The sequence below is a fragment of the Serinus canaria genome, chromosome 10, assembly GCF_022539315.1.
Source record: "Serinus canaria isolate serCan28SL12 chromosome 10, serCan2020, whole genome shotgun sequence".
Lineage (NCBI taxonomy): Eukaryota > Metazoa > Chordata > Aves > Passeriformes > Fringillidae > Serinus > Serinus canaria.
Window position 1 is genome coordinate 8,405,193 of NC_066324.1, and position 142,476 is coordinate 8,547,668.

At 43.5% G+C, this 142,476-nt stretch overlaps 5 protein-coding genes across 11 annotated transcripts in view; 2 read left to right on the forward strand and 3 right to left on the reverse strand.

Annotated features, from left to right (window-relative positions):
* MTHFS (methenyltetrahydrofolate synthetase) overlaps positions 1-16,140 on the reverse strand; it is a 24,026-nt gene extending 7,886 nt beyond the window's left edge. Inside the window, exons 1-3 of one of the 2 annotated variants that reach the window (XM_030228563.2) lie at positions 15,978-16,140; positions 11,958-12,222; positions 4,368-4,471 (exon numbers count right to left, since the gene is read on the reverse strand). In XM_030228563.2, coding sequence (XP_030084423.2) covers positions 4,368-4,471; positions 11,958-12,222; positions 15,978-16,118 — 510 coding nt within the window. In that variant the 5' untranslated portion in view covers positions 16,119-16,140. The remainder of the gene's footprint in view (positions 1-4,367; positions 4,472-11,957; positions 12,223-15,977) is intronic. The other variant, XM_030228562.2, reaches the window with a different exon arrangement.
* A 2,360-nt stretch (positions 16,141-18,500) lies between these two features.
* Positions 18,501-22,661, reverse strand: BCL2A1 (BCL2 related protein A1). Of its 2 annotated transcripts, XM_050978426.1 has the most exons (3): positions 22,454-22,661; positions 20,865-21,411; positions 18,501-19,405 (listed from the first exon to the last, which is right to left on the reverse strand). In XM_050978426.1, the coding sequence occupies exons 2-3, from the start codon at positions 21,282-21,284 to the stop codon at positions 19,301-19,303; spliced, it is 525 nt and encodes a 174-aa protein (XP_050834383.1). In that variant the 5' UTR covers positions 21,285-21,411; positions 22,454-22,661; the 3' UTR covers positions 18,501-19,300. The 2 variants fall into 2 exon arrangements, with proteins under 2 accessions (XP_050834383.1, XP_009088244.1); XM_009089996.4 differs by lacking the exon at positions 22,454-22,661 and having other exon boundaries at positions 20,865-21,425.
* A 24,956-nt stretch (positions 22,662-47,617) lies between these two features.
* Positions 47,618-84,033, forward strand: ZFAND6 (zinc finger AN1-type containing 6). 5 transcript variants are annotated; one of them, XM_030228378.2, is made up of 7 exons: positions 47,618-47,784; positions 50,462-50,552; positions 72,595-72,764; positions 73,827-73,938; positions 76,051-76,151; positions 82,336-82,449; positions 83,032-84,033. In XM_030228378.2, exons 3-7 carry the CDS (start codon positions 72,614-72,616, stop codon positions 83,178-83,180), a joined length of 627 nt encoding a protein of 208 aa, XP_030084238.1. In that variant the 5' UTR covers positions 47,618-47,784; positions 50,462-50,552; positions 72,595-72,613; the 3' UTR covers positions 83,181-84,033. The 5 variants fall into 5 exon arrangements, with proteins under 5 accessions (XP_030084238.1, XP_018769453.1, XP_018769454.1 ...); XM_018913908.3 differs by lacking the exon at positions 47,618-47,784 and adding an exon at positions 48,105-48,268; XM_018913909.3 differs by lacking the exons at positions 47,618-47,784; positions 50,462-50,552 and adding an exon at positions 54,493-54,625.
* A 2,114-nt stretch (positions 84,034-86,147) lies between these two features.
* On the forward strand, positions 86,148-102,445 carry FAH (fumarylacetoacetate hydrolase). Its single transcript, XM_009089986.4, has 14 exons — positions 86,148-86,347; positions 88,576-88,686; positions 89,306-89,427; positions 90,509-90,558; positions 91,987-92,077; positions 92,599-92,696; positions 92,951-93,003; positions 94,412-94,511; positions 95,248-95,378; positions 96,133-96,208; positions 96,781-96,827; positions 97,766-97,867; positions 98,865-98,982; positions 102,226-102,445. Exons 1-14 carry the CDS (start codon positions 86,156-86,158, stop codon positions 102,303-102,305), a joined length of 1,371 nt encoding a protein of 456 aa, XP_009088234.2. The 5' UTR covers positions 86,148-86,155; the 3' UTR covers positions 102,306-102,445.
* Positions 102,446-111,528: 9,083 nt separating this feature from the next.
* On the reverse strand, positions 111,529-112,049 carry CTXND1 (cortexin domain containing 1). Its single transcript, XM_050978588.1, has one exon. It carries the CDS (start codon positions 112,003-112,005, stop codon positions 111,826-111,828), a length of 180 nt encoding a protein of 59 aa, XP_050834545.1. The 5' UTR covers positions 112,006-112,049; the 3' UTR covers positions 111,529-111,825.
* Between the last annotated feature and the right edge of the window lie 30,427 nt (positions 112,050-142,476).

Here is a 142,476-nt window from a genome sequence, read left to right on the forward strand (position 1 = left end):
AAAAAGCTCTCCTTGAGTTCTCATTTTGTAGCCTCCTTAAGATCCCAAACAGATACCTAACAGGACTAAAAGTTGTGTTTCATATTAGAGTAAAAAACCAGCTCATTTTAAACTGCACTCAGTAGCTTTTCCTCCAGATGTTTCCCCTGTGAGAGCACCTTTAATTGTGCACTACCACATCAGCAGGACACATTGTTTTCTACCTATTCACAGACACTTGTTGTCACAGAATCACAGAATACTCTGAATTGAAAGGGACCCACAAGGATTATTGAGCCCAACTCTTAAGTGAGCAACCCAGACAGGGATTGAACACACAACCTTGCCATCACAGCCACCATGCTCTGACCAACTGAGCTCATCTCAGGGTGCTGCTTCAGAAGGAGCCAAAGGAGATACCCACTTTAACCCAGCTCAGGAATCAAAAGTCAAAGTAGCCAAATCTCACAGGCTCCATCCATGGCTTCCTGCTATGGGACACACCATTAAGTCCTCAAAGCCTCAACTCCTCCAGGGAGCAGTGCTCTGAACACCAGGGGTAATTGCTTTATTTTCATTCTTGTGTATGGGAATTGAAGGCAGCAGGGAGGTTCTGTCTCCTTTTGTGCTCCAAAGAACATTTTGCACCCCCATACCCCACCTTTCACAGCCATACAGATGCCAAGCAGACTATCTCCTCTGCAATCCTGCCTCTGGCATGACACAGACAGCTTCTGTTATTACTTCTATAAAATATTTTGCAGAAAATAGAACCATCAGCAGAATCTACAAACAAGCACTGAGCAACTCAGCGTTTATCTGTCTGCTCATCCATGTCAGTGCTTTGTGTCAGCATGAAACATTGGTCTTCACAGTTCACACTTGCCCTGCTGAACTACAGCATAATAAAATATTTATCTGCCTCCCTGAGAAGTTACATGATAGCCATCACTCATAAAGGTTTAAAACAACTGAGTGGCAGCCACTTGCCCGTTATTAAACCTCAAAAAAACGTAATAAAGCTGCTTGATCAGCTCCTCTGCTACTGAGCTGTGCTCAAGGAAATACCTCTGATTTTGAATTAAACCAAAATCTTGCAGGTTTAGTGCCAATGCATATGAGAAGCTAAGTGCAGTGAACATCAGCTAAAGTTTGTCAGCCCTGCTCAAACAAACCTATCCTGCTCCACAGATAAATGTCCTTTCATGTTGCACCAGAGAAGCTACTGTACAAGGCTAAGACTTGTGTCTCACAATGTGGAAATGCTGTGTGAGGCTATAACCATAACACTCATTTCCCCTGAGGTTTAACTTACAGTAAGATGGGGTCTAGAGTCTCAGTTTCAGAGCTCCACCTAAAAGAAAATTTGAAAAGTATTTTTCTTTTTCACTATTATTCACTGACCCTGTGTAAGACCTGTAAATAAAACATGATCACTCAATGCCACCCACAAAATGTCTGGTTTTGCAAATTCAGAGTAAAGGAAAAAAATAGCTTAGGACTTCCCAGTCATCAGTCTGTGAAAAATGACTTAATCTGTTTCTGATATTCATATATGGTGAGTACAGTTTGATTGGGAAAACATGGGCAATCAAAAATGTTTGGTTCCAAGGCTTGCACCTGGATTCTCCTGTGATTTTAAACCACCAAAATACTCTGAAACCAGATGTACCAAGGAGAAATTCCAAAGAGAGGAGAAATGGCATTAGAGCCACTTTACAGCACATCAACATATCTTGTTAAATCAGCAAATGCTGACTACAAATCTGCTCCTTTAGAGAAACTCACAAGGCATTGATGCTTGAACTGTTTATGTGGGAATACGGCTGCATCCTAAAATACAAGGATCTTTGTGTTTTTATGGGAATTTCTTTATGGTCTCATCAGCTACACTTCCATGGTGTTTGCCTGAGCATTCATTTGAATACTCCCACTGGATACACATGCATGTCTTCACTCTTGGTCCTCTTTTGCATACTTCTGTCTGGGTATTTTAAAGTCAAAATAAGATGGAGGTGAATCATCTGGGGTTTTTTCAATACTTTATGCATCACTACCAATATTTCTAATACCCTTTGACTCACTCAGCAGATAGCCTACCATAAAATACTCAGAATTACTCACTAAATATAAACAGGTGAGACAACAACTTCCAAGCCAGTGGCAAACCTGGCTCCTGTAAGGAGTGACACCACTTGATGGGAATATCAGGCTGCTTACAGGCAGGGTTTATTGTACATGCAGAGTCAGCTGGCTGGGAGGTGATGGCACCTTCACAGTTGCTGTCAAATGTGTTAACACCACAACAGCTGAGAAATCCTGCTTCTTCCACCACAAGATTTTATTTTATCTTTTTAAGCTTGCACAGTTTAAAAATCCAGTTCTCCCTGGAATCCTAACCCTCCCTCACTTCAAACCCCAATTTTTATGGGAAATTAGGCTGGAGCATTTGCTCTCCTCTGTGTGTGAGAGCAATGGCTGGATGAGATTTTAATTATAGGAAAGCAGCCGAAATGACACCAATATTCCATGGTAAATGTATGGAATGCTGACACCTGCCGGCAAAAGGCTTCATGTCACTCCTGGTCAGGAATCTGCCCTCATCCACATCCCAAAAACTCATTCCCATCCCATATGCACAACAGCCAGCCCAAGCAGGGACTGAATTCAGCATGACAACGAACATGAAGATGCAGAGCTATCCTTACACCATGAAACAGCAGCATGAGTCTCCTGCTACCTGAAAGACAGTGGCTCTGGGCCAGTCCAAGGAGTTTCCCACCATCCAGGGGAATAATGTGTATTTTGAATCTCAACAAAACCAGCAGGGATTAACTGTGCCAAAAAACCAAATCTTTTGTAGCTGGAAAAGTGCTGACCTGATTTAATAGCCCACTAAGCTGACAGTACACCAATCCTAGGAAAAAGAAAGGGGAAAAAAAGTCACAAATTTCTGCCAGATTCATGAGCAGAATCTGCTCAGCAGCAAGTACCAGAGACGGTACCTGGGATGAAGGGATGAGGGGAGCACAGAGCTGGGCACAAGGAAAAGGCAGCAGGACTTTCCTCTCTGGCAGCAAGGAGGGTTGAGCTGTCTCACCAAAGCACATCTTCAACCCCCATTCCCCACACAGGTGGGCAGCAGGGAAATCTTCCTCTGCTCTCCCCAGAGTGTGTGCACAGAGATGAGCTTGGTGCTGGGTCTTCCCTTCCAAAACATGAAAATAAAGGGAGACAAAGATGTCTATTTGGATAATTACTGCAGCCAGAGATATTTGCACATTGGCATTACTCCTGCATGAGTTATACAGACTCCTGCCACACTCCAGAAATGAATTTCACCTCTTATCTACCTTTCAAAGACTCCTGTCTCTAGGAAACTGCATGAAAAAAAATGACAATGCTACTGTTCACACTCACTGGAGCAAAATTAGCCCTTTGAAACAGAACCCTTGAGAGTCACTTGCAGTAACTTCAAGGCCCTTGCCCATGTTGCTTTCACGTCTCTTCAAACTTTAATTGATTACAGCAGAAGTAATCTTTTCAGTTGTTTTGATGAGTTTTCTGCAAGAAGGCAAATGTGGATGTGACACTTAAGATGATTACAAGGAAAAACAGTCTTTTAAAGCCTTAATGATCTTTATGGGAGCAAAAAGCTGTAGTGTTCCAGAGCTCTCAGCCTTTCAGGTTCACTGCAGGACACCCTGGCATGGGTGATATTAAATTAAACCACACGGTGCTTGTGGTTTAGTCTGCACAAGGGAGATTCAGGACAGAAGGACACCAAAGGGCATTACAAAGCAACACCATATAAACACATGCACTTTTGCATTTCAGAGCATTTTTTTAAAAACCTGGAAGAAAAAGTCTCTGTATTGTGTCATACTTGTTTCTGAACAGAAGCACTGGGAAAAACTCTGCCTTCACTTAGCAAAGTTCTGCCTTCACTTAGCAAATTAAGTGTTGATTATTGAGCTGTTTCAGAGAGTTCTGGAAGCTGGTGCAGACCTCAAGGGAAGGGCTGAGACCAGTTCCAGGCGAGAAAAACTCCAGTGCCAGGATGGAGTCACACATCTTTCAGCTGAAGGCTGGAATGCAGAAAAACCCTGAGGAAAAAACCTGTTATCACCTGAAATGTTTTATCTCCAAGGAAGCATTTTCCTAGCTCTACCTGTTCAGGAACATGCAGGATGAAATAACACAAAATTATTTTATAGATCTTTACTAGTGGAACAGGCCTTTTGTAATGATGTGTCATTGTGGAATACTGGTGTGGAAACCACTGAGAGATCTGCCCAGTGAGCTGACCTGAAAAGCAGTGTTATGGTTTATACAGAAAGATTTAACATCTCCAGTGCCAGTACATGCATTTCACAGTATTTCTTTACCTGGGCATAAAATTTTCTCCCATGCATCTTTTTTTCCAGAATAACATCAGAGAGATTGTAAATGTTGAAAGAGCAATGGCTGGAACTCCTACAGAAAAGCTTCACTACAAGAAAAATAAAACAGTTGAAGTTTGATAGAAAAGACTACAATAGTACTCATACTACAGGTGCAACTAAACAATGAATAATAAAAAGAATGTAACTCAAACATTCTTATTCACTTCTCATCATAGAAAAATGAAGTATCCCTTGAACTGAAAGCAGCAAATTTAAAATGAATACAAGGAACATAATACTTCACATGTCGCAGGAGCATAATCTAATATTAACATAATAAGGAACATAATATTTCACATTACAACTAACTAACCAGTACAACTCACAGCTGTTGGAAGGCAGCAGAGCCAAGGGCTTAATACAAATAAAATTAGATGCTTAGAGGAATGCTCCAAATGCCTGCTGGAAAGAGAAACCAGAACCTGCTTGTAAGGCAATAACCTGGGGACTGCAGCTGCAGAGGTAGGAAGATCCTTCAGTTATTGCTACACAGCTCCAAGTTGTGAGATTTCCTGACTCTTGTAAAACATGTGATGCAGTATTGCATGTCCACATTCTGCACTGTGAGGAGAAGGATCCTCTCTCCACAGCAAAATTCATGACCAGAATGTTAATGCCTCATTTGCACTGAATTTTGTTCTTCTTTTGCATATCAAAAATACTATGGATCATTGTCTCCAAACAGAAGTTCATTCCAAACTTTAAATCATTTCATTAAAAAATAAATTACATTAGCAGCTAAGCCTCGATTTTCAATTTTGCATTGTGCCATGCTCTCAGGTTTTCTTTTTATGACCAGTGTAAAAAGATTTTAAATTATAATATATCCCTTGACATATTTTGTACTGCAAGTTTTAATCAAGTCTCCCAGAGGAAAAGAAAATCTAATAGTACCTTCAATCACTTTACAATCTTGTTTGGGGTATTTTTTTTTTTGGTTTTTTTTTTCCTAAGCAGAAACATTTTACATCTCTGCTTTTCACATACCCATATTTCATTTATTCTTGATACATTCCTATCTGCATATAGCTCATTTAAATATTGCCAGCTACCTCTGAGCATTGTTTACTACATATCTTTTTTCAGAATGATTAGCATCATTTTGTATGGTCCCATTATGCCTTCATGGACAGCTGAAGTAGGATAATAGACCTTCTCTATGCTTCAAGCCACAGTATTTTCTACTCACAAGTGTTTTTTTATTTCTAAACTCTAATGTGCCTCATCTTTCAAAATCCTCTCACTTCTGGTGCATGTTTTTGGGGGGAGGGGTGGGGGAGGAACCCATTATCCTTTTTTAAAATCCCATTTTATTTTGCAGTTCTAAGTCAAACCTATTCCTCTTAAGACTGTGCTGCCATCAATTCAGTCACACTTCTCAGAACTGTGCTAAAATTTGGAATAACTAAAAATACTGATGGCATCACAAGGCCATCAGTCCTGGCAGCAAAAGCAGAATCTTTGAATGCATGAATAAATAGCAGGAATTTAAAACAGGTGAAAAAGAGTTTCTGCAGACAAAAATGCTTCTGCAGGGCAAATCCTGATGGCAAAGTTTCAAACAGGGGTAATGGTCACTCAGGAATAACTTCAAACTACCCCAGGTTTGGAACTGTAGCCTAGAGGTAGCCAGAAGTTTCCTTGCAAGAGAATCATGTTCCCTAGAATAAAACCCTTATAAACTAAATGCCACCACACAGGTAATCTGTCCCTGTCTGTTTCTGCTACCAGCAGGTTGTTGTAATTTATGCTACAGCAAGTCTCACAGTGTTCTGGAAGTTAAAAGGGCAGAAAGATAAAACTACCTAAACCTTAAAAGCCAGCATTCAAAAGGTTATATGAAAACAAAGCTGCAAGAAGTTGCTCCTAGACATATGTTAGTACTTCCTTATTTTATTTCAAATTTGAATATTTTCTTTTTATTAACAATAAATTTTTTACCATCATTGAAAGCATTGATTATCCAGTTAATATTGCACCAATTATCTTGAAGTTACAACACAAATGACGTGACCAGTAGGCCACCGAAGTTTTCAGTGCTGAAAATGCCAGAAGTCTCCAAACTGAATTACAAACTACAACTCAAGTTCTTAATACATTCATTTCTTAAAGCAAAAATGCATTATGCTGTAGTTGAGTAGCAGCAGATCATTCAGCATTCCTACATATAAGATGCTATACTGTCAAATGCTGACATTTTTCAGCTTGGGTACTTGTGCCAAACTGAGATGGGAGCAGGGGGGGGTTATGTTTGTTTTACTCCTGCAAAATGGTTCACTGGTTTCCAAGATCACAGCTAGTTAAAAAAAAAAATAAATAAATAAAAGAAAAAGGAGAGGAACTCTGTTGCTCCATGCCTTGTAGCAAGAACTTGAAATCTTACTCGTAGCACCCTCACTGGTGGTGATGTGGCTTCAGCACTGTTCAAACCCATTTGAGCCAGGCTTCTGCAATGCTGCAAATGTGTGAAAAGCTGCCATTGGCACAGGCTTAGGAGAGACTGTCAGGGTGAGTTCTGGGGCTCTCTGAAGATGCCCCCCTCTCTGTACCCCTACTGGAGTCACATCTGCATGGTGGCCCCACAACTCTCTCTAGGAACCTGTGCCACAGGGAACGTTCCCTCCATCCTGGCTCCTCATTCCCCCCTCCCCACACACGTGGCACTGATCTGGCCACAAGGTTAACTGGATCCACTCATGTGGGTTCAAAAAACCCCAACAAAACCGGGAGAAGGGAAAGAAGGGAAATAATCTTCACCCAGAGCAGCAGGTTGATCCAGCTCACCAGAGAGAGGCTGGAATAGGCTGGAAACACAAGGAGGGAAAACTCCTTAAGCCAGTATTGGTGCACAGATGGAGCATGTGGAGCTGCAGGCTCAGCTCCTCCTGCCAGACCCATCTCAGTTGTGAAGACTCCAAAGGACTTTCATTTCACTGGCTGCTGCTATTCCTGCTGTCTGGGGCAAGACTGGGAACTGAAACATGGAAGGAAATGATGACTTGAAGTTTCACTGCGACTTTCTTTGCCATGAAACCCATTTTCACACCCCCTCACCATCAGCTTCCTTCAGTTGCATCAGTCCAAACCTGTGTGGTGGTTCTGTCTGACAAGAAACTTCTGCTGGTGCTGGGTTGCTCCAAACCAAGACTGGTTTCTCAGTAGAGATCCCAACATAGCTGCAGGGCCATCTGTGCTGGCACAGGAGAGGATGGGTGGGGACCAAGAGGAGGAGAAAGGGCAGCAGCTTATTTAATCAGGCAGTGCCCAAAAGAAACAATCACAAAAGTATGTCTTTTGTACTATTTAGTGGGGAAAGTACTATAAAACAAGTTTTTTAAAGCCAAGGCAAAAGAGAAAGGAGCCAGCACAGTGGGAAAGGAAATGAGTAAATTGGGATGGAGAATCTTGTATGTCTGGAAGCAGACAAGTGAAAGAAGACAAAACACATGATCTCCTCCCTTTTGGCAGGGACAAGATATTTATGCTGGCCCAGCTGCCCCTGAAATGACAGCCTGGGACTGAGAGCAGGAGGAAGTGGGGAATACAGAGAAGGACACTTGAGGAGGGAGTTTCAGAGAAGCTGGGCAAAGAGCAGAAGGATGGAAAGTGATATTAGAGTGGTAGAGAAAGTAAAGCTTGAAAAAGGAGGTTTAATTCAAGGCTGACACAAATCTGGGAAATTATTGTTTTTGGAGGAAACAGAGAAGAAAACTTAATGTTGGAAAAACAAGCATAAGAGTCTGTATTCACTGGGGGCAGCTCCTCTGCACAACCCAGGCTGCAACAGGATCCTGAGCCTCTGCTGCTGCTTCTCCATCAGGAAATACCACTTAATATCTTTAAGTCACTGAATGGTGCGGTGATGAAGAGCCCATACAGAAATGCAGATCTCCATCCTGAGGTTTGAATAATGCACAGTAAAGAGACCTGCAGCTCTAACCTGGGCAGGGAGAAAGCAAACCACTGAGCAGATACTCATTAGAACAGACATTAACAGCAAGCAGAGTTCATCTTCTACCTCTTTGAAAGAGCCCAGATCATTTCACCTGGGTTCATCTCTGAGGGAGTTCACACCTGAGGGACAAGGACCATGTAATAATGTACTGTGACACCAGGGCAGAATTGACAGAGATTAAGAGGCTGAATTAAGCCTGCACACATAATCCCATTTCTTGCATTTCCTAGAAAAGCACGTCCCAATCCATTAGAGTAAGCAGATTCAGAGCCATCATTTCTAATAACACTTCTTTTTTTGGCCAAGAAGACTATTTAGGCCAAACCTCCTTCTTTCCATCATGCAGGTGAATGTTAGAAAAGTTGTTTATAATTTATTGCACACCTTCAGCTACCAGTCAGTAGTTAAGTTATGAACACTGAAGCATATTTGCTCAGGTCCAAGCCTTCCACCTGGGATCCCTGGCCACATGCCTCCCTTCAAAGAAGCTTCCAAGAATTTACCATATGGAAAAACTCAACCTAGTCTTTTTATCTTTTTTTTTTTTCTTGTGTCCCAGTAAGAATAATCTCCTTTTCAGAAAAATAATTTAGCTTTTCTCTCATAGTTCTCAGAGCGGGTCTAGGTAATAATAAATAACATTACAAATGAGGAAACCCATGTCCAGCTCAGTGAATCACAACACCTCCCTAAACCACACTGAAAATGAAGCTGCTGGCAAAATGTTTTTTAAACTTCTGTAGGAGTACTGATAAAAAGCAAACACGGAGTACGGTTTTATCTGATTTACTCCTTCCAAAGTTGTGCAAGGTTTCTATACTTCTGTAAACAAATACTGCAACCTGCCTGGACTTTCATCAGCAGTATTACCTTGGGCAAAACCCAGGTATACCTCTGATGGGCAAGGATAAAAATGGGAATTGGTATCTATTAGGAAAACGTACCACTGGCTTGCTCCAGAAGTTGTCTAAGTCTTTTCAGCAGATACAGCTGGAAATGAACCAAGTCATGCACCTACACACACCCCTACTCCAAAATATCTGAACTTCTTCCACCTTTGTTCTTTCTGTTATTGTGTCCATACAGCCTAACAAAAGCAACTTTTCACATGCCAATGAGACACCTACACATGGTAGAGAAGATGACAGACTTTCTCCTACCACAAAAGCAGTGATCTTTGTTTATGCCAACACGGTGCAATGTGAGTACTGCCAAGACGAAAAGAGGCAAACCCTGGTCCAACAGAAAAAAGGATCATCTCCAAAAGGAGGTTTTGTGTCTATTCAACACTGCCCATGAGTGCTACCAAAGACTGGGAAACTCTATGCAAAAATTACACCTACTCTTATATTTGAGCTATTCTTAACAGTAACTATGTCTGACGTTTTAAGGACTGTGTGAATTTAAGTTTTTTGTCATGCAAAATGAATACACTCAGAAATGACATGGCTTATTTATGTACCTGCAGGCTATTTCTTGGAAATTACATAGTAATTTATGCCAGCCATGGGAACATTACTAATGTAACACCATGTTATCTCCTTTTAACAATGTAAATGCCTCAGATCACCAAAGTATTTGATAACATCTCTAAGATAAATGCACTATCCATGTGTCATTCCAACAATGGAGGATGGATGTAGCAGCAAGGCAATTTGCATTCTTGCAAATGTACCAAAGTTCAAAAAATATAATAGGTGACAAAAAATATAGCAAAAGGAGTATAAAGACATATTGGGATAAAGTGTGTGTTTCTGTGGGGACAAATTGGAAGTGTGTATATGGTGCTGCAACAGTGGAAGAAAACTAAACTAATTCTCTAATTTACAAAAACCATTCAGGATAAAGGACCGAGGTTTGACTTCCAATCCAAATGGCATTATTCCAAAATTACTGTACAAACAGTACAAACAGACTAATACAGAGTTTCAGGCAGAACAAGTCTGACATGGACATACATCAGTTCTTACAGCTGGTCTCTTGGCACCTCTCTGTAGAGCACAGGAGCTCTTCTGGCATTGCTCTCTTCCCACAGCCTGGTGCAGAGAAGGAAGCAGCAGCTCCAAAACTAGCCAGGTACCAAAGTGTGTTCCTGCCTTCCCCATCTTCACTGTCTGGCACCCAGGTACATCTCAGTGCACTCTATACCTGGAAGTCCTTGCTCCCATCATACCTCAAATTGTGTGTTTACTCTGTGATGTCTACAACAGACTGGCTACGTTCAATTAACAGCAGCTCACCAGTAGTACAAAGGCTTGTCCAGAGTGCCCCAACTAAGCTCAGTCAACAGAACTCTGGATATTTTTAATTACCTTCAAAAGTCCCTAAATCCCACCAATATACACAATTTTTTGACAAAAATTGGAAAAACATCAAACAAGGCTAAATATGAAATGTAAAGAAAATGATTGTATAAGGCAGTGAAATCCCTTGCTATCTAAAATGCAAACACAGAAGGGATTCTGAATTAGGAAAGCGGTAATGACCGAAAATAAAAGAGAAACAAACATGGTGAAGCGTTCTGGAAAAGTACATTGGCATCTCACAGCAAATACAAGCCCAAGTTCAATCCAATAGAGTCATAGAAATGTTATGTTCCTTTACCAAGCACTAAAAAGCTGGCAAGTCTGTGAGGTGTGAAAGCTGTCTGCATCGTGAATTTCAACCAGGAGAAAATCTTCCCAGGCTGAGGTTTAAAGCATGAGTTCAACGTGAGTTTTCCATTAATTAGATTAAAAATTTCTGCAGATGTTTCAAGAAGACATTAAAGTGTTTACAAAAAGAATGCAAATAATGAATGCAAATACACAAAAAGTAAGCTTGTTTACAAGTAGGAGTTGGGGAATTTTGGGTTAAGAGAGAGGTTATTTGGGGAACAAAACACACACACAAGTTTGATCTTAATTAACTTGTACCTTCTCAACCCTATGAAGAATTCAGAGTCTGAGACAGCATTATAAGGTCAAAATAAAAATGTGAGAAAATGGTGCTAGAAAAGACTGCAGGCCAAGAAAGTCCTTTTATTTTCAGTCTAAGGTCTCAGTCCAGAGAGCTGTTCTACAAGGGCAGGCTCCATATCAGCACTGTGGTTCATCCATGCAACACAATTTGCAGGATCAAAGATTTCAGAAAATTCTCAGTCTATGGGCATCACCTGAGAAGCTCCTGACCTTTCAGGCAGCACAAACCAAAGTCTTCAGAGTACATCTTAAACCTGTGAACCCCTGTGACTTTCAATGGCAGCTTAAGCTACCCCCAGCTACCCCTCCTTCCTTTACAAGTCCCTGCATGATGCTGGCTGAGACTGTGCTGAGGATGTTCATGGGTCAGACCAAGAAGATGATTTATGTGGAGAGCTGAGTTTTCCTTCAGCTGGATCAGTGCAGTTGTGCTCCTGGTCTGCTGGCATGTCATTGGGGTGGCACAGGGTAGAGAAAAACAGGCAAGAGAAAGGAGCATCTCTCTACAATGTATAAAAACAAGGTGTAACATTCCATTTCAGTCTTGCTATCAAAGTATTTCCTGCCTCCAGGCTACTCCTGCTCAACAATCCCATGATGCGGCAAGAAAATACTCACCACCAGCAAGAGCTTCCTCTCTGCCAGTGTCATCATCACTGGGCTGAAGAATGTTCCAGGATGTCAAAGCAAGTGAAGACATGTCTTCAGCTGATGATAACTTCAGCATGTCCATGTAATTGCTCTCAGGTTTGTAACGGGGGATGAAACACTCCTTGCCTTGCTTAAAAATGTCCTTAATGATTTCTTCTGTCTGGACTTCATCTGGCATGCTCAGGAAGATTGCAATTCTTTTGGATTCTTGGTACTTGGGATGGTCAATAACCTACATGGGAAATTGACACAACTGTTTTATGAAAAGTTTTTTGAAAGATCAACTTACTTTCATTGAACACAAAACTGAAGCAAAACATTCATTGAAAAGGGTAAAGATACAAACTTTGATGCATCATAAACAGAATAAACTGACTTTGTTGCCTACTCCAACATTTCTACCATCAGCAAAATCGAAATAGGCAAATTTTTGCATCTAGTGAACTAAAGACTGCAACACTGGTTTGGGCCAGCCAAAAACAATTTTGCAGACAACCTTCCAATCCCCTAAAGATCTGTTCCATACCGTGCAGACATCCTCAAATGCCCAACAAACACCACTGCAGAAAGATCCAGCAGGCCAGAACTGCCAGCTTATGCAAGCCAAGAGGGTTTAGCATTCCTGTTCTTCCATCCTTTTTACAGGCTGCATCTCTCATCTGGGCCCAGGCAGAGTGGGAAGCGCCTCAATGATAATAGCTCAAAGGAAAATCAGCACCAGAGCAGATGACTGAGGAGCACAAAGTCTTCCAAGAACATACCCCTCTTTCTTTTGTCAACCTGAATGTCTTCCCTCCAGCAGGATGAGATACATGACTTCAAACATCACCTGCTTCTAACAGGTGATCTTATTACTGCACATTTTTCAAAGCTCGAAGGAAAGATGGCCTTGCCATTTTTTGCTTTTTATGAGACTCTGTGCTGGGTTTATAAAAGGCTGAATATAGGACGGAAAATAAAAAATGCTTATATGGTGAAAAAGTGTTAGCAGACTCATACCTCACTTGTCTCTGCCCATTCCAGACTGAATTCCACATTAAAATTTGAAAGGAGGCTTTTAAAAGCTTGTCTTCTCATTCTCTAGCACCTTATATATTTTGTCACTTCCATCTGGACAAAACAAATATAAATGCGTCCCCACTCATTTAAATGTGATTTACTCTAACTCTACACACTTAGACAAAAATCTGTTAAAAATGTCAGACAATTGAGAAACTCTCTACTGTCTACAGAAGAGAGATCACCAGATGCCCTGCACAGTGTTTGTATAACTGCAGGGTAACTCACTCTTATGAGCTTTAGCCTTTGCCCTGGCCTGGTTTGGAGATACAAACGCCCCCATCTGAGTCAAGATATGGTTCCCACTACATTTTTTATTTTCTTTCCATCACAGCAGTTAAAAACCCAAGTGAAATATTCATAAGACAGATGGAATTTTGTAAGGGAAAAAAAAATAAACACTCCAGACAAAATGATGGTGAGTGTGTTGCTTGGCCACAGAAACATCTCAATTCCAAACTGTACTTTATTTCCTTTTCTATCTGCTTAACCCTACACATGGATTTTTCCACAGGATTAAGCTCTCAAAAGATCAGAATTTCCATGGTAGCTTTTGCTGCAAAAAACAGACTGTTTAGTCCAACTGCAGACTCCAGAAAACAGCTGTGGCTCATGTTGAGGGCCTCCAGAGCCAAAAGCTCTCATGGGTTTGGTGAAGAGAGAAACTGAGACACTGAGACACTTTAAACAAGGGCTGTGTGCTCTGGGCACCACACAGATCCCATCTCTGCTGTATCCAGTAACACATTAATCAGGCTGTATAAGAACAAAAATGAGGTTGAAGATGTAAAGCCACATGTGAGCAGGAAGACACAATTTCAGATGTTCTCAGAATTGTGTAGATGCTCCTGCTATGACTCGGAGCAGTTTCTGAGAAGACTGAAAAAATTTCCACACTTAACAAATATTATCTGTCCTTTGTTCACCAGCTGATGGCAATTTTTTCAGAATCAGAGCATGCAAATAGCATGACTTTAATCATGAACATAAGCATTAAAAAAGAATAATCACCTAGAAGCTAATTAAATACTGGTGGTTAGGTCAGCCTGTGAAGCTATTTCATTTTGAATTTAAAGATTATTTTGAAATGAGATTTTTCCACTAAAAATATTACTCAGGTGTTATAAAATAACCTGCTCACTTTAATTAGCTACAAGCACTGATGTATGTTACAAAGCCACATTTTTGGCCTTATATAATTCCAAATATTTTCTCAGCCTTTTCCAAAATTTCTCTGTGCCTGCTGTATTAGCCACCCCCCATAAGGAAGCCAACTATACTTTCTGCCACTTACACAGAGCCACTCTGTCTCAAGCAAGCTCAAGATTTTCAATTTGTGTCAGATTAGGAAAAGGGCAAGATAATTTCAATTTATGTCATATTTCCTGATGCCTTCTTTTAAGCAAAACAAAGGCTGTATCTTTTAGAGTGCTCTCACCAGAAGAAATGAGTGCTGTGTTCCTGTGTTTATCAGCAGCAGTTAGACAAAGGCTGAGGGCTCCTAAAAATTCATGGGCTAGGTGCTTAAAAGTTGGCTGAGGACTCTGAATTTTTGAAGGGAATGCATACCAGTATTTGCTAAAATTTAAGAGATTTAACTCTAGGATGTATGATTACTAAAATGCATTATCATGAGAGCAGGACACTACATATAGATATGTTTTTAAAAACATTCCCAAGAAAAAAAAAAGGGTTATATAAATTCCAGTTAAAACTTCCTACAACTTAAAAGTTTCTGTGCTGCCACATCCCACTCATGAAGTGGCTACACATTAGTAGTAAATGAAGTCTATAAAATGATTTGAGAGCCTCTGGCAGGAAAATAACCATATAAATGTAGATCATCTAGAAGTACCCGCTGGTGCTGCAAAAAAAATGAGGACTGTGCTCTATTACATCCAGTGACTGCAAAATAAAATTTTATTATGTTTATTAAAATGATAAAATACATCTATATAAAAACTGTGTAATCCAAACACAAACAGGACATTTCAAAAGTACATACCCATATCACTCTGTGCTAAGATACCAGTTAGGCAAACCCTGCTTGATATCTTTTAGAGTGTGAAAATTATATTAGAAATAAAATTGTGTGGAAGAAACACCGCTGAAGATACAGAAGGGAGATGACAGTACATAAAACAAGAGGCCAAATCAGGCGGTGGCTGGGTTTTGTATGTATGGCCAGAGCCAGGCTGGTGTGAAATGTCTGAGATAAACACCTGCCACCACCCCCGAGGAGCCCTGCTTGGGGCGGGCGGCACTCTGACGATATTGTCCCCAAAATCCAGCTTTGAGGCTGGACCAAATGATTTTCTAAGGTCATTCTCAACCTGACCACCCACGGGAGAAGTGTCCCCAGCAGCCAGGGCTGGTGTGTGACCACTCATGGGAGGAGTCTGACCACCCACGGGAGAAGTGTCCCGAGCAGCCAGGGCTGGTGTGTGACCACGGCTCCAGGGAGAAGTGTCCCCAGCACCCAGGGCGATGTGTGACCCCGGCTCCAGCGTGAAGTGTCCCCAGCACCCAGGGCGATGTGTGACCACCCACGGGAGAAGTGTCCCCAGCACCCACGATGTGTGACCAGGGCTCCAGGGTGAAGTGTCCCCAGCACCCCGAGTTGGTATGACCACCCACGGGAGAAGTGTCCCCAGCACCCAGGGCGATGTGTGACCAGGGCTCCAGGGTGAAGTGTCCCCAGCACCCCCGCTTTAGCCGCCAGCAGCTCCTGTCAATCCGGCGCCACCAGCCCCGCTCCCCGGCGCTGCCGAGGAAGAGCGGAGGGAAGGCTCCGAGGCGGAGCTCACCCCCGCTCGGCGGAAGGGCCCCCGAGTCACGGTTTCGATCACCGGCAGGGCCTGGAAAGTCCCGGCCGCGCTCCCCGGCGAGCCGGGCCCGGCCCTGGCCGTGCCGGGTGTCCGCACCCACCTTGCGCCCGAGCAGGCGGGACTGGCGCTGCTTCTCGGCCGCGCCGAGCGCCCGCAGGCGCTGCCGCAGCTCCGCCCGCAGCTGCCGCTTGGCCGCCCTCAGCGCCGCCGCCATCGCGCCGCCGTCCCCGGCCCGCTCCATGCGCCAGTGCGCCGGGCGGGCCCGCGGCGGGGCCGGGCAGGGCCGCGAGGGCGGCCCGGCACCGCCCGCTCCGAGCCCGGGTGGCACCGGCCCCGCCGTGCGGAACGGCTCCTGCCAACACCAGCGTGGTGGGGTTTTTTGGTGGGTTTTTGGATTTTTTTTTTTTTTTTTTGGTGGGTTTTTTCCCCCCCAGGCGCAGATCGCAATGAATTTCCCCTTCTCTAATTTCGCTGCAGGAAGGGAAAGTACACTTGGGCGGGATGCTCCAGCCCCTACGTGTGCCAAGCAGTTTGGTGTCCCTGTGGCGGCCCGCGGTGGCCGGGCGCTCTGGGGGATGGTGTGACGGGTGGTGGCCAGCGGTGTCCAGCCCAGGAGCTGAGCCCACAGGGAAGATGTGCCGTCCCCAGGCAGGCTTCTGTGTCCAACACACCTTTAACTGCCCGGGCAGGTGGTGGAGTCACCATCCCTGGAAGTGTTCAAGAAATGGCTGGATGTGGCACTTAGTGCCGTGGTCCGGTTGACAAGGTGGTGACCAGTCAAAGGCTGGGCTCAATGATGTCAGAGGTTTTGTCCCGTCTAACTGATTCTGTGATTTTAAGCACAGAAAGAGACGTTTCTATAGGAGAACAGCTGTTTTCATAAATCTCTTCTGTGTGGCTTTTGAAGACATCTCAGTTTAGCTGCTGTGTGCATGGATGAAGTCATGACTGTCCCCCTGGGCAGCCCTTTGACCTCACCTTGTGCTCTAGAAGCAGCACGTTGTTCTCCCCTGGCAGTTCCAAGGATCCCTTAAACAGCGGTGCCCCAGGACTTGGGCACTACTCCGTGTCATGGATGGATAACTTCATGACAGTTACATGGACACTATTTTATAAAACTTAGCTAATAGCCTTGTTGTTTTCAGACACTTCACTATGTTTAGAATTGGGATGGTACATCTCATCACTGCCTTTCTTGCTCTCCACTAATAAAAAGAGGTTTTCTCCCAGTGAAGTTTACCTGGAGCCCACTGGACCGTTAATGATCCAACCAGGCTTCTTTTGTTTAAACCCTGCCCTTAAACCTTCTTTTTTTAAACCCATGAAGACAAGTTCTAAAATTATTGTATCACCTACATTTTGAAAAGACACAGTTACCCTTTATATTTAACTAAAAAATTGTACTTCTGAGTATGAAATAGGTTACTGGATCAGTGTAAAAGGAAGTGGATGTGGTATTAATAGATTGGTGTTAGCCACCATAGTGTGTGGCTTGCAGTAGTGCTCAAAAAGGAACTGAGTAAGAATTACTGTTCTTACCATGAAGACTTAGACTGCCTATAAAGACATATGTCATAGCCTGCTCCAAAATGTCATTTCTGACAGGTGCTGCCATAGGTGTTCTGGAGGTGGCATTTTCCTTTTGCTGCCCCTTGCCCTTTGAACGCTCCCATCTTTTCTTCAACTGCAACAAAGTGTACCTTACAAATCCTGCCTGCATGCTAAATAATATTTCTTGTTTTCACTGGGGAAGGAGAGAGAGAAATGCATGTTACAACAAACATTAACATCTGTTTGTGTTCTATGGTTAAACCCACCAAGTTAGACCATGGAACCACAGAACAACCCAGGCTGGAAGGGACATTGAAAGCTCATGTGGTCCAACCTTTCCTGGGAAAGGGAGCCTAGATGAAACTATCTAGTGCCCTTTTCAGTATCCTGAAAACTACCAGGGAGGGAGGCTCTACCACATCCCTGGGCAGGTTGTTGCTGTAAACAATTGTTCTTACTGCAAAAAAGAGTCTTGTGCTGAGATGAAAGATGGAGAGCCCATTACAGAAGAGGCTGATTTGTTCTCAGTGTCACAAAGCTGGATTTTCTAGAGGATCTGTCTCAGAGGACAGAGGTGTTGTGTGCCACAGGCAGCTGCTCTCTCAGTTTGGTTCACCTCCCAACACATCTAAAAAAAGAAGAAGGGTGTTTAGACCCAGCCTTAGTTCCCTAATGGAAAATCACTACAGCTGAAGAGAACCCTTCTAGAATGAATTCTTGAACAAACTGTTTAGCCTTGGAAGGCAAATGGAATTTGAGTAAAATCATGACTTGCCCCAGACTGTAAAATCCTGGAAGTTCTATGAATTTGCTGAGTTTTACAGTGTATCCCAAAACACTGATTACTGTCATCAGAGCTGATCCAGTTCATTTATTTTGCCACAAGATATCTGTTTCTTGTGCAAGCTACCAGATAGTACCAAAGAAGTACTACAGAAAATGAAAGTCTTGACATCCATGGACCTCAGGTCAAATCCATAAACTACTCGGATTTTCCAGCAGCATTTTGATAACTCTTCTAAGATTATCTTACTCAGACAGATCTTTTTCCAGGCTCCAATTTTTCTGGGAAAAATGAGACTGATCTTAAGGCTTTAAAATACATATTTTAATGTATTTTCTTAAAATATTAGTGTATTTACACAAATTTCTCATTTAAAAATATTTTCACTTGCCTATTTTTAAACATTTAGTTTAAAAAACGTTCAGCCAGATGACTACATCACGCAAATATGAAAGAACATTCATTGTAGATGTGAGCTATTAAAAAAATACAGCACAGAAACACATACCATTGCTGTAACAGTAAGTGAGTGCACATTTTTAAGTTGCTAGCTTCCACAAACAGTTCTTCCCATAGAAATTGCTTAGTCTGTGTCAGTAACTTCTACCCAGTTCTATATTGGAGTTCCCATTTCTTTTTATTCACAAAAATCCCCCCCCGCCTTCTTCTTATACAGAGGTTGCAATAAAATGCATTACAGTAGTATTTCATTTACAAAACAAATGACATAAAAACTTGTTTATTAACCCATTGGATTGTATTTCACTAAAACAGTGTCCTTTCATGGAGATGCAAGAGAGATTACAAGAGCTGTCTGGATGTGGAAAATGATCTCAAAGCAATTCTGCCTGGAAAGGTGGACTTGAATTGCTGCATGATGTGCAGATTCCCCTTTGGAAGGATCTCATCTTCAGATTTGGTAATGAAGATAGCATGTTAAACATCATATTTAGTAAAAATAAATACAAATAAATTAAAAAGAAATTATGGAAGGAAATTATTATCTTGTTGATATTGTTTGGAGGAAGGCTGAGAAGTGAAGTTTGTGGCAATCTCTAGATTACACATGAATGGCAGATCCTTTTACTTCAGTAGTACTCTCTGAACAAGGAAACAACAGCAATGAACAGGGCTGTAATTTTGGAGAAGGACAGTAGTGATCTTCTTTCAAACTTTGTTAGGAAGCCATTTTCCTGTGGAAAAGAACACACACATTAGGGACAGCTTAAAAACAGCATGTAGGGAAACCACACCACTCTCTGTGTCAGATTAACAGTGCTGCAGCACTGTGCAGTGAGGGACAGCTTTTCAGAGCTCTGCCTCCAAAAGATGAATAGCTCTTTAAAAATAGTAACTTAAAATAGCTGCACCTTGCTGAATGTTTGTTTCATCTCCAAGTCAAGGCTATGCCCTCCCTGTGTAAATAGAAAACAACCATGAACTCTATCAGCTGAGCCCACATCTTCAGGAAGGCACAAGTACTATGTTTCTGATGTACTAACACACCCAGAAATATCTTCCTTTATGCTTCCTTATTCTACTATGATGAGCCACCTATTATGACAGAATGTTGCCAGGAGTTGATACTTCTCTGAAATAAAATTGACTCTATTTGAAAGAGATGGAAAGATAAGCCTTTATAATAAATCCAATGCATCAAGGAGCCAAGAGCCACTATCACCTTTTTTTTTACTGCTACAGACAGAGAAGGATTAAAACAAGCAGAAAGAAAAAAAAAAAAAGAAAAAGGAAAAGCAAGACACTAGAAAAAAAATCAGAGGGAAAAAGTAGTTGGAAATATGAGAGAAATGGGATGAGAGGGGGTGGAAGGAAAAAGTAACATTTACATATAAGTAAAGGAAAAAGTACCAAGGAAATAACTAACACTGATGTCATTGATTCTCAGATTTCCCCTACCACAAAAAAAAAAAAAAAAAGTATTGGTGCGATGAAACTTTGCAGAGCAAAAGGATATTTCCCTTCCCTTCACTGGCAGAATGGGAATTTCAGCAGCTTGGCAAAACAGTCCACTTAGTAACATGTATTTTTCTCAGCATTGACCATTCATAGATGGAAATTCTAGGATTATCTCAGTCCAAATAGAAAAGATTTAATGCCAGTTGTACTTACCAGTACGTTTGTTGTAAGTAAAACTGATTTGGGGGATTAAATAATGGCTTTGTTGAAATCCACAGCAAAAGTGCTGACTTCATTTGTGAGGATCACACCTGTGTATTCTTTCCTTACCTTGAACTTAAGTATTTTTGGACCAACTTCTCTATGAAAGCAAAATTGCTGCCCTGACCTTAGGATGCCACCTAATTTTAAATTTAATAATGGAAATTTCACTGTGGTTTAACCTGCTTTGAGTGGGAGGCTGGACCAAATGATTTTCTAAGGTCATTCTCAACCTGAATTACTGTATGATCCTGTCATTCAAAAGTGGCAAGTGCCTTTTAAAAAGAAAGTTGTCTTTTATCACCGTTCTGTTTAAAGCAGAAGCAAAGCTCTCACTCTAAGTCTCAATGAGACATTCCAGACAACAAATATTAAACCACCAAAGGAAACCTTGAATAAAATTGTTTTGACAGTGTCTATAGCAGTAATTAATGAAATCTCCCAATGTAGACTGGTGGAAAATGAGAAACTCACCCAGCCACCATTCGCATCAATCCATTCGGCTTTGTTGTTTATGATGTACTCTGTGATGAAATAAGAGATCTGCTCCTTCTCCTCTGCAGTCAGCTGAACCCCATGCTCTTGAAGCTTCTTGGTGAGAAGACCTCCAAATGTAAATATGGTCATAATTCGTCCCCAGTTAGTATTTCCATCAGCAAACTTTTCTTCCATGACTCCATTGAAAATTCTCTTGGCAACAGCTACAGAGGTGATGTCAATCCTGTCCAGGAGTGGCCTGAGAGCCTCCTCGGTTTGGTCTTGGAGAGAGGATGCCATGGTTCTCAAGACATGAGCAACCCTGGTCTGGGCTGGTCCGAGGTGTGATTCCTGGAGCACATACTGCAGATAGTCCTGAGCTAAGTAGTAAACGTAATAGAACTCAGCAGTTTCCATTCAATCCAGAATGCAGAGAGCAGCTCACTGCTCGCAGTCAGGCTCGGCAGTGAGCAGCCACAGGACATGCACACACTTTTGTTTCGTCTGTTTTGATGGAATCTTTCTGGTTTTACCACAGAATTTCCTGTAAAAGGTAGTAGTGACTTAATGGCTACGTTGGGGAATATGTCACAGAGGAAATGAAAGAAAAAGTGTCTCCTTTTATGTCTTGAGTGATTTATTTCTCCAAATGGAGTGATTCCGCAACTACAATCGACCAGATTTTACCACATTCTTAGCAGAAGAATTCTTGGCATTTTCTAGGGACTTTTGCTACATACCACTAGCAAAGGCTTGGCATTTGGCTGGAAAAATTCTAAGAATGGTGTGTGCCTGCAAAGGTTAGGCATATGGCTTGAAAAAACATGCCCAGAAGTGCATGCTGCTGGAGATGCAGACACTCAGCACCCCCAGTCCAATCTCCTCGCTGCCAGGATTAAGGCTGCAATCTGTATTGCAGGTTTATGGGTTATTTCTGGTCACAACATTGTGAAGAAACTGGTAGGCATTCCCAACAGGATGGAAGAATGGGTAAACTTTCTTCAGCACTAAAGGAGTTTTAAAGAAGTGCAAAAAGTAGGAGCACAAGAGTGGTACAATTATGGATGGACAAAGGGGAAAGTCAGGTTTATAGCATTATCCCTGTTCCAGACTTTCCCACACTCTCTCTGAGTGCTCTTCAAGGTCCTTCTTTGAAGATTTGAATAGGAAGCTTCAAAGATTTCTTTCCCCCATGGGGAGCTCTGCTGTAAAAGATGTTATAAGTATGAAAGACAATGCTAATGCAGGCAGCATGTCAGAACATGGGATGGAAAATAAGGGGCCAGTGATGTGTGATGCCTGAATCTTTCAGGACAGGTAAAAAACAAGTATCATGATACCTACAGCTGCTCTTACATTCAAATTTTCTGTCAAGCTGTTACTTTTGGGAGAAGAGGCAGGGGTATCTAGCCAGCTTTTTCTTTACAAACATCTTCTCCTGAGGCAATCCGATCTTGCTAAAGGGCCAGGATGTGTCCATGGAGAATTTCACCCCATTGCAAAGGCTTGAAAGAGCAGAAAGAAGTTGGATGTCTGGAGACCCCTCTCTTTCCCCATCTTTCTTTATCCCTCTACTTCTTACCCACCTTTCTTTCACTGCTTTTCTTCTTTTGAAAGCAAAAGGCACTCCCAGCACCCCACACCAACAGCTTTTCTTTGTCCCAGGAGTGGCTGTGATCTGTTTCCAGTCCTGGGCACTCCCTGATGCTCAGACTTATGGAAGAGAAGCAGAGCTGCAGTCTCAGATGTCAGGATAGCACTGGCACCTAATTGCACTGGGGAAAACCTGTTTGGACAGTGAAACAGCTCTGGTGTCACACACTGCTAACCCCAGCCAGCCCCCCTAAATGCATGTGCTGCTGCTCTGACATCACAGTTTTTGCAGAAACCCATTGACTAGACCAGGGTAATTTCCACTTCCTGCTCAGGGTATTTCTGTACGTGGTGAGTCTGGCCCAGAGCGACACAGTCATCTTCCATCATAGCAGGGCTTGAAACCTCGAGCTGGAGCCAGCACAGCACAGCATCCAGAACTTCAGGATTATTTCCCTCACTCCTGGAAGCAAAGAGAGAGGGGGCTTGGTGTTGTGTTCACTTTTGGGAGAAAATGTATTTCAGAGGACAGTGCAAGCTGGAAAACTCCAGTGTTAGATGTTACCCCAGGGAAGGATGTGATGCCAGGATGGGAATGAGCTGGGTGTGGGAAGCTGGATCTCCCCTCTTTCATACATTCATGTTCTTACCAAAGCTCATTTTGAAAGTTCAGAGGTTTTTCCTATCCAGTACCTGCAGCTGTTGCTTTGGCAGAGCTGTCAGGCTGACTTTGCCTTTGTTATGTTCAGTGATTTCAGCAAAATGCTATCATTTTATGAGGAATGCAAATGGAAAAAAAAAAACCAAAAAAGGATGTAACAGCTGCTAACTCTTTCCAACTGGACAGGAATTTCTGGTGCAGAGGGAAATCATTGCTCACCCAGCCAGCTCCTGTCAGATGCTTGCTGTAAACAGGGCTGAGAGAGGTACTAGAGCAGACATCACAAGAATCCTCTTTATATATAGCACAGTCTGTGAAATTATAGATCACACCTGAATTTCTTAGTAATTGATTAATGAAAAGTTTTTGGTATTCTCTGAGAATATAACAGTTGAATATGGGGACAGTGAACAATACCTAAGGAGAGCATTTTGTTTTCTTCATCTCTGATAGTAGCAGAGCACAAGCAGATGCAGCTGTTTCTTCATTAGTGGAGCATTTAGAATTCTGAGGAGGGTGATGAAATAAGACTATGAATGTCACCATTATTGAAAGAAATCAATGTAATACCTTGGCAATTTTAGTGCACATGCTGCTACTTAGTCTCTTGATTTCTTAAAGGGCTCTGAGGTGAAGCTGAGGGCTCAGCTCCCAGAATGGGGTGGCAGCTCTGAGCAGAGATCTCTAACAGCCAGCTGTGACACTGGTGATCAGAGCTCAGGATGGAGCTGTTGAAAATGCCCCAGGTCTCTCTCCTTCAAAGTTTTCTAAGTGTGCAGTGCAGGGTGCAATTCCAAGTGTTGGATGTTCAGTAGCAGTGACAGTTTATGTGTCTATACACACAAGTTGATAATGGTCAACTCTGAACACTCTAAGAAATCAGCTTTGGGATCTCTGGCATCCTGCTACTTTTATGCTTTTATTCTCATTTTTTACATTAGGCAGTGTCTTGCTTGCTTCTAGCAGACTTTATTCTCATTTTGTAGCTTTAAGTGAATACCTCTGAATTAATGAAACTCTACTTTCCTACCTGCTCTGTCTCCCCAGTGCTGCATAGACTGCATTCTCGTACACTGCACTGCTTCTTCCTTGTTTTTCTCTTTGCTGGATATACTTTAAGTGTTAATTGTTAATAAAAGGCTTGAAACAGAAACCAGCTTGACAGGGAAGCTCAAATGCAAACCCTCCCCTCACTACTTGACAACTGGAAGGGGCTTCAGAGACTTTGATTTAAATCTGTGCCCTGTGGATTTGAATCCACATCCTACTCTAACCTGAAAAGGATAATTTTTCCAGAACAGATGGGGACTGAGTTGACAGATCCTCATAAAACTGACTTGTGAGAGACGATGTTATCTCATCGCATTCGAGACAAAACCAAGCCAAATAACAAAAGCTTTGCTGAGCTATCCGTGCTGCATCTGCCTTGCCAGAGTTCCAGGTGATTATGGGAACTGTGATTTTTTTTTTTTTTTTTTTTTGTCTGGAAGTACAGTCCAAAGCCTTAACAAAACGATTGAAGATTTTTTTTCCCCCCTCCTTTTCCTCTCTTTTTGCAGTCCGCGCCGGGGTGATTTTTTTTTTTTCTTTTTTTTTTCTTTTTCTTTTTTTTTTTTTTTCTTTTTGGCGTGATATTGGATTTCATTGAGAAAGAACAGCTCTGTTCACTTGTAGCTTTGCAGCTGTCCTGCACAGCCCTGGCAGGAGACCCGGGCAGGTTTGCTGGCCTTCCTTTGCCGGGGATGCTGCTGCGCTGGGGCCGCTTGCCCAGTGGAGTGCTGACATCTAGTCGCAGCCGGCCGCGCTGCAGCGCCGGGGGAGCGCTGCCGCACATCCCTGGGTTTGGGTTCTCTGCGCAGCAAACGCCTGAATCCCGCGGGACTGGGATGCAGCCGGCTAATGAGCCAAGTTAATAAATGATGTTGTGTTTCCCGAAGCCCTGGGCTGCAGCCAAAGAGCGAGGGAGGGATTCTCCCTCTCGGCTCTGGGACCCCACTGCAGTGCTGTGTCCATCTCTGGGGTCCCCAGCCCAGGAAGGACATGGACCTGTTGGATCAGGTCCACAGGAGGCCTCTAAGTTGATTAAATGAATGTATCATTTTTTCTACGAGGAAAGGCTGGGATAATCGGGATTGTTCAGCCTGGAAAAGGGAAGGCTTCAGGCTGACCTAATTCCAGCCTTGCAGAGCCTGAGGGGTGCCTGCAGGAAAAGTGGAGGGACACTATTTACAGGGGCATGGATGACAGGGGAAGGGGAATGGCTTTGAATGGAAAGAAGGTAGGTGTAGATTAGATGCTAGAAAAAAATCTTTACTTTGAGGGTGGTGAGATGCTGGAACAAATTGTCCAGAGAAGTTGTGGCTGCCCCCTCCCTGGAAGTGTTCAAGGCCAGATTGGGTGGGGCTCTGAGCAGCCTGGTCTAGTAGAAGGTGCTCTTGCCAACATCAGGGAGGTTTGGATTTGGTGATCTTTAAGGATCTTTCCAAGCCAGACCTTTCAGATTCTCTGATTCCATGAATTCTGCCAGCCAGGAAGCACCAAAGCCTCCAAAGCAGCCAAAACATGGAAAGGTCATCTCCATCAATTTTGGAAGCAGTTAACTTTAAAACCTTTATGACCATCTCCTAATGTTTCTAGGATGGAGACAAAATATCAGGATCCTGGATCTCAAATTCTGTGGCAACTGAAAGAGAGACTTCATCTCTTAATGTTTCTAGGATGGAGACAAAATATCAGGATCCTGGATCTCAAATTCTGTGGCAACTGAAAGAGAGACTTCCACCCAGCTCGCATTCAGTGTGTCAGACATGCCCTGAAGGCAAGCTCCAGAAAGGATGGGAGGATGCAGCTGGTTTTGCATCCTCTAGGCCAACTGAGGCATTCTGGGCTAATTGGAAAGCCAAAGTGGTCCCCAGCACAAACTAAAGCAAGTAACTAATCCAGCTCACCGCTGAGCTGTGGTGCCATCTAGAATGACTGAGGGCTACACAATTTGGCACAGGCTCTCTCCTGCTCCCAAAATACCACACAGGAAAGGCTGAGGGGATGGATCAAATGGAGGTGCACCTTCTCAAACACGAGAAGGTGGTCATTCAACTCCCCTTATGACTCCTCTGTAGCATTCCAGAGACCCAAGGGGACTGTAGGAATGGCCAGCTTTGGCTGTGTTACTCAGGATTCAGCTGCTGCCTCGTCACTTCCCCTGGTAACTCATCTCAAGTCAGAGGTTGTTTTCTTCTGAATCCCTGGTTCTGTCATCACTATAAGTCAAGGAGCAGTCAAACATACTTCTCCACTGTGCATGTGTCATGTGTCATCATGTGCATGTGTGCAAACACATGCTCTACATTCTCCTAAGCCTTTCTAAATGTTTATCTTGGATTAGGAGAATTTGAACACACAGTCATCATTGGCAGCAGTGAGCCACAGAAATATAAAGGTCCCTAAGCTTCCCAATGGAGTATGAACAAGTCTTGGTAGAAGCTTAGCAAGTTCTTGCAGATGCCAGCAGAAACACTGGAGTCAGCTTCATGGCTGAAAATACTTGCTCCTAGAAGGGGAAAAAGTGAAAATCTGCTCTTGAGTATTCATGAAATAAAAAGCCAAGAACTCATGCCTCAAAATGATAACCAAAACTTTGCATGTCCCCGGCACCCATGAGTCAAGAGTGTCACAAGTCAAGGGTGGTCTTGAGTGCTGGTTCATTCTCGTGAGGCAGATGAACATGTGCAGAGTCATTTGTGATTGATCAGCAGCTTAGTTCAGATCTGTGTTTTTCAGCAACATAATGCTGCCAGGAGAGACAGGCATTCAACACCTAAACCTATTTTAGACACTGGTGATACTCAAAATGTGGTGAGACAGCATTTCAGTGACATATCTGAGCCTTGCTTAGCATACAGAGTCCCACTTGATGACAATTCCACAATATGAACAAGATTTAGGTAAAGAGTTTCCATTGAACATGGATAAGATATATTTGCCCAGTTCCTTCAGGTGTCTTTGAAAAAAAAAAAGCAAGCAGCTATTCATTAAAACTATTAATAGTATAAAGATAGGCATGCATTTAAATTCTTTGCTGTTTGATTTTCCAAGAGAAACTTATGTATCTCGTGTTTTTAAAATAAATCACTTTAAAATCCAAGCTCACTTTACCAATTACAAGTTACCTGGGTGCCTTGGAGCTTTGCAGTCCTCTACATCAGCCCTCCCAGGAGCGTGCTTGCCTCTGTGCTTCTCCATCTTTTAAATCAGCCCTGCATCTGCTCCTTCACTTCTCCATTATTTAAATCAAGGCTGCATCTTCTTATGGTACTACTGGTAACCTTTGCCCTGGGTCAAGTGTTTGGGATCCACAGATTAAATATCTTTCCTTTAGAAGAGAATGTATTCTGTTGATAAATCATTTTACCCTCCTTTTTCCATATCCCCTCTGTTGATGATCCTATAAAAGAAGGCTTCAACACTGGTATTTCTACTATAAATTCCTTTTCATGGACATTCATAACTCATCTTTAGTTTGTTTTACATCCAGGGTTCTGGTCTGGGGGCACATTTGTTTTTATTCCCCTTTCAAATTGTTTTGAAGTATTTAAAGTTATAAAATAGACAAAAATACAAATGTACAGTGTATAGATATTTTCCTCATTTATAATCAATCCAGATCTTTGGATGGAAATTATGATTAGGAAACGAATGTGTAATAGGATTTCAGTCATTTTCATATGTTCACAATAAATATTGATACTAAAACACATTTCTGAACCCTAATTCAGTAATTTTATTACCTTTTCAAATGTGTATTTGCATGAAAATATCGTGGTGCTGGTGCCTACTGCTTGCAACCTCTTTTTTAATATAAATTTTTAAAAACCCTTGATGCACAAGAAAAATACACAGACTACATTGCTGTTTGGCAGGACATTTCTGAAATCTCAAATCCATTGTTATGAAGGTCATTCCATCCACCTACAGCCTAGGAAACTGTGCTCCATGTGGTAGAATAAAATCTCCTTCATTACTCAATTGCAAGGAAGAGCTTGTGAACTTAATGTCCCAAATGACCCTTCTGGAGGTTTCTTCAGCCCTAACTGCATTTCTCATTTTTCTGATTTGCACCATTGCAGCAGACACTCGGCTGTTAGCACTCTGAAGTATTTTCAAATTATTATGTGTAAATTGCTGCAAATTAGAGCAAGAAATTAGCTGTAACTCCCATGGCATATTTTTATCCTTGTGTTTATTACATTTTCTAATCCTCCAAAAAGCATGCTGAGATGGCATTTCTGTGCTCCTAGGAGAAGGCTGTGAGCAGAAATAGCAAACTAATCTGTCTCCCCAGGTATTTATACCACATTCATCGCTGTGCTGTCTGAGCATGTAACACTGTCCCCTCGATCTTTTTAAGTGAAATGATGTCCTGTTAAGTGAGTGTGAAGGAAGCTGATGCTACCGTGACTAGTTATCCAAACCTGCTGCCATTCTTTAACCAAAGCAGAATAAAAAGAGATTTGCTTTTGAGCTCATTTTTTATTGATGGATCTTTCCAGTGCTCTGTGCTTTGAATCACATTTGTCCATCTCCATTGCCATGGCTGTGTACAGAGCCTGGGGTCATTGAGGGAATTAAGCCTGTAAGCATCTTAGCAGTGATACTGATCCCAGGGCCTGCTCAGGCCCTAAAATGCTCTGTCTTCAAGAAAGCTGAAGTATTTCAGACCCTTCCAAATAACTTTTGCCAGCTGTTATGGGCAATAAAGCAACACCGAAATGCCCCAGCTGGGAGTGGGGGTTGTTCTGTGGTGGGAATTCACCCGTCCAAGCCTGGAGGAGTGTCCTGCCCCAGCTCACTGAGCATGGGGAGCAGCACTGAGCCAACACAAACCCCACTGGCCTCACATAACAGCAGGAGTGGGGCTGGGATAGTCTTCCATTAGGCAATGGTGAGGGTGATTGCATTTAATCTGTGAGGCATTTTAAGGGCTATCAGTAGCAACGGCAAGCAAACTCCATACCAGCAGTTCAGTGCATGTAACCCTGAGTTTTCACAATAAAACCCCAGAATACCCACTCATCCTCAGCAGACTTGCCTTTGTATCAATTTGGGACTAGATTCTTGGCATGCCAGGGAATTATGCATCATAATGATTTAATCAAGGGCTTTCACAGTGTATTCTGGAGCTGAGAAACCTTTTTAAACCCCAATGCAGATGGAAGCTTGGACCCAGCAGCGAGTGCTTTGCTCATGAAGTCAGAGGAGCTCTGTACAGACTGACCCCCTGTGCCTCTGCAAAGCTGTATTGATTTTGGTAACTTCATCTGTGCAGGGATGTGAATCTGTCCACAGGGAGCTAAATGAAACCTAAAGTTATCGATTTTCAAGAGCAAAGAACTTTAGTTAAAAATCTCTTATGTTTTCTTAATTATTCTTGATTTTGAACCATGGCATCACAGCAGAATAATGATATTAAGAAGCAACAGTAAATAAATCAGCCAGTTGCATGGGATTTATGCAGTAAGGGCAGAGAGAATGGGACTGAATTAGACAAGGTTTTTATTTCCTCTTTGTGCTGGATAACTGTTAATCACTCAATGAGAAATGCATTTCCAATGGCCAGTGCTCAAGCAACGTAAATAATAGCAACATCCTTGTTTCTCCTTTGCCCTCAATCTCCTTTTGGAGGCTTGACAATAAACAGCCATTCCCAATCTATTTCGTAACTCAGAACCCAGATCCAAAAAACCCCCATGAAACCTAATTAGTTTACTTTACTTGTCTCTCCTTTATATTCCTGAGCTAATAAATGGCCACTGCAGTTCCAGAGGGAGTTAATTTTTCTGGCTGCCTACAGGGGATTGAGAGCTGTTGTCTCACTTGAGCACAGCTCAGTTGTTTGCTGGTCTATCAGCAGGGACCTGTATTAGCTACAAAAGATGGCAAACCACAAAATCATTATATCCAGTGTAAAACTTGGTGCTCCTGTGGCATGGCAGACCCCTTCAGCCTGCTGAGTTTTGGTTTCCCCATCTATTGGATGGGCTTCTTCAAAAGATTTGCTGACTCTGGCAATAGGATGTAACTTTCTAGTTATGCCTACATGTCCTCGAGAAAACCATGGGTGTCTCTGTGACACAGCTCCCCACTTCTAAAACAGGAAATCTGAGACTTGCATTCAGGTCTGTGCCTGTTGCCTGCATTTACAGCCTTCCCAGGGAGGTGTGCTGGGGCAAGGGGTTTCTGTGTGTGGTGCATCAGCTGGGCTGGACCGTGCTCAGGCTATTGATGATGATAATTCTGCAGCCACGAGCTCAGTGGAGCTGAAGCAGGTAAGAGCTGACTCAAACGTGCATCACTCCAGTCATTTGCCATCTGTGTGTGAGTCAGAGCCCTAATATTTGTTTTCCATCCTTTGTTGGAAGTCAGTGGAGCTGTTTATTTATGCAGCAGTTGACACACTGGGGCCTTAATCTCGGCCAGGCCTAGGTGCTGGTTTAGTACCCAGCCTAATGTAGCATGTTATGGGTGAGAGGCTGGGTTTAGCTTTTCTCTGTGTGTATATGTGTTGAATCCCATTTTTCTCCCACATGACATTGTAGATAGCAGCTAAGTCTGCCTTAGAGATGCCAAAGATGCAGAGCTTGTAATTCTTCGGACATGTGTTTTGGTTCAGTCACCTAAGATTGAGTGCTAGTGAGGCAACCTGAAAGGCAGTTTTATCAAGTTCATCTTTTCAAATCACATTTCTTTCACAATATGGCTTGCTAGCTGTAAAATTATTCCATTAAACAATGTTACCACACTCTGAGGCAATTTGTTTTCTTGTGCATTGATCTTTGATCCAACGTACTTGCTCCTGAAAAAACTCTTCCTTTTAACCACTTAGATAGAAGCTAATTTCGTAGAAATTGGAAATTGTTATAGAACAGCATTTCTTTTGTATTCTGTCCTTTGTTGTTTGCTAATCACTTTTTTCTGGATAATCACTTTGTGAGTAGATTTCTATTCAGTCATGGTCAGATTCTTTAGTGTTTAGTGTACTAAATTAATTTGTTGTGTAGCTCTCCAAAATAGTTTAGAATTATAGATTTCATAAAAGGGTACAAATCTCATTTTAAAATAAAGAAATGGTTTTGCTAGTATGTAATGTTTGGCAAATTGGAAACAACTGCAATAACAATAAACTACATTTATTGTTAATTAACTTGTAATCGAATGGAAACTAATCTCCCCTGGAAGGTAAAAACACAACAGGCTTGCATGATGTAGTCAGGTTTTCTGCTCATGGTGTCCAGCTGGATACCAACAAAGAAAATGTCTGGGGGTTTATTGCAGCAGTTCCTTGCCAAGCAATGCTGTCTCCATTAGCCATGGCCTCGTGTGAAACCAGGAGGCGTTTTAGGTGCCTTGGGGACCTCCCGCTATTGTTTCTCTTTGAGACATTGTTTTCATCCTCAAACATCCACTCTATCCTGTCCCCTTTCTTCCTTTCTGTGGATTTGCAGCCCTGTCCTGCAGCCAGACATGCCCCTGTGTAAGGTGCTGATGGGGCATCCTCCTGCAGGGAGGGAGGTAGAATGCAGCTGAGCTGCAGGATCCAACCTGAACAGCTTCTGTCTCAGTTCTAAAGGGTTCTGAACACGTCTGAGGAAGCAGGGCTGGGAAGCAAAGTCTGGCCTGAAAGCTCACACTCCTGAACAGGGATCAGTTTAGCAAACATGCTGCCTAATTCCTGGTGATATTAGCAAGATAAGAATGCTGAGACAAACATTTACAACCCCAAAACCACACTGAAAATTGTGTTCTGATGTGAAAAGTGACTTGGTAAAAATGTTACTTCCAAGCTGCTGGCAGCTGCCATCACTGAGTCCAGACCAAATGGAAGAAGTTTACAAGCAAAAGTACAATATTTATTTCTTAGCTGCCAGCCATATAAAGGGCCTAAGCTCTAGGTTGGTTGCCCTACAGCCCACGTAGTTGTTTCCCCAGGTGGGTGTTGGAGTCATGAATTGGTGATGCTTTGCCTCTGCTGTGTATTTGCAACAGGGAGGTTGCAACTGGATGTGAAAAAGGTAAGAATAGGTTCCTTCCTTTCTGATAAATGTACACCTGCTGGAACTGGAGCACCCAGTCTGCCTCTTCGATAGCACAAAGCAGAGAATTTCAGTTATTACTTTCTGTGTGTAGCTCATACATGATCTAAGACAGACTCTGCTAGCTAGATGAACCCCCTCAGTTTTATAATTTTATTCCTTTTAATGGTTTTGCAGAATTGTAATGCTCCAGAACACTCTGATTCGTGCATGCCTCACAACAACTGCTGTGGTTCTTCCCCCAGAGCATTCCCCCTTGGCTCTTGCCCTGGCTCTGGAACTACCTGAGTGTTGGTGCTGTAATGTTATAAACCTTTCTACCCTGAGGCACTTGTTTGATATTCAGCCAAGGCTTGTTCTGTACCACTGATAAGTTCTACAAGGGGTTCAATGGTTAAACAACAAAAATAATAGATAAGAATTTCACCATTAAAGCTAACTACCCTCACTGGTGGTGCCTTTGTTTCTATACATCCCTGTACTTACTTGAGTTAGGGTATGGTGACAAAACATTCTGTCATCATTAACACTAATGCTTAAGTCTCTAGTCTCCATCTCCCCCTTTATTAAAGTTTGGTATTTTGATACCTTCTGACATAACTAGATGAAGAAGAACACTGAGTCAGCACAGCCTTTTTACTATGAATAAGTGATTGCATCAGTGTTGACTCCTAAGGAATTTGAAGAAATTTATTTCTAGAGAGCAGTTGAGCTATCAGCCTCCAGAGAACTAAATTATAGAAATTGATTTCAATAATTACAGTGCTTTTAATTTGACACATTGTCCTTTTGTCATCACAGGTTTTCTTCTTGCTTGAGGAGTCTGAAGGAAGAGAATATTGACATATGAGTGATTAAAATCAGGGAAAGTTTACTTTCAATTTGTCTGTAGCACCTCTGCATAGACAGAACAATCTGTTGAAATTAAAAAGATTATTAAGGCAATACTGTGCATAGAAATTTTAGTGCCAAGAATTTAGCAATGTATGTCTGACCATATTAATGGGAATCCTACTGCTAAATCCCTGGTACATAATTTACCTAATGATTTCAGTTAAGCACAAAAAAACAAGCTCCATCTGAAACTGTTTGACTTACAGTGCTTGATGCAGGGGAGCCAGAGAGAAAACAGCACTGCAATGTGAGTACCTCAGTTCCCAGTACTGGCAGTGAGGGGGGAAGATGGGCTTTAGGATAAACATATTCTGGGACATCAGTGCACACTGTAATGGATTCATGGCATAGGCTTTGGATTCAGCTTTTATCCCACTGTGAGGGATGGATCTTTCTTACCCTCAGTCTCAAGAGTCCAGTGGGCAACACTTGTCTGATTTAGGCTCCTGGCTTCAAAAATGGCACCCAACTGTAAGCTCCAGGAGTCCTTTAATTTGCAAAGAATTTGGCATTATATCCAGTTTGGACATAAACCACTACTTTTACAGTAATTTTTTCCTTTATCTTCCCTGTATGTAAGATCTCAGCTTTGGTGTATGCTGGTTTGGTATTTCCCATCTGCCTTTGGCAATAATTTTTCAAGGGAAGGTCTGATCAGTTGTCTTCCCTTGTGGTACAGTTCCATTCATATCACGATAGCTTATATAGGCAGCATGATATGGACAGTCTGTTAGGAACATTCTGCTATTTCAGGTAATAACTAAGTCCTCTCATAACTACATATAGCAACAGAGTGAATTTTTTAAAGTGACATAATAGGAGAATTTCTCAGCTTCCCTATTTTCAGCTCTGATTTTATCCTTCAAGTATACATGGCAGAAATTAGAGCAGACTGTGGGAACACACTGAGGATGCCTCATCTCTCAAAGTCCAGTAGAATGCTACATATCCTCCTACTACACTTAGGAAAGATTTTCTGTCTGCTAAATAAAGTGGTATTATCTGCATTACAAGTCAGACATCAGCAAAGCACCTACACATCCCTGGCTGAAGGCTGCCTGTCATCCACCTTCCCACACATATCACATGTTTGGGCTGGAGTCAGTAGAGCTCTGTGTGTTTAGGTCCTGAGCCAAAGAGAGCTGGGCTTCACAAGTCACTGGACTGCTTAGGAAATATTTTAGAGGAACTCATACACTGCTAGAAATGAACTTTCCAAGTCCCAGCCTTGTCCCTGAGCTCAGTTGGAAATACTGTGCTGAGCATGGTCACAGGGAGCCTAATGCATGTGGAAGTGCCATCATCACTCACAAGTGATGGAACGACCACAAAATACTTTGGAGCATATTTTTACAAGCAGCAGCATATCAGCTCTTATGTCCTCATCAAATTCCAAATCAAGCAATTACCTTGCAATTCCAAATGGCAATATTATTGTTTGCTTCATTACCTGCTGTGCTTGCTAATGCTGTTTGTGCAGGATGGTCACTATTTCTCCAGCTTAGCAGCAGTCACGTTCTAGCAATGAGCAAAAAGACCCATTATCAGCCTTCCACAGCACCTTGGATCTCTTCAGGATGAATAGTGCAATATAAACGTAGAGGATTATTTAAAAACCCATTGCAAACACTTCTAGTGTATTAGCCATAATAATAGTCTGGCTGTTTTATTTGGCAATAATCCAATTCCTTCATCAAGATACAGTACCTGGTGCATGTACTTGCAGACCAACCAACCAGCCCATAAAATAGCAGGGTGGCAAAATTATCAGGAAAAACAATGATGTGCTTTTATATTGCTGTAAGTTATGGGTGTGTAATAAAAGGGGAACATGAAGTTCTTGAGCCAGTAAGTGTAAAGGTGAGGGGTTTAGAGCAGCTGTAACTCCTGAAGTGTGCATTTAATACTGCACAATTTTTAGCTGTTCAGTCTGATTTTTGTGTACCTGACTAATAACAATAAAGGTGAAGCAGATAATGTAAGAGTTGGGAACTGTAGCAAGGCAATGTTTTCGGTGAGAAAAGAGCAAAGGGAGATGTGAAACACTTCAAATCAAAAGTAAAAATGTACAGGCCTCCATAAAAGCACAAACGAGGCATTGACCTAAATTCTCAACACACATCGTTTATTTGAAATCTGAGGAGCAATCCACAGAAAACTTTACTTTGATATTTAAGGAATATAGCCATAATAATACAATTAAAATCAATGTAGTTTCTGTGAGATTTAATTTCTAATCTAGTGCTTATTAACAAATCTGCAGCCACTCTACAAAGGGCGAATGAGGCATGGCAGGGTGCCAGCACTGACAGAAGCAGATACATCATATTCATTGGTACCTCTGAATTATATATGTATATATAAACATTGATAATACTCATCACTATTAACCAAATAATTCCTGAACAAATGATGCCTGGGGATCCATACAACTGTCTGCTTGTTAAGACTTTATTTTTCATCCAAACAATTGTTTGACATGAAGAAAACCTCCCTGGAAGGGTTTCCTGAATTGTGCCCTTGTGCTGTCAGTGGTTGGTAACAATTTGTGTGTTGGTTTGCTGTGTGCCCTCAAGGCTGGCAGAAATTCTACAAAGGAGACTTGGACTGGGCTCCAAACTCAGCTCAGTCTGGGGGCAGATCATTTTAGGCTTAAGTACCATGATTTTTAGAAGCATCTCCATGAATATGTTGTGATCTTCAGCCTTTCTGTTACTGATTCAGGTAAGCATGGAAGAGGGGCAAGGTGATCCTTCACCACCTTGCCAGCTGCTTGGCTGAGGGGGTGGGCTTGCAAATGAGCAAACCTCAGCACACACATCTTCCTTAGCTCCTGATTGTTTGTTCCTAAAGAAAAGCCTGGAGAGGAGCAGATCCTGGTATCTACATATGGCTCAACTAATTAAGAGATGCTTTTGGCATGGAGCTAATGAAGCCTTAGAGCCCTCTGTGCTGCAGATGCTTCTTTTCTGTAACTACAATTGGGCTCTGTCACTCACCTCCTGTGAACTTGGAGTTCTCCCACCACAGCTATTGTCACCAGGGAAGAAAGTGTTACTCAACACAAGTAAATGAGACAGCAGCTGGGTCTATGGTTAAGTCTAATCTGCTCTGAAGTGAGAACTGACATAGGCCTAACCCTGCTGGATGAGTCAGTGGCAGAACCAGGGTGAGAAGAGGAATTCCTCATTACCAGCTCTGAGATATAAACACATGCCTTCCCTCTCTGCCTTCCCAACCCTTCATTAAAACAGCGGTAGCAGTTAGATTTAGTTTATTTATTTTTCTCAAGATGAACTTTCACCTATTTTTTGAGTTAGGCAGGAATCCTTCTTCTCCTTGCCTTGCTCTTCCTCAGCTTTCTCTCTTCCCATAAAGCACCAGAGTGTCAGCCTCCTCATGTTTGCCAACATGAAACAAAAATTGCTAAGAAATACAAATGTTATGTTTGCTTGGTTGCTCCATACCTGTCACCTGGGTACAGCTCTTGGAGCTGCATTTCATTCTTCGTGGGGCACTGCAGAAGATGTGTGGGGCACCCACATGAACATTTAAAAGCTGTGAGTCAAGCTTCCAAGAAAAGTCATGCATGACTTAAAATCACAAGGTTGATCAAAAACAATAAAATGCATATTTTCAATTTGCCTTTGGGTTTTCTAAGGTCATGAGGCACGCCCATTTCAAGTCTTCAAGCCCTGATTTGCAACCATTAAGGCTAGAAATTCAGGGTATTCATTTGTCATGAGCTACACATAATTCTTGTTTTCAGAAAAACAGGAAATATTATAAGACCTAATGGCCAGAATTGGCAGCACTGGTGCTGACACTGAATGTAAGCACTGAATCTAAATGTGTGATTTTTTCCTTTCCAGCTAGAATGAGGGCTTTGCTTTTCACTTCAGCACAATGTCTCAGTGTTCAGATATGTCAAACTACTTGAGAAAGTGTAGATTGCTTTTGCTGAGGCTTTTTAAAAATATCAATGAGTTGGCATTGGATGAAAGTCCCAGTGGGGTAGACTGTCCTCCAATTCTGCATTTTCAGCCTATGTGCCACTGACTTGGTTTGGGTTAGGCATATTCATTTCATCTCTTCACCTTCACACAGCTCCAGACACTTGGCCTGAATACCATTCTGAATCTACAACGAGAAAAATAAGAACATATAAAGGAAAGAAGACTAGTTTTCTTTTTCTCACTGTAAATTTTGGACATTGCAGCAAGATGGTCAGATAGCTGGATGTGGCACAGCCCATCCTGCAAACCTTCAGACTAAACACCTCACTGGCAGCTTCATCCCTCAGGTAAACAGGGTTCTGCAAAATGACAATGCAGCTTGTCTGGCAGGGGACAGGCCACATCTCAAGGTAAATAATGAGCTCCCTCAGGGGCTCATGGCCATCACAAACATCACCACCTTCTGCTCCCTGTACGAGATGCAATTCCTAGAGCGTGTGTTCTTGGATGCAAAGAGAGCACTAATAGTACCTGCCAAAACATGTGCCCTTCCCTTGAAAAAAAGGGTGAGAAAACAAAATACATATGATAGATGTTAGTCATGTTGCTTACTGCACTGTTGGCACATTCTCCACCTGGGGCTCCTATACTCACATCCAGGATTTGGGGATGAGTCACACATACAGCATATGCACTTATGGGCAATCTGAGCATACACAGAACATAATGGGAATTTCATGATGTCCCAACTTGCTTTTGCTTCCCTTTGTGCAACAAGATGTCTGCAAATCCTAGACAGAGCCCTTTTTCTCTGAGATGAGGTTGCTGAATGGAAAAACATAGCATGCCCGCAGGGAGATGTATGTGTGGAACATGAGGGGTTTTGCTAGAAAAATAGACTAGTGTTGCACATTACTGCTGGCCATGTGTCCTTGGTGATGATTTTCTGAAATCTCCAGATTCTGAAGTCATGGTAGCAGTCAAGAATCTTTATTAAGCAAAAAGTTTTCAGCCTCCACATTTGTAAAATAAAGCTGGTTCCGTGTGATTCCCCAGCATATCAAAAAGTGAAGACAAATAAGAACACACTGAACCTGTATTGTGAAGACTGAAATTCTGAAAGCCAGTCACAAGGCTTTGGGGGACCTGAAATTATTTTTGAACAGCTTGTGTTGACAACTTTCTAATTTTCCTTTAATAGCTGTGTCTGTGCTTGTGTGGTTTGGCTTCCTACACCTTCTCTAATAAACCTATCAATATTATTTTGTATATGTTAAACTTCATTTTTTCTTCTAGTTCCTGAATCACTAACAGGAGACAGTGTTATATGCATGAAAATGTGGACTATATTTGCCTGGGAAATAAAGTTTTCAGACAGTCTTTTTCCACATATGGAAAAGGAATGAAAGCTTCAACACTATTTGTTCTGGTTCCCTGCTTGCAGCAATAGAGATGTTGGTTGTTTGGGTTTTTTCTTGCTTGAAAACAGAAAGATTGTTAAAAGCAAGGATTCAAAACAGAAGGACAAAAAAGGCACGGTGCTAACATAAGAAGTTGTAGGGAAAACATTTGTTAGCCTTCAGTGGTAGTGTCTCACTTCCATGAGGTTGTTTTACTGCAGGCAAAACACCACAACACAGCAATTAATAACATATTAAACATTGTGGAGATTTTTAGAAGGACATTTTTATAGTTCTGCCAGGTGCAGTAGCATTCTTTTAATTACCTGGGCATGACAAAGAATGCTTCAAAGCTGAAGTGTTAATTCTTTTCCGTGCATAATGCAATAATGGTAACAGATAGGGAAGGGAACTGAGCTGCAGGTAGAAGATTCTGATCTGTGCACAGAAATGGTCAATGAGGTTTGTTCTCATCTGGCCATAATTATTACACTGATAACAGGTGGAAATCATTTTGAAGGGCATAAAATCCAGTCATAAGAAAATCACTTGATTTATCTGTCAGATGAATTCCAAGTACTGATGTCTTCCCAAATGCACTCTGGCACTCTACAGTGTTGCCTATTGTCTCTTACTCAATTTAGTATATGTAACACTGTAAGGGGTAACATGCCCAGTCACCTGCTAACACCCACCATTGCCTTCCTCCAGACATTTACTCAGACATTTCTCAAGACCTTACCAGAAGCTCATTCTTCAGAGGAAGAATCAGTCCTGACTCCACTGAAATATTTTGTACAAGTGGTAGAAAATATTCAATGAGAAATCAAACCACATTTTTTGGCAGTTAATCAAGCTGTCCCCTGTGTGAGTGTAAATACTTGTCCCTATGCTAGATCTGCTCCCTGGATGCTGGTTAGAGAAATGCTTCCTTAGCAGGAGGCTGAGCCAGAGAACACCTGAGCATCTGCCATGCCCTCAGCTCCTGATGACTTCAAGGACAGCTAAACTCATCCCATCTTTATCTGCCTTCTGCAGGTCCTCTCCCTTCTTCAGGACCTGATATAATCCTGCACTCTTTGACACTCAGGAACTCACAACATGAGGGATTATAAGGTAGGGAAGTATTATGTAACATCATGGCAGAGAGAAATGATTCTTTTTGCTTGAGATCATACAGAAGATCTGTTGTAGCACTCAGAAAAACATCCCAGAGAAGTAAGTTTTTGTTAGTTATGGACTAATGTCATATGGACATATGTCTTTATTATTTCTCCTGTTTTACTTATTGCTCTGCTTTCTCTGTTTTACTCAAGACTTAATATTGATCTTGAACTGGGATGTTTTCTTAGTAGAAAGGTTTCTGGTTTATGGTTTGTGTTTCTCTCAATTCCTCTCTTCTGGCAGTATGGGCTCTGGCAGCCCAGCTCCAGCACAGCTAGCAGTAGTTTAGTATATGATCAGTGCTTCTCGTGGTATTTTCTGCAGACACTCTTGTAGCACAAAATAGCACAAAAGGTTATGTGTCTGTACCACAGTTCATAATCCAGCATTTCAGCACCAATGCATCTCGATCACTGCTTTAAGCTGTGAGCTGGGCCAGCTGAACTATAAACTAGGTCACCATCCCCTTCTCCAGTCCCTGCCAGACAGGTGAAAAGATCTCAAGGAGAGGAAGATGCAGACAGAGGAGGGGATGATGAACCATATCCTTTAGTGGCCAGGCCCACCAGTGCTCATCTGAGAGTTTTGACAGGGCTGTGATCACTGCTGTGTGGGTACACACTGCACAAGGTCTTCCCAAGCTGGCTTGGTTACCAATTATTCATCCAGAGTTTGGCACAGGCTAGTGACTCAATGAATATTATTCTGATTGGTTTTACAGCCCTTGTGGCTCAGTGATGGCTGCTGCTAGCACAGCCTGAGCTTCAGCTGAAGGTGGGCTGAGCACACCTGTGTTACATAAGGGCCACATCAATGCCTGCCATGCAGACACAACTTAATGTTGACATTTTCAGCTGTATAATTAGGTATGCCAGCAAATGAACAGCAGCAGTACTAAGCACTATTCTTTGTGAGCTTGGTGTGGGGTGTGTAAATATTTAGCCTCAGTTAAGGAAAAGAAATTAGGGAAAATAAATATTCCCGAGCACATTCTAAAGAATGCTAGATAAAAGAACAAAGCAGAATATAAAGCAGATTTTACGAGGCAGTATTTATGAAGACCTTACATTACTTACACACCCCAACATTTTCATGGCTTCACTGCATAGAAACCCACTCTATCTGCACATGTAGGACACTATATTCTAGGAGGTGTGACTTTCGGAAATAGCAGGTTTTTTAAGTAAAGAGGAAAAACCCCAAAAACTGCAGCGCTTTACTGTGGTATTCTGCTCTCTTTCTGCAGAACTTTATTGTGGCAACTCTGATAATTAGCAGTTTCCCACAGGAGGGAAGATTTTGCAAGCCTGTAAGATGTCTGCTTTCATTTAGAAGAGGAGAAGTAGAAAAGTAAGGAAGAAGCAGAGAGAAGCAAGCTGGGAGAGAGGTGTGATTTATTGCTCTTCAGCTGTAGACCTGTCAGTGATCCAAATCCTTAATCTTGTTCTGTGTGTACTTTTTCTCAGGAAGTCCACTGGGCATTTCCTGTGTGTAACTCAGGTAAGTTGCTAGTATGGCTTTTTAATATCTCCTGGGCAGTGCACAAGACATGAAAAGACAGTATAGGGATTCAGGCATCAGAGTTTCTTCTTATTAAATTAAATTAAACAGTATATCAGCTGGACCAGAACAGCTTTTATAAAGTGTATCAGGGATAGGGTAGGAATGAGGATGGACAGGCCCCTGCTCTGATTCTGTCACTGTGGTCCTCACATAGGCTACAGCTGTGCAGGAGCTGCTCAAATGTGATACTACCCAAGGGATTTCCATCCTGTTCCAGAACAGGAACACGATACCTCTCCCTCTCTGCACCTTCTTTCTCCCTGTGTAGAGTGCAAGGAGCATGGTCTGTAATCTGTGCTCACCAGCAATTCCCTGGGAAACTGCCAGCTTAGAGGAGAGAGATGGATAGACTCTGTCCCTCCTGATGTGATACAATGAGCAAAGTACTCTGCAGAAAAGCAGGAAGGCTGGGCCCAGTTTCTGGCTAGGAAGACTTGGGAATTTCTGTGATTGCTTTAGAACCCTTGAATGAAAGGTACTACCCAAGGCTTCTTTTCTGAGGAAGAATACAGCAGTAATCTCATCTCAGCTTGATGTCCTCTGCCAAAGTTAATGAGAGAGATCAAAGCTGATTATGACACAGTACTTGGATATTTGGAGACAAAAATATGTGCTGTAGGTATATTAAAAGCCTCAGCTTCAAATTTCCTAAAGAAAGCCTAAAAAATCTCATATGCATTTGAGGATTTGAAGCTATAGAAATGTCCTGCTTTATAACTTTCTCCAGTAAAACATTTTATTTTTTTAAAATCTATCAAAATCTATGACATTTTGACAGAGAAGAATAATTGTCGAATTTAAGGAAACACTGATCAGATCTGCTTTGCTGTACAACTTTTTATCACCTGCAAATTTCCAGCCATTCAAGTATCCAAGACTGCTTTAGAAAAAGACTTCAAGCATTATAATTTTACAAGAAGTGAGTAACTGCTTGGAGAGTTTTGGAGAACAAATGGTTTGCTTCTAAGCAATCAAAGTGATGTTTTAGCTTCCCTAATGAGGTAGTTTCCTCAAGGAGCTGGAGAATACTGACATGAGATACTCCCTCTGTTGTTGCAGCAGATTCCTCTGGCATTGACAAATAGCCTATCTGAGCTAGCAAGGTCAGATGGACAGGAACAGAACAAACAAGGGTGCCAAACCCAGAGTAGTCTGGTGCTCCTGGCATTCCTAAGCAGGTGGGAAGACGGCTGAACAGACATTTTGTCATTTGGGACATTTGTACCTAGATCCTTGACAGGTGCTTCAGGCGTATTGTTTACTTTCTAGACACCAGGATGTGTCCAGGCACTGAGTTTATTCATGCAGAACAACCCTCTAAATCCAAGAATCCAGTGACACAGTATGAGCTAAGAGCTCCCCTACATGCAGTGGAGACAACAAAAAGTTGCAAAAGCAAAAATTGGCTCAGAGTACCTTCAGGGAGGCATTAAATTCTGCTGGATTTAAAGGTCTCTGAAAGAGTGCTGCTATTAAAGGATCACCAAGCAGTACTGCCCTGACAATGGGATCTTTGCTCCCCTTAAATTTCAAGGGTTAGATCAGAAACAGGTAGGGCCAGCTTTCCTGAGTACATGGAGACTTTTCAGGGGCCAAAGCCATCCTGTTAGAGCATCTCTGGTCCCTGTGTCCTCACAATTCAGCAGCTGGTCGCCAGAGCAGTTGATAGCCTCCAGGCTTTCTGGGCAGTGACCCATTTGTGGAAGGGTTTATGTATATGGTAAATGGCTACTTTAATGTTACAGAATTTAGGAGTCCAGGTTTTAAATAGTAATTAATAGTAATTAATACTCAAACCCTGTAGCATATACAAAGCATAGACAGACAAGGTTCAGAGAGTTGTGTTATGGGCAGAGAGGCTCCCAGTGAGACGGGAGTTGCTGTGTTGATGACTAGACACGCTCAGCGTGAGCCACTCCTGCCCTGAAAGGCTTTACTATCTACACAGACAAAGCAGATGCAGGAGAAGAAAAAGCACAGAGGTACAAAATAACTTCTTTGCCTAAAGTTACTCATCAGCCCACAATGGCACAGTGTTGTCCTGAATGCTCAATGAACTATTTAACATGGATATTAAAAGCTTAAGTGGGGAGTCATTAGGGCTTTAAGAGGTCCCAGCCCAGATTTCTAAACAAGGCTATCTAGAAGGAAGCTCCCAGATTTGTAACCACGTGGCAACACAATCTGCCTCATTTTGAAAGATGCTGAGCTGCCCGGTGGCTCCAAAGCAGCCTGCCCTGGGGAACCCCTCCTCCCTGAGCTGCCCTGCCCAGGAAAGTGACCGAGCAGCCGCTTTGCTCTCGGCTTCAGCGGCTCCAAGGGCACCCAGGAGCTGCTGGCCCTGAAGCGGTGCCACCCCTGGGGGCAGGGCAGCACTGACCTGGCTCCACTGGCAGCAGTGGGCATGGTCTGATGCCTGGCATCTCACCTGCCTGTTTTCACAGGTTTCATTCAGTAATTCTCAAACTCTACCTGTGTTTTTACCTATTATCCCTGATGATCACTCAGTTTTCACCAGATGATTTTTTTCTCCCATCCTCTGAGAGGCAGAAAAACATTTCGTTATTTTTAGGGATGGACTCATGTCTCTGATTGGGAAACCAGTATACGGAAAACAAAAGCAGAGTATTAAAGTTTTGAACAATATGAGGCTTTTTTATTCCAACCATTTTCACAACAGACTTGATGAGTAAGGCTCCAGAATGCCATACTTAAATGCCAAGAAATTGGATTTTCATTTCTGCTCTTTTTTTTTTTGATGAGAAATAGTCCCTGGGTTGTTTTGGAAAATGAATGCTGAAAGCTGGAAATCCTGATGGTAATTGATGTTTTTTCATTTCCACATGTGCATCTTTCTTGCAAACTATGTAGCATCAGCACAGTAAATATCGTTTATGTAATTTAAAAGTAAAATGCATCATGGAGCATGCTAATAGAGCTTGATGGTAATATCATATAAACAGAAGCATGAGGAAGTCTGAAAAAATCCTGGGCCAATTTCTGCTCTTGGCTAAAATCCTACAACCCCCTTGAAGTCAGTGGCATTCTGGGCTTGCAAAGCAGAATTTGGACTCTAATTCTACAAATCTCTGAATGTGGGCATTGCAATGGAAAGCTGGCATTGCTGCTCATGAAGGCCACTGCCAAATAACTGCTGGGCCAAATTTCCAGTAGGCCTGGGAAGCTGAAACTCTATTTCATCCTCTTAGGATAAGCCTTAGAACCTGTGGAAAAAAAAAATCCAGTGAGACTCAGAATCAAATAAAATAAAATTTAAGATTCACTTGTTCAAGAGAACTGTGTGCTTATTTCTTTCCTATTTTTATAGTCTGTCTCTCAGGGAGCAGGAACTGATTCTGCTCTCAATAAACCTATGGTGAAAATCTCAGCAGAGTCAGGAGCTGCACACTGGGCCCCAAACAACAAGATTAGAACTGAAATGATGTTAGCACTTAACACCGGATTCAAAGCCCACTGAGGTGAAGAAGAGACTTCCCATTTTCCAGCTCTGAAGATAAATCTACCTCAAAATGAATACATTACTAAGATTCCTTTAGTGATATCTAAAGCTTTAGCAAAAGAAATAACAAGCCACCGCAGCAGAAGCAAACATAAAAGGAGGCAAAAGAAAAGGTCCTCTGTGTTAGCAGATAGATTAAATGGATTTGGGAGAAGCAAGTAAAAATCAGGAGAAACCTCTTTCAGAAAAATTGTGCCCATATTTTCTAAAGAGGTATAGGAATGGATAGTCCTTAAAACCATGAAAATAAGTTGTGCTGGAGAATGAAGGTGATGGGGGCATTAATATATGAAAGCAGAGCTGAGTAATGTAGGTCACAGAGAATAAACAACGTTCCAGTTGTGACGTTACAGAAGAGGAAGTAATGTTCACTGATTACCACTCACCGTTTTGCCATACATCATCAAATCACTGGCACAGCTGGGGAAAACCTTTCACCTGGCTGTTTCAGCTTGGACTAGAATCTCCTGCCTAATTGTTTGGAGTTTCTGTTGGATTTCTCTGTCAAAGCAAAATCATGCCTGGTAGAATGAAGCTGTTCCCTGAAGAACATCCTACTGAATATCAGGCTCCCCATGCTTGAGGCAGTCCTGTGCCCTACTGAACATTTGTGCACTCTTAAAAATAAAAACTATTCTGATCAACTTAAGGTGGACCAATACCCTCCAATTCCTTCTCTGCAGTGGTCCACAGAAAACAGGCTTCTGCTTTCAGCTGCTGGTTCAGAATCACTTTTGACTTCTTCAGCTGATTTCAAAGCCATGGATGCCTTTCTCTGGGTGGTTAACACCTTAGCCATTTCTCTGATTATACTCTTCCCTTTTAATCCTCATTCTACTTGACTTCAGCAAGGTTTTTTAGCCTATCAGTACCTAGATCCTCAAATCAGAAAACTGAACACTATTACTTCAATATTATACTTTTCATTCACAGTAGAATAATACGTACTTGTAATTTTTAAATGCATCCTTTATTCTACCCCAAGAATAAACCTGGCCATCTCGTTTGAGAATTTTCTTCCTCAGAGACAGCTTGACTACTAGGTTTTTTTCAATGCAAATGGCATAAAACTTTGTGTTCCCTATTTTCCTCGAGGTTGTTTGCCTCTTCTGAGCTGTGGCAGCTTTTGACTGTACCAAACATAGTGATTCTGAATGCTCCAAAAAGCCCATTTAGTCCAGCATTATTGTTCATGAGTTTTCTCAGTTTTCAGCACATGAGAAGTGACGAGCATCACCCGCAACTTGAGTAAGATCACATTTGAACATTCTGCTGCTCCCCCTTGACATCTGATGCCACAGCTTCACATTTGTTGCACCATGTGTTGCTGGTCAGTAACTCCTGGCAGGAGGTGTCTGTCTTGTTCACTGTTTGCATTTCCCTTGTATTGGGGCTGCTGTTCTGCCAGCTGCTGCGCTGGTTACTCCCCAAATGCAGAACAATCAGCTGGCCTTTTCCTAAACACTGAGGATGTTGTGCCCTACTATTCTGCATTTATATTTCCAATGATGAGATGAAATTTGACACAAAAGCAGTCCGAGAACAACCAGAGGGAATTAATTCAAGGCTTAAAAAAAAATCATATTAAAAAGAGGATCATGGAGAGGCTGGGAGGAATGCAATCATCACTCCCTGCAGCTCCTTATGATTACTGCCAAGACCATGAAAGTGCTCCAAATAATGTTGTGGTGAATGCTGTGATACCCACACGCAATGCAGGTCATCTTCTGCTCATGCAACCTGGCATTTGGAAAACCTATTGCATCAGCAAAGACAGCCAAGACTGAATAATCTCTACCAAAATAGCTGTAAAGCTATGCTAGCACTTCCATGCTGGTTGCACCAGCATTTTCTAGTGTTGATCCAAGCTCTGATATTCAAAACAAACAAACAAGATGTTTTCTTCCCTTTTAGTGCTTTTTCCCGGTTTATGGATCTACCTACTCAGCTCTCAACGTGGCTGATGGCAAGCTCCTAGCAATGAGAAGTCTCTGCTTGGATTTTATATCTTTATGCGTCCCCTTGCAATGCTTTCCTCTGCTCAAAAAAAGACCCCAGATTTTAAATCTCTTCACAGTACCCCTAGGAAATCAATGATCCTGATGGGTCCATTCCAGCTCAGTATATTCTGTGATTGATGAAATGGGACCGTGTTTTACCCAGCCTCAGCTTCTCTGGGTGCATGACTGCACACTCTTCCTTCCCTTCTCCAAAACTCTCTGCAAGCTCCACTCACCTCCTGGCAGCCACTCTAGCCTTGGCCCGCTCCTCTCCCCTATCCACAGATAAAATTCTCCCTTTTTTTGGCTTGTTTTATGTCCCTGGAATCCCGTACTCCCTATCTGCTCCAAGCCATCAAGTCACTCATCATCCTTAAATCTCACCTTTAAAACCTCCCTGCATGGTATGGGCTGTGACAAGTGGGGAGAATGTATTTAAAAAAAAAAAGAAGTAACGATATCCATATGTAGTGGGTGTGAGGTGGAAATGGTGTCCATGTAAAGAAGCTGTAGTGGATTGTCAGAGAGCCCCACAAGAAGGGAAAACACAAATAAGCAGGTGACATTTTAGATAAGAACTGACTCCAAGGACACCGCTGCCTTCCCACAGGGCACAGAAGGCGAGGGGCCTGGGAGGGACTGACCCCATACAGCGCCCTGAGCCCCGCAAGAAACCCCGCCAGGAGAGACCTGAAGGGACCAGAAGGCGCATCCACGAGTATTTACAGCGAAATGAATTTATTTGTGGGGCAGGAAGGCGGCCGCCGCCCCAGCAGCCGCTGCCCGCTCGCCCTCCCGCTGCCGCGTTCGCCTCAGGTCACCCCTGCAGGCGGGGGGGCCGCGGGGCGGGCCGCTGTCCCTTTAAATAGCATTCGGTGGTTCACGTCGCCGCCGTCGCCGTGTAATAATTACTCGCGGGCCGTGGCGCCGCCTCCTGCTCCCCGCGGCCTCCCTGCCTGGGCTCCGCCAATCAGCGCCCGCCCGCGTCACTCTGAGGGCAAAGAAACACGGAGAAAGGGGAAAAAAAAGTTTGGTGAGGAGCGAGCGGGGCCGGCGGGCGCGGCGGGCCCGGCGCAGGTGAGGGAGCGCGGCGGGGCCGGGGCGGCCGGGCCGGGGCTGCGGTGGCGGCTCCGCACCGTGACGGGGCGGGGGGACGGCGGCCGCCCGCCCACCGGCCCCGGCTTGCGGCGGAGGGGCTGTGGGGAGGGTTCCCCCTTCGTACCCCCGACCCCCTCAAGCAGCGGGCGAGGGGCTGCGGGGCGGCAGCGGGCGCGGGGCCCGCGGCTCTTTCTCTGCCTTTTTTGGTGGTTCCGTCCTCCTCTCCCCACCCCCGGCGGGCGGCTGCGTGCGCAGGAGCCATCCCGGGGCAGAGGTGTTTGTACTCGTGTCCTTGGGTGGAAGGGAGAGGCAGAGCCGGCCCTCCGCCAGCGCTGCGCCCGCTGGGCCCGGCCCCGCGCCCTCCGCACGGACCGCGGGGCTTCGGCACCGCGCTGGAGCCGGCGGCGCTGCCCTGCCCGCCCCAGCGTTCCCCCAGCCCGGGCAGGGCCCCGCTGCCCCTCGGGTGAGCCCAGTGCGGCGGGTTTGGCTGGTGTGGGGACAGGGGTGCTCGGGAATCAACGTGTGCTTTGTGTTGTGCCGCTCTTCTACTTAAACCAAGGGTTAACGCTTGCAAAGTCTGTCGTACTTTGGCGTTTTGCTTTATGAAAAGTTATTGTTGTTGTTTTGGTGTTCGCCCAGGAAGCCTGTGAGATTTACCCCACTTGCCTCCTAGGCTTTGCCAAAAGCCTGGAGTGATAGATAAAGGGTGTGAACATCCACTCGTGTTTCCACAGGATGTTAGGATTGGGTAACCTTAGAAAATAAAAAGGGCAGTTACCTTACTGCTCATAACAACAGCAGCAACAACGAAATGCAGAAGCTTCCACCATATGTGCTGGTGTAATGTAGAGGCATTCAGCAAAACCGTGGTTGTTACTTCACCCCCTGCATGGATTGACTTCAAGTGTTGTGTTCTGAAGTCCATTCCCGAGTGTTTGTCCAGGCTTGTCCTATAATAGGTGTCATTGCATAAGAGTTACAGGGAGCAAAGAGCGTGCCGAGCTTCTTTCACTCTTCTAAGGTTTTGTGCTCACATCTTAACTGTGCCAAACTCTACACTGAAAAGAGAAGGGCACAGCTTGGTGAGCTGCTCTGTGAACTTCAGTAAAAAAAAAAAAAAGAAAAATCTCTTCTTCCTCCTACTTACAAGTAAATATTTAAATATTTTTGTTTGTCTTGTGTCATCTTAAATAATTTTTTGCACAGAGTGCTAATCCTCTTCTAAGCTGTGGATGATGGTAAGTCAACAGTAGAGGAAGTAAATATGTCAGTTCATTCTTTGTCTCTTTCCTGTCTGTCCTCTTAACTTTTACAGCTTTAGTCTTTGAATTTTATCTGATTTGTTTTTGTAGTGCTGAGGTACCTGTTCTAACTTTTAGAACAAGGGGACTAGCTCTTTTCTGATCTGTCTTGCATTTGTTCAGGCCAAAATAAATGTATAATGGGAGGATTTTTGTTCCTTATGGTACTGAATAACAAAGTCTCTGACATATCAGTGGCATAATTCCTTTGGGTTTATTACTTTGTAGATAGAGAAGATATGCTTCACTAGTGGGAAAACTGTCTCCTGTATATATTCATAGAATACCTCTTAAAATGTTTGTCTTAAAAACCTGTGAATCATATTAAATTTATTTTAATCTGTTACTATTTAACTTCTTGACTAATCATGAATTTATGGTAAAAATGAACAGCATTGGGAATGACATAGTATACTTACAGGAGTGTGATTGAAGAATGTAAGTTTACATTTCAACTTCTTGTTAGTTCATGGTCTCAGATGGCACATTCAAAGCTTTACACAAATAGCTTGAAAGAGATAGTGGCAAGTTATCAGAGGGAGAGTAACATTAACACAAACTACTGAAAAGTTGCTATGGTTACAGATAAAGGTAATCCCTGTTTCTGTGAAAGTGTGTCGTTTTGTAACAGCTATATTAATCAGCCTGATTTCTGAGGAAATTGGAAGTATACAAACTTCTGGCTCCATTTTCTTGGCAGTTAATTGTTATGCACTTTTTTTTTTTTTTAATACTGAATGGGCAGTGACGAGTATTCAAGATACATCATTTGACCTACAAAGATTATTATAGATTACGTATAAATGCACTTGGGCCATGCTGAATTCAGTGGAAACTGTAGTATACTTATTTTACTCCACCCAAGAGATACCTGATATCAAGGAAGTGTCTTTTAAAATGTCTGGATCCTTTTTCAAGGACTTTGGCTGAAGCAAGTAATGTGGCCCTCTGTCACCAGAGACCTTGATTGTGCAGCTGTACAAGATACAATTCCATGTTCTCATTTAAAAAAAATAATCACACACCCCCCAAAAATCTCCAACAACCACCCCAATGCAAGCCCATGTGGCAGCTGCTGAGAGGTTGAGACCTGTTAGGAGTGTCCAGCTTTGTAGGCCTGGAGGCTACAGGGCAGGGACAAATGATTCTGTGAAAGGCTTTTTGCCTATATAGAAAGAGTTGGGGTTTAACATACTGGAACTTTAATAATATCTCAAGTCAGCTAAGCTTTGGGTGGTTTGAGATAGCTGCTTAAACAATCCAGTGGGATGCGTCTGTCTGGTGTGTCTGTGCTGCTGTCCAGACAGCTCAGCAGACCTCTGTATTTACCACATGCACCTCTTTGTTGTTTCCAGATCTGATTATTCCAGTGCAGTAGTACGTCTGGGATTGAAAGCAGCGAGAGGAATCTCAGAAGTTCAAGATTACTGAAATCTCATCAGTCTGGTATGTTGTTCTCTTCAAACTCCTGGACTAGCAAGCAGAATTCTTTGTACATGAGGGCCTCCTTAGTTACAGCTAAGGATAAGTTTCCTGCTAGGTTTCTAGGACCTTGGCTTTTCATCAGCAATTTCATTCTCGGGAAGTAATGTACTACTAAGAACTATGAACTGTGCATTGTTGGGCTTCTGTAGAAGATTGTTTTTGGTTGTGGAGTTTGAAGCAGGACAATGAACCCAAGCTCTGGGGACCTTCAGTCAACATACACTCTGAACTTGTTTTCATCTTGCTTATCCAGCTTGGAAATTCCAGGTTCTTTTGCAGACTTTCAAAACTAAAGTCAGGCTGGAAAGGAGCTACTGCTAGCAGACTTTGCAGAGACTGATGTATTGAAGAATGCATAATATGAAAAGGAATGTTTTTCCTCACATAAGATTTTTTTTTTCCCCCACTACCTTTATGTGGACATGGCACTCATGAAATAATGGGGTTTTTTAGTTTTGATAAAAATTTATAATGTTGTCTCAGAGTCATTTCTCAAATGCCGAAGTTCTGGAATTCCTATGCTAATGTACTTTTAAAATTAATATAATTTCAGAAATACACAGCAAGTTTGGGAGCTATTGTTTATAAACAGGGTTACAGCATCTGAGGGTGTGAAAGGGATGGGAAGTTAAATATTACTTGGAAAACTGTCTCTAGTAATAAGAAAAGCTAAAAGTCTGAACTATAACAATAATAAAAATAAATAAAAAATTCAACATGCTGTAGTGCAGACATCATTGACAACCAAAGGGTAAAGTCCTTTTCTCCAATGCCAGTTCAGTGTGTGTATGCAGCAGATCAGTTTCTTTGCTACTTATTAACATGTACAGAATCCAGGAGGTGTAATGGATTCAGGACTGAAAACCAGGTGCAAAATAGTGAAGAAAGCTCTTGTGGTTCACACTGATCTGCTGGGACCTGGATTGAGTAACCGTCTCTTCATCTAATCCCTGAACAGCCATCACATGTGGCTTTTGATCACTACTATTCTTGTCTCTGTTTGAACTGGTGACTTACAGATGGAGGGCTCTGTTCCTGATCTCTTGAGCTGTCAGCTCTCCCAAACTTGCTGTCTTCTATGTGTGTAAGATTACAGAACAAATGGCCTTTTAGATGTTGCATGATTACCATAGTCAAATGAGAGTCAGGTGCCCTCTTACTGTCCAAGTGCAAAGTTGGGTGGCAGCAAACTGATTTTTTTTTTATCACTGCTGTGAAACCTTCCCTGCTTAGTGTTCCTGCAGCTGCTATCTGCTGTTTTCCTTTTTTCTGCATTGCTACAGATATTGTAAAGATATTAGCAAAGATATATGTAAAGATATTAGCAAAGGTTTGAGCCTGAACCTTAAAATAAGCTTGTGCCATTTTTCCAGAATGTATGAGTGCTTAGAGGGAAAATAGATGGCTTCTTGCAGAAACTGAGGCTGAAAATTAGGCTTTTTAATCCAGTTTCACTACATTTCCTTCAGCATGAGATAATGACTTGAATAGCATTTTTTTAAATGCATGGATTCCCACAGGTAAACAAATTTTTAAATACAAATATGTTTACCTGTGAATTCTAGTCCAGTGACCTAGGGGTCAACCATGAATCTAGTTTGGATACTCCACAGGAGATCCTCACTTTTATGAGGATAGCAAATAACTCTTTCTTATTAGGACAGTTATGGTGTGGGTGTGTTTTGGTTTTAAATGAGATGGGGTAAGAAAATCTGGGAGGCCATCCCCTTTTGCTCTGGGTAAGCCATACTCTAGCTCATCAGAGGCTGGCCAAACTTCTGCCAGCTGAGACTCAAGGCAGGTGGAAGGGGCTGATTAGCACCAGAGTTAGTTTCAGGAGTTGGCCAGACTGCAGGGCTTGTGGGGGGAAGAGGTGGGGAGGAAAAGGGATGGAACATCTCCCCTGTAGTGATAAGAGCTGTTAGTTGCCTGTGTGACAGAAGCATGAGCCGAAGTGTGGGAAGTTTGATGATAAAAATTATTTTTCATTGCCATTACAAGGTGGTGAGACTGCTGTGGTAGCAAACAGAGCTGGAGATATTTGGAGTAGTATATTTGGGTTGGGTTTTTTTTCCCCTCTTCTTTTTAAAGTACCCCAACAACAATGTTGACTATAAGGTTGTCACGTCTTCTAGCACTTGGCAGTTTGGTTGATGTCATTTGCGACTTGTGCTGCTGTTTCTGTGGACCTAAAGTTAATGTGCTCTGAATTGAAGCTTTCCAAGATTGGTTCCTGAGATACTTGAGGGACACTTTATTGGTCTGTTTTGTTTGTGTGAACTGTGTTCTTGGTTTTGATTGCTTAGATAAGGATTGGTCAAAAAAAGTGTCATGCAAGTATGAGTTATGCTCAGGGGACCTCAGATCAGCTTCCAACAGTGCTGGTTCTCACAGGGCACTGAATTCAGGTGTAAGGATTAAGGTCTGGTTCTTTCAGTTTTTATTTTAGGTATTGTGGGGGAAGTTGTGAATATTGTTAATTCTATTCTTGTAGTGTTTCATACATATCAGCTTATAACCAATTTCTCCCTTTCAGTTGTACTTGGATTTGTGGCATAATATGTTGCTTTAAAATAGGTAACGCAAAATGTGCAATTTCATCATTTTAGCAGAAGTAAATGTCCTTCTTGAAGGTGTTTTTTATGCTCTTTGGTGTATCACAGCTCAAGGGAGCACTTAGCTGTAAATATTTTCCTGATGTTGTGTAGTATTTGCAGTAAAGCAGTGTGCTGGACTGCCTTGGACTTCATTAATCTGTGTTAGGGAAGTTAAAACTTCCCTGTTTTGTGGTAATGGTAGTGGGTGAAGTAAGGGAAGGCTGTTCCAGCACTGGGAAAGGTGACAAGAACCAGAAACAAGTTTTTCCTCTCTGCCTTCGCACAGGACAAAAACAACCCCAATGTGCTTGTGCTGACAAGTGCTTTATCTTCCTCTAGCTTAGTATTTTTAGATATTTTACACTAAACACGTGAAAATATTTTATGTAAGGCAGCCTTGCTACCCAGATAAGTCTTGTGTAACTGTGATGATACTTGTGGGTGCAGGAGGGAACAGTGACTGTGTTCTGGCTCTTCCCTGTGTTGCTTGTTAGGATGGGGCAAGGTTCGTCTTGAACGAGGTGTCCTATCTGCACTTGTGAAATATTTGTTAAGCCCTGTTTTGTTTTTACTCATCTTTTCACTGGATAGTTGTGTTTGCACAAAGGAAACAGACCCACTTTTAATCTTAAAGACAGGTTTTTGTGTAGTGCTGAGAGGAAGCTGTGCCGTGAGAAATGCTGCTGTCATAACGTGACCGGGATCTTGGAAATTTGTTAAGTCGAGTGAAGCCTGAATAAGCACAAAAAGTTTCTGGCAGAAGCCGTGGTACCTTGTGGGATGGAGACAGTCACTTCCTGCGGAGCTCCTGCTGACTCATGCTTTAAATGGGTGGAAGTCTTTGGAACCGGCGACCCGATGTATTTTTAGCCGGGGTTACTAATTTATATAGTGTGCTCGGCCTCCCAGGGTAACTCCAGTCACCCTTAAAGCGCGGATGGGCTCCAAACCCACAGCTAATTTTATCCCATAAGTGGAGCAAGCGGCAGTTGTGTAATTGCCGAGGGAGAAGCGTTCCCAGCCCGCTCGGGTGTTATCCTCTCTTCCACCCCCGACCCCCCGCTCGGGAGAGAGGTGCCGGGAGGGGTGGGCGCCCCGCGGGGACCGGGGTCCGTCCCGGGCACCGTTCGCGGGGTGCGCCCGCCCGCGGCTCGGGTTTGTCACGGCGGCAGCGGGGCACGGTCCCTTTAAGAGCGTGCGCCCGGGGTGCCCGAGCCCGCCCAGCCTAACCTGCTAGCAAGGAAAAGTTCTTTACCTGACGGACAGGCCGTTCCGCCAATCAGCGGGCGCGGCCCGGCCGGCGGGGCGGGCCTTCGCCGCCTCGGCCAATAGGAGCGGGAGGGCGGGCCCCGTGCCCACGGTAGGTTGCGCCGAAGTGCAGCTCCAAGTGAAGTTAATCTGGGGTGAAGCGAACAGAAAATTGTGGAGATCGTGTTGGTAGGAATTTTGCCGTTCTAATCGCGTCGTGTGGCGTCGTTCCGCCCTCCGGGGCAGTGGAGTTCATGTGCGTGGGGCTTTCCTTCGTCGTTCCGCTCTCTAATGATGGCAGGATATTAACATTTATGCAGGGAAGCAGAACAAAAGGGCTCTTTAGACAGGAAATAAGGTGCTGAGAGACTCAAACTTGACCGAGTTTCTTTTGTCATCTCTCGGCTTGCACCGGGTGTTCTGGCGTGGAAGAATCGAGCGGTTCCACATTATCTTATGGAGAAATGTTAATTCTGAAATAGCGAGGATAATGCTGCTGTTTTGGAGTTACACAATGTTACAGGAAGAGAGCTCGATTTTAACTCTAACTTCCATGATTCTGATGAGATTGGAGGTAACTAATTATGACAGCTGCTGCGGGATTATTCAGTGATAGCATTTGCTCCAAGTCATTTGTCTTAAATTGTCCTTTGTTGTATCACTGAAGGCTGCTGTGCTGTTGTCTGTGTGTTTGTTCTTGATGAGAAGAATGTCTCGCAGGTCTTTAGCATTTAGAACAAAGATATGTAAAAACTATGTAAAACATGGCAATTTTTTCTTCAATTTTAATCAGTTTTGTAGGGTGTCTGGGTCTGTAAGAGCTCTGATTACAAACACAGGCAGGAAAAATGAAGTGTTACTGCTCTGTGGTGCAGCTATTACCCTTCCAGCTAAGGGGGGGGAGGATTTTTTTTCCTTTGGAATTGGTCTGAATCTCTTTGGAAACCTGTATTGCCTAATGGTAGCAGGTGTTTTATTTGAGGGAAGATTATTTTCAGTTTCTGCACCAGTTATATCATATATGGTATTTTTAGTGACACTTTGTGCATCTGAAAGGGCTTCAGGAACAGGAAAAGTATGAATTGGCATGGGATAGAGTGAGAGGGAGGAGAGCAGGAAGTGGTAAGGCAGGAAACAGGGGGGTTCTAATGAGAATGAAGACTTTCTTTTAATTGCCACCCTTTATGTATTAGATGAGGCCACATACAGAACAAAGCTTTCAGATTTGGAAATCTATTTTCTTACTTCCCTGAATACTTCCTGTTTTTATAAAATCACTTGGGTTGATACACAGCTGCTTCTGGGAATTGGAAAGAAATACTCATGTCCCCAATACTTGTTGAGTCTGAGAAGTTTGATGGGTCTTGTATGATTAGTCATGGTGATAGAAGAATGGATGTGAAAAATTGAGCAACAGTCTTTCAAATGACCATGGAAAGTAATTGCTTAGACCTTCACTGAATGTAAATAAGTGTTATTTTCAAAGTATACCTCGTTCTTTCAGTTTTACATTGAGCCATTCTGTTTTCTCCCAAAATGCTGGGTATAGATTGTTTTTTTTACATGTATATATCAGTGTCTTGATACACTGGTGCCTTGCCATGGGCCAGTGGCTTACAGGTCCAAATTATTTGCTCTTGCTGTCTTTATCTGTGTTTGTCATTTTTAAAAGCCCTGCATTGTATTTAAACCCTGAAAACACTATTTTAGAATGAACAATGACTATATATGGTCTTTTAGCAGACAGCTGGGTTAGTTTTCTTGTACTGGGTTTAAGACCAGGATACATCAGTGTTTAATACCTGGATATTAATTTCTTAACTTCCATGTGATGCTAGGCCTAAATGGCTGGATCAGGTGTATGAGGTGAGGGCAAGAAGAACACTAGAGTTAGCTGGAATTTCACTAAACTGATGAGTATGTATATTAGAATTGCTAAAACTAAAGTGAGCCAACTAAAGTATTTGTGTGCTATTAAATATCACATTTAGCCAAACACTGGTTTCATTTAGAACCAGATAAAAGCTGAATACATGAGGCAACTTGTTTTCTGTTGCTTGATCACTGAGCAGCCATGTTTCTTGAGTCCCCTCTGGCCCCCAACTTAGGGAAGATGTATTATCTGGGACCAGTTTTGCTGATTTATTCAACACAGGAGTGAAATGCTCAACTCTCTTGCCACATGTATACAGTTCTAATGCAGGCTGTTTGTAGAAAGCAAATCTGCCCTAAAGGATAAACATAGCACTTTGCTGGCACAGCTGTACAACTTCTGTATTCAGGCTACAGCAAATGTTTCTTGCCTGCATTCAAAGCCGTTGCTGGCAGGACCCGTGTTGTCCCTGCACAACGATTGGTTGTTCCAGCATTTCTTGTTCATAAAACCTTCTCCTGCACATGCTCCATCTGCAGATCTTAAACACTGTGAATGTGTTGTGTGCTGTGGGATTTATGTGTCTGCTTCTGCTGCCAGGATAGAATATACATCTCTGATGAGAATAAGAGATTCTCAAAATCTACTGTAACGCTGGGTACAAAACACAGGATGAAATTTTATCTCCCCTCTTTGAGACAAAGGACATCTGTGCCCTACAGTTCACCAGCTGCTGGTGGCACTGCCCAGCATGACGTGGGTGGCACAGCATGAACTGGGATGGTGACCCTGCACTCTGGTTCTGTTCAGTGCTGCTTGTGCAGGCTGTGTGTCTGCCACAGGCTGATATCTGTAAAATATCCCCAAGCCTTATGGAGGGCTGCTGTCCACCCTGAAACCAGGAATGTGGGCTTTGGATCCCCCAGCCTGTTGGGCCCTGTCTGCCACACATGTGGCCTCCTGCACACTCCCAGCAGAGTGGCTTCTGTGAGCGCTGCAGGCACAGTCAACTAGGCTGGCTCAAATTGTTCTGAACTAGTGGCTGGAGCCAGCCCAACTGGCTCTTTTCCCCTTCTCTTCCTCCCCCTGTTTCCCAAGTGGTTTAGGGATCATTTCTGCTAATTGCCCTGGGCACAAGGCAGAAGGGAGGTGGGAGAAGAATAATGTCATCCTAGAGCATGTCAGCAATGCCCAAACAGGGACACCTGCCCTTGCTTTTAGCTGGGAGGTTTGGCCTCTAACTGGTTTTCTTGCAGTTTCTAGGAAAGGGGTGAGCTGAGGTGTGATCAGCACAGGGCTGCTGTTGCAGGGCAGATTGGTGCCCAGGACCAGCCCTCTCCTGCAGATACAAGGGCTCCTCAGGAGATAGTTGTGTGTCCTCCTGTGGTGTGGAGCTCGCTCTGGGTGGGGCAGATCATCTGCCCAGTGATGTTTACACTGTAATAAGGTTTTGTGAAAATAAGCATTTAATTGCACATGACCTACAAAGGAATAAAAATAGTTGGGATCTCTTCTTGGTTTAAACTCCATTTAACAGAGGCATGAAACATGGTTGGGATTTTTAAACCTGCTTTGGTTATTTTATTTTTTTTTTACCTTTAGAAGTATCAGGAACATTAAGTCTTTCTTCCCTGTTCTTGTTGGATCTCAGATGTGTCATAAGCTTCTCAGCCCTTAATTGAAGGGGTGGGGTGATATATTTTTAACAGATCCCTTCTTCCAAGTGTGTTTATAAGGCTTTTGAGCTAAACAGAGATTAGCTACAACAAAGCTTTGACAGTGCAAAAACTGTTTCTCCTCAATCATGTTGAGGTTTTTTTGCTCATTCTCCAATTGTTGAAAAAAACTGAGGGTTTTTCCAATTTGAGAAGTAACTTTTTTGGCTATTGAATTATGCATTAAGAGATAAGTTGATCTAAATGGAGCAGAAGATGGATCAGGTTAGGATTTAACTCAGTTTAAGACAGTATTTTGAGTATTACTTAGACAAATGAACACACTCGTTTGAGTATTTCCTAAAAATAGCTTCTTTCTAAGCAGCAGTTTTATTAAACCCACAGTTCTTCCTTTAACTTAATGCCTCAGCAGTCCTGCAGGAGCTCAGACTGTTTCTGTGCTGAAGACCACCCCTGCTCAGCTGTTCTGCCCTGCCAGGATGTATTTGTGTCACAGGACTCTAACCTTCAGGATATGGTATTTGTCAGTCTGAAACGTAATAATCCTGTATCTGGAGAACTAAACTATAAACAGTGTGGCTGCCTTGGCAGGCCCTGGCAGCCACCCCAGCAGTTTAGCTAGCCCAGGGTTTTAAGACAGCACTGCACCAGTGTGTCCTGTAATTCATGATGCTAATGCATCTTTATCTATGTGAAGAATTAGGGAGACAAATGTAAACTTAATAATCAAATTGGAATGGGAGCTTGAAAGAGGTATTTCTGAGATGGAAGTGAGGTGTTTTGGGCTCGTTGAAACATTTTGCATAGCATGGGTTTTCTAAGCAAGGCCTGAAGTTTTCACCAATATGGAGTCTGGATGATTTTCATGTGTGTGCTGTGGAATATAATTGTGCTGATGAAAACAAAATATTGCATGAGAAAGGCAGGTATTTTCTGCTTAAGGTTCCATTCTATACCTAAATTGGACATATTAATGCATTTTATACAGAATGTTATCTCTAATTTAGATTGCCAGAAGAAAACCTTCAGTGAGTTGTTTATCACGCTAGTTTCAAGGATGGGGTGGCAGGGAAGATAAAAGACAGCAAGGAAGGATAAAATTGTTTCTCTACTACCCCCTGTATGAATTTTGTATGCATTCAGAATGATTTTCTAAAATCAGGTACAATCAAGTCCTTAATGCAATGCAGTGTTGTCATGTTCCAGAATGTTTTCTGTGCAATGGGATGACCTTGCATTGCAATCTGCACCATTTTCAAGGTAGGAGCAAAAGAAGTGGTTGTGAGTGTTAAACTGAAAGGTTTGGAGATTGCTCTCCTTGCCCAGCTCCTTCAGAATCAGGTAAGTTGCTTATCAGGTAGCTTTAGTTGCTGCTACCAGAGAGTTTTCTAAGTGAGTTTCACCAGACTTCTCATGTTGGGATTATGCCATCCAAATATCATGCTAGTATGACATGCTGTTGGATATTGGTGTCAAATCCTTAAGTGATTTTGTAGGTATTAATTAGAATTAGTTATCAAACAACTGTTGTCCTTCAGGTGAAGGGTGACAAGAAAAGTATTTATTGTTTTATGACACCAAAATATTTGATTACTATTGTGCAGAGAAAGAGAAGAAAATTGTGGCAACATGGAAGGACTTTGCTGAAATGCTTTTTAGGGAAAAGACTTCAGAATGGCTCAGTAGAATTGTTTTGAGTATCAACATATTTTCATGGGGTTTGTTTAAAGTATCCTTGGAGAGGAGGAAGGCAGCATTAGTAACAATAGGTCAAGGTAAGTGTATTACTATTAGTTACATAACAAACAAATTAGCAGTTGTCTATGACGAACCATGCAGGGGCTAAGACTAGTACTGAGATAAAGGAGTGTTTGATTTGTAGAATGACTGGCAGCTGGGCATGTCTTAATTGCCTTCTTAATAAGTCCAGTCAAACTTAGTGCTTTGAGTGCATTTAAAAGTGATTTTAAACTTCTGTGCGTAGCAGTTGAGTAATTGCTTTAATTTTTTCCTTCCAGTATAACAACAAAAAAAAAAATCTCATTTCACACTCTGGTCACTTGGTTGATTTTGTTGCCTTCCTGCATTTGCTTTTCTCTTACTTGGTGTCTTTGAAACTTTTGGCTCTTGCCTCTGGTCTCTCTTTCTGCAGGAATTAGCCTGTTATTCTGCAAAGTCATAATGTGACTGTGACCCATGGTCTTAAGTTTATACCTAGTCATTCTGTATATAAATAAATCCCTGATTAGTTGCTGCCTACTTATCCTTCTGTCTTCAACCTCAGATCCCACACTACACAATCAGAATGCTTGGAACATGAGTCTTCTCTGAGTAATACCTCTGTCCTTGCTGCAGCTCTGACACCTTAATTTCTCAGACTGTCAAGGCCTGAAATGAAGAATTTTTTCAAACATTTTTGTATGGCCTGAAAGCTCAGCTTGGTGAACCTAAACAGGGTGGCATATGTAGTGTAAAATGTGCAGTGTGGTGTTTCTGGGTTTCCTTGAGCAGCATCAAATTTTACAAGTTGGTTTTTGAAATGCAGGTTCATGGGTTAAAATTAATGGTTTTTTTAAATGTAAGGAATACAAATATTCTTCAACAGTTGTGTGGGGAATTTTGCCCTCACAAAAGGGGTGTGAGACAGAAGGGATTTCTGGGAGGCAGTGTAAGGGCACTGGGCTTTTCTCCAAGCCATAGTGAGGACGCTGTTCTCTTGGAACCAGCATAGCTGAAGCTGCTGTGCCTGTGACTGCATCCTTAGGCCAAGCTAAAGGACCTTGTTCTTGCTGATAACCTCCTGTTTCTGACCCAGTACCATAATAAAAAGGAAAATGCTTTGTTTCCTGGTAATAGCCCTGTTGGCCATAGTTTGTGAATGGAAGGGAACGAGCATCATGATAGAAAGCCACATGTTGTTGACAGTTGAAGCTCAATATCCTGTGAGCAGATTTTTCTCTCCCCATTTTTATCCATTCTGAAGTGTGACACTGGCTTTAATATGTCAAGCAAAATAGTTGGTGATCTGGCCTGCGTTTTTTCTATGTTTGTGTACTTTTCCTTTATATTGTGAACTTTTCTTTCTCTACAAAGTGCTGATACTTTGCCATGTGTCAGTCTGTTCTGTGGCAGAATACAATCACTATGGCAAGAGGATAAAAACAGAAATCGGATCTACTTAAGGAGTTATGTTCAAAATACTTCTAAAAATGTAAATTTCTGTTTATGTGACTTGAGGAAAAAGGGAAAATCCCAGGGCACTACTTAACAGCTTGGCCTTTTTGATTACAAGTCCCTCCTGTAAAGCCATTTATTTTTCCATGTAGAGTTGTAGAAAAAAACTCTGTACAAAGGTAGCACAATAATAAGTGGGGAGACAGTGGCACCCAGCCATGCTATTTTTAGGTGATTGTGTTCTTAACTTGCTGATCTAAGTGTTCTGGACAGTGAGTGGGGGAGACATTATACTAGAAATGTGTGCTCACATAGCGGAATCTTGTCTGGAAAAAGAATGAATAGCAGACTTGGTTATCAGGAGGGCAGTTCACAGAGTTGTAACTGGAGTATTTTGTAGGTAAAAACGATGCCCTAGTGATTAAAGCACAGTGTTTGCAATGCAGACTCTTACTCGAGAGCTGTCAGCTCTGGCTTTCTCCTCAGTTGAGAAACTGAAATATGTGCAGTCTGTTCTGTATGGGCTTAGGGAAGAAGTGTAAAAAACTATTTTCTCTTCCATGATGGCAGTGGGGGAAGAAATGCCAGTTGTCCTCAATCAAGTTGCTTCCAGTATCTTTTTAAGCTTTTCTTAAGCAGTGACCTCTCCATCTGAGCAAGTGGTGTACTTCTGGAAACCTTCAGAAAGGAGAGTGTCTCATTGCAAATTTCTGATAATTCCCTAGTCCCTTATCTGTTCACTTGACACTTAGATAGTTAAAGCTGACACAAGGCAACTCTCACTAATTCATGCTCTGACCTCCTGGTGATGTGGGCCTTTTTCCTTGTCTTAAGCTGTAAGTGAGGCAATGCTTTAAATTTTAGTTCTGCTACTGACTTGGTAGGTTCACCTTCCTCCTGCAGTGCACTGTTAACTTTGACTCCTCTGGCGCAGACCTACACCATAAACCAGATACAAGAGCCAATCCAAGCTTTTGAAAAATGATGTCTTTAGGGTCAATCAGTTCCTGTCCTAGCAATGCTGTGACAGAGCTATCTAAAGCCCCAAATTACCTGTTTCATGAAACCATTGCATTAGTTGGATATGAATAGACACTGAATGTATGTTTATAGGTTGCAGTTGGATGTTTACGTGTTCCATTGTTTCAGGGAGTGTAAAGTGACAGCTGAGAGGAAACTAAGGAAAGATGCAAAACTTCAGAGTGTGACCAGTTGGTCTATTCCTGTCTTCAGTGAAACTTGACAGTGTATTAAAGTGATGGATAAATACCAGTTGTCCAACATGGCAGCTGCTAATCACCTGTGAAGTATTTTCCTATGCTTTGTGCAGGGTGATAAGTTTTAGTATGTAGACATCTACACAGTACATGTAATTTGTTTGGGATCCTGTAAGCTGGCTTCCCCAGTGATTGAAATAATTAAGGGATAAAAAAAAGCAGAACCCCCCCCCATCCTCCCCCCCCCCCAGAATAGCATTGGGGTTAAAACAAAGTAATACCTTTGAGTCCCTTGACTAAATTTAAGTGTATTGCAAGAGATGAGGAACGCAGCTTTGCCACAGGGAATGCTGTACTTATACCTCTTCTGCTGAAAACTTGTCCTTACGTACCCTCTTTCTTTGGTCAGGCTTTAGCTTTAGGTTGAGTTCCCCATCAAGCCACAGTGAGGGTATTGTATAATTTTACACACTTAAATTAGATATAGTGCATAATTCTAAATAGAACTACACATCATGTATGATAATCACAGTGTTCTTGGAAGTTAAGCTGAATTCAAGATGCCCTAGCCAGAAATGATGACAGTTTTATTTATTAACACATAGGAACCCCGATATTAGAGCAGGAGCTCCCTTAGCATTAGACCCACATAGAACTGTGGCATTATAAGCTAATTAAAATTCTACATAGTGCTGTTTATGAAAACAAATTATAATGTGTTTTGTGCTTACTGTCAGTTCTCGGCAACAGGTGCTTTGTTAACAAGAAGCTGTCTATTTCGGGAACTCGTGTTAAAGCGGCTTTTATCTCTTCTGGGTTTGATATGCTTAAAATAAGTGAAACTTATGCTGTATTGAGAGAAGATTACTTATTCACTGAAGCTCAAAAGAAGCGATTACTGAATCTATATCTATTCTTTCAGTAATTATGAGGGTAATCTTGTAAGTGTTTGAATCCTTCTTACAGATTATTTCTCATCAGTGCGTTGAGTCAAACCTGTTTTAAAATAAAGCACCAAAGATAGTTTATGAAGTTGCTCTCCTGCATCCCTGTTGGCCTGGTATTCTAAAGGAATTTAGAGAATTCCAGAATCTCCTGATTCTAATTCTGTACAGCCTCTGATTTCTGAAATGACCAGCTTCAATATCTGATACCAGAGAAGGCAGTGTCCAACCCTGTCTGGTCTGTTTCAGAATAGCTTTCTTACCTTTTGTAGAGCATTTTAAAAGAAGGCATTTCTGTTATCTGACAGATTTCAAATAAACCTTAAATTTATGGGACTGTGAAGGGCAAGTCAAGTATTCCTGCAGCACCTGAATGCCAGAAAACAGGTATGAGATTTCACAAACTCCAGAGGAAAGAAAAAGGCTCCTCAAGCAATGTCTGTGACTTGTACAGTTTGTCACCAGTTCAGCCACACATGATGGAAACTGTGTGAGCTGACATAACCAACTGCTGATAAGCAATTACTGACATGGTTTGATTTTTCTAATGGGTTTAACTTCTGAATTCTTTTTCCTCTTGAGCAGAGATACCAGAGCAAGCACTCTAAAAGGGTGCTCTTTTAAAAGTAGCTGCATGTTGTGTCACAAGTGTAACTTCATGTAAGGTTTCTGGGTCAGTCTTGTCTCAGAGACAGCCATCTTCCAGAAATGGGCCTGCTCAGCCTGCCTGCCTCAGATCTTGGGTGAGCTGGGGAGGCTAAACTGAGTAAGTACAACTTCATACCTGGGGGGCAAGCCACTCTTCTCTGGCTTTAGCATGGATACAGAGTGCTTTGGGTAGGACAGCATGACCAGATGGCTGGCCAGTGTCTTCTCTGTGTTCCTCAGATATGCCTCTTGAACTTCTTTCACTATGCCTCCCCCAGGGATGCCAGATCAAAACCAACTTCCTGAAACACATTATATACTCTTATCACTTTTCTTTGTAACTCACTTAGAAATTGACTTTACTATGTACTGAACAACTACAGTTACTATGTTGCTCTCAGTGCTTTTAATGTTTAACTAGTTATCTTTATTGAAAGTCCCTGTCATGGCTCACTGTAAACAAGCATGTCTAGCTCCAAGGGTTGTTTGCTGTTTTTCCTCTTGAACCCAAGAAGTGAGTTTTGTTGTGTGTGTAGGTTTTGGTTTGTTGTTTTCACTTGCATTCAGGTTGACCTCTCCAAAAAGGCAGCTTTGTCAGCTTAGATTTTCTGATAGTCATCACCGGAGAGACAGAAACTTAGAACATGCTGGTGGTGCCTCTTACTGAAAGCATTTCTGTGTTGCTCTGGACTGGAGTTTGCTGGATGAACTGGGGGTGGCCTACAAATGTATCATGCTAATGGGAAATAAGAGGCTTTTAAATTTTCTAAGTCAGAGGAAAAAAATGATGTTTCTTTGAATCTCATGAAGTTTGGATAATGTCATATGCAAGGATATAATTCTAGTGGTGCTGCAATGTTAGCCTAGAACAGCTAGGAAGTCCCAATATACAGGCTGAAATGTACAAACAGTGATAATCCTTGGCATCCTGACTTGTATTTTGCTGCTTTAGACTCAAGTTGAAATGCATGATAAATAGGAGTGTGGAAGGCTTTATACAGAGTGCTGCACTTAATTTTTTAAATGTCTTAGCGGTTAGCAGATGATCCATAAAGTAGTGGTCATTACTGCAAAAACCTGGCATCACACCAGTAGCTCTGTATGGCAGCTTTCTGTAATTTCAATACAGGTCCTTTTGTCTGTACTCTGCCTCTTTGAAATCCAAAATAAATAAAATTTTATTCTTCCTACTAGGTAATAAAATGTACCTCTTACATTGCTTGTTAATTGTTGGGGAATTTTTTAAGAATTAATCTTCAGTAGAGTAATAATGTTCATGGAATTGACCCTTTATTTGGTGTGTTGACTATACTAGAAAGTTTGGAAATTAAGTATGAAAAATTTGCTTCTACTTGTTTTTGTGCGTAGACTTTGGTTACTGCAAGCAATTAGATGCTTTTGCATGAGGGGAATGAGAGTCTGAGGTACCACTTTTACAGAAGTTAATCTTTGGGTCTGGTAATCCATGCTTTGCAAAGGTTAAGCGTGGTCACAAGTAGTAATTACAGTTTCAAAGTAACATCTATTAACAGTGTATGTAGACAAGCATGGAAAGCTGAGTCCTTATTATCAGTGATCTCCTTGATACCAGTATGGAATCTGTGCATCTTTGTTCTTGCTTAGCAAGAGTGGAGAGGTTGTAGTGAAATGTTCTGTTGTTCCTTGTGTAACCTTGAGTACAAGAGCAGTCAGCTGTACTTAGCAGCAAACACGCTTTAACACTGGAGGCTTTGTCTGTACCAGGTGTTCCTGGGCTTATGATATTCTGGCTCAGATTAGTTACAAAAGTTGCTAATGTTCTGTCCCTTCCTAAGACCTGAACTGTCTCTCTTCTGTCCATCTGCCACTTTCTCTCATGAGTGTCTTTTTTCTACTAGTGTGATTCTTCCACAGTCTTTCTGACATCTTAAATCTGAGATATTGCCTTCTTAAGAGTTCAAATTTTATTTATGTTTTAGTTCTTGTATGGAAGGATTTAAGCTTGCTAACTAATAAAAATTGAAAGTGAAGAAAAGACTTCTCTAACTCTTTATGCCTTTTTGTAAAGTTTCTGCTAGGAGTGTCTAGTATAAGTACTTGATTGTAGCCTAAATTAAGTCTGTGCATGAAAGAAAAATAAAAAGCTGTTCAACAGGAATAGACAGGGACATAGTAGATATTAACTCACTTGACAAGTGAGTTAAAAGAACATCTTATGTAAGTCTTTGGTCACTAGCGTGAGTATTTTGTTTTTGTTATGAAGTCATATAAATTCTACTTCACATTGCAATTTTTAAACTTTGAGCATGAAGAAAACTGGAGGCTCAGTGGAGTGAGTGGAAAGCTTTAAAATGTATGGATTCTCTTGGTGCTGAGGAAGTTGGAACTCCTGTGTTTTGAAAAATGCAGCAGCTGTGTGTTCTGCTGCTAAAGGAACAAAGAGGTCACTGCCCTTACAGATCTGCTTGCATAGCTGGTCCTTAACCATATTCACTTTTTTTAACTCAAAGCATTCTGATGAAACTGGGTCAGAGTGTAACTACACATGTAGCTGTGCTGGCAAATGTGAACCAGCTGCAGTGCTTTAGCAAGGGTGAGCTCTAAGATGAAATGACATGTCTGACTGCAACCAGCAAGCTGGGCTGAGCTGTAATGACTGAGGCCCCTATTCAAATCTGCCAGTTCTTCTTGGCTCCATAGCAAGTTGCTGGGACATGATAATGCCTTAAAGCAGCTACAAATGACTGCTCAGTGAATGTAAATTGGAGTCTTTTGGGAGACAGCAATGGAATAAAAAAACCCAGTACTGTTCTGTAGCTTGCTATTAATTTGTGATTCTAGTGCTTTATACCCTGAATAATGTCCTGCTGGAAGCAGGACACCTCAGCAGCAAATTCCAGTATGAACTGGTATCCTCAATCACAGCCAGTGCTTTGGAAGCTTCTGCAGCAAGATTCAACAGAACTTTGGTCTTGGGCTTCTATTTGCCCTTTGTTTTGATAAGCCTGTAAAGAAATGCATTTCCTATTTATTGCCTTTTGTACCAGCCTGCCTTTTCATATGGTGGTACAGGTGGTATTGGGTATCTGTGCCAGTGCATGCTGCAAAGTGAAGTGTATTTTTGTGTGCCCAACTTTGTGTTTTATTTGTGCTTGGCATGAAGCTTTGTGTGTTTAAGCAGCACACATTACCACTTCTGCAGCTTTTTCTTTGCTTCATTAGCACAAAGAGAAAATGACCATTAGTGTTGATGCTATTCCAGTCAGTGCTGAACTACTTCATTATAAAGGTGATTATGACAGAGGAGGCAATATTTTAATCACTTGTTAAAATTGGATTTATCATTTGAGGTGAGTGTCAGGTAAAACTGTCAGTGTGTTGATTTTGACAGTGAAGAGTCGTTCACACGACTCTTGTTCTGCTTTCTCTCTGAGAAGCAGTTTCGAAGCTGGCATCAGAATGGTTCAAACTCTGTCTGCTATGCTGAGGCATAATGCTGTTTGGGTGGTCTCAGCATTAGATTTTGGGAGAGATCCTTCCCATACCAGTCACAGATATTAGGAGTGTTTGCAGGACACAAGACTGTACTGCAGGATGTGAGGATCTGCTTCTTTTCCTTACCACAACTTGAAGTATGAGGGTAACAACTGGTATTCAAGAGACCTTTTTCTTTGGGGAAGACAGATGAAGAGAAAGCTGGCTTCTGTGCCAGATTTTTTTTTTTCTTGTCTAGAATTGGGTGGGGGGGCAGTGAAAGAGATTATTCTTAAACCTTGTGTGTTTAATCCTGCTAAATGCTGCTCTCTCTGATCTTACTGATTAACATTTGAAGCCTATAAGGCTAGGGTATCAGTTATTTGAAACTAGTGGCATATAAACATTTTAATTAAAAGGAAAAGAAGAAAGGGGGGTGGGGAGGAAGACCGGTATCACGGTGCCTGCTCTGTGGGGAAGAGATGTCCACCAGTATTTTGTTGCTTGCTTTATTTTGGGATTTTGGAAGATATCTCTTTCTCCAGAGAACTTGATGTCCAGAAGATTTGCTCTGCTTTAGTGTTTCTACAGCTTCAATTCTATACATTTGATAGGCAGGTCCTTTGCATATTTTTTGCTTGGTACGGATGGGAATTTATTCTGAGTATGGGATGGTGAGAGAGAAAAGACAGAACCTGTAGCAACAGCAGTAGTAAAGAGGGCATTATTAAATGAATGAAGTTGTGTTTTGCAGGAGTAACCGGAACAGGTAGACTGTAAGCACCTGATTTGTAGGAAAAGGAGGGCTTAGCCTGCAGAGGTGTGTAGCTGCTATGCTTCTAGTGGCAATAAATATCTTTAAGAAAACAGTGGTAATTTCAGCTGAAGTTTGGCAATTTTTAGTTAATACAGAAAAAGGGTGTTTATTCCATAATCTTCAATAAAGTAGATGTTTTGGGGTTGCACTGAGAGGAGTTGTTTAAGGCTCTTGCACTTCCCTCTAGTCTGTTCCTTCTCATTAGGGCTTGTACAACTGGTTATACAACTATATTGTAAAGCAAAGCAGGGAATGTGCTTAAAATATTGTAAAGAACTCTGTCATTTTGGGTCTTTTTCTTTATGTTAAATCAATTCTGCATTCAGAATAACCTTCAGAATTCATAGCATTACTCTGTGAATTCTATGCAGGCACAGCTCTGGGGGAACAGGCGGAGCCTAGAGGCATTTCCAGGAGCTTGACAAGCTCCACGTTTGTTTTGTGACCCCTCAAGCCAAGAGGGACGTACATGTTGATCCCAAGACCTTGTCATTTCAGCTATGAAGCTATTTCAAGTGTCATGCTGAAGCCAAGCTAGGGGAGGCCATTTTTGAAATTATGGATAGTGTATGCACTTGGGATTTATTTTACAGTAGGCTTGATGCTCAGCAAGGGCTTGCTGCCCCTAAAAAGGGTTGTCCTATTTTTAGCCATGTCACTTCCTGTGCAGTGTATGTCATTTCTCTGGAGTTGATCTTCTATCAGATGAGCAAGCTCTCCAGTGCACCAGAACAAATATTTGTGTTGTTTGCATGAGATGGCTGAGCTGATGTGGCTGCAGGCAGGGATGGGAAACAGCAGTGGCCAGAGCTGTGGGAGCATGCCTGCCCCTCTGACAGTGGTTTCAGCAGTGACTGCCCACCTCCACTGCTTCGTGGGATGTTTGGGCTCGTGTATACTGTGGATCTTCCTGCGTGAGGCATTACGGTTTTGAAACAAATCATCTGAAGCTGAGCCAAGAACTGGGCTGATGGGAGGTCCTTCCCTCCCCCAAAAACATCTGCTCTGTGATCTCTCGCTGCCCGTGTTTGCTGCTGTGGGGCCAGAGTCCGGCTGCTCTGCTGGTGGCAGTTTGCCTGGGGCCCAGAGTCCCCATGCAGCAGCGCTCTGTCATCCGTGTGTACAGGAGAGGCATGGCTGGAGTGCAGTGGCAGGAACTGCCAGTACCTGGGTCTCTTTTGTTGTCTTTTCAATGCCTGGTTTTGGCTTGTGGCTCTCTTAGCAGCTCTGCTGCTGAAACAGGCGTTTCCACATGTGTCTGCAGCTAGACCCTCTCTCCTGCCCAAATGCCACACATGTGACCAATGAGCTCAGAAACCAATCTGTGTTGAAACTAATTAGCAGAAGGTGGAGGTTGATTTTTTTTTTAAGTTTGATCATTTCCTTGTTTCATTTTCGTACATGTGAGCACTGAAAGCGAGGGCTAAACATGGGAGCACTTATTATACTGGTTTGTCATTCTGTGGCTTTAGGGTTCAAATAGATGAATTCAACCATCCCAGGAGCTTATAGGCTGCTAAAACATGTGTTGTCCCTCCTGGTCACTTGTCCTTCCTCACATCAGTTCCAGAGACTCTCCTGTGTTGGACTTTCTGAAACTTGTTGTGTTTTGCATGTGAACTGATTGAGCTCACTGAACTGTCAGAAAACTTTGTGTTGGTGATGGTCCTTTCTTTTCCTGGTGGGTTTTTTGGTAGCTCACAGCAGTAATTGTGTGGGTGAGGTGGATTGTACCCAATTGTCCTCTTCATATCCAACAAGCTGTTGTCTTGGTGCAAGTTCTTCTTTGGCTTCATAACATTGCATCAGGTTGATCCTATCTCTTATTCATTGTATTTCTCAAATATTAGCAACCAATGAAAGATCTTCCGCTTCCTGTGGCCCTTATTAAAACTCTTCAGAAGAATCCCTGGCACTTCCCTTTGGAGACTGAAGTGTTTTGGAGCCTCATGCCAGTGGCTTGTGCTTTGACTGGTGACAGGATCCACTGGTTAATGAACTTGGGAACTGGCTTAGCTGGAACTCAGGCCAGCTTTTCTTGTTTTTCATCTGGGCATCTTTGGGCACCTTTCACAGTTTGTTTATTGAATTGGAGCAGAACTTTTTTTTTTTTTTTTTTTTTACATCCAAGCTAGAGATTGTTATTCCGTGTTTGTGTTAGCACCTGATCCCTTCAGCAATGTTGTGTTGCAGAATATTAGCAGTGGCTGGTGCAGTTACTGAGTATCTGTGTGCTGCTTGAAGCTAATATTGAACAGAAAGAAAATCATGGTACAGTCTGGAAGTTAGTGTAGGGTTTTTTAATATGCTGCTGCCTAAAGTTAAAAGGATTAATTCTGCATTGTGACGTTGAATCTCTATTAGCTCTTGAAATATTCAGTCAAAAGTGTTTTTAATTAGTCTTTCAATCTTAAACATTCTATGCCAAAAGTGACTTGCCTAAGCTTTCAGCTTCAAATTGGTTCTGGTTACCAAAGCACAGAAAATTCATATTCATTTGCACTTCCCTGAAATGGCTTCTCTGAAATGTTGGGCCCAGCATAAGAATTAAATTCCACATGCACTACTTGCAGTTTCATTCTGAAAGACTGTCTGGAGAAAAGCAGGAATGAAAGTGCTCTTTCAGCTACAAGTGCAGTACTTCAGCAAAAATCAAATTTAGCTGTCGTGTGAGGTCAATGGGGGCTTTGTATGTTGAAAGCAAGTGATTCTCTGTTGGGGTGGGGGAGTGTAGTCAACAGCTGAAATAAGCTTAATTGCAGGTTGAAGCTGAAAAAGATACTATCAGATTTTGGTTGTCTTCCTGCCTGTACCTCTTCCTTGTCTTATATCTTGAATCCTTCCTCATCCATAGAGTACCTTATTGCTGTGAGCAGAAGACTTGACTTGTTTCTGTGTTGCTGTTGGCTTTGCAACTCAGAGGTTTGCTCTTGGTATCAATTTCATATGTTTTGGGGAAATAAAAACAAAATGGAGTGGATGTGGGTGTGAGAGGAGATGAGGAGATTTCTCTGGAAACACAATAATGGGAATGTTGTTTGTGTTTGGCTTTGAATACAGCTTATGTAAAAGGAAATATTTTTTACTGTGGCACATCTTACTATGGTTTCATCTAGTTTTATAACATGGCAATTGATGAAGCGCTCAAGTATCTTGAAACCCCTTTCCCTCTGGGTTTTTTTTTTTTTTTTGTTTGTTTTTTTTTGTTTGTTTGAAATGTATGCTGATGTTACTTGCAGGGTTGATTTTTATTTTTTCAGTAATATTGCTTATCTTTGGCTTGACTTGCAAGAATTAAAATTACCCATGCTTCAGGTTACTTTTTAATCAGGAAATGGTAGATCTAAGTTGATCTTGAATTAAATATAAGTAATTTATACCTTTATATACCTAGTTTCTTAATGGGAAGCTGTGGGGTTTTTTTCAAAATTGGTAAAAAAATTTCAATTGTATATTTATGGAGGGGGAAGGATGGAAAAGTAATTTTATCTCATGAAAAGACATGTCAAAAATTATTTCCAAGTTAAACCACTTGATAATAGTTAGGAGTCTCAGAACACTGATGGAAATTGTCATTTGTTGTAATTTTCTTGTAGTGTCTTGCAAATATCTGTAAACTTGATTAATACAAGCCAGGGGAAAAAAAATTATAGTCTTTATTTACCATCCTTAAATTTGGGGTTTATAATTTGGCAACTCATATGTCGTATATCTCTCAACTTACAAATCTCTTACTTCTCATTTTTACTATATTTTCGCAGTGAATTTATAAATAGGAGGTTGTGTAATGTGGTCTAATACTTTTGCCTGTAAGGGTGATTTTCTTAGTGTGTGAAAAATCTCAATCCAGGGTTTGTGGTAAGCAGTTGTGTCGTCTTTCACTAATGACGCAGTGACTAAACAGTGACATGTGGATTCATGTGACTGTTGTTAATTATAATTATGCAGCAAGTAAGCCTGTGTTACCATGCTTGACTCTGTTTTACAGTTCTCATGCACAGTGTCAGGTGTTCAGGTTTCAGCATAAGTGTCCCCCTCCCCTACTCCCCTTACCTGACTGCCAGAAGCAGTAATACTTCCGATATTTGATAAAATTACTTTTCTTTGTGGGGTATGCATTGAAAATAAATTGGTGGGGCTGGGAGGGTGGGTCATGCAAAGCCTACATATGACTGTATTTGTATTAATGGGCAGGCTTTATAGACTTTTTGGGAAAGGGCACCGAGTTACCCACAAGGCATTTTTTCTGGATGGTCTTTTTGCTGAGCTATAGGAAATTCCCGATTTTCAAATGTCAGCTGTAAAAGAAGAGTTTTCTCAGGCCTCTAAATGCTGGGTTGTGTGTATCAATTTCAGGTTTATAGACGAAGGGAGAATGGCTCAAGAAACCAACCGTAGCCAAGTGCCTATGCTTTGTTCCACTGGCTGCGGATTTTACGGGAATCCTCGCACAAATGGCATGTGCTCAGTGTGCTACAAAGAACACCTTCAAAGGCAGAACAGTAATGGTAGAATTAGCCCTCCTGGTAAGTAACCCCAGCACACAGTGTGTGTGTCAACAGCTCAGCCTGACCCGGCGGGCAGCAGCTTCCTGGCCATGTCCACATACTGATCGTTGGAGCTTTAGTGCAAGCCATTGCGTTCCAGCATCTTACCTTATGGAATGAGCTTGGATGGAATGCTCATAATGTCATTGTGTTACTGCTAATCTGCTCAGAAGTAGACTCACACTAATACCTTTTGTATTCATTTGAGTATTTCTCATTTGAAATGATAAAAAACACTACAACATATTTTTGCTGAAATTACTGACAGAGTAATTGGGGAATGCTTGTGAAAGGCATTTTAAGAACAGGTATTTCATCACTGTGACCTCATTCCTAAAGATTAACCTGTAAACACTTTATAGTGATGCCATTTCCTTTTGAAGGCCTTCAGGGGGCTTTTGTGGACATCTTTCCATAACTGCCCCTGAAGGCCTTCAAGGAAAGATCTGCTCTTACATTACCTCCTTACTAAAATTACCTTAGAGTTTCATCTCCAGGTTGGGAAAAGGCAACAATAGTTCCTCCTTAACTTCACATGCCTTCTGTTCTCTTTGGCCCAGTGCCCTGTGTACTGTTGCCTTTCCTTCAACCTGACCTTTTAAGTAGAGGCAATATCTTCTATTGAAATCTGGGGATCTGGGTTCTACATGTTCAAAATGCATCTGGAGTTGGCTATTTGGATAAAAATGGATATTTTCCCAGATCCATCTTGGTTTTTTAAGCAAAACACCAGCTTCTTGTGTCAGAGTACAGCAGTTCATTCTGAGAAAGCTGCTTTAATTAGTAAAAAAATAGTAACTGCTTTAAAATTCCAGCTTCGAAATTTTTTGCAGTGTAAGTTCTGGAGGCCTGGGGCTGGAGAAAGATCAAAATACGGCCAAACATAATTACATTTTCGTAAAATTACATTTCCTTATGTTGTAGGCAGAGATTCAATTACTCTCCTGGCTGGTGTTGTAGGGGTCAAAGAGTAAATGCAGTGTGTAACTTTTGTAATGCCAGGAAGCAGCATAACACCTTTTCCCTGGGTGTGTCTTGCAGCAGCCTCTGTCAGTAGTATCACCGAGTCCTTACCGGTCCAGTGCACAGAGGGCAGTGCCCAGGAAACTCAGTCCACTTTAGATTCTACATCGACTCCATCTATGCAGCCAAGGTAAGGTGCTTCAGTCTGCTCTGTGTCTTTACAGAAAAATCTCTGTCAAAATGGTTAAATGAAGTGTGCTGATCCTGCATAATTAAATGCTGGAACCAGGATTAGGCAAAGGTGTAAGATTTCAGTGCTAACTTTGAAGCATGGGATCTCAGGGTGAATGCTAGCAGATCTCTGTGCTTCATCTGGCATTCAAATGGAAATTTGTCTTTAGAATTTAGCTTCAAATAGAAGTTGTCAGTTTCTGTTCTACAGAGATTTGTCTGGCTGCTCTTCTGCTTCCTCAACTTGTAGTTGTACATTTACCAAAGGAGAACTCTTCTCATCCTGGAAATCTGAGGATTTTTTAAAATGGCAGGGAGCTGTTTACAAGAGCTCTCATAAATAAATGTATGATAATGTGTTAACAAGCCAGTTGCTTTGCAAGTGGAGAGTACTAGAACAGGGTAAAGACAGAAGTCTTGGTACAAGTTGTGCTACTGAACTGATCTCTTATTAAACAAGTAATTTCCATCTGGGCTATTCAAGGATACATAATATCCTCTTATAAATCACTCAGACTTAGTAAGTGTTCTCCATTTGTAAAAGCTAAATATTTGTTTATATTTAGTGGCTCCATTTCAGTTTGGAGTGACACAACCAACAGCAACTTAAGCGCTTTGGAAAATTTTTGAGTGAAAAGTGTTAGTGTGTTATATACTATGCAAGCTAAACTTGCAGTAATACTCATTTCAACTTTTCTTTAAAAAAATGAATGTAGTAGAACACAGGGCAAGGGAGATTTCATCAGTTACAGCTGATTGATTCTGCTCAGATTTTTCTGCTCCCTAGCTTTTTATAGGAGGTGTTATCTCATGCTTGGATCCTGCATATGAACTGAGAGCTAGGTGCCATGCTTGATGCTATATTTAGTCTTTCCATTCTGAGGTTTATAGTTGGGTTAGAAAATACATATCTTACCCTGAAACAACTCTTCTGGTGTGTGTAAAAAGAAAAAAAAAGTTCATCCAGGTCAATGCACAGATGTGAACCAATTACAGTGCCGTGCCTTTGTTCTGTCACAACTTCAATAAAACCATGAAAGAGTAGAAGTACCTCACTGATCACTGGCTTGATTACTGGCTGCAGGAGAAAGGAGTGGATGGTTGTTCTTGGACTTGCACTTGAAAAAAATAAGTGTCACTTGCTTGGGTTTTTGTTTTCAAAATAAAAAAAGCAGGAATTCAGCTTCAGTCTCTGGAAATACCTCAGACTTAAGATACTCTGAGGACAGATAAAATTAATTGACAGTGCCCTTTTGTAGGTGGCCAGACAGGCAGTTCAAGACCTATGTGCCGTTCTTGACAATTAAAATTGCAGCTCCAGTGCTCCCATTGTGCTATGGAGTGCTGGTTCATGGGCTGCAGGATAATATGGTTTTTGCCTTCAGAGTGAATCCCTCAGTGGAAAGGAAGAAAAAAATGCAAATGAGAGAGTGCTACCTCTTGCTTGGGACCTGAGCTCTGTCTTGTTCCATAGGAGAGCTGCTGGATGAGCAGCTTGGCTGGGAGTCATGGCTAGTGTTGAATTGCTCTCTCTGAACTGCTTAGGGTGTTCATTGGTGAGCGTTCAGCTGTGCTGTGATTTAGCAGTATGGCTAAAGGGTTGGGAAGTTTAGCCTGCACCACTTTACACTGTGAAAATCCAAGGGGTTCTGTGTGCAGCTGCTGCAGCTTTATTACTGGAAACATTGACATGCTGCAATTTTCTCGTTCGTTTCACCAGAACACTGAAACTGTCTCCTCTACAATTACCTTGCTGACTTCTGTTATAAAGGTCCTTGCATATTGAATGTTGCATTGTTGCTTCTGTGTGGAACGATGGTATGCCAAACCACCCAAAATATTTTTCCTTTTTTACAGTGGAACTGTTTTGTTGCATTCAGTATGAGTTGGAAAAAAAATGTTTACCTTTTATGTCAGTTCAGATTGTAGCAGTTTTAAGTGGTTACACAAACAACTTCAGAGTGAAATGTTCTGGGATACCTTCTCATCAAGAAGTGCCCTAATGTGTCTTACGGGAAAAGAATGTGGAAATGCATAATAAAAATCATTATTTTCTTCTTTTGCCCCTCAGCCCTGTGTCCAGTCAGTCACTTTTAACAGAATCTGTAGCATCATCCCAAGCGGATAGTACGGCTGTGGACAAAACAGTACCTGAGACAGAAGAGTTGCAAGGTTGGTGCTTAGTTTTCAGTGACTGAACTTATGAACAATGCTTTTTAAACTTCAGCTGTTCTTAATACAGTCCTGTTCAAACATGTCTGATTCTCAAACCCAAATATTCTGTGAAATCAGAAGGCAAAATAAGAATAAAGTTTCTTTTCTTAAATGGCAAGTGAAACTGAAAGCTTATGTTTAATTGGTGATGTCAGTGTCTGCCATAAACAAGTGTTTTAATTGGTGTTGGAAATGCACATCATAAATCAGCATCCTGTTCTGTGTCTGTGCCATGGCTGTTACATCTGAGTAGAGTTTTGAGTCTCTGTTACTTCTCAGAGTGACCATTTACAGCACATATCAGAAGTTTATGAGCATCTTTGTGGTAGGGGGTGTTTGACAGAGCCATTGCCAGAACAGGGTCAGTATCTTTTATAAACAGAAACACCTATAAAAGAAACTTTCATCTCTGAACTGTAGTGGTGTAGGATTTTGAACTACTGAAATTCACTTTTTCAAATACAAAATTACCAAACCACAGGCCATGTTTGCTTGAAGCACAGTGGCTAATTATACTGGCCTAAAATCTTTCTTGCTGGTACAATGAAAAGTTTCTTTTCACTTTTTTCTTGTTTTCTATGTGCAGACTTTCAGAGCTTAAGACTAAAAAAATTTATTAGTATTTCTTAGGAAATGCAAAAATGCCAGGTGGTATACAAAATGGGCTCAGACTGCTAATCTATAGGCATTATAAAAGGTATTTAAAGGTAAGTCAGTAAGTATTCTGCCTTCTGCTGAGACAGTTTAGGTTTTAGTGGGGAGGATTTATTTTTGTGGACTAGTCTAAACGTAGAAGTGTGGGTTTTTTACAAATACAACTTGTAATTCCACTTAAACATTCTAAATATTACTTCTTTGACTGTATCTCTGGTATCAAAGCTTTGCTTCTCAGATACTTTTCTAAACCTGACCTGTCTTTTTCTGTAGGATCTCTGCATTCTAGAGATACTCTCTAATACCTGTTAGGAAGTTTGTGTTCCAGAGCTGGGAGCTCTTGTCTCTATTTTGACAATGCATCTACTGGCTTTTCACCTTGGAGACAGAGGCAGTACTTCACTTTATTGACCTTGGCACTGTGAGTCTTGGGCCTGTGAAAAGACTTTTCCCAGCAAGTTATCAGAGGCATGTCTCTCTTCTTACACACTTGGATAAATTTGTGCTGTTTCTAATTCTCCACCTCTCAAGCTCATTCTCCTTGTGAAAAGATAAGAGGTTTCTCAACCAGAAGCTTTGAATTTAGGGATGTATCTGCAGGATCAACATATATCAGGTGTTGAGGTTACTCAGCTGTGTCCTCTGTCCTTTTCTTTGTACCCTCATTTCTAAACTAAGAACATCACCAGCATGTAGTTGCAGTTCTAAATTACCATCCCTATTTATAACTCTCTGGTAGGGTCAGCCTTACTTTCTTAAGAGTTCCTTCTGTGTTGTCCCTTGACTGAAAATCATAGGAAATGTAGTGTTTCCAGTTTTAAAGCATTTTGGTTTGAAAATGTAAGTTTGGAAGGAAAGCAGCTTAGAATGGGTGCTGAGAGGGATTTCATTGAATTGCTGTCACAGTTGTGCATCCTGAAGTTTCTTTTTTTTTTGGAATTTGAATTTTAGGTTGGTGACAAGCATGTGAATCCAAGGAGTTTTTTTTTTAACATTGCCTAAGTTTGTAACATTTAGGAAAAAAATAATTCACAGCAATATGCTAGTTGGTCCCAGAGTGAAGTGTGTCTAATAGTACTTTTGTTGATGTAGGGGAACAGGAGAAATAATGTCAGTATTTATTTTGATAAAATCTTGCCTTGTGGGAATGTCTGTTCAGGGGCAAATTGTTCTATGCTGCTGCTGTAAGTTAATGTATTGTGTTCAGCTGAAGTCCCCTTAACTTGCCATTTAACAAAAATTACCAGGCTACAACAACATTGAATGAAGGACTGGGTGAATAATTAAGCTTTCTTAGATTACTGTTATTACTTTTCTAAAGCAGACAGATAAATGAGACTTGAGCTGCGTGCAACACAGCTCTTGCTGTTTGCAGTCAGGCTAAAGCTACAAAGGGATAAAATTCCCAAAGAGCATTTCAGATTTGTTTTTGTTGGATTTATGCATTGCAGAAGAAATAGAGGAAAATTCTAGAATGTTAAAAAGTGTAGGCTTTAGAGCTAGTGTCTGTATGGTGATGCTTGTGGAACAGTGCAAAAGGCCAGATGCTCTAAGATAGGGACTAATAGAAATTTTTAAAAATTTTGTTGTTAAATACCATGAACATGCCATTAAAGACATGTTCATGGTATTTAACAACATTAAAATTGTTGTTAAATAAAACTCAAGAAGTGTACAGTCCAGCTTTTCTAGCAGCTTTCTTCGATTCCAAGTAATTTTAATTACCTCCTGAGCTATTGTGCCTTTTGCTCAATATGATGGCCTTGTTAGGATTAGCCAGTCAGGATTCCTGATTTGTTAGCCAGGGGATTAACAGGGCTGCCTCCAGGCAAGCCTGCAAGCAGGTAAAGAGGTGCTTCACTTCCCTGGGGTAAAGGAAGATGGTTAAAACCATCCAGGTTAGGATTCATGCTTCTGGTTCAGGGAGGATTTTAAAGGTAACTGAAGCTTGGTAGGGAAGGCAGGAGGACTCCACCACAAATATTATGGAGCTCCTACAACTGAAGAGCATGGTGGTAAAAGTAGAAATCCAACTAATGGATGGACTCAGCCCCTCTGAGGCTGAAAACTTCTGAGAATGAAAACAGCCTCTGTGGTTTTCAAGCTTGTTGTGAATTGGAGAGGAGCATGTACTGTTAGCATTGCAAAATGCTATCACTCACGTCATGTGGTGTGGTTGTTATTTGGAAAACCAAAGTACAAAGTTAGATTGGATTAACTGTCTAAAAGGTACATGGCTGTATTGAATGAAGTCACCTGATTTTGTGCATATCTGGATTTTAGTGAGGTTAAACAGTGAAATTCAAACAAAGTTTAAAAAACTTGATATTAAAATAATTAGATGGCTACAGAATTTTATATTGGGGTTACTTGGACCTAAGGTGAATGCAGTTGAGCTAATGGCTTCAGCTTCAGTGAGCCTTATCAGGGTGGGCTCAGTAGACATACTGGAAAGGAATTGATTGATGCTTCTCACTTCTGTGAGAAGTGAGAAGCAATACCAGGGACTCAGGGGTAGAGTATGATTATGACACAAGTGTATCAAATAAGACAGGATATCATGATATACTGGGTGAATGCTCCAGGGGGGAGGAAACACTCAACAGAAAGATTTAAAACTAAATTCTGTGGGTGAGTGTGCTCTTACTTAATTTGCCACTTCCTAACATTTAAACAGTGTATTTTAGGCTGATTATGTCAGTTTAAAATGTTCACAAGTAGTGATATTCTCCTTTGGATTAACTTCACATTTCACTCCTCTGGAGATGTTGCGGTTCTTCTTACTAGCCCTAGTGAAATGCTCTTAAGAAGTAAATGTCGTTGTTCATGCTCTTCTGTAGGAATGAGAAACCTTTTTCTTTTAAAATCACTGCACAGTAATGCAGGTGTGATGAATATAAAACATCGAGAGAGAGAACAAGATGGGTGTCCTGCTGCACACACAGAGCTGTGTTGTGCCTGCAGGGGTGTAGAGGCTGGAGTACATTTTGTCATGTGGCTGCTGTTTTTGTGCTCAGTCAGAGCACACTGAAGCTCAGGCAGGGGTTTGCACAAGCAAAGCAATAGGAAAAGCTTGTGCCTTTAGGAGGAAATCCAGGCTCTGCTTGTTTTGGTTAGCTAGGAACATGTTTTGTAAACCAGGGAACTTCTAGTGACCAGCCCAACTTGTCAACTCCAGAAATATGACTGTGTTCATACCTTCCTCCTTTTTGGTTAGTTGGCAGCTTGTACTGCTGCTGCCAGAGCTTCTGTTCTTTGCTGCAGGCAGGGCTGGGGCTGGGGGAAGGGTCAGCTTGGTTCAAGGAGGGCAGGCAGCAGCATCCTGGAATCCAGATGAAGTCCAGCAGTTGGGAGTGGCTCCAAGCTGGACAGGATTGCATCTTACCTGGCTTTTTTTTTGCTGTGGTCATCACAGGTAGCTTATAGACTGAACAGTGGCACTTGGCCATCTAGGGTGGTTGGGACATTTGTGATTCTCATAGAGGATTTTGGTTCAGGTCTCTAGCTTCTATTCAAAAGCAAATTGAGACCTAAAATTTATGGTTACTACAGTAGATACAAAGTGACTTCTGGTGCAGTAGAAGAATCTTCCCACTCAGTTCTACACTGAGCAGCAGCTCTTAAATATTTTTAAACCTTTTTAATGTGAGAGCCATACGCACAAAGAAAATGTAAGTAAGGGTGCATGAGAGCCTTGTTATGCAAGGAAGAGAGCCAATTTTTCCTAAATTTAGCTAATAGTTACAGAGGCTCTTAGTGAAACTTAGATCGAGGTAACTGGATTTTGCTACAACAGGAAATGCAAGCTGGAGAGTGTTAGCTCATGGCATGAATAAGTCTTAATGAATTAATAAAGACTGCAATATCTCTTTTGTGTAAAACTACTAAAGTTCATTTGAGTAAGTCTTACCCCTTCTGGTACTTACCTCTTTTAGTCCTTGCTGATTTTAGAACCAAAGGATCTTGCAATCCTTTTGATATTATGCCCACTCAGAAATGTGCCCTTTAACAGCCATTTAAAGGCATTGAACTTTTTTTCTTTGCCAACTATAAATTGTTTTAAATTTCAGGACAAAGAGAAGCTCTGCTTGTAACATGGATGGTATCTGAGAAGGAATTAATAGACCACGTATAATAGTATCTTTGCTAGATTAATCTGTGGAATGTACTGTCCCCTCAGGCAGAGTCTTTGGTGGTGATCAGGTATCTTGCTATCCATTGATGTTGCTTAGTACAGTGTTTTGATACATAGCAAAAGTGATGAGTGCCCTTTCCTTTCAAAAGAAAAAAAAAGATCAGAATAGCAGCACATGAAAAACCCCACTGGATTTGTCATGCAGAAGAGCTGTCAGCTGGTGAAGAGCTAGCACAGAACTGCATCTGACAGTCTCTGGCAAACAAAAGTCCAGCTGCACAGAGATGACTGCAGCTTTTTCCCTGACAAATGTCTGAGCTTGCTGTTGTATTCCCTTCCCTATAGCACTGGTTCTAGCTCTGCTTCCATCCACACTCCTCCCATCTGGAGCTTGCTTTTGTTCTTTGCTGCAAATACTCCCAACTTCTGTGTGTCTTACTCACTGGAGACTTGTCCTGCTGTGGTCCAGCTATGTCTGGTAGGCAGAGGTTGGCTCTTAGCCCTTCTTGAAATGAAGTTAGGGTTTTTTTTGTTTCTATTTCTGCTTTGTAATGTAAGGAATGTGCAAATACTTGAGGAAAATCAGCCAACTTCTATTTTTACCTGACTCAGGCAAATACTACTATTACTTGTTCATACTCTCCCACACAACCTGTAACCTGTTTCTTTTAGATGTGAGAGAACACTAAAGTAGGTTGAAAGATGCCTTAGGAGAAATATGTTTAAAGTTAGGTTTTCACCTGCTTCCTTCTGGGCTCCAGTGCAGTGTAGTTCCACCCTGTAAGTCTGGGTCTGTTGAGCTGGTGTTTGTTGCCCCAGGTAGTGACTTATGTCCTGTGTGGGCTTTTTCCAGGTGTGCAAGAGCAGCAGCATCACACTGGTAGAGATTGCTCTGAAACACTGTGTATTGTGTGGCTTCCATGTTGCAGTCTTCAGCAAAAATAATGTTGATTCAGAATTTGAAAGAGGGTGTTTGGCTCAACTGATCCTGTTAACATAGAGTGCTTCTTGCAAGCAGATTTTGGGAGCTGGGCAAGTAACGCTGTGAGGAAACACTTGGCTGTTGGATTTTCTTCCTGGATCTGACAGTGCTGAATCTTGCTGTTAAACCTAATGTTTATTGTTTTGGTTGTTTTTTGTGGTATTTTCAAGCATTTGGTGAATTCTTTTCTTAAATTGTAGAAGGTCTAGAAGGAGGGAGTTCCAGTTGCTGTGGAGACACCAATGCACTTCAGACAGGGGAAACTGCAGTAAAATGGCCACATGTACAGCATGGGCTTTAGATTATTGTAGGACTTCAGAGGGGAGAGACAGACTTTTTTCTCCTGTCCTTACTAACTTTTTTTCTGTCAGCTTCAGTGTCAGAGAATGCAGAGCCTACACCTGAAGAACAGGACAAGTCGCTTGATAAACCAAAACAGAAAAAGAATCGTTGTTTCATGTGCAGGAAGAAGGTTGGACTGACTGGTAAGAAATACTGATTTCACTTTCCTTAGGCTTGTTTAGGTTTTGGCCCTTTGAAATGTTATCTTAAAGGAAAATCGGGCATGGTCATTTGATATTTATTTGAAATAACAGTCAAAGGTGCTTTCAGTTGACTCTTACTAGATTAGTCATTCATGTATAATTTTGTTTTTCAGCCTCCTGTCTTAAAGTTCATAATTCCAAATACTTCCTTTTGGAAGTCTGCTTAGCTAAGACTTGGATGATAGTTTGCTGCCATTCACTAGCCAGCTTTGCAGTGGTCCAGTGAAAGAGCCTGAGTTCTGGAGGGTGAAGATTCATAAACATAGTAAAAGGGCAGGAGTTCTGTAGGAATGTGCTGTGCTAGTCATGAAAAAAGAAGGAATGGTCAAGTCAAATCTTGCTGTAATCGCTTAAAAATGTATTACTTGTGATTCTTATGCTTTCTGCAGCAGAGGCTCATTGGCTGATTGATTGACACTGGTGACTGAGATTTACTGCTAGTGAGTGAACACATTCAGGATTTAAAGCAAACCAGTGTCATTAAGAATGTTGAAATGTCTAAGCTGCCGTTTCTGTCCACAGGGTTCGAATGCCGGTGTGGGAACGTTTACTGTGGAATGCACCGTTACTCAGATGTACACAGTTGCTCTTACAATTACAAAGCTGATGCTGCTGAGAAAATCAGAAAAGAGAATCCTGTAGTTGTTGGGGAAAAGATCCAGAAGATCTGAACTGCTGCTTCTGCTGGAATACAAAAATCTTCTGACCATCTGCAGATTAAATTGACTTGAGCTTTTTTCCTTAGTCATCAGGAACGTAGAGCAGTGTATCTTGCCTAGACCTTTTAATCATGCATGTCATCAGATGAATAGATTTTTTTTTTGTTTTCGTTTTTTTTTTGTTTCATTTTGAAAATGACTCTGAACATTATTTTCATTGCAGTTTTCTGTGGCTGAAGACTTAAGTAAACTTTACAAGTATTATCCTTTAAGATCATTTTAATTTTAGTTGAGTGCAGAGGGCTTTTATAACAAACATGGAGAAAATATTGGAGGGCTGTGCTTTTCCAGGATAAAACATGCATGCGTTAACTTTGCAGTTTATTTTCTTGTTGTATATAGCTTTTCTCTGCAGCACAATTTCCTTTTTTTTTTTTTTTTTATTGATAATGCCTTGTATGGCACAACTAGTTATCAGTAACTGAATGTATTTTAATCATTATGGCTGCTTCTGGTTTTTTTTTCCCATTAACGAGAGGTTATACATGTTCGCATATTAGCTTGTTTGCACCCTCTACCTATTTATGTATGAATCATTTGTAATGAGAGTGTGTGCTGAGATTGTGTGGGGGTTTTTGTTGTTTTCTTTTTTTTTTTTAATTGGGGTTTGTTTTTGTGTGTGTGGGGGGAAGGCTGTATGCACTTCATTGACTGCAGTTTTCATTGGGATTACATCCATCAGTTTGTCTGTACACAAATATGAAGAATGATCTGAAGTACCTGTGCTGTATTTATGTTTATCCACGTCTTAACTTTGATTAAATAAAATTTAAAAAAATCCGAGCCCTTGTGGCTGTCACTGGCATACGTAGGTTGGATTTCTCTTGCTTTATTTTAATGGGTACCTTCCATTGATGGTTGCTTTACTTCAAGTGTATTTATTCACAGCTACCATGTGTATCCCAATGCCTGCTAAATTCTGATGTGTTTTTTTATCTCTTCACCTGTAACTACCAGAGACACTGCAGATTCCAGACCTTGTCTGTTGATTTTAAAATTCAGAATGCTCTTAAAAAGCTATGGCTGGCAATTAGTAGATAAAACACTACATTTAGGATATAAACTGTGCATCAGAAGTAGTTTTCTCTGGTGGTAACAGAAAGTAATCTGCAAGACTGAATAATGTGCTTGCAGAAGTGGCCTAACCACAATCTATGAAGCACATGGAGTTCATAGTGAAGGAAGGAAGGAATGAATAAATAACTTACTGGCAATTTTCAGTAACAGTCTGCCTTATCATGGGTCAGAGAGCCTGTATTTCCTCAAAGCATTTGCTAAACTTCCTCTTACACAGCACAGGGCATGGAAGAGCAGCAGTGTCATCTTTGGTGGGTGTTTCTGTTTGCTTTCTTCTCTTCTACTACTTCCCTGTTCTCTGATCCTTCTCACTTTGAGTCTTCCCTCTTTCTGGTCTCTTTTCCTCTTCTCTCTCCTATGTGCCCTCCTGACCAATCTGCCTTTCACATGACAGTGATGTTTCTGGGCCAGGCAGAGAGAACATGCCATAGATATCATAAGGTGGGGGAAAACATGGTGTGATTGTGTGTTCTGGTGCCTGAAAGAAGGGAAGGTATAAGAAAAGTGTTCACACACTTCCTGTCTCTTCTGTAAGCTTGCATTTAGACTGGATGTCCACCTTTCCGTGACACCTGAGAATTGTGTCATGTTTGTTTGCTTTGACAATGGCCCTGTGTTATCCTGGTGGTTGATCTGCACTTCAATCTGTATTTTGTGTCATCACCTTGAGGCGATTTTAATTAACACCAGCACATTCACAGCACTACAAAGTGCTTGAGTCTGTCTCCTCACATTGGACTCTATTGGAACAGGTTTTCATTGTGGTTTTGTTTCAGCTTTGGAATGAGCAGGTTCTGTAGCCCAGATCCTATAATCTGTCCACAAAACCTCTTCACTGTGTTTAAAACATTTCCAACAGTCAGGGGAAGTTTTTCAGGAAATCTTCCACAAGCTAGGCATTGTGATGTTTAAACAAGACCCCTTTTCAAACAGCACCTTGTGAGCTTGTGTCTCAACAAATGAGCAGCTGTCACAGATGATGCTGTTATATCATCTTGCACTGAATCTCTGGCTGTAGCATTTGCTGCATTTCTTCTAATGACTCCTGTGCTAAAAGAGAAGGGAAAAAAAAAGGTTGAGCAGCAAACCTATTTTGGCTTGGCAATCACTAGTGTCTTCCTGTTTTTATTGGAAAGATGTGGCCTTTGCTATTTAGTTCTAATTTCAAACGTGTTCCCTCATTGGCTTCTACTGACAATGAGTGAATTTTCTCCTGCAGGTTGGGAGAATGCTGGGACTGGGAGCAGAAGCACCAGCCTCCCTATTCTTTTTGGTTGGCTGCACATCTGTCTCTGGTTTTAAGGTGGTGGAACTATCTGGAGAAAATGGAAGAACTTGATGAGGTGCAGCAGCATTGCAAAACTAAAGACCACAAAAGGTGCTGTTTCAGGTGTGAATTGTGCAACTTCCCAAGGCCTGCTGAGCTTGTGGTGGGAGAATCAGTGTGGACATAATCATTTCACCAGGGTCCTGGCACATAAATGATCTCTCCAAAGTGAAACCAGGGCAGTTTCCTCTGCTCTTGGAGCTGCTGGATCCTTCACCCCCAGTGAGTTACTGTTACAGGAAGGCCTCGGTTTCATGGCAGAGTTTGTAAAATCATGGAAGTGTTAAGGTTGGAGGAGATCTCCAAGAACATCAAGTCCACCCCTAAATTCAGTGCCTCCAGGGGAGGTACTTGTGAGGAGAAGACCCCCTTCACCAGGGTCACTGCCTGGCTGGGAACAGTTCACAGCTGCTGACTCAGGCCAGCCTCTGGCACTGATTAACCACTGCCAGGGCCTGGGCAGGGGGTGGGATGGCCACGGAGCAATGATTGGTTTGTGCCTGAGGACAGAGGGTGGGATTTGATGCTCCTCTGCTCTGGGTTGCAGCACCTGGAGAGGAACTTCCTCCGAGGAAGGTGGGAAGCACCTGGGAGGTGGGAGCTGTGTGTAAGCAGGGGCTGCTCGGGGGTCAGCATGTCTTTCATCCAGGTAGACAAGGACTCAGATTTTCCTCTCCAAAACCTCCCCTATGGGGTTTTCTCCACGAAGGACGAGGTGAGTAACAGCAAACTTTGTTCTTGGGATTGTTCCAGGGCAATGAGAGAGCAGAATTTCCCAGCAATGTGGGATAAAGGAGAATTCCCAGCCTGAGACACTCTTGGGCTTCCTGACCTGATGGCAAAGCTATAGCTGACACATTGTCTGTTTCCTTACTGTGGTTATTTTGATTACTGCTTCTTTGAAATTGCACAAAAGAAATCAGAAGTGCTAATACTGATGAGAAGTACTTTGGCTAATATGTACAGTAGTTCTTGTGTGGTTTTCATCATTGCTGTGACATCATTAAATCTATATTTGACCCTTCCACTCCCTATGTAGAGGCACAGCACATTTCACACTCATTTTTTTTTTAATTTTTAACTTGGTCTTTCATTTTCTTTGTGACTGTAATCACACCATGACCCTTAAAAAGCCCCAGTAGCTACTGCTCTTGCAGAGTTTTGTTGGTGGCTGCCAAAGCATTAAACCAGCACACCAAATGTGTGTTTTATCTGTTTTTGCAGCCAACCAGTTGTGTTCTGTTGGGTGTAGGTTTATGCAATGCTGCATTAGGTGTGTGCAAATGTGTCATGTTTAAAGCTGGGCCTGAAGCCTGCCAGTTGAGCCAGCCCCAGGCCTTCTATTTTATGATGTTCACATAAGAAAATGTGACTCAGCCTTTCTACCAAGGAGGTAGCTCTCAATTCCCAATTTTCATCAGAACTGAGCCCAGCTAGGCTGGACTTCACACCTCTGAGTGAGTGACAGGATTGAGCTCCTAGAGAAAGGGAAACAAGCCAAGAGCTGCTTCTCAGAAAGAAAAAGTGGAGAATTTATTTGTCATTGCTTATGGAAACTTATTTGTTGTCTTCTGTTTCTGCTAGTTATCCATGTAGGTTAAAAAACAAAAAAAACCCAGAATATTGTGTTTTCTGATGTGGTATTTTCTGAAGATAAAATGAGATGGTGTGTTTAATCGATTCCAAGATGTGTGTGCTGTTATCTAGCAAGTTTGGAATATTTTTCTGCCTTCCTCAGTAACTGTTCTCTGAGAAAGACATCTTCACTCAAACCCTGTGAAATGACAGGCAAGACTTACAGAAATGATTTAGGAGAATAATGTTCTGATGGTAGCTGAATGTTTTAATGATTTCAGGCTAAGACAATTGGTGTCATTCCTCACTATCCCAGTTACAAATTAACCTGACACGACCTTTAGTTTTTTTCTGCAGGAATGTTTGCTGAATAAATGCCTGCTACCACATTTGGAATCTTGTTTGAAAATTAAAGGTTGAAAAATAGGTTTAATAGCATGCATCTTTGAAGATGGTTATTTTGGTGAGCTGCTTTTCAGAGTGGCTGTAGTAGTTTGTCTCTCTTTGCCCAGAGACACAATAATGGAGGCTGTGGTGTGTTTTTGGCCCGTGCAGCTGCCCTGGGTCTGTCGGTGCTGCTGCCCCGCCGTCGCTGCTGGCTCTGCATGCACCCAGGGCATGAACAGGAGCTTTGTCTCCTGGGCTGCATCTGTCCCATTTCCCCATGTGTGGGATGCTGTTCCTGCAGCAGGGATCCAGCCTGGGTTGGTGTGCAGGTCCTGAGCCCCTGGTGTGCTGTGAGGATGGGTTGTGTAGGGCAACCTCGTCCAACGAGGCACAGAAATCATGTGCCTGGGCATGGTGTGACTCTTGGCATCACCAGGGGACTCCAGAGCACCCTCTGTCCTCTGGGGAGGAGCTGGGTTGCAGAAATGGCTGTTTCTCCAATGGCATGCCCACAGGGATGGAATTCACCCTGCCCATGGCCTCTCTATGCTCCCCACTGGTAGAAGGAGCAGTAGTGTTTTCCCACTTCACAGCATATTGCAGGTGTATGGGCTTATTCTGCAATGCATGTCATTAATGAAGGGGGTTAATGAGCAAGTCAGCCTCTTTTTGGGGGAAAGAAGGCAGGGAGAGAAACCTCTGCTTGTTGTGCTATCCTTTCCCCAAAATGTGGGATGAGGCTCTTTTCCACCCCTCAGTGTCTGCAGGGAGTCTGCAGTGCTGCTCTGCCCATAGGGCTTCACATTTTTCAGCAGCCAGACTCAGATGGCTCTTGAAGGTCTATTGCTGGGGTACCAGCTCTTTGTCCTGGATGGGTTAAACTCTCTGTGGTCACTGTCTTCCCCTATGCCCTGTTTGGGGTATTTTTGGGTACAAGCATAAACTCTTCTTCTCTTCCCCCCTCCTCTTGCTGCTTTGCAGCCTCGGCACAGGATTGGGGTAGCCATTGGGGACCAGATTTTGGATCTCAGCGTCATTAAACATCTTTTCAATGGACCAGCTCTTGCCAAACACCAGCATGTCTTTGACCAGGTATTTATCAGAGTCTGTTCTAATTTCCAGAAGCATTTAACAAATATTCCATAAGGCGCTTTAGCAACTTGTGGTGAGATAAAGAACATGAACTGGAAATGCGTTGTCTGGCGGGTCTGGTAGAGCAAAAACCATCACAGGTGTGATAGCAAGGACAGGAGGGCCATCAGGGGTCCAAAGGTCATTTTGCAGGAAAGTGACATCATCCTTTGGCAATGCAGGTGTCTGACACGAAGCCTAAATATTAATTCACTCCTGCTAGTGCCCTCAACACTCCATGGGTGGGATATGAATGGCAGGGAGTTGTTGTTTAGGATAAAGGGAAATACGAACAATCTCTGTCTACAGCTGGCTGAGATATCAAAGCCAGCAGAGCCTGCAGAGGTTTGAGGATGGGTGGTGCCAGAATGCAGCAGGTCCTGCTGCAGAGCATTTTTGGGGTGTGATGGGGGTGCAGCCAGCCATGGGCAGGGGATGGGTGCTCTGGGCAGCCACGGCCACATAACCCCGGGCACGGGCATCCAGCGCTGGGATGGGAGTGTGGGACACCTTCCTGCAGTGAAGGATAAGTAAAAATGTGGTTTTTTTCTTTGCCCCTGCACCTGTGTGTCACTGTCAGCCCACCCTGAATGCCTTCATGGGGCTGGGCCGGCCGGCGTGGAGCGAGGCCAGGGCTCTCCTGCAGAAGCTGCTGTCAGCTGGAGAACCCACCCTGAGGGACAACATGGAGCTGAGGAGAAGGTGAGGGAGCAGAGAGTGGCTCAGGGAGGTGTCAGCTGTGCCCTGTGTCACCTGAGTGACAGCACATCAAAACCAACAGTCTGACGTGGCCACCTGCCTCCTACGTGGGAATTAACTGGGGTTTGTGCACATCCAGTGCTTCCCTCTCTTAATTACCCAAAGATTAATCTCTGATTAATCCCGTGACTGCCCGCAGATCCAGGGTGTCACCCTCCACCTGGGAACAGCCAGCTCTGCCTTGGGTGTGTCCAGAGCTGCTGCCTCTCTGTGGGGGCTGGGCTGGTCCTCTGGCCACCCCCTCCACCGTGGCCTTCCATGGAGACACATGGTTCAAGGGTCTCCACCTGTCCCACCTGCCCTGGTGCCTCCCTCCCTGCCTGTCTCACCTGGAGCAGGAAGGGGACACTCCCAGTTTGTCCTCAGGAGCCACTTGACTTTGCTAAAACTCAGCATGTGGTCACAAATTGGCTTCAGCTTTGGGGCTGTGCAGTGGTGTAGGGGCAGGAGGGGAGGACTGTGCTCTGCTCTGTTCTGTGCTGTGCTGATGGAAAACGTGGGCCATCAACCCCACACCTCTCCTGTGTCTGGAGTGATGCTTTAAGCACCTCAAGTGCCTGCCCTGGCAGTGAGCAGGAGTTGTTCCTCCCTGTCCTGCCAGAATTAGGCAGGATTTAGGTTCTCATGAGCAGGAGAGGGGTTGAGCTGCTGCTTGCCATGAGCAGGGCCAGCAGTTGGAATCAGACCCCCCAGGAGCCACGTGGCATGAACTCATCCTTCCCACCCAGCAGAGGCAGTGGTGTCCTGGGCAGGGGCTCTGGGATTTCCCTGTGCCCCTCGGGAATCCAGCCAGCCCCAGGGCTGCCCCCTCCCCATCACCCCCTGGCAGCTGCTCCTTTTGCTGCAGCCATCCCAGTAACAGCAGCCTGTGCAGCCACCAGCCTTTCTGCCAGTTTTATTTGCTGCAAGGCTTTGCAAACCAAATTAAGGAATGAGCTGGGGGAGCAAGTCAGCCTCTTCCATGCTTCTTATGGGTGGTAGCTGCAAGTTTTCTGAGATCTGAAGGCATCATTTTTCATTTCAGGGCGTTTGTTCCTCAAGCTGCTGCGACGATGCACCTGCCTGCCCACATTGGTGAGTGTGGGGCAGCCAGGGGCTCCTTGGCACTGCCCTTTGCTCCCACACGGAGCAGCTGCTTCATTTCCAGCTGCCTCAGACAGACACATCATAGCTGTGACAGGGAATGGGGTTTGCAGCAGCCAGAAGTAGATTATTGCACATAATGAAAGCTAGGTGCTGTCTGTGGCACAAGAATAAAAGCCTGGGGAAGCTCAGTAGCAGCCAGAGCACTCCTGGATGCAATTTCCACTAAATCAGGGGTGTCTGGTGGTACAGAACTCCTGTCATCAGCTTGGCATCACCACAGGCCTTTGTGACTAGAGCCAGGAAAGAAACACTTGTTCAGTTTCCAACAATTTCCCCTTTTGCCATCAGAAAATATTTCAGATGTTGCAAAGTTTCCAAGGCAGCTATTCCAGCACAGCCTCATGAACAAGTATGGGTTTCCCCTCCCAGACCATTACTCTGCATCCCAGATCTTGCTTCCACTCCCATGAGGACTGCTTTGGGATTCCTGTATTCATATAAATACATAAACATTTCCTGGTTTTAGCAGGAGTTTGTGCTTGGACCCAAACAAACCTGATCAAAGTCACCTGAGGTCATGACCTGCACAAGAACAGGGGTGTGAACTTGCCCATTTTCTATCCAAGCTCTGCTCTGAACTGGCCTTTGCCTTCCTGGGGGCACAGCCCTGGTTTGGGACAAAGTCTAGCCTATCCCAGAGGAACCACGAGGAGTTCCCAGAGGTGTGATACCCTTCTGAACATAGTTTCAGGTTGAACATGTCCTGTCAGACAATTGCTGGCTCCCATGGCTACTGGGAAGGGACTGCCCTGGTGTGGATCACACTGATGGGAGGCATATTTAGGATTCCACAGCCCTTGGTGCAGCTCTGTCCCCTGGGTGGGGTCTGTCCCCTGGGCTCCTGGCAGGCTGGCTCCTCCTCTGGGAGGCTGGGGCTGCAGGGGATAACTCACTGCCGGATAATTACTGAGCTCCCTGACCAACATAATGCAAACGCGCCCTCGCAGACGGTGTTTTCCCCTCATTGCCTGCGTTTTCCCGAGGCTCGGCAGGTGGGAGCTGTTTGCAGGGATGGCAGCAGAGGGCAGCAAATGTCCTGAGTATCGCCCGGGTCCCGCTCCGGCACCGCCGGCTGCAGGGAAAGCCCCAGGAATTGCTTGTCTGTGGAAAGGGGGTTGCTGCTTTATGTCCTTTTCCCTCCTCTTCTCTACTGAAGACTTTTTTTAAAAAAGCCATTTTTTTCTGCATAATGTATAGGTGAACTGTTAATCATCCCTTTATGCTATCACTGACATCTCCCGATGTCAGTGCTCCTTCTGCTCCTTCCCTTCCCAGCAGCGGGTGATTGCCTCAGCCCCCACAGATGAGGGACTTGCCTGCACTGGTCCCTGTTTCATGGCTTCTTTCCTCGTGCAGGAGATTACACGGACTTCTACTCCTCACGCCAGCATGCCACAAACGTCGGGATCATGTTCAGGGGGAAGGAGAACGCTCTGATGCCGAACTGGTGGGTGGCTTGGATTGCTCTCTAGTGCAGCGTTATCTTGCAGGTTTATCTGTACATACACATGATGTTTCAAAGGTCTGAGTAGTTTTTCAGGGCATCACTGATTTCAGGTCATAGCAGATGAGAATCAGTGATGTCCAGAGTTCCATACCAGAACCAAATTCCCCACGTCCCCAGCCTCAGCTGAATCTGCACTGCCCTTCATTGCAGTGGCCACACCAGTTACTGTGCAGCTCCCCTAGTTCAAAGACAAATATACCTAAAAAATTAGATTTTGCTGAGTGAAAAGAACAGATTTTAAGATCCAAGGAATTAATTGGAGCAGTGGCACAGAAGTGTATTAAGACTGCAGCATGGCTTTGGATCCATCGCTTCCATCCTTATATCAGAGTAAGGTGCTGAGGTCTGTGCCTGTGCATGCAGAGCTCCTTCTCCTTGTACCCCACACTCCCGTGGTGCTTCCACCCCAAGAAGCTGCTCTGGCACCCAGCTAACCCAGGACTGTGGTGCTCTTTCTCGAGGCTGCACTTACCTGTGGGCTACCATGGCCGGGCATCGTCTGTTGTGGTGTCTGGGACGCCCATCAGGAGACCTGTGGGACAGATGAAACCTGACAATGGTGAGTTCTGGGGGGATTTTAATCTGGATTCTTATTTCTTTTATTCTTCAGTTTAGTTCCACATAGAATAGTGAAGTGGAAGGGTCTGGGATGCCTTGCCTAAAGCCCAGCCTGGGGTCAGGGCAAGAGAAAGCCCTGGTTTAAATTTACTTTCTGTTCCATGCCAAGCAGCACAGGCTGCTGTTTCTTTTGGCCATTATTTCCATTTCCCTAGCTGCCTCCCAGTTGTAATATATTCTTGCTTCTACCCACAGATAAACCTCCAGTGTTTGGTGCTTGTAAACGTCTCGATATCGAGTTAGAAATGGTGAGAGGCTTTTTTCTCCTTATGACTTCAAAAATATTTAAATAGAAACAGAGAAGAAAGGGTGGGTTTGGCTTCTTCTAAACTGAATGTCCCATGAGGTCCATTTCTGTGTTCCTCTCTGAGCTGTCTGTGCTGCAGGCAGTAAGGATTTCTGTGGAACAAACCTTTGCTGTGGATGAGGAGCAGGGTGCCTTAGCTCACTGGGAGGTTTGCTCATACAGCTCTCAGGCTGGAAAAAGCTCACCTGGCCAAAGCTGAGCACCTGTGGTGCAGTCAGGCAGCAGAATTTTTTCATCAGCCCCCAGAGCCCCTTTCCTGGTCAGCAGTTACCTCTGCACTGCCAGGATCCATCAGTGGACACTGGGGCTTGGGAAGTCCAGGCTGTCTGCACCTTGTGCTAGAGCAGAGGAAGCCCTGAGTTCTTGGCTGTGGCACTCAAACTCCTGATTCTCCTGCCTGGAAAGTTAAAACCTGTGCTGTGGGTGTTGTAAAAAAAACATGGTGGAAAGCACATCATGCTGTGACTTAGTGTGGTCCAGAAGGGAGGGTTTCATGGGAGTCTATTAAGATTTATATCATTTTAATAGCTTGTATAATTTTGGTATGTTTTATTCCCAATCTTTTCCCTTTAAAATAAAAAGCTGTGGAAGAAGTGTAATATTGATGGAAATGGTTATAAAAATGTGGTGAAACTCTTTAATGCTGTGTGCTTTGCCAATCAGTGCTGTAAGGGGAGATGCAGTCCCACAAAGTGGGGTTCCCATGGTGCTGCCATGGCTCTGCTTTCCAGCCTGAGCTCTACTGCTGGCTGCTGCAAGAACAGAAGGGAAAGCTTCCATATTGTAGGCAGAAAGAGACAGCTGAGGTTTTCTATAAAATCCTCTGCATGTGCAGTCTGTGGATTCCTAAGGGAATAAATGCAGGGATTCCTAAGGGAATGAGTGCAGGCACCCAGTTCATGGCCTGCTTTATTTAGTGGGCACATTTCTCCACCTGCCTGTTCTTGCCCACTATCTCATCAGGCTCCAGGCACGTTCAGTATCCCCTTGGGTGACTTTAAATCCCTTCCTGTTCCCTGTCTGCAGCAATCAGTCCCTTCAGTGGGCAAACCTGTTCTGCATCCGGACTCTGATTAGGAGGGGCCATTTTTTCCTCCTGCATTTTGACAACATCGTGCCCTTGTTTAGTGCCTGTCTCTTAGCAACACAGAGCTCTTAAGTAATTCAAGCCTGCCAGCTTCATGGAGGGGAGGAAAAGGGGAGCAGGCCATGGGTTCTGTCCAAATGTGTGTGGGAAATGGTGCAAAACTCATCCTGCCCAGCCTCTGTTGCTGCTGTCCCATAACTCTCTGTGCAGCAAAGATCTTTAGCTCCAAAAACATAACCAACACGTTGCTTTTTGATTTCAGGCCTTCTTTGTAGGTCCTGGAAACCAGTTTGGGGAGCCCATTGCCATCAGCAGAGCCCAGGAGCACATCTTTGGGATGGTGCTGATGAACGACTGGAGCGGTGAGCGGTGCTGCCTGGAGAGGGGGGTGCAGCACCACGGGAAAGCCCAGGGACAGCAATCAGTGTTCTAACAGCAGAGTGCTGGTCACTGAAACCACTGGTGCCACTGAGAGGGATGGAAATGAAATGCTGTCTGTATCAATCCATCTTTGATCAATTAGGAGAACCAGAAATTGCTGCCTAATGAAGATTTATTTACTTATGAAAGAGCTAATATCAGTCGAGTTTCCTCTGGGCTGGGATGGAGGAGTCCTGAGAATGGTGATACCGAGGATGGTGATGGATTTCAGTGTCAGGAAAAGGAAAAGGATTTGGGCATCACAAATCCCTCAGTCTCTGCAAAGATTTAACTTGTTGAAATTCTCCCTATGGCTGGCAAAGACCATTAGCAGCGCATAAAAGGATTATTATACATTTATTTTTATAATTTATATATGATTAATTATGTATAATGAATTATAAATATTATAAATTATAAAAAAATTAAAGTGGGGTAAAAATATTGGTTATATAGGGATGATCTGGTTTGTTTTACTTATTGCTGATTTATCATCCTTATCTAGCTGATCTATGAAAATTGGGTTGAAAATGGATGGATTTAAATTAGGATTTGGGCAGGACAGCTAGGAAAGGCTGGGGGTGGCAATTTCAAATCGTGTTTCTCCTTCATGGGTCTGATGGATGTGCAATTCCTAGGATATGTTTACCTGCATTGCTTTGAATGTTCTCTTCCCAGCCCGTGACATCCAGAAGTGGGAATATGTTCCTCTGGGTCCTTTCCTGAGCAAAAGCCTTGGCACAACCATCTCTCCGTGGGTTGTCACCATGGATGCTCTCATGCCATTTGTGCTGCCAAACCCTGTCCAGGTCAGCAAGAGAAGAGGTTGAAATAAAGGAAAAGCAGTGCTAGAAAAATGTCAGCAGAGCTGGAAGGTGCCATCAACAGAAATCACTGAGCTGCCTCCATGCCAAGGATTGTCTCCATGGAATTCACAGCTGGGATTCTGCTTCTGAGCAGATGAAGGCAACCAGGGCTCTCTGAGCCCAAGTGCTCATTGATGTCACTGGCCCTGGCACATGCTGTGCTGTCATCCTGCTTGAGGGGGGCAGAAAAATCATCTTTAAAATGCCTGGAAAATAAACTAATCAGAGCTTCTTCTGGGTCTTTGGTAGCACTTGGCATCCAGTAAGTGGGGGAGAGGGGCTGGAGTCAAGCCAGAGCACTTTGTTCAAGCATTTCCAGTTGTCTGCATTGTGCAGGTGGTTAAAACTGGGGAAGATAACAGAGTCTTGCAGAGACTTCACCATCTTCTGTGGCAGGCACAGAGCGAGGGTGTGCTGGCACTCTGTGCTGGATTAACATTCAGCACAGAGATGATGGGCATGGCTTTTGGAAGCCTGGTGCAGAAAAAGGAATTGGATTACATGGATCTCATGTCTGTTCAGAAAGATCTGTAAAAGTGTGTGCATGAGACCAAAAAAAATGATAATCTGAGCAGCAAGAATGGTGAAGTGAATGGGCTGTGCAGCACAGGCTGGGTACTCCAATACTCACTGGAATGTCTTGTGGATTTTTAAATTTCTTTTTGTTTAGACTGTGATGTGTTTCATGTGCTTTTAGGATCCCAAGCCGCTGCCCTACCTTCAGGATAAAGAGCCCTACACTTTTGACATCAAGCTCTTTGTTGCCATTAAAGGTATGGCAAAGCTGTGGGGGTTACAAAGCTGCAATTGCCAATTAAATTTTGTGGCACCACCACAACCTTCAGGCACTTTGCTCTGGGCTCTGTGCTCCTTCCTTTCCCACTTTGCCCAGAGTTCCTCTGTCAGGGAAAGAGGCAGAACTCCTCCAGCTCCCTGCTGGCTGTGGAGCAATGTGCCAAGCAGGGAATGCTCCCCTTGAGGAGGCTCCCTGAGGGGTCTCCTTGCATAGGCAGGGGTCATCAGGGCATGGAATGAGCAGATTTGTGTGGGATCCAGATGTTAATCCAGCTCAGGGCCCTGCTGACCACTGGGTCCAGGTGTTTCTCTCACAGGAGAGCAGAGAGTGGGAAATGGGCAGCTTGATGCTGCTCCAGTGCAATCCACACACTTGTTTTCTATGAAATCCCAACCTTTCATAGCAAGACAAAATGTTATTACTGCTTTCTCACTAGGGATTACAGTGATAAAAGAAGTCTCCATCCATCTGTAAAATAAAAAGACTCCAACATCATTCATCCAACACAAACAAATTGCTTTTCTCTTTTTTATCCTTTATTTTCTGCAGGAGAAGGAATGAGCACGCCAACTACTATATGCAGATCCAATTTCAAGGTAAGATTCCAGTATCTTTTGTTTATTTGCAATCTTGCTGATGCCATCAGCTCCAGCCCAGGCAATTTCAAACACTGCTTTTTGCATTAGACTCATAGAACAGGATCACAGAACCACTAAGGCTGGAAAACACCTCCAAGATCAGTGAGTCCAAATGCCAGGCCCACGACTGAACCATGTCACTCACATCCGCAACCCTTCTGAACACTTCCAGGGATGGTGAATCCCCCACTGAGCAGCCCAAAATTTTCCAAGAAATGAAAAACATTTGATTTTTGAAAGATGAAATGAAGATGGTGATGGTTCCCCCCAGTGAGGTGGAAGCACCTGAATGCTCCATGGAGGGGACAGTTCTCCCTGCTGCTCACTTTGGGGTGCTCAGAGCATCCTTAGCTCTGTGCATCTGGCAGGGAGCCACCAGAACAGAGGGCTGCAGGAAGAGGGAATTGTCTCTTGCAATACAGCTCTGATTTGGATGCCACTCGCTGCTGCCAGCCTGGGTCTGCCCCATCCCCTCTGTGGGCAGTGTGGGGGCTCTGCCTCCACACACTGACTGAAACCAGGAGATTTATGTGCCAGCTGCAGCAGTGCTCAATCCATTTCATATTCACATTTGGCTCTTTGCATAGTAATTACCTTAATCAGTAAATCAGTAGTCAGCAAATCAGTAATAAGTAGATTTTTCCACAAGGCTGTTAAAGTACTGGGTGTAATCATGCAGCTTGGGTCAGCAGTACTGGTCTTAGAGAGGAAGAAGAGGAAAAATGAAATCCAGCTGAAATAAGAAAAATTTTAAGGGACTAAATTGCATGTAAGTGTGGGTTTTATGAATGCCATGGGCCAGGCCACGTGACTCCATTCTGCACAGCCTAATGGCCACCAGAGAAGTTTGTCCTTTGTTGCTTCCTTGCTTTAGCCCCTCTTCTTCTTTCCTCCAGCACATGTACTGGACCATGAAACAGCAGCTGGCTCATCATTCCATCAATGGCTGCAACCTCAGGCCTGGAGACCTCCTGGCCTCTGGCACCATCAGTGGACCTGTAAGTGTTAAAACAATGACAGTCACTGGTCAGCAACCCAGAACCAACAGAGCAGGGCTTGGGGCTGAGCCCTTCCTGGTCTGAGCACCACAAAACCATCTGCAGCTCTCTCCCAGGCACTCTGGGTGCTACTTTGGTAGCCCCAAATTCACACTGAGAAGGGGTTTGGTTTGGGTAGGGTTTTTGCTCACCTGGGTTTTTAATGTTGTTGAGGTTTGGGGTTTTGCTCTCTCCTGTACTTGTTTCCCTAAGAACTATTTTACAACAGATGCAAATTAACTTCCGTGTGGAAGCATCCTCACAATCCATTTACTTTCTATGAAATGCAGCTCTTTATTTCTGAAAAGAATATAAAAGGTGCCTGGTAGAACTTTTAGTTTCTCCAATGAAGCTGGAGCCAGCTTCACAAGCTGTCACTCCCCTTGAGCTGCCATTTGGACAGTGGCTGCAATACCTGGGCAGCCCTCACTTTCTGAACCACCAAACACAAATCCTGTTCATGCTGTCTCAAAGACAGCCTCAGGTGAGTTGTTTGCAAGCTGGGATGCCTGTACTTCACTTTTGAGCATTTCTGAGGTGCCTTTTGAATCTTCAGATTATTGTACTGCAGAAGACATTAAGGACTCACAAACCAGCTTTGCTCTTCTGAAGAACAAAATGTAATTAAAACCTGAAAGGTGATTACATAAAAGCACTGGATTTGTGGAAGTCTTCTCCACTTGTTTCCATTCTTGCTGTGGCATTCCCAAACTGCTTTACCAGGCTGAACATTATGTTAAATACACCAGACAACAGCTGTGAGCATCACTGCTAACAGCCAGCAAGAAATTAAAATGCAAAGTCAAGAAAAGGACCCAAAGTATCAATGAACTAATTCAACAGCAAAACTCTGTTCTGTAGAGGGAACACACTTGTGTGTCTGCTCCCAGCAGCAAGAAGCTGAACAGCAGGAAAGATACTAAAAAATCCTTTATTTGTTTCTGAACTCTTGTTGCAGGAGCCAGAGAGCTTTGGCTCCATGCTGGAGCTGTCCTGGAATGGAACAAAAGAAATCCCCCTTGGCAGTGGGCAGTCTCGTAAGTTCCTGCAGGATGGAGATGAAGTAATTCTGACAGGTAATGGCTGGAGAGCTGCTCTTCCCCTGCAGCAAGGACACATTTCCTTAGGCTGAGCCCAGTAGGACAGCCCCTGGTGTGGAGCTGGCCTATTCTCCACATACCTGCCAGGCACAGCTGTTTCCACCCCACCTGTGAGGAGGCTGGAGCTGTGGATGGAAATTTCCCTGCCATAAATGATTTCTAGAATGGATTGTTTGCTTTGCTAAGTCCCTGATGCTCTTGCTATGCCATTGTGTGAGCACCAAGGAGATGATGGAGGTAGGTTTGCCTTTATGGGTAAAAATACCCCAGGACTAGGAGCAGCTGATGAATTGTTTCCACCACAGTACAAGTTTGCATGTGGAGCAGAGCTTGGCAAATGCTAAAAAAAGTTATTTTTCAAATAATATTTCATTTGTAACCAAGGCCTATTGGGTGAAATGTGTTGCAAATCAAGTATGAGGGAAACAGCCTGGAGCCCTCTAGAGCAGCTGACCAGCTCTCCTCTGAAAAGGGCTCTGCTTGAGGCCTGATTCATGCTGAGACATGGTTTTAGTTTTCATCTTGGTAATCTGAGGGTTTTATGAATTTAAATCTACCACGGTGTTTTGTGATCTAAATCCCACTCCTACTTCTTTTTAACCCAAAGCCTAGTGCAAAACAAATCTACTTTCTCCTTCCCTCTCATCTTTGGGGTGCAAATATTTGTTGAGAAATTTTGTTTTAAGCCTCCGGTGTCTTTGCTGTGTGACCTCCTGGGATTTTGGGATTTTTGGGAATGTCCAGTGGGATGTTGTGTGTCACCAGCTGAGACCCAGCCAGGGCCACCCCTGGCTCTGAGCAGCTCCATCCTCCTGGTGTGACCAGAGATGTCTGTCACTTCTGTGAGCTGCTGCCAGCTTGACAGAGGAAGGTGCTGAGACATCTGGAGGTTGAGATGTTCTAGAGAGAGCCATAGGTGATGAACCTGAGGAGTGCCCAGTGCCTCTGACATCCTCCAGCCTCCCACCAGCCCAGTCAGTCCATGCTGAAACCTGGAGCCATCTGACACTGCTCTCCCCATAGATGCAGGGACACTCCTGGAGGAATCCAAAGTGCTACTCTGCCCTCCAGTCCCCAGCCTCCCTCCAGTAACTCTGCCAGGAGCCCTAAATTAGGGCACAGTGAGGGCTGATGGACATCCCTTGGAGCTGCACACTCATACCCTTTTGGCAAGGAGCCCCTCACAGTTTGGGAGCTGCTGGCATGGGGAGCCAGCCTGGGGACAAGGGTCACCAGCCCATGAGCCTGCTCTTCCTGCCCAGGACAAGCTGTGTCCATTCAGTAAATACTTGGAATCCTGAATGTCTTTAATCTTTAAAGGTGGCACGGTGGCACTGCTGCTAAGCTGGGGAAGGCAGGGGGACAGTGCCATGGCAATTGCTCTGCTGGGCTGTTCCACAGCTTGGGGCTGTGGCACCGGGGCCTTGCAAAGAGCAGGGGCTGCTGGGGCTGTTTGGGAGCTGCTCCTGATTATTTATTTATTTATTTGGTGATGGATGGCAGGTCCAGGGCCTTAAGGCACCCCTGGGGCAGGGCTGGTGCTGTTCCATCCTCTCCCAAGGCACTGCCATCAGCTCTTGCCAAGTGCTCAACACATCATTTCTGGTTTTCTGTTTCAACTCTGTGTTCTTACTCCCCACGTGGGACCTATTTCAGAGACTTAACACATAAAACGAGAGAAATGTATTTCTCCCAAGGAGTGTCTCAGGGAGGGAGCACGGCAGGGGAAGGGCTCCTGGAGGTGTTGGCAGCTGCCTGAGAAACCCCTCAGTAGCTCCTTGGCCCTCACAGAGCTCAGGCCAGGGCTGCTGGCAGCACAGGGCTGGCTCTGTTTAGTGTGCTGCTCCTTGGTGCTGCTCTAAGTTGTGCCTGACAGCAGGGACAACCAAACTGGACTGAAATAATCAGCTGCTGCTCAAAGGAAAGCTGGCAGTGAAGCCTAATGAGGCAAATGGAAGCTGAGCTGAGCCTTACAGTGCCTTTTTCCACTGCTGCTTCAGGATGAGGATTACCTGGCAGATACCAGGACGGTGTCTGTGGCCTTACACAAGCACTTAGAGACACCACTGGCCTTGGAAACTTCATTTCAGCCTGGCTGTGAGAGCTGCACTGTGGGTTAGGGCTGGCAGGGTCCCTCCCTGTGCTGCAGTCACTTTGGCTGCCCTGCAGCCTGATCCCACCCTTCTCTTCCTCAGGGGAGTTTTCCACTGATCTGTGCTAAGGGTGGGAATTAGGGGCTATTCTGCTGAGCTCCTTCTTGAAGGCAGCTGTTTTTAATCACATGCAGGTGATGTATTCCATCAGGAAAATCCATCTCTAGCTCTGAAATCAGTCCTTAAAATGCAGCACATGCCACTTGCCCTTCCTTTGCTCAGCTGCTGCAGCAGAAGGCTACAGTAGGTCTCCTCAGCTGCTCTTCCCAGAGCAGAGTTCTCAGAGGGGCCAGGAGGCCCTGCCTGTGTCCCCTGCCTGTGTCCCCTGCCCTGCTTTGCCTGCTGGTGGCTGCTGCTTGTGGGGCAGCCCGTGGCAGCAGGAGGAGCTGCAGCATCCCTGTCCCAATGTCATCCCCTCCATCACTCAGGAGCAGGGAGACTCAGGGCTGTCCCGTGCTCAGAGGCTGTCACAGCCCCGTGAGCTCTGCAGCAGCAGCAGCCAGCAGAGCTCCCACCCCTCTTATGTAACAGAGGATTAATGAGAACTTGGAGTCAGATGCTGGATGCCTCATGGAACTAAACCACTTGACTTTAGCCAGTGAAACAACTTCTGCAAGGGTAGGTGCTGCTGTTGGGGGGGTTTAATGACTGCCTTTCTGGCTGCCAGCATCCTAACATCCCAAGAGCAGTCCTGATGCTGCGGAAAGAGAATCCAGATTTATTTGATTAATTGCAGGGCTGGGCCAGGCAGTGAATCAGTTTGCCAGGTAGATTGATGGTGCTGCAGGTTAGGTTTGAAAACAGAAATATTGCTGGCACATCCTGTTTGTTCTTTGATCAATTCCCTGAGCTTGCATATTGCTGTGTTTAACAGTTTGGGCTTCGCTTCTTCTCATATTCCTGGGCTGCTTGAACTCTTCCTGGTGCTCTTTTTTTCTGCGCCTCGTTGCATATCTGAGATGTTTTCACTTGGTTTTAGTCTCTTTATGCCTTTTTTCCCTTTTATTCCTGGCAAAGTCCTGCAAAGTCCTCACAGAACAAGCTGTGTGTTGTTTTCTGTCCCTAGGTTACTGCCAGGGCAACGGCTTCCGTGTGGGATTTGGCCAGTGCTCAGGAAAAATCCTTCCAGCCCTGTCCAACCCATGAGGCCTGGAGTAAAGTGACAGCCAAGGAGGAGCCCTCCTCCCACCTCTACCAGTCATCCTGCTTTATTCAGATTTATTATTTTTATATGAGTGATTGTAATCTTACCACTTTTAATTATCAATAAATATCTTACAGGTCAATGTGGCTCTCTGGTGTGATAAGAAAAGGATTTCAATGCTGGCCTAAAACTCTCAGGATATGAATAAGATGATTGAAATGAAAAATGAGATTCTTAACTCTTCTACCATATTAATGTTTTTTTCATAATTATAAAAAGAGGCTTTCAAGTAAGCTTAAATATTCAGAGTACTAGGCTGATGAGAAGAGCTGAGATTCCATGCTGGTTTCCTTTTTCCACAGTGTTAATATGCTGGAGGTGAAATCCTGGAGGCGAGCTGCATCTGGTTGTTCAAACTTGTAGACCTTCCTGAGCAAGAGTTACGTGACAGTGCCCTAAAATAATTGGCAACAAAGCAGTTTGGAAATGTGATAACCAACCCTGCTGAAGGCAAGAGGCAGGATGTCCCTGCTCCTCCTGCCCTTACACAAGCAGAGCCAACTCCCCTGCCCCAGAAAGGGATTTGTTCCAGCCCAGAGATGGGAGACTGTGTTGGGACACCCCCCAACAGCTCATGGGCAAATGATCACCCTCGTGCCTCCTGCCCTGGGCTACAGAAGGGAATTCTCTGCTTCTCTCTCACCCTGTGCACCAGCATCCCTGGGGTGAGGAGGGAGGGGAATTTCATCACTGGAGTGATCCCCAGGCACTCCCTGGTGGCAGTCACACCCTGTCACTCCAGGGGCTGTGACAAGGACACCAAGCAGGCCAAGCCCCTTCCTGCACCCTGAGAGGCATCTGGTGCCACAGCATTCCCTTGCAGCCGCCAGCAAACACATCCACATGCCACTTTCCTCAAGTGTAAAGGGCATCTGCTGTCTCCTGCTGGCCTACAAATCAATTTACTTCCATGGCCCAGTGCCAAATCACATCAATTAGAGGATATTACTGACTGGAGGAGCTCGGGAGACCGGATAATGAACTGTGGTGTAGTGCAAGGGGAACTTGTTAAATATTTGCTTGGTCCTCAAAGTGAAGGACCCGATGAGGCTGCTGGCTCCATGTGGTGACAGCAGGATGAGCCCATGCTGCTGTTTTTCCAGGCTGTCCCATTGCTGCTGGAAAGCTCTGCCTGGTAGTTTTGCTGATGGGGGCTGTGAGGACATTTGATGTCATCCTGGGGAGAACCTGGGGCTGACAAGGAATGTGAACCTTATGGAAAATGAATTTGAAATGAAAATTAAAGAACAAAATGTGGCAGCTTATATAAATCCCTGCTGATGGGGCATGTGCACTGTAATGGGCTCTCTTTCAGTGTGCTACAATAATGTTCTTTAAAGGGTGATACTTGCAGGTTCATCCCCAAATCAAGGATGACCTGGCCAGGAAAACATTGGCTCTTTGCTGTTTATCAAGGAAAAGCTATTTTGCCTTCAGGCTCTTGGAGCTGAACTAATAGGCAGATATTTATTTAATGTACTCTGACTGGATCATCAATTTATAGATGCTTTGTGCTGTCTTTTGACCTCAAAGGACAATTGTGAGTTGACACCTTCCCTCTTGGATTTAGAAATAACCCATCCTGTTCCTCTGGCTTTTCTCCTGGCAGCAGCAGGAGGACACACAAAGCATTTATCCAGGAGAGAAATTTTTCTTTGCAGAAGCAACATCCATGGTGCACCCTGGCATATCTGATGTCCTGGAAGTGCAGTGTCCATCAGTGCACTGGCCATCAGCTGTGACCTGGATGCAAGGCACTGCACAGCCAGGAAGGACTGTGGTGTCAAGGCTTTCTGGGTGCAGGAATACTCAGGGCAACTGCAAATCCACAGGGCTCTTCCCGAGCTTTGAGCAAGGTGAAGGCAACTCCTGCACACACCCAATGAATTCCTCTTCCAAAGAGCCAACTGGGTGCTCCAGTTCCTGCCAGCAACTGGGACTTGGGCTTGTTGCCTGCTCAGGCAGAAGGTCAGTGGTTCTGAGAGCCCAAACCCAGCCAGGATGGAAGCACCCAGCCACAGATCCTGCCAAGCTGGCTCGTGCCCCAGAAGCAGCCAGCCCTGAGGGAGGAGGTGGCTTTGCAGGGCCACTCTGTACATCCAGGGGCCATGCACCACGCTGGGGATGGGTGGGAGTAGGGAAGGGCCCCTGGGGCCCCAAGGTGACTGAGCTGAGCTCCTCTAGCCTGGGGACATCTGGAGAAGTTCCAGATTCCCAGAAGGTGGGTAATTTCTGGAAAGGACCTCAGGCACAGCAGGTTTCCGAGGTGAGCTGGACAAAGTCCAAAATCTCAGGACAGAGCTCAGAGTCATCTGCTGCCTCCTACATGGATGGGGGCCAAAATGCCAGGAGATGATGGAGGAGGAGACAGACTTTTCTGTGTGCCCAAGACCCCTTTCTTCCCCCCCAGAAGAAGGCAGTGGGCTCTTTCTGGGTGGGCACTGTGGAGAAGGGGGGCCCATGGCCATGCTGCCCTTGCCCAGCACAGCGAGCCCGGAGCCACAGCACTGCTGGTGCTCATCCCTGCCAGGGACCCTGTGTCAAGGCAGAGGGAAGGGCACAGCTCTGCTGCAATCTGCAGGGCTGCCCACAAAATAGCTCTGGCCTGGCACCAGCAGCACCCACTGCCTGGGGGGAAAGCAGCCTCTGACCCAAATTTTGGGAAGCACCCAGGTGGTCCGGGCACCTCCTGATCGCTCCACCTCCCCTGGGGCAGCTGGGACCAGTTTGCACCCTGGTCCTTCACAATGAAGGTCATGGAGCTTTCTTCTGGTTTGGGGGGAAGTTGAGCACAGGTGAGAGGAGCAGGCTCTTGGAACAAGAGGGTGCTTCAGCCTAGGTGCTCTCAGTTCAACAGGCTGACTGGGTGCTTGGAAAACGTTTATTTTTAAAGCGCCAGTTCCAATTGGGTTGACTGCCTCTACAAAGAGCTTCTTAAGCACTTCTGGAAGATTCTGTTTCAGTTAGGGTTGAGCATGGCTGTCTCTGCTTGTAGAGATTGCTAATTTTCATTTGATTTAGATGTGTTTTTCTTAGTTTGCTTATAATCTGTTTTCAAACAAAAGTGGGAAAAACCCACAAATGGACTCAGAGCTCCTTTTCCACTGCCCTGTCACAGCACCAGGCTTGTGGGTTTGTAACCTGTGTGTAGAACAAGAAAATCCTTCTTGGATCTTCAGAAGCCTGGAGGAAAAAAGAAAACCTTTCTGCTGTGTCAGCCACCTGAGAGGCCTCATTCAGGGTCACCCAAAGTTGTGTGGGGAGACAGAGCCTCGCTCATGCCCCGAGGAAATGGAAATGTGTCTAAATGGAAACCACAGCTCTTGAGCTAGCCTGGAGCATCCTTCTCCTGCCTGGTGTTTCCCACTCAGCAGAGGTCAGCAGTTCCCAGGAGCAATCCATGCTGGAGCAGTGACCCAGGGGTGAGTAGTGCTGGGCTGTTGGATGGCAGCTCTTGGAGGGGTGCTGCTGAGCTGATTTATCACTGGGTGGGCACAGAGGCAATAAATCATTCTGCCTGAGACTATTCCACCTGCTTTTGTGATTTTGCTGGTAGCAAAACTAAAGGCAGCCACTGTTTAGTACTTTGAGATGCATTTTTGCATTTTCTTACAGATCAAAGCGTCGCCTGGTTGGTGTATGATGAAAAAGCTGGGTGTAATTTATTATAGTGCTGTTGGTATAATTAGGTATCCAAAAAAAAAAAGAGCATGGAATAAACCCTTAAAGTGTATTTCAGAGTTTAAAGGAACCAGTGGTTTTTTTCTGTGAAATGCAGGCACTCTTCACCTGAAGTAGTTTTCTGCAGAGATTCTAATTAGAAATGGATGCGATATCTTGGAAAAAAAAAATTAGTTTTGATGTAGGCATTTGGGTCAGCAATATTCCTAATTCTTTCATTACCCAGGCAGTAATAACTCAAAGTAAAACACTCTCTCAGTAGCTGTTCAGGGTCAAGGAAGTGACTTTGTGAAGAGGGACAGGGCTGGTAGGTGATGCTCACGTAGCTTTTGGTGTAAAGCAGTGAGGCAGGAGACAATTTCTCAGGTTTGATTGCTGCTTCTGTTCAGAATGCCCACATAGTTGCTGCTTAGTGAGAAAGAAGAAGATCATTTCTGGGATTTTAAAATTGATTGAAGGCTTTGGAAGTACGTGAGGGACATGCTGAGGTACTGGCACCGTGCTGCTCCATACAAATCTGCTGTGAGCTGTTCCTCCTCCTCAGCTTCCCTCATTCCCAAGAACTTCTTCACCTCAACTCTTTCAGTGTTGCACAAGTGCTTGGCTTTCCATGAAGTTTTAACCACAGACCTGTGCCTTCTGGTTTTTTACCCTGTGCCTTCTGTTTTTTTACCCTGTGCCTTCTGGTTTTTTACCCTGTGCTTTCTGGTTTTACCATGCTGTTTGCTCCCCAAGCAGCTGAGACAGGGCTGGTGTTCACCCAGTCAGTGAGTGCCCAAGGGAAATGCTGCAGGAGCAGAAGTCCCTGGGGGCAGCTGGGCATCCCTTGGCTCAGCCTGGGGAGCACACCTTGCTCAGGAATGCTGAGGGGCTGGCTGGGAGCTGCACCTCCAGTGCCCTGCAGAGCACAGGAGCTGCCGTGTCCTGGGACCCCATTTGGGGGGCTCTGGGATGTGCTGCAGGGGCTGGAGTGTGCCCAGCTCTGCTGCCTGCTCACCCCTGCCAGGTACTCCCTTTGATCTGCAGAGGCAAGACAGCAGCTGCAGGAGAAATCCAATCAATTTTAAATATAAAGTAAGTTCTGAAAAACCTCGCACTTCTTGTGGCTTCGGCACACTTAATGCAATTTTAATACATTTCTGATTTCCCTGAGTGGGCTGCCTGGCTAGGTTCCAGTACAAAACATGCAGCTTTGTAACTAAGAATTCTCTCATTCAGTGTTTCTTAACACTGTTGTGAATTTAATTATATTTGATGACCTGAGAATAAATGCAACCAGGGTTTTCAAATTGTTTATTGCTTTAAAGGTGTGTGTGTGAACAGAGTTTTCCTCCTGGCTAGCAAGGTATTGACCATTTTAAATGAAAATTATTTAAAAAAATATTTTAAAACGTAAAGGAGATGGCTGAAGTCTGAGCACAGCATTTTCCCATCCCCAAGTGCTGTGTTGGCTTCTGAGCTGAGGCAGCCTGGGCTGAAGCTGCCTGCTGGGACTGTAATGGCCCAGCAGGCTGGGGACACCCTTGGCCAGAACAGGCTGCAGCAGCACCATGGGGGTCTCTGGCTTGCCATCACTCCCTGCTTCTTCCAGAAACACAGTTCCAGGGTGTCTGCTCAAATTCAGCTGCTGCTGGCCTCAGTTCAGGTCTGCTCTTACCTTAGCAAGAGCAGCTGTACAGAAAACAGAGTAAAGTCTCCAGCCCCTGCTTCTGACTAGGAGAGAAGTAATGATTTATCAGTGGGGCTTAGTCTTTGTGGCAAACTGGGTCCCAGGCACAAAGATCCTGCTGCCAGAGGACTTGCTGCGGGGACAAGGAGATCTATAAAGCACCCAGCTTTCAGGCAACAGAGCCCTTTTATCAAGATGAAAGAATTAGCAATTCGTCTCTTCATCTTTTCCAAGAGGAGGAGTTCCCTAGGTGATTGTTACCCTGCATATCCCATACTCTGGAGCTTCTTCAAAGAGACCCCCACAGATGCTCCGTGCTCCTCATTTTCAGTCACTAGCAGGAGGGATTCCACTCTCAGTGGCCCTGTTTCATTTGGTATGCAATTTGTTACTGATAATGAATTGCTGAAATGCACTTGCTGCAGTCCCCCACTGAGCTGAGGCTCGGCTGAGGCTCTTCCTGGCCAAGGGAGTGACCTGAAACAGCCCCTCTGGAAATTCTGACCTTCTGCAGAGCCACAGGAACACCCGGGGCTCCGTCAGCTCTGCCCTGAGCTCCCAAAGCCCGGAGTGGTGCAGCTACACAGGGAGCTGTTCTCTGCTCTCACTCTCCAAGGAGGGCTGTCAGGAATGGATGCCCTCCTTGTAAACCATGTGTGGTGAGTATTTTTAAAGATGTCCTGCCCACAGTGAGCAAACCACAGCAGACACAGCAGGGAGGTTTTCCACGTCGAAGCTGTTTATTATGTTAGATAAATACACTTGCAACAAGTTTGACTTGCATCCTCTGAGTGCAGCTGCTGGTAGTATGGCACAATGATTAAAAAAGAACCAAAACTAGCTGAGGCACTTGTTGCATGCAGCTGGAATTGCTACCAAGCCCAGTGATGCAGCTCCTGCTGGCAGAGCCCTTCCCTGGCCGTGAGCCTGGCTTTGCCAGCAGGGCTGGCTCCAGCCAGAGCTGCAGTGACACACCTGGGCTGGGAAAGCCCTGGCTCCAGGGCAAGGAGCTGAAAATGTCTGGCTTAGGCATGATGTTCAGTATTGCTTTTGGTTAAAGAGGTTGTGTGATTGTAACCAGTGGGGAAAGACAGAAATTAAAATGAATCCTAGAATTTGCTGAGTTGGGAGGGACCCAGCAGGATCATGGAGCCCAACTCCTGGCCTGGCACAGCACATCCCAGGAATGCCACCCTGTGCCTCAGAGGGTTTCCAAAGGCTCCTTGAACTCAGACAGGCTCGAGTCCTGTCACTAGTCACAAGTGTGAAGAGATCAATAGATTTACATTTTCTCTATAAAAACAATCCTGTTGACTTTTATGCAGTCATGTATGTGAATATCCAGATTTTTATAAAGACATGTTTTGTCAGCAGAAGGATGAACTTGACAGGCTATGCCAAGAGGACAAGTGCCTTTTTATTAGAAAACAAAGCAACCCAGAGGGGTCTTTTTATGAGGATTTTCGGGAAAACCCATAAAATGGTTTGTTCAGCTGGACAAAAAGAGAAAACAGTGGCAACCATCCCTGCAAACCAAATCTGTCAATTTGCTTCCTCAGCATTTGTAACCCTCCATCCTCAGGCAGGCTTTGCCCCTGAAAGGACTGTGTGCTGCTGTCCCTGCCCTGCCAGGAGCAGTCCACAGGACTGACCCTGGTCTCTGTTGTTGGGCAGCCTGCTCAGAGCCTTCAACCTGAGCACCTGAAAAAGTCCTTAGCTGAACTGGGGCTTGTCAGTGACATGTGGCAATGCCAAAGAGTCCTGCATGCAGATCAGCACCAAGTGGAGTATTGGCACTGAGAGGTGTGAGGACAGGCTCTGTCCTTGCTCTGCACCAGCTGTCAACTCAGCCAGGTGACCTGCACACTGAAAGTGTCCCTAGCCTGGGCAGAATTTTGTTATTTTGCTTATTTTGCAAATAGCCCCACTAGAGGGATACAAGATTTAATGACAAAAAACAGGTTCCAAACTTTAGCCCAGGGAACAGGAGTGCTGTTCTTTGAGCTGGGACATCCACTCCTATGGTACAGAAAGATTTGCCCACAGTAAGAGACCAGTGGGTTTGCTCCAAGTCTGGTGAACATTAAACATTCAAGCCTGAAAAAGTGCTCTGTTACTGGTGATTACCTGGCTAGCAGAGGCTGAGGCTAAATAGCAGCCTGAGGAGCAACCTGCAGTGGGAAATGGAAGCAGTGGAGATCTCTTGCAGAGGACATCAGGAGGAAAGCTAATTTTGAATTTCCTGCCTCAGGAATGGGATCTCCTACAACGGAGATCAGCAGAGATTGTGTGGTTGAGAAGATCCATGCAGAAGTCTCCATATGCCTCATAGCCTGCTGTTTTGGGATCTCTGTGTTTGCAGTGTTGAGCACCTTACATCCTCAGAAAGCAGTGGGCTGTGTAAAAAAGCCAGGTGCCATTTGGCTTGGCCCAGGATACTGCAGTGAGGGAGTGAATGGGGGCCTGGAGAAATCCTCTGCCTGTGTGACAGAGTCCTGCAGGATCCAGACCTTCCCCATTGGTTTCAGCAGGAAGAGCTGTAAGTAAGAACCTCGTCTCTGTGTCCCTCTCTAAGGCTCTCCAGGTGCTTTCTGGTATTGTTAGACAGACAAAATGAGGTGTGACAAGGTGAAACTGTTACACCCATTTCACTGGTGAGTAGACTGAGGCACATAAAGTGGACTTGTGTGATTCTCAAACAAATCTGTCAGAGCTAGAGCAGTGCCTTACAGAGTCTGTGTCCCCATTTTCTTGTCACAGCCTTTGCTTCCACCTTTCCCACCCACTGTGTGTGGTCTCATGGCAAGAGCCTGGGGCTCAGGTAGGATGGTGAGGAGGGGAAATGGAGAAATGCCCTTCTGGAAGTTTTTGTGCTTTCTGTTCGTGGTGCTTGCAGCACCTGCTCTGAATTGCTTCCTTTCAATCCCATAAGCTGACCATGTAGTCATGAAAGAAAAGGCAGGCATGAGCAAACCTTAGACTTTGAGGAATAGAGAGCTCTGGAATGCTGCAGTCCCCACTCTTCAAAGGTAAATAACAAATTTCCAGTGCTCCCATGTTCACTTCTGCCTTCTTGCATAATGGCTGTCTTAATGAATTGAGAGAAGGAAATGGACCTTACAAATTTGTGGGGAAAATCTTCCTTTGAAGGAGCTGAATTTCTCCGAGGTAGAATGCTTATTGTTGAGTGTGACTGTAAATGTCATGCTGAGGATTCTGAATTACAAAGCTGGGAGAAAAGTCTCTCTGCTTATTGTCCTTGTCATTCTAGTCCTGTCTCATGCCACTGAAGTACTCCTGAAGCAAAAGAAGGGTGAAAATTGCATGTGGAATCACTCTTTGAAAATCACAGCAAGTTTTATGTAGTTGACACCAGCAGTGTCAACTCTGCTCCAGGGATTTTTGGTGCCTACCAAGCTCAAAATCAGCGGCCTGATTAATCCAAGGGCCCGTGACAGAGGGTATGGCAGGTTTTTGCATGACTAGGACAGAGCAAGTTGGTGCTGAGGGGTCTACAGCAGTCCAGGACCCCCAAGTCTGAGTGTCTCAGTATCCTGGTCACTGGAATTATGGCTGCAGTGGGGTGGGGAGTGCAAGTGCAGAACCAAGGGAGGCAAGAATAAATCTGCTTGCATAATTCTACTTAGCCAGAGGTGCTCCAGCACTTCTACTTAGTGATGCTCTGGTATGAAACCTGGGCCTTTCCTAAAGTGCACCCATAGTGACTGAGGAAGCAATCAATATTTGGAACAATCAGTTTCCAGGAAAGACAGAATACTCCTGTTGCTTTTTCATGGCATTGATTGTTACCCTGGGTTTGTGGGTGATACTGAAGGTGGGACAAACTGTGCTAGACCAAGAGTTCTATTAGGAAAACCTGGAGAACCTTGTGCTACTTGAGTTAAAATGACAACTGTAAAATAAGAGTTGCTGCATAGTAGTAAACTCTGCTGCCAGAATGGCTTGCTGATACCTTGACCTGCTGAGCAGAAATCATTTACACGATGTGCTCTTGGAGACATTGCCTGTGCCCTGCATGTCTGGGAATGGCTGTTGGTGTGCCAGCCTTCCCAGAGGGAATTGGAGCAGCCCTGGCTCTGTCTGGGAGCCCCTCAGTCATCGAGGTGCTGCTCCTCCCACGTGGAGGTGGGGATGGCGCTGTAGGGGTCCATGATGACTTTGGCACAGCGGATGATCATGACAATCAGGAAGAGGCAGAGGAACACAAAGCATGCTAACGTCAGTCCCTTGTCCACGTCGACGTACACGGGCTCTGGGGTGGGCACCTCCATGGCTTGGGCCGCTCTTCATCCGGGCTGGAGTTTGCTCCGAACATCATCGAGCTCCTGCAGAACAAACAGGGTGTCAGGCACGAGGGATGGCTGCTCCTGGACGTGGGGAGACTCAGGGGTTGTACCATGATGGGGTCTCTGGTGTTGAGAGGACCCTGAGGTGTTGGAAAGTCTCTTTTTCCCAGCCCTGAGACTGGAGAAGAAGACAGAATTCCTCGGCTCTCGTTCTCAAGGTTGTTTATTATTTTTTATTTATTACATTTTTTCTCTGACCTGCTGAGATCTGTCCAGCACGTGGTTCATGGCACACTGACCACCTTGGGGCAGTGCTATCTTTTTATAATAAGAACTATGTGTACTTTATTTACAATCCTTTTCCAATACCTATCACCTATGTTAGACAGTCTGCCTCTACTCTAAACCAATCCAGAAGTGCCACCATCCCAGCAGAAGATGGAGGACAAGAAGAAGAAGAAGGACAGGACATGCCCAGATTCCTCCATCTTGCCTCTTGAACCCCCTTTCTAAAACCCCAAAATTCTACTTTTTCACCCTGTGATAAATTCACTATCATTCTATTCAAACCCTTGTGGCTTGTAACTCCTCACACAAAGCTGGTAATGGTTTCCGTGGGCTAAAATCAAAGGCACAGGTATCTGACTCTGTGCCAAGGTTTCTGAGCCCCCTGTCAGGGGGGTCCTGAGTCCTCCAGGGCAGTCAGAGCAATGTCCTGGGTTCTGACAGTACACAGGTACTTGTTACAGGTCTACTAAGTTCTTGCAGGGAAATAAACCCAATGGAAATGTTATAGCTCAGCTGAATGAGAGCTGTGAGAAGAAGAAACCTCATCTCCACCTTAATTTAGCCCACAAATGCTTCTGGCTAAAATATTAGACACTAAAAAGAGATGTTAACAAAGAAAAGAGAAGCAATAGTGAATGAGCACTATTTGCTTGAAATATCATCTAAAAGAGGCACAGACACTGTTCTTGTCTCAGCATTTCCTAATCATAAAAATATTTCCATTCCTCTGCTAGTGTGAAAGATCAGACAAATGGCAGAGCAGACTGTTTCTATTCCAATTTTCCTCTCTGTCCAAACATTCTCTGTCTCTCACTGGCACAAAGCAAAGTGAAAATTATGCATACTTATTTTCCATAATCTTTTAATCTCTGCTACTCAAGGTTCTCCAGGCAGTAGAAGATTTTTTTAGGAGCAATATAATTTTTAAGTGGATGTTTTATCAACCAGAGAGGTACAGGTGATTATGTGATTAGAACAAGAATTATCTTATTCACTGCAGATGTCTGCATGGCTGAAGGTCTCTCTGGCCTCCTCACCTGAATCCATAACCAAAATGACTTCAGCAGTGATGGAATCCCTCTGGAAGTTTGATTCTGGACAGGTGATCAGCTGATAACACAAACTGCTTTGCACAACTGTGCTGAAGGAGAGCAGCTGACCTTACAGAGAACTGAGTCACTGCCCAGGGATGGGGAAACTTCTCCTGACATCCATGTCTGGCAAGGAGGGAGGGGGAAGTGCTGGGGATGACAGTGTAGAGGCTCAGGAATATGGGATTCCTCTTACAGCAAACAAAACAACAAAGTCATTCACACCAAATGCAGTGATCAACCTGAGAGCAGTCCCTGCTTTAATTGGAAAGGAGAGATGGGAACAAGAAGATATTGGGAGGAATTGGTGAAGCTGGGCTATCCAACAGCCCAGCTGCTCTCTACATGACCACAGTGAGGAAAGCCCAGCTTTTATTCCCCAGACAAGTTTGCCTGGTTGTGTTTGCAGTGGGCTGCAGCTGCTGGCAGGGCTGTTGCAGTGGTGCCTCACATCTGGCTGCAGTTTTGCTCCTGCAGCATCGTGCTGTGCCAGCTGCCCTGGCTGTCCCAGGGACTCCTGAACTCCTGTGCCCTGCCAGTCAGCCTCAGGGTGAAATGAAAACCTTTTATTTTAAAAGCTCACAGTTTCTTCCCTGCCTCGTGATTTGCTCCTTTTCAGGTGGTTTTCCAGCCTCACAACTTCCTAGATCCCACAAGGCAAGTACAAATCAGCTGGGCTCTTGAGCCTATTTTAAGCACAAGGATGTCAGATTTTTTTTAATTTCCTGAAAGCATAGAAATTACTGTGACAGCCAGGGAAATGAAAGAAGCTGACCACACAAAGTGAATGGAACCAAGCAGACATCTCATATCTCATGTATTTACCAGTCACATCCTTAGGAGCTGATGAAGAAATCCCTGAGGAGTGAGGTCAGGCTGGTAATGTTCACCTTGCCTGGTCAGAGGTCTGATATTCCCAAGAGACTCTGCTACCACTCTGTTTCACCAGCCAAGAGATCTTACATTGCAGTTTGTAACTTCATTTGATGAGAAAAAGGTTTGTCAGCAAAGCTGAGTATTAAGTATGAATACTTTATGAATACAAAAGAAAAAAAAAATGTTATCAAACCTGGTAATGTATCCCAGGCTTTTCGTGCAGTGCTCTTGTGAAGGTCCAGCAAGGATGGGTGTGACTTTTAATTTCTTTTTTCCCTCCTGACATTCTGGCTGTTGTATCAGGGATTATTTCACCCTAAATTACGAACTGCATTTTCCCTCAAATGTACTTTCTTTGGAAAGATGAATAATTTACTCAGAAAATGATCAGAGGTTTCAAGTAGAGATCTATTCCTTGGAGATTTTTCTCTTCAAAATGGCATCACTCAATCTCATAGAAGTCTGGTTTAAGTGCTGCATCCCTCTGCTTCAGGACTGTGCCTGGAGGATGTTTCTCTTCTGCTGGAAGGGAAAAGCACATTTTGGAAGGGATAGCCAGGCTTTAGAAGGCTTTACCCAGAGAGCAGAGTGAAAGGCTGTGGCATCTGAGCTGTGGTTTGCACAGTAAATTACAGTGACAGCTTGAACCTAATGATTTCAGCTTTATATTGATCTGTTTTGACAAAAGTAGACATTTTCAGTGGGACTAGAAATATTTTTTTCCAAGCAAGCTGAATTCTTGAGGTGTATAAATCACATTTCTCTCCCTCTGGTCCCCCCACAAACTCAGTAAAGTTTTGTTGCTGAGCCCTGCTCTGCATGCAGTCACTGCTGATGGCCAGTGTGCTCCTTGGGGCTGGCCAGAAGGATCTGCCTTTGCCTTTCCTCACTCTTAGCCTGGCTGCTCCCCTGCACCTGTCAGAGTGGAGCCTCCTCGGCAGGTCTGGCTTGTCAAAGGCTCCAGGGAGTCCTTTGGTGGGAGGTTGGTGCCAGCGGGCCCTTGGTGGTGCTCATGCTGCTGCTGCACTCCAGCAGCCTCGGCAGGGCAGGAGTCCTCGGTGCTGGAATGGGGCTGTGCCTGGGGCAGCTGGCTCCAGAATAATTGATTGTGGCTGGAACTCACTGCTGTTCTAGACCAGGCAAGAGACAGTCCCCAAATGCAAAAGTAGATGTGTTCACAAATGCAAAAAATGCAAAATAGTCCCCAAATTTAAAAAAAAAAAGTGTTCACCGGGACTGTTTCCTCTTGGGAAAGTCCAGCTCCCAAATATCCCATGGACATGCTGTGTCCTGCTGTCTGCCAGCTCCTTGTGCTCCTCCATCTCTGTAACTGCACAACTGCTCCTGTTTAATTCCCATTTCCTTGGCCAGGGCCTCCACTGCCCCTCCTCCCTCCCCTGGTGCCCAGCAGCACAGCCAGGTCTGGATGGGCTGTGGAACTGTCTCCCAGGATGAAGCAGATGAATTCCAGGCTGGATGCTCTGCCTGCACACCCTGCCCTCCACCCCAGCCCTGGGATGTGCTGTGCAGGTGAGCAGAGGGGTTTTGCCGTCAGTTTGTCTCGGTCTGGTGTGTGGAATCCACCAGTGCTGTTAAATTAGCTCTCTCTCCAGCTACAGACTGCTGGGCTGGATTTTTGCTCTTGTTTGCTAGCAGGGTTGATGTTGACAGCATTGGGGGGGGAGGGGGAATCAGCAGAAACAATTATAAAGTTTCACACTTGAATGATCAAATTTTCTCTGAATAGCTGAATTGTAGAAAATTACTTTTATTTTTTTTTCCCCAGCTTGACAGCAATGAGCTGTAGAATTGTGTTTTTTTTAATATTCTTCAGATTTGTTGGAATTGTGATCAGGTCTAAACAAAGCCAGAAGATGAAGAAGAACAATCCCTGGTTCCAGCTAGGCAATTTAGCCATCCTGAATCTGTCTTCCTGTAAATCCCTGGGTGTTTCAGGGCAGTCTCTGGGAGGAAGGGTGGAGCTGTGCTGGGTGAGAAATTCAGCACCAAGAGTGACTCTGTGCCCCTGGCTCCTCGGGGGTTGCAGAGGGCCAGCAGCAGCTGTGTCTCTTCAGAGGGGTTGGCACCCTCCAGGTCTGGTGCCCTGCTCCCCTGGCTTTTTTCTGTGCCTTTTTCTGTTTTGTCAGATCTGGAGCTGGGTCAGGGATGTGGCCCAGGGATCAGGAGCCCTGTACCTCACTGAGGACTCCATCCTGAGCATTTGGTCTTTGCTGGTTGTTTTGTTTCCCAGTGCCCTTTTCATGAGGGATTGCCTCAGAAGAGAGATTATATTTAATTTTTATGACCTTATACAGGATGCTGGCATCCTCCTTAGTGCTCCAGCTCTGTACAGGCTCTGTAACATCTGTGCTCATCAGTGTGCCTGAATTTTGCAATCAGCCCTACCTATGCAAGATACTTTAAAAGATAAGTTTCTGGGGTTTTTTTCCTGAGCTGACAATCTTGGCACTGTCACTTTAAATATAAACTAATAATGAACCACATGCATTGCAGAAAGCTGTTTCCTGTGCTGGTTAATCCTGTTTCAACTCATCTCAACACTCAGAATTTATTTCAAAACAGTCTCTGGTTCTGGTTTGTTGTTTTTTTGGTTGGTTTTTTTTTCCTTCTATACTCCTTTCCCAAAACTGCAGATGTAAAGAGAGGGAAGGGAAATAAGATTTCATGTACGAAGCAGATCCATACCTTGCAGACCTGGGCAGGCAGCCTGTCACATGCCAGCAGAGCAGCATTGTGCAGATGGAATCCTCCCTGCAGTCATATTTCAGAAGTTGTCTCGGTCCGCGGCGGCCGGGCTCTGCTCGGGCTCACCTCCAGCCAGACCTGGAAGCAGAATCAGCTCTCACCGGGGTGCTCTGGAAAAAAAGAATAATTGACAATTGCTCCTCATGGGATGGGGGCGGGACAGACTCGGTCAGAGCTTGGGAACAGCTCCAGAGGCAGCCTGAGCCACTCCTGCCCAGAGGGGATTCACTGTCACACATTCCCTGGAACAAAGTTTATGAGAGGAAAAGCAATGGTCAAGCCTGAGGCCATATCAATATTTCTTCTTGAACAAGCAGAAAATCTTGTTTTTAAATCACAGTGAAAGATCAGCCAGATTTGAATTGATCCTGCTCGGGAGTCTGAATATTTATTTAGGGCTTGGATGGTTTGTTTAAACAAAACTGCTTGATTTATCTGAACTGATACACCAGGGCTTAAAATCTATTAATTATTTGCATTTTTTGTTTTTTAGTCTGTCTGGTTCGGGATAATATTCTTTTCTACATGCACACAAAATAGTTTCAGGCAGCAATGCTCGCTGGGTGACAAACCTGGCTTTTAGCACATTGTTGTGGACAGGAGTTCCAAGGTGTAGGATGGGAAGGCTGAGAAGAACAAGGCAAAGATGAGCCCCAATCCCTTGTGAGGGACTCAGCAGGACAGGGTGTGCTCAGGCAAGGGACTAGAGGTGAGTGGCCAGGCAGGAAGGGGAGATGCTGCTCCAGAGAGGTGTTTTGTGTGTGTTTGTCAAATGAAGTCACCTTCAATTTGAAGCTCAAATCTCTACAGAAATAGCCTGGACACTTGATCATACTCTAATATTCTTAACAATCTAGTTTTGATTAAAAACTCACTGCCTCTGAGCACAGGAGTCAAATGCTGTAGATAGATACAGACAGATGAGCTTCTTGCTACACCCAGAGAGCAATAATGTGACCATTAGCTTGGTCTAAAAATTAATTGTCCTTTTATACTTACAATTCTTTCAGCAGAAAATCAATACTTCATTTCAGTAACTCTGCCTTCCTATAAGCATGATTTTTGCTGTGTAGCTGAAGGCAGGTTTAGTCTTTGTTTTTAACTCACTGTTTGGCATTTTGTTTTGGTTGTTGGACTATTTTATTTCTTGCTTTACATAATGACTTTAAATCTTTATGCTTAGCTTAGTTTATACAAACTCCTTTATTCAATCTAGCCCTCAGTTAGGGGCAAGAGACAAATAATCTTCCCTCCACACACTTGCTTTTAGCCAGTTGTAAATCACTGGATGCCAGTATTCCATCAGAAGACTAAAGACATCATTTGCAAGAGTCCAAAAGTTGAAAACAAATAAACACATAAATCAATCTGGGGAAAGTTTAAAAGTTGCTGTTGCACAAATGTTTCCTTCCTACTTAGCCCTAGGGCAAGAATAACATTAATCTTCATTGAGAAAAAGATGCAGCATACACTTAAAATAACTGTGTGGAGGGGGATGCAGAATGGATAAATGAAGGTGGCATAGAAGGTGATCTTATCCCCCAACAAGTTGCAGCTGGACCAATTACTGAAGATTAGAATCAGGCCTGATCCTAACAGGCCACAGCTGTAGGCAATAAGGACAAGGGGTATAAAAGAGTGGATTGAGGGGCTCTGGAGTCAGATTGCTGCTGCAAGGACCAGGAACAGTCAGTGCCCAGAGGAGCTGCCTCTGAGGAACGTCAAGGAGGTATGGAGTTCTGGTGATATGAAATCCTTGCACTGTAATGATGTTAGAACTCATGCTATCTAAGACAACTGTGGGCTGCTTATAATCTGAGGGCATCTTAAATCATATAATAATTCAAGGAGCATGTGGAATTACTCATTAACAAATGGTTAAAAAATAGAGGGCTGTGCTTGGGAGCAAGTTGCTGTTTAGAACTATGGAGTGAACTGAGGGACAGCTGGAATCTGGAGTAAAAAGTGTTTCCAGCCTCCCAAAGCTCAACTATTGTGAGAAATGCTTGATTAAACTTTGCTGAGGTGAGAACATCTGTGAAACTTTCCCAGAGGCTGGAAATGGTGATTCAGAGGTGAGAGAGGGGCAGGGTCAGTGATGGACTCTCTTTATGGGTTGCTGGCTGGACACAGGAGTGGGGAGTGAGGGGACTCAGGTACCTTTATCAGGGGCAGGCAATGCAGGATGATGTTGAGATGTTGTCTCTGTATCAGTTGCTTTGTGACCCACAGGGGAGCAGGAGGAGAAAGAGAAAATCCAGCTCTCCCTCAGACCCCAGCCCAGGGATTGTGCCTGCCCTCCCTGGCACTGTCCTGGGCTGATCCCTGGGGAAGGGAGCTCTGTCACTCCTGTGAGAGCTGTAGGGACATTCCTTTGGTCCCCTCTTGGTGTTTCTGCAGGGATGGCACAACGTGGTCCAGCCCATCCTGCAGTGCTGGCTTCCACCCTGGGGCTGTTGTGAACATTGATTCATCCTTTAGGAGACAATGCCCAGAAAATGCAAAGCAATACCTGGGATGTGCAAAGTTTAGATGAGCTTGAGAAGGAACATCTGTCTGAGCAGGACATCCTTCATTCCCTGTGTATTTTGATAAGGGGGCTGAAGCTGCTTTCCTTATCTCTGCTGGGATGCACTCAGAGCATCCCCTTTCATCAGGGCAAGAGGCAAATGTGAAGGAGTCTGAGAGAAACAAATGGATTAGGCTTTTAAGCCAAGGCTTGTAAGGTCTGAGTAGATATGATATAAACTCATTTTAATGGAGTATCTGCTTTTTCAACTCTCTGCTGTTTAAATCCTCTGAAAGGAGACAAACATGCCTGTTGGTCCTGGCAGGTATTTTATAAATTAAACAATGACTGTTAGCCAAGTGAATTATAAGCATAACTATGAAGAAATTTTTCACTGCAGTAAAGCTGACAGGAAGGAAAAATGACCCATATTTTTCTGTACTACTCTGAATTTTTATTTTTTTTTTTTATGAAAACAAAGGGCTCACTTCAAGGCAGAACAGCAACTCCTTTTTACATAACTGTTACCTTCTGGTGGTGATGTCCAGTATTCTGTAAGTTGCAGGATACCTCTTAGAGACACATCTTTTGCCCTTTCATCTTGAAAAGCTACATACAGATCAGACTGAAGCTGTATCAATATTTTTCCAGTTGAGGAAAAGTATTGTGGATGAATTCTCAGCAAGAATAGCTGGGTTAGAACTACCAAAAAAATAGGCAGAAAGGAATCAAATAGCCCTGCTTCATCTCTGAATCACTTGTTTCAAATCAAAAGTTAAATTCTTGCTAATGAAGGTAACTCTTAGTCAAGAAAGTTTTAACAAATGAGCAGCAAAACATCCAAAATAGTTACAGGTGGCTTTGCCATTGTAAGAGCTGCAGGAACTCTTTAATCCACACTGATAACTGATTCACACACTTTTTTTAATGCAGGCCTTTCTCAGGTACCTCAGAAATTTGTGGGGAGAGGGATTTGATCAATTAAACATAAGCAAAAATGAAGCTCAAAGTCCTGAGTGTGTTTTGGCTCAAAACAAGACAAACTAACAGGTTCTACACAGAGGCACTGCTCCTGTCTGTCCTTCTCTGAACCAGTTTGGTCTGCAGGGGATGGTGAGGATGGATGTCTGCAGCTTGTGCTCATGCACAAAACCTCCTGTGCTACTGCTCTGGTTCTTTGTGCTGATCTCACCAGGGCTGGGATGCCAGCTGAGCCACATCCTATCTTAAACTGGGGAAAAAAAAATCAAAATTCTTGCAAAGGAGTCTTAAAGACTGGATGAATCAGCCTGAGCTGTAGTAGAAATATGGAGCTGACTGCAAAGCAGGACATGAGATTGAACACTGCCAGCCTCCCTTGCTAGCCCTGGGCAGAAATGGACCCCCAGGAGGAGCAGCCCCAGAGCCCAGGAATGGTGTTGGGTAAGGATGGGAAACCCTCAGAAAACAATGGCCAAGCCAGCCCTGCTTACACAGATTTATCTCTCCTTGCTGGTGTGAGGAGTAGGAGGAAAGAATAATTGAAGATCTGAAATGAAAATCAGGGGGCCCCGGGTGATCCAGGTGAGTTTGGGTTAGGGCTGTTCCAGGGAGCAGAGCCTTGTGCCACATGGGACACCCACAGCAGCTTCTCTCCCTCTCCAGCTGGAAAACCAGAATTGTTGCAGCATGCTATCTAATTCCAGCTCTAATTTGCCAACAGGAGAAGCAGAAGTATCATTACTAGTTTTTCCCTGTTTCCTTTTCTCAAGAGGACAGTTTTTCTCCTGCTACTATAAGAACAGGGAGAGTGAAAGCTGGCCTGTTTTTAGAGACACTGAGTGCCTCCAGCACCATCTGGAACCAGTGTGAGCAGCCAAACAGCTCAACAGCACAGAAAAACCTTCCTGTTTTCAGACCCCCCCACTTTCTGCACAGCTCTGCACAAAAGATTCTTTCTGAGGAGGATCCAGTTGGCACCCACATAAACTCTGTTCTCCACTGTCTCCCAGCAGGGATGGATTGCATCTTCCTTCAGGGAGAGGCCAGATGATTTTTATTACAAATGAACCAAAACCTTGAGTCAGGACATGCATTATATTTTCCATGACAGCCCTGGCTGGAGTGAAGGATCCTGATAAGAATTTAAGGATAATTGAGCCCCAGTCTATAGCTCTGTAGGTAGGTAACAAATATAGCAGCCTCCAAATTTGGCATGTCCCCAGGGGAGGCTGGGTGTGAGGATAAATGGCCCATTGCTGGGATGAGTGAGGATCAGTCAGGATCCTGAGCCCAGCTGCTGATGGTCTCTGTCTCTTGTCCTTCCCAGGACATGTGGGCAATTTCTGCTGCAGTAAATCAGATCTGTCCAAGGCTGGTTTTGGCATCAAGGCTGGCTGGTAAAGAGCTGCCTGTGCAACTGGGGATAAATTTTATCAGGGGCTGTTGTATTAGGGTAAGGGGCAGTGGTTTTAACTAAACCAGGATCCATTTACCTCTGATATAAAGAAGAACATTTTTACAAGGAGGGTGGTAAAACACTGCAGGGTAGGGGGTGCCCCATCTCTGGAAATATTCAGGGTAAGGTTGAACAGGGCTCTGAGCTGCTTGATCTAATTACAGACCTCCCAACTCATTGCAGTGGCCCTGGAGCTGGATGACCTGTAATGGTCCTTTCCAACCCAAACCATTCTGTGATTCTATGAAATCCTGCAAAACTTGGCCTCTGTGACAGATTGTTGTGTTACAATGTGGTTTTAGAAGGATGAAAAATCAAACTTGTAAACTTTGAGTATCTCTTGGTTGCAGAATGTATTTATTAGAAGTGCCTGATGGATGGGTATAAAAGGCAGTTTGTGTTTAATCAAAGTCAGAGAACAGTCAAAAATGATCTCTCAGAAAGGTGAAACAATGGGCTTGTTTCTGACTGGGACTTGGTGGCAGGAGGTGGGCAGAACACCAATGTAGTGGTCACCAGCAGAGCCTGACCTTGAAGGCTGTCCAAGCAGTGAAAAGGCACCCCATGATTATCACCCTGTCATTCTCATTCTGGGCCATGTTCCCTGGCCCACCTTTAGGTGAATCCTCAGGTCCCCATGCCCTGGGGGGCTGCTCCAGGCCAGGATCTGATTCACCTTCCCTACAGCAGTTCTGATCCATGCCAGTGATGACTTTGGCCATAGCTTTTGGGGGTGACTGATGCTTTTTCATTCCCTCCTTCCCTCTCATCCCAATCTGTATTGAAGACATTCCCAAGTATAACCCATGGCCTGAGTGCTACCTGTGTTTCTCCATGGTTTTTTTTTCTGATCATGTACTCATGTACCCTCTCTAAGTATATGTGCAGCCTTTTCATCATGTTAAGAAAGGTCCTTCCCTCAGCTGGAAGCTCATTGACTTTTATAGAAAACTTGTAGTCAGAAACACTCTTTGATTAAGACTGTAGAGAAAGGAGCTTTGATTCCAGACATGTGTTACAGCCTGATGTTGTTTCCTCTGTCACTGCAGCAGATTACTGGAAGTGGAGTCCTTGATTAAAAAGATTGTGGGCAATTACATTCCATCTCCACATCTCCAGCTGGATCAGAAGCTTGTCAGTGGGTCACTGGGAATCAGGCTGCCAGAACCTTTGTACATGTTCAGTTTATAAAGGACTGGTTTTGGCACAGCCCCCAGCAGTCCCAGACAGCCAACACCTTATTAATGCACCATTAGCCACAAGGAGCATTTTGAAGTGAACCTAACACACAGGGAGCCAGGAGGGCTTGCCTGAACTGACTCAGCAGTTTGGAAGGTCTTTTCTCCCTTGCAGGGATCACACTGACTTGTGAATGTGCCCAGATACCCCAAATTTGAGTGCTCCTGTACCCCTTGTTGTCTTTTTTTATTTTGTGTTTTCTGCACTGGGATCACTGTGGTTTGGAAGGAGAGAAGTGGGGTGAGGAATTGATACCTGCCCCAAGGGAGCTCTCTTTAGGATAACTAAAATGATCAAAGGGATGATCAGTTGCTTTATTAGTGACTGAAGAAGATGAGGAAAAGGTGGCTGAGGAATCATGTTTGAGCTATACAAAAATCACAGATCAGGCGAGTGAGAAAATTGTTTCCTCCCATTTAAAAAAACCAAAAAACACCAAAAAACCACCAGTTTTCAATGCAGGTAATTGAGGGCATTCAATGAGCTGGTAGACAACCAGCTTGTTATAGAAAAAAGGGTTTCTTTATTCAGCAGGTAGTGACTTTCCAAAACTTGCCAGTGCTTCTGGGCTGCCTCTGGAAAGTCCCTTTAAGAGAAGATATTTAAGATCTGATCCAATTTTAGCTTCAATCTCTATTTGTATCTGTAAGTAATACAGCTCTAATACTTTTAAAACCAGGCACTGATCTTTGCTTCTAGTTTAACTCTGTCTCTTCATATTTACTGAATATATTTCTATTCAGTGCAATAATGAGATTCCTCAAAAGCTCTTCATGCATGAAAAGAAACTAAACTCAAACAGCTCAGTCCTATGAATAATAAGGTGAGCTGTGTCCCAGTGGGTCTCTGCCTGTCCATGGCTGCTGTTTCTTTATTGTCACAGGCTCGTTTTATGCCCATGCTCTTGGAAGTTTAATTAATTGCAAATGCAGGCAATGGAGAGTTGCTCTGCAGTGCAGGTGACTTTGGGCCAGGAGCAAGTACACATCTAACACCCAGGAATTCCATCCCACATCTGTGAGTGCTGAGAAGAGACAACGACCTCTGAGCACCATCTCACCAGACACACACAGAGCATCAGCCAAGGAGCTCTGAAACTGTGCAGGGAGCAGGACACGATGACACCAGTAGGGTTAACTGCATTTTCCTACCTCATCTGGGTACTGCTGTGTGAAGATTTATGTTAGGACAGGAGCTAACAGGGCTGCAGTCATGACTCATACAGAACTAGATTTTTCTAAGGCAAAATTTTATATATGTGCAAATGCAGATCTGAAACTTTTTTGTTTGTTTTTTTTACCAAGCATTCTTTGTTTCCCCTTGGACTGTTTTCCCTGCAAGGTCTTCTAGATGATTCCCGTGCTGAGCCTCATGGTAGGGAATGACTCCAGATCTCCCACAGGTTCAATGTGCTGCAGCTGAGCCTGGAGCATCTGGAAGGGCAGGACACTGAGCTCAAAAGCAGCTCTTGCTTTTCAGTGGCTCAGCTGCAATTCTGCTGGTGCTGCTCCCTCAGTGCTGTGCTCAGAAGCTGCTCCTGTTCATGTGCCAGCAACAGTCAGACTTCTTAAGGCTGGGGTTTGATGGAGAAGGGGGAGTGAAGTGGCAGAAGGAGATTTATAGCTCCATTGTGGTTCAGCATAGGTCTTCTCTTAGAAGGCAAACAAGGACAGCTGGTTTTGCCCAGTCCTGCACTGTTTCTGATTCACAGAAAAAAGCCTCAGATCTTCTCCCATGTCACTGCAGATTAAAACAAAGAATTATCTGGATGCTGTGGCTGGGGGAAAATGGTTCCCTCTGTACTAAAATACACCTCCTCTTTTGGGTGGAAGCCCCTGTGCAGGTAGAGCCTGGCCTGCAGAGGTGTGTGAGCTGCTCAGGGTTTGTGCAGGGGCAGCTCACACAGTCGCTGGGATTGCCTATGGCAGGGCAAGGCAAGGGACCAGGTTTTGTTTCATGTTGTCTGTTTGGAGCAGGAGTGTTCAAGCCACCTGTAACAGCAAAGCCCAGACATCAATTCTAGCTGAGTTTAGGAGCCAACACTTCCAAAGGAAGGCAAATAAAATCTTATTACTTCTATTTTTTCTGAATTCCTGAAAGTTATTATTAGCTGAGATGATGTTAAGCAAAGATACAAGGGAGCTCTTTTACCAGCAGAAACCTCCAACACTGCCCCCAGTCTGTAAGTCTGGGCTCTGCCTTCTCCCTGTCCGCTCTGCAAAGTGAACTTTGCAAAAGGAGATTTCCTCCAGCATCTCTGTCCATGTGCTGACTGCCCCAGCTGCAGCCTCAGCTCTGAGGGGCAGCCATGGAAAGCAGCTGAGAGTGCTGTAAAATTCAGTTTCTGTAAATATGCCAAGCCTCAAGGAGGGAAGTAATGTACAGGCTGGTGGCTAAAGAATTTGGAGCAGGGCAGGGGGCTGGGGAGCCTGCTGGCACACAGCCTGGTGCCTGTCCTGCTACCAAGGTCACAGCCCTGGAGGGACACAGGGTAAATAATGGGGCTGCCTCAGGCACCCTTCCTGGGCTGAGGCAACACTACAAACCCTTCAAAAGCACTGAGATATTCACTGAGATATTCAGCACTCAGCTAGAAAATAGCTCTTCATGGGCATGCTAAAATATGGCCTGCACATGGCTGGGTACCTCTCTTGCAATGACTTTCCCCTAGCAGAGAAAAATGTCTGGCTTCTATTTACATGACTGCAAGCACCCTTGAACTAAATTAGTTTTGTAAATGTTGGACAGGCAGTGGGAGGGTTGATTTCTAGAGAAATTCTTTTAATAATAAAATGCCTCATAAAAACTGCATTGACTTCAAGCAGGCAGACTGTGGGCAGCTAGAAACTTCTGAGTGCTCCACTTTAACCCAGTTCTTTGGGGCTAAGCAAAACACAAATGTCATCATGGTTGTGGTGAATGTCCCCCATGGGCAGGAAAATCAAGGGCAGCACTGTTTACATCTGCAGGGGCAGGGCTGAGGACAGTGTGACCCTCAGTGAGTAAACTTTGTGCTGCCAAGACACCTCCATGCAATCAGTGGGAGGCACAGGCTGGCAGCCTACACTTGGCATTTCCCACATTGTGTGACAAACACAAACTTTAGACTTCCTCCTCCTCAACCTTTTTTATTCTGTGCACTGACTCAGTACTGACTTTGCAGTGAGGAAAACAGGGGGGTTTGTGCCTTGCTGGGTTCATGTGTCTGAAGGTACCATCTCAGCATCTTCCAAGGGTGAGACAAAATCAGGTCTGAGAGCTAAAGAGGCTCAGGAAACCCTGCTGAACTTCCTCTCTCAGAAAGCCTCACTGCCAGAAAGGATGCTCTGATGGGAACACTGCATTCCCAGGCCAAATTGCCCTTGGAATCACTTCCCCTTCTCTGCCAGCTAATAAAACCCTAATTTTCTCAAAGGGAAGTTCAAGCAGAGTTTTGACTTTGAAAAATAAGTGCCAGCAATTACCTGCTGTTTGATATAGCCAGTTCTATTGATATGCAATATTTAATAGGAAGTGTTTCAATATTATAGCAGCAGCATAAAAAACCTGCACTTGACCATGAAGAACAGTGTCCAGATTATTCCTTTGGCATCTACTGAAGGTATAGGTTAAAGTAAGTCCTCCAGAAGTCTGACAGAAGTCTTAAAACTTCTCCTAGGAAGGAGTTTCCTGAATGCTGCCCTGGGGTGGGTTTGTTTGATTTTTTAATTTTTTTTTTTTTGCCTTGCTGACCAGCTGCAGTGGACACCAATTAAAGCATTTGGCAGGTTTCTCATAAATATAACCTTGAAACTGTGGAGCAATCTCCTGGTGAAATGTGGATATGCCCATGCATATCTGTCCATCAAACGACCCTGTGGATGCCATGGTCAGGAAGGAAAGCAGATTTAAGAAACTGGGGATATTTTGGGGGTGTCCTCTCCACAGCCCACCCTGGTACAGGCCCCCATCAGTTCAGGCTGCAGGGACTCCTCTCCTCCCCCTTCTATTTCAGGTCTTCTGACAGAGCTAATTATGGCAGCAAGTGACTTGCATCAATGACATTCAGGGAACACAAGCATTTGTGGGCTTGGGAGCTCTTGAGCTTTGCCCTGTCTGCAAATTTTTCTTCTTCCAGTGGAAGTGTAATGGTTTGCTATTTATATATGTTTAGGAAAACTCCTTTGCTATACATTCACCTTTTCTGCTTTACAGCCAGTCTGGGATAATGAATAGCCTCAGAGACCTGCTCTGTTACAGGCAGGCACTCCAAAAACTATCTTCCCTTCTGTTGTGGCTTTTTTTTTAAGCTTGAGAAGCAACATTGCTTTTCTAACCCTAAACACACAGCCTGGGAACTGGATCTAGGTTCTTTGCTACCTCATGAATCACCACACAGGGAATGATTCCTCACTGGAACTTGGAGCAGCCTAATAAATCAGGAGCCAGGAGACATCCCAGCTCCCACACACACCCTGGCCTTACATATGGCCTTGCTGCATTGCTACTGGATATAAAAAGCCTCCAGGATCTGTTTGAGTCAGGAAGCAGCTGGGACTGTGAATGCAGATGAGAAACAGACTTAATTCACTCAAGGAAAACGAGGCCAATAGAAAAGGAACATTATTTTCCTGTCTATAATTGCATTTTAAGTGCATAATAAGTAGATGATGGTAACTATGTGCTAAAGGGTCCAACTGTTCTTAATTGATTAAAATAGCTTCTGAAGGCTGTTCTGTTGTGGATTTAACTCAAGGTGGTATTATGCCCTGGCACCAGGAGGAGTTTGTGGTCAGCTTTGTGTCTCTTCTCTGGGTCAGAGGGTTCTCCACAGTTCAGAGAGCATCCCTTGGCACTGACACTCCCCTGCCTCTGTCCCCCTGACCTCAGCAGAGGGGCAGCTGCCATGTAGCAGCACCAGAACCCTGTTGTCCCCATTCAAGCTGAAAGAGTGTTTCCTAGGGGTTATTATACAGTTCTGCTTCTAGAAACAAGCAGAGATTGGTGGTCAGACATGCACCCAGCTGTTCTTCTCTTTATTTTTTCCCTCTACCCCAATGGCAAATCTCTGATGCTAAAGCCTGTGGTGTTTCAGGTTGAATGTGTTAATAAAATCCCCCCTCAATAAGCCAGAGCAGACCTGGGAGCAAGCACAGGATCAGCCACACTGGCAAACTGCAGGAAGGGGAGGGGACAGGACAGAGGGTTTGGGATGGACAGGGGCAAAAAATCATTTAGCCCAGGCCAGCAGGGTGAGGGGGACCATGCCTGGCTCTGTCCTGGTAAATTCTGCACTGAGTTATAGAAGCATGGTGAGGCAGGAACTGGTTTTCTCCTCTGTGGGAACTTCAGACCTGGGACTGCATCTGTTTCTGAGTTTTATATTCCATATCTCAGAGATGGGGAGGGAAAAGGGGAGCATTTTCCCTGTAAGATGAGGTAGGAAAATCAAGAGAATTTTTTCTTTGTGCAAGGAAGATACTAGGAAAAGTAGTTTTCTGTAGGATCCTAGAATGAAAACATTATTTATTCTACCAAGGTTTTTGTTCTCCAGCCAGAGAATGAGGAGTGCAAGTCTGAAGTGTCTTGAAGTTGGCTGCAGTACAGGTTGCTCAATATTAATTAAAAAAGAAATAACAACAGCATAATCATTATGGCCAGCCCAGTGTTTTATTCCACCTTCTTTAAACAGACTAAATAAATCACTGACTTAATAAATGTTTTCCATGAAGTAGCATGGCAAGTGCTCCAGTTCACTGGCAGGTGTGCAGACAGCAGAGTCCTGGCAGAGCCTGAACACTCCCATTGGAGAGGCAGCATCCCTGGGCCCTGCCTTCAATCACACAACCCCATCAGTCTTGCTCTAGGCTCTGTGTCTCATCTGTGTCTCACATTCACCTGTTGTCAAAATAAATTTCACTTGCAAATATACAAGAGCTGGGTGATGCTTTAATCTTGGATCATTTATCTGAATGCAGTTTTCATGCAAGGATTCAAGCACATGCCTGGCTTTAAATAGGTTCTAAGGGCAGATTGAGAATAAAGCAGTGAGGGCAAGATATATAATTGCATTTAGGTTCCTAATTTCTTGTAGGCTTGCTGAACACTTCACAGATTCACAGCATGTTCTGAGCTGGAGGGGACCCATGAGGGTTATTGAGAGTAACTCCTGTTAAAGGGTCCCCATGGGCATTGAGCCCACAGCCCTGGTGCTATCAGCACCCTGCTCAAACCAGCTGAGCTAAGATTTGAATGAGAACAGGGGTTTCTAGGAAGGATCCAAGAACCAATTTATTCCTCTGCCTTTGAGTTTTAACCTAAGTCCAACCAATGCTGTCAGATTTAAGGCATGTGCTTGGTTTGCTGGGTGGCACCTGGAATTGGCTCTACACTGCAGTCTCTGTACTGGACATGGCATTTCTCCCAGTCTCCACCTTTTTTATTGAATGTTGAGGCAGAAAATTGCTAATTGAAGTAAGAAGGAACTTTTCAACTTTGAAAAATTAACGCATTTATCTGGAATCCTCCCTGGAATTCAGATGTTTTCCTCATATCTCAAGAAACAGTAACCATCTATTTCCTGTAGGTTAATGTGTAGAAATTCACTTTAATCCATGTGATAAGTGATATGAGATTGAGCTGAAAAAAAAAACCAAATCATAAATCTGTGCTGACCATGCACATTATTTTTAAAAAGGCTCAAAATAACTTGGTTAGTAAATGAATACAAAGCCTCTGACATCATGGGTGCTTCAGACTGACATCCACACAGCTGCTAAAATGGAAATTTGTCATCCCAAGTATTAAATGGAAGGAAGGTCAGAAAAATTAATTAAACAAATACATAGGAAGCCTGACCCAGCAGTCATTGGAAACTGAAATCAATGGGTATTTGTCTTGCAGAACAAAACCATTACTGCTTACAGAAACATTAAAGAACCATGGACTAGGACCAAGTAGATAGAAATCTATTTTGGAAGGCTTTTCTTCCTAGCACAGAACATTTTCAAGAGCATTTAATTGCATTTTTTTCATTTTGGAACTGAATGGTAAATCCTATACCACACTGACTGAGACCACAGCCTCATAATAACCCCTGCAGCAGCATTTGCCCTCAACAACAGCAAATTTGTCAATGCCTGACTTCATTAATATGAAAGCAAGAGTTCTTGTAGCAAAAAGAGAGCTCCCTGTGACAAGTCTTTGGCCAGGGCTGTAACAAACTCCATTTTAGGTTTCAAAGTGCAGTGATGTTAGCAAGTGACAAACCCAGCCCTGGCTCCTGGCATGTGCTGAAGTTCATGAGTGGCAGCTCTGTCACTGCCAGAACCCAGAGGCAGCACAGCCAGAGCTCTGGCAAACATCCCCTGCACACCTGGAGCTCCACATTCTTACCTGGGAGACATGCAGGAAATCACACCTATTCACTTTGAGCCTTATTTAGCATGTTTCTGCCAGTCCCAGTCATGTTGGGAGGGTCTCTGCAGTGGCTGAGCCCTTTCCAAGCATCTCCAGGCTGCTGGGAGGGCTGAGTGTCTCATGGCATTGCTCACTGGACCACAGGCTGCTCTGAGGTCTCTGGGGGATTTCTCTCTTTGCATCAGGACACAACCCTGGTAACTGCAGTTAGATGTTTCAAGTGCTGATCCTTTAAGAAGAAGAACTTTATTTAGCTTTCAGATTTATCTGCTTATGGGCCTGCATGTTGCCAGACTCCAATGGCAGATAAAGTTCACCAAATGCTGGACTTGGTGACAATAATATAATCCTGGAGGGTTTCACTGGGAGCTCTGAGCAGTGACAGGGAATAAAACTTCTCCCTGGTTGATGTGGTTCAGCTGTAGGTAGATAAGCACTGTGTGCTTTGGTACATTCCCTGGCCATTCTGCTTCAGTGGTTCACTTCCTCTTCTCTTGATTTATTTTTCTTTTTCCAGCATTAACTTAATGTAAGACAGAGCTGTGCAAACTTGATAACCTTAAGGAATTATTTGGGACACAGTGATCTGGGCATAATTCTCTCCTCCCCCTTTATCCCCATAAACAATGAAGGCCATAAATCACCTTCCATCTGCTCTGGCACTCAGGAAATGCTATGCAGAGCTCTCCATCATGCAAATCCAGGCTGGGGCCCTGTGGCCACTGAAGCCTTACTTCCAAATAGCAAGTAAAGAAAACCATAAGGCTAAATCTTGATTCCTCATTCCTTTCCTGATTTTTGGGGTTTTTTTTTTTTTTTTTTTTTTGGTTTTTTGGGGACTTTTTGGTGTATAGAAAAGAAACAATCAAACCAAATCACACAAATCACACATGTGCATACTACAGTACCTATCTATTGGTCTGCCTTCACCTTAAAAACATCTTTTTCCTCATTTGACAACCTCTGAACTTGGTGAATTTTATGAAACCTTATTTTATGAAATTTTATTTTATAAAATATGGGAGAATTGAACTGTGTGTAATGCCAGTTTTCTTTTGAGGGTGGGTGGGTGGGGTGTAGTTTTTAAGAGGAAAGCTTCTTTTTAAGGGTTTGACTCCAGCTACCTAAAGTGACTCCTCACTCTGTCTGAAAATGTGCTCTCAGAAACTTTAAACTCCTAACTCTAATATTCAGTTGTTCAAGGCAGCAAATTATGTGAGCAGGGTGTTTTGCTGCTGTGATTTGAACACCTTGGAAATGCTGAGGCATATTAAAATATTTTGAAGGCATTTAATGAATAATAAATGTATTTATTATTGCTATGCCACTCAAGCAGGGAAAACAACATCAGCTTGCATGAAAATACGTCGGCAACTGCTCTGCAGCACACAGAAGTTGATTATACACAAATCTTTCCTGTGGCTGGGCTAGAAGTATTTTCCTGAATGCCTTTTACACATCATTCCTTCCTTTTTGCAAAGGAGAATTGTGGTTTTCCCTCTTTGCATGCACTTGCACTTCCTCGCCTTTTTTAGTTCCAGCAACTGGAAACTATTTCTTCCTTCTCCTTTTTTGTAACCTGGTGAAAAAGTGCCTTTATTCCTTCACAAATTCCTTTTCTAAGCAGCAGCCAGCAAGGACTTTACGGGGCAGTGATTTTCACAGCACCCTTTCAGCATCCCCAGAGCTGTTCTGCTGTACAAGCAGATGCAGAGTATTTTTGAGAGGGATTGAAAGTAAATTACTTCAGTTTTCCTGCTCTGTATTCACACCAGTGTTTCAAGCACAGCTTCTCAGAAAGTTATGGAGATCTAAAATATCTAAAAGAAAGAGGTGTATAGAATCATCTTTGCTCCTTTGATGTGATTATTATTCATTCAAACACATTCTAGATATATTTTTACAAGACCTTTAGTAATTATTTAACACCCTGCATGTTAATTTGTTTATGGGCCCAATAAACAACATGTTAATGCAAGTTTATTTTAGCAAGAGCTATGTGGGGAAAAAAAAAGAAAGTGCTAATACAATGAGAAGAAACTGTAAGAACAGAAATCAGAAAATTTTGCTGAGCAAATCTGTTTAGAAGTAGAATTTGTCCTTTGTATTCATTTCTTCAAATAAAGAGGGAAACCCTTTAAGATAACCTTAGAAAGAGATCAAGTGGGGAAAAAAATGCAGTAGTTAGTCCATGCATTGTGATAAAAGTAAACATTGTAGAAACTTGATTGTTCCTCTCCTTTTTACTCTGACATAAATTGCAGTTAGAGCATTTACTGATTTTTATTTCATGATAACACAAATATGGGAAAGAATGTAGTAAGTGCTGGACCAGATCCCACTTTCCTCACCTCACATGTTTGATCTTCTAATTTTATTGCTTATTTTAAAATTCTCTTTGATCTGGCTTTCAAGGTGAGGAATATTCTTGACAGCAGCAGTGACATGGCACAGCAGCAGGACTGGCACAGCCATCTGAACCTTTTTTGGAGCTGCTCCTGCTTCCTCCTCCCTCTTAACATTTTGCAAAAGTCCATTCTTTTAGAGAGTAATGCTTTCATAATGGAGGAAAAAACAGAGGTTTAAAATAGACTGTTTGCTGCTATGAAGTAAGGCGGGAGATTAAATAATAGATCATGTACAAGAAAGGTTGAAAATTAGTCTAATCACTCAAAATTTCTGAAGGAACAGCTATTCTTATTTTCCCCTGCTGGTTACTACTCTGATGGTTTAAAATGCTTTAAGAAATGCTGACTTTCTCTATGCCATAGAACTCCAAAATATTTCAGAGAAGTGCTGTTGGGCAGCTGTGTAATAAAATTACTGTCTGCTTGCAATCATACATTCTGCTGCTGTCCAAAGATCCTCTTCTCTCAGGACACCCACAGAATTTAACAGAGCTGGGGGAGAAATTTTTCTTTTCCTGATCAAACTTATCACATTTCCCAGACAGTCAAGGGCTGAGACACTTTGTTGGATCGTGAGGTGAAGAGGGGGAAAAGCAAGGAAAATGTCCTAGCCAAGTTTGATACTTTGGTACTGGCTTGGTGCTTTGGAATTATTCCTTCTTCAAGCCCTTGCTCCCTGAAGCACTTGGGGGTGCTGCTGTAGCTCTGGGTGAGGCAGTCCTGGTTTTCTTGCAGAAAAGAGGTTTGCAGTCCTGTAGGTGCTGTGCTGGTTATGGAGCACAGTCCTGTCTCAGAGAAACAGAGATGGCAACGCTCTGAGAGCTTCCCAGAGCTCCTCTGCCTCTCCTGAGAAGGGTGACCTGGAGTGCCCTGCTGGGTGCTGTTTGAGGAAGGGTTCTGTAACACACACACCTTGCACTTGGAGAAGATGCTTTCAGCAGGTGCTGAGCCATTTTGAGGAGCTCTGTGTGCCCCCAGACAAGGTCACAGCCCCATCTCTTGCCCCTTGGCTCCCCTGGATGCGCTCACACTCAGTGTCCTCCAGACACTCAGTTCCTGTGCTTGCTGATTAAAATCCCTTGTTATCTCCTTAGAGCACACCTAACCATGGTGCAAACTATTCTGCATATCATGAGCTTTGTGTGAGCAGATGTAACTTGAAAATGCAGGAAGAAAGATGTTGCAGGAAACCTTTTTTTTTTTTTTAAGGGTGAATAAAAAGTAGGTGTGGCAGCAGAGATTCCTGTTCACTGTTTCTCTCTCTTTGTGGGGTGACTTGTTCCATTGCCTCCTGTTATGTTTAATAATGTGAAGCTTAAATAGTCAGTTAAGCTACCTCTCAATTTAGCCAAAGGTTTTGATGTAGGAACATAAGGAGATTACAGGAACAAATTGTCAGGAGAAAAGAAAGCTAAAGACAACGGTTCTGATCCCTAAGCAAATAAGGAAACAAGACTTTCTTTACACAGAGTATCCCATTCTTACCAAATCCAACAGAAAAAATTCTGCTAGACTCTAGACTGCCAGTGTTATTTCCTTCTGTGCTATTAATTTTAAAAATGCTGCAAGGCAGGAATGTTTTGCAGATCCTTGCTTTAAGATACAAATAGTTGTCCAAATGCAAATAGTAATATACAATTTATTTTTTCCTGGGAGATGGAAAATCACTTGGAAAATTCTTCTGCACTGTGTCCAAAATATCAGCAAAGCATTTGTGCACTTCAGTGTCCCAAGGCAATGTTCTGAGAATGATGCCAACCATCATTGATTTCCATTTCAGAAAGATTCCTTTAAAAAAAGTGGTTTGGTTTGAACAACCAAAAGCAAGCATAAATTATTTATTTCCTCAACCTTCTCATGCTCATTCTATGACAACTATCAACATAAGAGCTTTATCTTTGGTGGGTGGGCAGTAGGGAATGCAGAAAATGACAGGTTAGTACAAAAAGGGGGGGGGATGTTTACTCTGCATGTGTGTGTTTACTGACAGGGTCTAGCACTCCCCTGCCCACCCAGGCTGGCACTTCAGCATCCCTTCAGCCCTACACCTGAGAAGGGTGGGCTTCAAGACCACGACAAGTTCAGCTGGCTCAGAGTTAGACCTGGGATTACCCCTTTGTGACATTAAAATGTCAATAATGTATGCACCAACCTTGCCAAATCTCTCTCTGTCCTCTGCTTAGAAAGCGTTGACTCCACAAAACCTCCTTTTAGGTGCCAAATTCATTTATTTCAATTCCTGTGCTGCAGTCAGCTTCCAAACAGGCTCCAGAGCACTTTGCTACAGCTCCTGCTTCCAGCTGGCCAAGCCTCGAAGTGCACTCATATGTTCCTGGAGATGAAAAGTTTCTCTTTACTCCATTCACCTGAAAAAATGGCTCTCAAAGCTGGGCTAGAGCTATTTCCAGCAAGGTTCATGTTAATGTGTTTCTGTTATTACTGTGGCAGAGCACATAGCATGGCCATAACTGCAGATGGGGTAGGGAACTTTAATAAAAAGTATTACTTCCAATGTGGTAGAGGTATTATTATGTTTCCAAGACGGCAAGAAACTAAGGTCATGCATCTTTAGAAGTTACCTCTTGTCAGCCAAGACAGAGTAATACACTGCCTATGAGCTCTAGACCATCTCAGAAAAGCAAATAAATTTAAATCACTAAATCAGAGTTCACAAAAAAACCTCAGCCTAGGTTGGTTGCTCCTGTGGTTCCCTTACACAGCCCCTTTCAGTGTTAAACTATAACTCCTGTGAATTTTAACTGAGAAGAATTCAACGTGTCCCTCTGCTGCCAAACTGCCCGGTGAAGTCACTGGAGCACATAGAAATGGTTTGGAGGGCAGCAGGCATACAAACACGTTTAAACTTTGAATATATGGGGCCAAGTTGCTATGACAGCAATGGTAACTGCAGGGTAAAGGGTGAGACTGATCCCTTGTGTTTGCAGTGAGCAGGCTGAGAAGTTTCACCTACCACACAAGCAGCATGTCCAGACATTCAAACCCAGGCAAGCACCCCAGAAGAATTTGTTCCTCAATCAGTAGAAGGACACCTGAATGCTAACCACAACGGAAAAAAAGCCTAGCAGTCAGCTGAGGTGTTTTCTTATGGATGGTGACTGATTAAATACCACCTGAAAGCATAACATGACTTTTATGACATGACCCCAGGTGCAGGGGAACCAGAAATCTGCTCTGTAGAGTCAGGCAGCACATTAGCTCCATCTCTGCTGTGTTTAATCTGTGCCCACGGGCAGGGCCAGGGAGCAGTGCCTGTAAGGTGCTATTCCTTCAGGTCTACAGGCTCAGGGAAGGAAACTCAGAGTGTTAAAAACAAAAAAGAGGCATAGAAAAGCTCTGAGCTTCTTTTGGTTCATAAGAAACTTCGTGTATTTGTCTTCATAACGTAGACAAATGCTACAAAAACCTTGTGTTATTTGTGGGCTCCAGTGGCTCCCAAGTCCTTTTTAGTGAGCAGCTGGTGGAAACCCCAAAATGAGCCCTAAGTTTTGCACATTGTGTGTGTGTTCCAGTACACAATTGTAAATTAAATGCCCTCTCTGTATTTTCCCCCTACTCAAGCTCTTCCTCTTACAGACAGTGATGGTTTCTGTGCAGACTGTGCTTCCTAACAGCTCGATTGTGTCCTTTAAAGTCAATCCCAGTGTCACAGGGTAGTTTTGGAGACAAATACTGATGTCAGCAACCCTGACAGGCTGCTGTACAAGTCTGTCTAGTGAGCTTGAAATGAAGCAGCACATGAACATAGCCCTTCCCTGGCTGCTTGCTGAAACGTTCAGCTGCTTCCTCAAGAGAGACAGGTGTATCCAGCTGGGAGCTGCTGCTTCTGCTCTTACATTAAACAGAAAATGCCTTAGCACTAAACATTGTTAAGGAAACTTGCTGTGGAATATATGCTGCTTGCATTTTCTTTCCAGATCTTAATTTACTTGGGGTTTTTTTGGGTTTTGCTTCTTTCAGAGAATCTGCTTCATTTGTATGCACTGATTATTGCTCACCAAAATCTTGGTTTTACAAGGATTATGTGAAGGAAATGCTTTAAATATTAAAAAAGGAGACACATTCCCTTGCTGGTTTTCTCTACATTTTGAGATCTAAGTGTGTCCAAAAGGCTTTTTAAATCAAATCCCAAGCTATGGAGTATTATACAGAACACCCTCCCCAGGTACAGCATTTCTTCATAAGAAAAGTTACTTATTCTATCTTAATTCTGTCTGTAACCAAATTTTATTTGTGGCTGTATTATGCTTTCATTCCTCTTCTAAAATATTGTTTCCTTTGTTCTGCACATAAGTTAAATCAAGACAATATTAGAAAACAAGAGGAAGGAACAAAACTTCATTCACTGTCTGTAAGAGCTGAGCTATGAATGTTTGATGTGTGTGGGACTTGGGCAAATAAAGGCCCTGAGGGGAGCTGGGTGTTTGCCCAGGAGGGGCTGCTCACCATGGCCAGGGTTTGCAAGGTCACAAGCTCCTGCACTTCTTTTTTTCTGCACCATAAACATCACCAAAAATACTCCCAAGGCACCTCCTATAGAATTCTTTTGGGTTCTGCTGCAGAGTCAGTGGGAGTCTCCTCACTGCCTTCCATGGATATGGGATCAACACCCAAAGCAGAAGGCAGCTGGGGAAAACCTCCTTCACAGATGCAATTCTGAGTTTGTTTTGGGTTTTTTTTCTTGCCATTACCAACCTGTTCCCATTCTCCAAGCAACTCTGAAAGGAGCTCATTACTAAGATGTGGCAGAAGGAAAATGAGATGAAGGGAAAGCAGGTGTTTCCAAACAGGAGAATCTGCTTCTTCCCAGAAAATACAGAGTGAGCATGGAGATGGGAACTGTCAGTGCTGTAATGGTGTGACAGGGTCTGAATGGGAGAGAACACAATGCAAGTCAACTTCAGTGTGCTGACCAAATATAGCACATGAAAAGAGTAAGGAGAGATATTTCTGAATATACTTTTGCAGCTGAACAAGAACTGGATCAGCTTTACTTGGTTATTTTCTTTCTGGCTGCCTTTTGCTTGCAACTTGCAAAACTGCAGTGATGATACAGTGAACTCAGAGGCAGAATATAATCCAGAAAACATCATTTTCTGGTGCTTTGCTGATGCAGGTGGTAGAAAATCTCTCAATTTCTTTTCCTGGGAAACATTTCTGCTGGCTGTAAGACACAAAGATGGTCATGTAATGTTGTAAAAAATAAAAACAAAGCAGAAACAAGTAATGTTTTGTAAAGTTGTAGTTCTCAATACAGGGATTACCTAAATTTTAACCTTGTGTGATTTTCATATGTGGTGATGCTTTTGAAGCTCTGCTGAGGTTACTGTGCAAGATTATAAAAGTCTTTATTCTAAATAAAGACTTTCATCTTCATGTGCTTGAAGATGAAAGCTTTGAAGCATAAATCCTTAGGAATACCCCAAAATGAAAGGCAAAATGAATGCAATGTTTATTTTTTCAGAGTTCAGTCTTCTTTGTTTGGTTACTTTGAGTTTCTTGACTTTGAGCAATTATGACTTATCATTATTTGGGCTTCTAACAATGGGAGACACTTTCCTGACAAGATCTTACTGACAAAAATTGGCTCCCTCTGTGTTGGTAGCTGAGGTTTCCTTTTCCTTCTCACTATTTTTCATTATATCTGATGTGGCTTTTGGCTCATGGCTCTCACCAGGCTTTTTAAAAATCACTTCCCTGGAAGTGTTCTAGAAGAGGTTGGATGGATCTCTGAGCATCCTGGTCTAGTGAAGATTCCTTACCCATGGCAGGGAGTTGGAATGGGATGAGCTTTAAGGCCCCTTCCAACCCAAACCACTCTGGGATTCTAGAATTGATCTCCTCCCAGCTGAATTATGCTCAGACTGAGGGCTGAATTCTAAATTAAACTGGTGAAAACCCAAAACAATTCTGCAGAATATGGTGTGATATGGTTATTTGGTGAGAAGTCATAGATCTATTGGTGATGCTGGCAGAGAGAATGGGAGCCTGAATGTGAACATGGAAACAAAATTGGATGGGTGACATCAGCTGCCTTGGACTGGTTTATAAGACAAACGAAATGTGTGAAGCAGCAAATTCTCCAGTAATCATGAAATCAATCAGATGGGGCAGGGAGAGAAATGGAAGGCTTTTCCACCAAGTAGTTTAGATTTGCTTGGGCATGTGATTCTTTACAGCCATCAGCACTGATTGAAAGTCTAAAGCAAAGCCTTGAAGGAAAACCTGTGATTTATGATAAAAAGAAATAAATCATTCCCTGTTTCTAGCAGAAGAAATGTCAGCATCTGTGTTTTCAGTAGCCTTCTGTCTCATTTCCTCATCTTTCCCTCTGAACAAAGTCCTGACTGACACTGGGGGATACAATGCTCTTCCTGTCTAGCAATCTCTCTGGCTGACTACTATGAATTCTGAGTATCACGAATAAGATCCCCAGAGGCTTGGTCTCCCCAGGGCTGGATGAAATAGATTTGAAACTCAAATGCTAAAATAATGCTGAGAAGAGGTGTGTGTCTCTGCAGCCATCATTCAAGCAAAGCCTTGTTTAGCTCACACGCTGTTTTCTCTGTATTTCTGTCCGAAAGGAAAGAAAAGATCATTAAAGGTTCCATGAACTCATGAAGGCTCAGAGCTGAGCATGTGGCATTTGGAGCTTCTTCCAGATGTTTCAGTGAAAATCAGATGCTGATTTGCAGTCTGTTGCTCATGGCTAAGTTTGTTGGAATACAGACTTCCACAGTCTCCTTTTAAAGTTCAGTGTCCTGAATTATCCTCCAAAAAGCCAGAATTCTTGCCTAAAGCTTTAAGGAATAGATGCAGAAGGTGACAGAATTGTGGGCCAGCTCTTCTGCACTTTGTGAAGGTCACCCTGCCTTGCCAGGTGCACTTTGAAGATACTTTGCCAAACATAGCGTGTGATCTTTCTAATTCTGCATGGGTTTTGTGTGCATATCTTTTGGGTAGCACTTGGGAAAGGCAGGAACATCACTTTTGCTCCTGTTTTAAATGACAGCTCAGGCTGCAGGCTTTAGGAAGTACTCAATCTTAGTCCTTTAATCCTCCTTGAATGCTACTGCACTGCTGCTTTACTCACAGTAGGTTCTGGGGTTTCTGTGGGTGTGGAAAGTGAGGAGAGTCACTGTGGCAAATGAAGTACCCTAAATTGTAGCTATTACAGAGTATTAAGTAATTGCCCTTGGAAAGAAGTGATAGTAGAAAATAATAGCATATTCATTTTGTTGTTGAAAAGGGGCTGTCTAAGCAGATATCTGAAAATCCCAGTTAAATTCAATCTCGATGCTCACAGCAGATAAGTATAATGAAGATTCTAAGAGGTTTTCTTTCATACATATGAATAAAATAATTACTATGCAGCATATCTAAGTAGTTGACGCCATCAGAAAGTCTACCCTTGAAAAACAAGGAAGAAAACGTCCTTTCTTTTGTAATCACAGAGAAAGTATTGACTATGTATGTGGCACATTCTGGATGCCACTAGCTGTAAGATGTATTTCTTTTCAAACATGACAGTTCTACTGAGCGTGGTACAAAAGCTCCCCACTCTTGTACAAACACAGCTAACTGATCTCTTTGAGAACGTGCTGAATGTTGTGTCTTTTAAAGTGACACCGTCTGCGCCACTGCCTCCTGGTGCAACAGTGACACACACTTCCACTGGCTTTGGAATTATGCAGCATGTTTATCCCCCCACTGCATATTCTTTTATCCAGTTTTGTACTGGAAGTTTTGCCTCTGGTACTTAAATGACAGTGGTACTTCTCACTGCCAGGGAAATCTGTCCGTGGCTCCACACGTCAAAAGCTGGTAGAGATACAGTGATGCAAATTAGAGTAGTTCAGGTGACTGCAAATGTTGAGCAGCTACTCTTCATTAATTAAATTGACTTGCAGCTCATTACTGGCAATGTAGGACAAAATTAGTAAACTTCCCTTTGCGTGTTTCTCTCTCAGGTTGCAATGCAATAAAGTGAACTTGACTTCTGAGGCAAGGCTCCTGCCAGGGTTACTTACAGACAAGATGAGCTGAAAACATCATGTTTACTAATATGCTTATTCTAAGCTGAGAAATTAGATTTTATACCTAATGTTCTCCATTACACATTTGACATGAACAATAATATTGGCAAATAATTCTGAGGTTCCAGTTCAGGAAACACATTTTGATTAAAGACTCAGAATTGCATGAAAGCATAAAACCAGACATAATCTTCCTTTTTGTCTTGTGATTCTCATTCTGAATCCAGTGGCTTTCCAACATCCAACTCCCTCTTTGCATTTCTTTCCCTCCCCTGTTTTGTACCTCAGAGGAAATAATTTGAAAACAATAGCTTGTTAAATTACTGGAGTTAGTTTACCTGAAAATATCTGATGATAATGTCCCCAAAACTGTGTGTTCTGAGCACGTTTTAGTTACAGGTAAAATCCCTGCTCTTTCCTCAGGAGAGATATACCAACACCAGCTTTGTAATGCTCAGTCAGAGATATCTTATAATAAATTCTCATATCTTCCAAGTTTGCTACTGGCTTTGCTGGAAATCTAGGTGGAGAAAACAGGGGCAGATGAGGCACACACAGATTGTGAACCTGGAAAAATTGCACTGATCTCAGGTTCAGGTCCTTAAATGTCAGCAACTATAGCACCTATCAAAGGCTCATAAACAGAAGGGGAGAAGTAGGGGTTGGAGAGAAAGGGAGGAGAGGAGCAGATCAGATTCAGATGTGGTCCACCCTCCTTGTAGATTTGTCCATTTTCAAAGTTGTACGGCTAATGAAGAATAATTATCACTTATACATTTTGCATTATCTTAGCAATTGCAACTCAATAACAGCATATCTCACAAGGCTTCTCTTAGATGAAAAGGAGAAAATTCTCTTGACTGCAGTGCCAGAGGAAATATCTCTTTTCAGCACCTGAGCATTAATCTCAAGGAAAAAACTCCAAGACATGCATGTTGCACGGGAGTGAAAAGGTGCCAGAACTTCCAGGGTATTTTTTGGTCTCTTCAGCTGTGCCTGGGACTAAACATTACACACATCTTCAGCAGCATCTCTGCAAAAACTCTTTTAGAAGAAGCTGAACTTTATTTGCCTAATTTTTGAGAATTATCCCTTCAAATTAGTGATGCTACAAATTTTGCTCAAAACTAAAAGGACAGATATATCAGAGGACTATTTCTTTCTTCATTATGTGAATATTTTACAAGAACTAAATAAATCCCAACTTACAAACAAATATTGAGTGGGAAAACCAAGGAATGGTTTCATTAGTGCTCCTTTACAGGAGACCAATGGCTATTTATTATTGACATTTGACTGAGAACCCCTAACTTTTGGCAGTTGCTCTCTTAAAAAAAATTCACAAACATTGCCTTAAAGAGTTAAACATGCCTGAAGCCCAAAATGGCAG

Coding starts and splice junctions, on each gene's coding strand:
- BCL2A1 (XM_050978426.1), bottom strand. CDS start 21,284: ATGGAAACTGCTGAGTTCTATTACGTTTACTACTTAGCTCAGGACTAT. Junction 19,406..20,864: donor TTGATGCGAATGGTGGCTGG/GTGAGTTTCTCA, acceptor TCTTTTCCACAG/GAAAATGGCTTCCTAACAAA.
- ZFAND6 (XM_018913907.3), top strand. Junction 73,939..76,050: donor ACTCCATCTATGCAGCCAAG/GTAAGGTGCTTC, acceptor TTTGCCCCTCAG/CCCTGTGTCCAGTCAGTCAC. Junction 76,152..82,335: donor TGAGACAGAAGAGTTGCAAG/GTTGGTGCTTAG, acceptor TTTTTCTGTCAG/CTTCAGTGTCAGAGAATGCA.
- FAH (XM_009089986.4), top strand. CDS start 86,156: ATGCTCCTCTGCTCTGGGTTGCAGCACCTGGAGAGGAACTTCCTCCGA. Junction 88,687..89,305: donor ACCAGCATGTCTTTGACCAG/GTATTTATCAGA, acceptor TGTCACTGTCAG/CCCACCCTGAATGCCTTCAT. Junction 92,697..92,950: donor ACAGATGAAACCTGACAATG/GTGAGTTCTGGG, acceptor TTCTACCCACAG/ATAAACCTCCAGTGTTTGGT.
- CTXND1 (XM_050978588.1), bottom strand. CDS start 112,005: ATGGAGGTGCCCACCCCAGAGCCCGTGTACGTCGACGTGGACAAGGGA.